Genomic DNA, 144,179 nt, shown 5'->3' with positions numbered 1-144,179 from the left:
ACTTAGATCATATAAAATAATTTTTTTATAATTATCATGATAATTGAAAGCGATATTGGTGTACAGTTAACAGGTCAGGGCAAATTCTGAAAATCGCGTATATTCGGTTTTGCGATTTTACAATCCCGTCATGCAACAACTAATCATGCTTATATGCTTATGGCCAGCGTAATATAAATAGTAACTAAAAACCAATTGTTCAGAGAACAATAATTGAAGGTTTTTCAACAAGTAAAGATCTATATCTATTTTGATATTGAAATATGAAAAATCAGTTTAAAATGTTATTTCCTTTATTTCCGTTATGGCTTTATGATGTATTAATATGATTTTAAAGCAAAGGTCAAGATCTAGAACGTCCTATTAACCTTTGACTTTGACCTCAATTTCAAGGTCACAACCCAAGGACCTTAAATACAAGACCCTAGGTCTTTAATATGCTTGGTTAATGAGTAATATCACTTTACGCGTAATTCTAAATGTAAGATTGGCAAAAACTCCCATTTATTGTCTGTCCACCCTTTCAACCAAAATATACAAGTAAGGACATGTCGCAACTAACTATTTATGAAAGATTATTTGTCGATATGTCATACTGTATTTGCAAATAGGTGAAAATAAGCCAAAGTCAAAATTTAGAATATGACCTTGACCTTTGACCTGGACCTTTTTTCATTTTTTTTGGACTAAGGACCTCAAATCAAAAGATCCTGGGTGTCTATCACTTATGGTTTGCAAGATAGAAATGCAATTCACTTATATCAGATACATAAGGGAAAATAACACTCATATGGAGCGTTCATATCGCTTCGTTCAAAATAGGGCAAATTATGCGAAGGATATAACGAGCTATTTTGTAAAATAAATTTGTCATAATCTTTTACGGTTGCGAAGGAGTCATGGACACAAGGAAAAAAGTGTTTGGGGAGATAACTCCTACAAAGAAAAGCATTCGGTTACGCAAGGTAAATTTCAAAAGCGCATACACTGTTCGATATCATATACCAAATATCTAAGCGACATATTGCGAAACAAATATATCGCAAGAACAAAATTAGGCGGAAGAAAAAAAAATAATCAGGAGAAAAACAATAGGTCTTTCCAAAGAAAAGTGGAAAACCTATTTAACCAATCAACAGTACAAGCATAACACATTCACCATTTCCTTTCTCAATTGTATGTCCTTTTTTATTTAATTCTAAAATTGAATCATCCCCAAAAATCAATAGCTTTCACATCTCATCTTTACTAAAAACCAAAAAAAACGAAACTCAAAATATACCGGTAAATTTTACCACTTTCTCTTTTTTTTCTCCTTTAAAATGTCGAGATTGAAACGCATTTATTTTCTTTAGAGTAAGCTGTGATGATTTTTTTTTCTCAAATTTTTTTGTTTTAAGTAATAATCCTTATACGTTCAACATTCGAAGTTTTCGTTTTATGTTAATAAAATGTATGTATCTTTCACTCAGTGAGGACATTGGTCAGCAGACATTCAAGGTTGGTCAGGTTTGAGTGTTCACGTTTCTCAGACCAACATATTTTTGGTCATGCCATGTAATCCATACTCACAACTCTGTTAGACCTCCTACGGCATCCATAAGTAATTAAAAAGATTAAATAAAAGAATATATCAACCTTCCAAATGTACCGTTTATGAAATAAAAATATTGCCACTGGAACACACGAACCGTCTTTATTACGCTTACAATTTTCAACCCCCAAATTAAGCTTTCTAATCTAACTAAAATTCAAAACTAACCGATCTTTTCATGAACTGGACAGGCAACACTCGTTATTGTATACGAAAAGCCTGCTATAACCTTATACACATGGATGTTGTCTACTTGGGAGTTTCCGCACAGACACTTGACTCAGAATAAAGATCGAATATGGCAGTGGAAAACCATTTAAAACATATAGTCCGAAGTCTCAAAGAAGATATTTTTTTTAATACTCCCTGTGTTCAAATAAACTCATTATAGATACCAGGACTAAATATACATGAAATATCATAACCCCGAGATTTCGATCTGTTTCATACCAAGAAAATACATCATACACGTTTTTTTTGGGGAAATTTACACCATCCAAGGGCTGAATAATGCAAAAGCATAAAAAGTTGAAATTTTGCTTTTTTTTTTAAATTATTCTTGTTTCGTTAGCATATTATATATTTGTTACAGTTAATTGCTAACATAAATGTTAATTTTCAAGAAGAAGTTTTGAATTGCAGCAAAAACATTCATATGAAAAGGTATAAGGAAACATATATATATATCCTATAATGGTGATGTTTTTTTCCTTGTCTTTCGTTTTCGGTTATAGTGTTTTTCCACCATTGAATTTCCCCTACAAGTCTTTGTTAAATTTGCACTTTCCAAAAAATCGTGCAGCATTTAGAGTTGTTTCAACTGAAGAAATACTTGTCATGAGTAAAGTTTCATCTTGTCCAATACTACAGACAATATTTCACATAATATTTCATTGCGTATAAGAAAATAACTATCACTGATATATAACCAGTCAAATCTGCATTAATTTTTTCTGTGCACATGTTACATGAAGTTTCAAAGTTCCCCTATATATAATGAATAAATGATGGTGTTTTGAAAAACCCGAGAAATATATTTCACTATAATGAAATGTAGGGGTTAATATCTTACAATTGTCAAATTCAAGAGAAAATATTTTTGGGCCCTTTCTTGTATGCAACAAGACGTGACGTACTATGATTTAATGGTAGTATTATCAAGAAACTAAATGAGAGTGTTTCCTTTGTAATACTGGTTATTTAAAGTATTACTATCAAGTTTTGTCGTGGTTAGTTCTATAGTTTTAGAAAAATCTAGGATTAAGTTAGACGACATCTACCGCGATTCGAGCAAAATTTCGTCAAAAAACACATCAAGCCGCATCATGATAGGACAATATGTAGACCAATATTAATGATCAAATAATTATCTCATCTGCCTCAAAATAGTGATATTTGAAACAAAACATTACTCTAGGATGATAAATACTACTAATGGACTTCTTTGTTTTCATAAGACGGTTCATCTCCGGTCCTTTTGAATCTCTCATTTTCACAAAATTTAAACTTTTATGCCATAAATAACAAGGTCTACTGCCTCTATTCAGGTTTCAATTAGTTCATACGAAAAACTTAAGTTTATGCTTGTGTTTCAGAGAGGGGATCAAAAAGCTTCCTTTCTTGTGATTGATTTTTTTTATTGCTTCAAACGTAATTTCATTAACTAATAACGATATATTGTTTACAGTATTACGTCGGGAAAAGCTTTCTATTATAGAAAAATGAGGAGAGGACAGTTAGAAAAAGCTCCTTAATCTACGGAGAATAGATTTCTCTGTCTACTTATGTTAATGGTAGAGTTCCATTTCTGGAAAGGAAAATTTTTAATAAAATTTGTTAATGAGACTCAATACACTCAGAAGCTATCATTTTTTTGTAATATTTCACTTAAATGGCATGAAATCTAAACAAATGAGAGTACACACAAGGTGAAAAGTGCAAGTGCAGCTTCCATTAATAGGTGAAACACAACCATTATTTTTCCCATACTAGTGCAGAATTTATCTTTGTTGCAAATAATAACACTTGCCACGAGTAAATATTTTCCTATCAAACACTACAGACAATATATCACATAATATTTCATTGCATATAAGAAAACAACCATCAATTTAGGTTAACCAATCAAGTGTTCACCTTAGTTCCTGTGTACACGCTTTAATAACCATGTAAGTTTAAAAAAAAAATTATAGAAGCAACATTTCATTATGAAAATCAATAATGCTTTCAAACACATATATGTTTATGCTTCTTAATCGTGATAATATTTTTTTTATTCGAGCGTCACTTGCGAGTGTATTGTAGACGAAACGCGTACCTAGCGTATATATGACATTTCAATGCTGGTATCTAGGATCAGTTTATTAACTGCAGTGAAAGAAGGGATAATTTCCTACAACATTCAAATTTAATGGGATATTGTTTGGACCCTTTCGTATGCAACCGAAGTTCTTTAATTTGGCTATAGAGTGTCTACATGTCATTTTAATTTTCTTTGTTGACATAGTTGTTTGTTAAAATAGTGATTAAGATAACACAATGATGACTGGTATACCTTTTTTTTTCGACATTGTATCTATTTCGTCTGTTTGCTTTGCTCGTTATTATTATAATGGAATTCTATGCGACTATAATACAACTATAAACCTAGTATAAAATGAAACTTTAGATGTTCTTGAAAGTATACAGTTGCGATTTTGTAAAAATATATTGCTGTAGTAGCAATCTACAACCAACTATATTGTATATGGTGAGCTAGGAATATTTCCTATATCGCCACAAATAAAAATACGTATGATAAATGTCTGGTGTAGACTGTTTAGAGGAAATGAAAAAAAATTGTCATTCTTATTATATAAATTGTTACATGTTTATTACACAGATTATGGTTATGAATATAAATGGTTAAAGTTTATAACGAATATTTAAGATGATTGTTGGATGTCAAATGTTTGGCAAAACCAAACTGTTTTTCGTCCATATGGATTTCAAATCGTGTTGAACACAAACTTAAGGGGCAATTTATACAATTTTGGTATTCAGAAATGTTCAAGTCTCCAAAGGCATTGTGCTATAGATAACTCAAAACTCATTTTTGTTTTAAAAAATATATCTCAGGGTTATCACGCTTTAATGTGTAAATCCTTTGTAAATTTAGATGTGATAGTCATCGATAACCAGTCGAGACTGGGAGATGGCGCAATTTGTCAAGAAACGTAAGAGTGTGCGCTCTATGTGACTTTACGTATATCGATGATGAATTCCTCTATATTATGTCATGTAGCAACTTTTTCAAAGAGAGAATAAATCTGCTTTCCCTTTTTTGTCACGAAAATATTAACATTTATAAGTTCGAACAGCTATTTGCTTCCAACAATGTGATTATATTAGAAAAACTATGTAAATTTATTAAGAACGTACAAGGGAAGGTCGTTCTTCCAGGTTAGAACTTCTTAGTATTACTTTATACATGCATATGAAATTCACACATGCTATATAAGTTTGTATATTGTTAATATGTATATGTTCTCTGTAACAATTGTTTTAAGAGAATAAAGTATTCATATATTCCACAATTTACTAAATAATGAAATGTTTGTATCAAGCCAGTTGTTTACCTTTGGCTTGATGTTTTTTAGCTTTTGATTTTATAAGGGATATTCCGTTTAGAATTTTCCTTGGAGTGCCGTATTTTTTTTATTTAACTTTCCTATATAGTATGTCAGTTCAAATATATATGCCTTTCTTATTCCTAACTACATACTGATTTTATGAATTTAAAAGGGGATAATGAATATCCAATCAATATGTTATGCTTTCAATAACATTAATCAGCTGTTTTGATGGGGAAAACATACAGTGAAATTATTGAATATTTCACACTATATATGGTTCTCTTTGAATGTATTATATTAAAAAAATAACGATGAATATAACATCGTCGTACATTGAATTGCTTTATAAAACTTTGCAGGAAATGAACAATGAAAAAGAACCATTGAATTAAAAAAGAAACTTACAGATCCGTTATTTTAATTCATTAGATATATTGTTGTTGTTATGAAAGAGTCTTACTTTATTTGACATTAAGCCTCTTGAAATTTTTCGCTCTAGTGAGTACTTCATTAAAAAGGAAGAAATGAGCGAACAATATTATTATAAAAAAAAAGGTTAAAAAACTGTTAATGCATAGTTCGCTGCTTGCTACTGTTTACACTTTGATGTGGCGATCACTATGGAATGAAAAATTGTTTTCTAAAATTCTACTATGAGTTTGATTTAATACAAACAACTATATTGAGAAAGGTTATAGGAAGGGTTCTTGATGTCGTTTTCTTTCAATAATCTTATTAGTGTGTTGTTACTTGAATTAGCATAAACAGTAATTTAAAGTATAACTGCTCCTATTTCCATGTTTTTCTTTTAAAGTAACATGATCGACTTTATGATTATTTAATATAAGAATAAAACAATTTCAAAGAGAATGGTAAATAATGTTTAAAAAAAGATATCGATTTCCATTTCCCATATGTGTCATCAATTGAAATTTAAAGATAAATTCTCTTTTAAGTTGATATTGAATTACATAAAATGATATACAAAATAACAACAATCATAATGAATTTCCAATGGGAGAAAATATAAAAGACTTGAAAGGATTCAGGCTATAAAATGTAGTTGTGAACCAAGCATTTGGACAGTTAATTACACTTCATACCTCAAGCAAAATGTAGACAATCTATAATATGAACCAGTAAAGATATGTTTATCAAAAGATAATTAATTGGTGTATAATTTTAATTGCCATTAAAAATTTAAAAGATAAAAGTCAAAGAGAATCATACAAAATAAATGTATAAAATTATAATAAAATTCAAGAAGAAAAAACGCCTACATTCTAAGTGTATAGATGACATTAATCGTATTTGGCACAACTTTTTGGAATTTGGGATCCTCAATGCTCTTCAACTTTGTACTTGTTTGGCTTTATGTCTATTTTGATATGAACGTCATTGATAGGTCATATGTAGACAAAACGATTATAATCCTTGTACCTTTGATAACTTATTTATTCTATATCTCAATCAAAAATAATTAATGGATAGAAGCAATAGGAGAAAAGTGTTTAAGATATGATAACTGTATGTTTACTTTTTAGGGGTATAAGTGGTTTTGGGGTTTAGTCGAGAAAGATTTTAATAAACATATATGTCTGAATATATGATCTGCTGATAACTAATCAAAGAGATTTAAACACTGCACACAAATATACACCTTCTGCAGTAGTTTTATAAAACGAACTTAATGGTGTAAAAATACCCAAGAGAGCTAACTCGTTGGAAAGCAGCTGATAGTTTCAATTACATTGTATTAGTAAAGTGAAATTAATCTTCTCAATGACCAAAATAATTGTTTGTTAAACTATAATAATTGTTTATTAAATATATTCAATAAAATTATTCCTGAATATTGTGCCTATCAATTTGTTTAAAATTGTTATTTTTTTGTCACTAGGTCACAGTGAATATTTTTTTCAACATTTTATGAAAATTGGAATAACTTGTTGTGCACCACTTAAGATGACAAAGTCCTTTTGTAATATATTATAACATTCAGTACGTGATCTATTACAACGTAGAAAAGCAGTATCTTAAAATTTTCATTAAAATTACTAAATAAAGTATCATGCTTAAAAAATTATAATGCATTTATATGGATTCATACTAACACACATCTGTTGTTTAGATCTTATATCCACATAAAAGAAGAAAACAAATAAATAGCATTATAAAACAAAATATAGGTTAAACTCCTCCTCGGGACAAAATTATAGAAATCCATTAGTATTAAATTGGATGATTATAACAGTTCCGTTTATTTTATCAAACTTGAAAAGAAGACGCTATAAACTAAATTAACAAAAGACTGTTAACTGATGTACTCGATTAAATGATCGATCTCGCTTCATCATAAAACATAAAGGTTCATTTAGCAACAGATATTTTTCTCTGCAATATAATACAAGATTTTTAGTTTGTAACAGAGGAAATGCCGAAGTAGAAAAATAGTGATGTGGAACTTTGAACGAAAGCTGACTATGATCTTTTGATTATATATTTCATGTAACCAGTATCCTCTACAGGAATCTAACTATGTCATATGTTTATTTAAAAAAAAAATATGTCGACAATGGTATTTGACCTTGTAAGATTTTTGTTTTAAAAAAAAGTGTGGTTCTTAGGGAAATGACAAAACAATCAAATTAACGTGTCAAATGATTAATTTCTATTCATGGTATGTATGATGAGTTTATTACTAAATGAGAAAGGTTGAACTATTAGTTTTATATTTCTGAATTCTAATGTGCAAAGGGTTAAACCAGTGCGTATTACAGTGGGAAATCACTATTGAATATGGGATATTATTAGCGTTAAAAGCAATAAATTAAATTTGGCACACCATTAAGAAAATGAAACAGCATCGAGAGTATATCGCTCAAAATTCGTGGGATTCGTGTTTCTAATTCTTTAGGTTTTTGTGTTATGTTGATTTTTTTTATAGTTGTTTGTTTTTTGTCTTCATTTATCGGTTTTAAGCAATGGCATTGTCAGTTTGTTTTCGACTGATATGGTTGAATTTCCCTTTGGTATCTTTCTTCTCTCTTTGACATAAGGCCTATAAATAAAGGCAATAGTAGTATACCGCTGTTCAAAACTCATAAATCCATGGACAAAAAACAAAATCGGGGTAACAAATCAAAACCGAGCGAAACTATAAAAGTGCTTTGATTTTGTATCTTAAATTCTTTAAAAGCAATTGTTGATGTGAAGTTCTGCATGAGGAAAAGTATACTGGGAATACATGATTAAATGGTTCGAAAAAATTGTGTAACATTTAATACAATTGAATTGATGTTCTATGTTTCAACCTTTAGGTTTTTTTTGTGATTTCAAGTTATAAAAATGGAAAATGCAAATAGCGGTTACAAATGTCGAGAATTGTTTTGTTCATGTTTATAGCTTAGCACACAGAGCACAAAACTCTGTGCACATGTATAATCATAATTTAAAACGAAGGAAATAAGAATTTACATAAATATGAAGTAAACATGTATACGGTCAAAAAGAGATATTTAACCGTTACTCACTAGAAAAGTGATATCAGTTCGAAATCCGTATTAGCTTCCCTCTGGTTTAGAGAAGAGTAAAATATTTGCGTGACTTTAAACCGATCAATATTAACAATGAAGTTTTCAAATAAAACAGGTTGTTCTGTTATTTTCAAAATGATGTGACCTCGTTTCTTTGAAACACAAAGAAGTTCCGGTGTGTCAACTGCACTTAATTTGGGTTAATTTAAAGTTAAGCAATGCAGTCGAACAGACAAAGCAAACACATAAAGCAAACATAGCAAAATATTTAAGTTTCATCTCTATTCAAATATATTCTATTTTTTGATATATATATATCAGACAGAAAATTTGAAAGCTTTTCTTACACTGGGACTTTTATTCATTAATTTCTAGTTGAACTCTTCACAAAGTACAATTTTATTAAGAAGCTTATTTCCATGTTGTACTTCTAAATGGCGCACGTATTCCATGCTTCTCTTAAGCTTTAAATGATATCCTTTTTGATTTCATTATTATAATGCAATCCTTAACATGTATAAATATTAACCTAAAACGAGCATTCAACGATTATGCAATATCAGAATTTCTAATCAATAGAAGCCAATTAACATGCAAATGTAAACATGCTGCAATTCAAGCATAGAAAGGAACACTAAAGTACGCGTTTAAATTTTTATTTAATTTTGACTTCATTTAACAACCTTAAAGAACTTTATAAATAAACAGAGAATCATCCTGCAAACAAATCTATGTGAACTGAATAATTACGAATGAAAGTAAGTCTTTTCTACAAGACCAAAAATGTAACATGGAGTTCTGGCCATTTTCTTTGTGTTTTTCTTCATCTTTCTTAAATCAATTCAAATCTTTTCTCTAGCATGGTCTGAATTAATGCTGTATTGTGTGGCCATTTTTACTTTTATAATGAGTCTGCTATAATAGTTTAGTATCTAAATTCCTGTTTGTTTTTGTACAGGTGCTGGACCAACATTTTTGCATGAATGATTCGGAGACCTGATATTCGTTTGGTGGCAAAAACATCATCCCTACAATTTAAAACAAAAAAACATTGTTGATAATATTATCGATCACTATTAAATATTAAAAAAATGGTGCAACGAGGCGTTTTTATGCCCCACCTACGATAGTAGAGGGTCATTATGTTTTCTGGTCTGTGCGTCCGTTCGTCCGTTCGTCCGTTCGTCCGTCTGTTTGTCCGTATGTCCGTCCGTCTGTCCCGCTCCAGGTTAAAAAAAATTGTCAAGGTAGTTTTTGATAAAGTTGAAGTCCAATATCTACTATCTTTTTTTCTTTTATCGGAGGAGCTCTTTATTATGATTCTCCTATGATGTAGACACACTTTGTCCGGAAGAAAAGCACTGCTGATTCCATTTGGATGGCATATTATCTGTCGAAAATACGTTTTTCAAACGTAACAATACACAGCAGTAGTAAGGAAGCAGCCAGAAACAACTAGCATTGGTGTGTTTGCAACTGGTTAATTTGACATACAAAATGTATACATTTTGAATGCATCTTATACATATCAGGTATCTATATCTTGTATATAAGAGTTAAAAAGCCAAACGTTCAAGTTTTGGGATATTCTCGTTATATAAACCCAAAAATTTGTAAGCCAGGTATTTACAGATTCTTCTACCTCGAAAATAGATTACCTTAGCTGTATTTGACAAGACTTTTAGGAATTTTTGTCCTCAATGCTCTTCAACATCGTACTTTATTCGGCCTTTTTAGCTTTTTTTTTTTATATTTGAGCGTCACTGACGAGTCTTTTGTAGACAAAACGCGCGTCTGACGTTATGATTAAACTTAATCATGGTATCGATGGTGAGTTTATTTACAGCTATATGATCAAAAGGGATACGAAAATAATAGTCAAAATTCAACAAGGGTTAGCTTGACTGAGGGTTGGAATCTTACTTTCTTTGAAATTTTCCCATAAATCAACGGGGAAGATTAGCATATATTTTGGTTTGTAACGAAGAACTTATAACTAACTGAGATGACGATACCCTTGGGGACTTATAATCCACCAGCAGTAATATCGACTCAGTGCTACTCAATTAAATTATCGCTTAAAAAATGTCGTGCATGTGAAGCGCTTTTCTGTATTTACACTTACTACAAAAGGCTGAAACTTAAACATTTGAAAGCCAGCTGAGATGTGTAAATTTGTAAGAGCTTTATTACTACCAAAAAGGAACAAGAAAAGAAAAGCCAAAATAAAGCTAAGATCAACTTTGCCTGAGTGAGCTAGAACCTTATAGTTACTTAGTCATTTCGATTCTTAATTCGTCGACGTGGATTTGTATAACAAATATGTTTATAAAACAAGGTTTAATCCAACATTTTCTACACAAGAAATATCAGGAATATGACAGTTGTTATCTATGTATTTGATGTGTTTGTTATTTTTATTTAGCCATTTGGTTATAGACTTTCCGTTTTGAATTTTCCTCTGAGTTCCGTATTTTTCACAAAACCAGTGCTAGAAAAATAGCATTTTTATAAACAATGCCGTACATCGGAGGCGCTTCTTTAGAAGTAAACCTCAACAGAATTGTTCAACCCAAAATTAAAAGCATTGGATGTAAAAATACAATGAAAAGTTAGTAGTATGACCAAAGGTTAATGAAGGTGGTTCTTCACTTCCTTGACTATCCATGATGTTCTAGTTATCAAAGGGACCAGGATTCTAATTTAGTACGCCAGACGCGCGTTTTGTCTACATAAGACTCATCAGTGACGCTCATATCAAACTAATGTTAAATCCAAACAAGAACAAAGTTGAATAGCATTGAGGATCCAAAATTCAAAAAGGTTGTGCCAAATTCGGCTAGTTAATTCGAAGCACAGTCGGTAATGACCAAAAGGTACCTAAAAAGAGAATAAAGTTACGGAATACTTTGATTGGGGGATTGATACCTTATTTTCTAAGTAATTTGGACTAATTTCTTAATTCATGGATTGTTGAATTTCAGAAAGATATTCGAAATTCACATCAATAAAAAATATGTTTTATATGTTCTTTAGAATACGTTATTAGTGTTAAGAATCTCAATTCTTTTACAGCGTAGATGATTGATATCTCGTTAAAATCAAACGAATTTGTAAAGAAATAATACAAAAGAAGCAGTTACAGATTTAATATCATAAAATTGTCGCAATCATAGTGCCTGTATTACAATAGGTTCAGTTTCCTTTTACATTAGGTTTATTTGTTTAAAATTGTCCTTAAGTTCTATGTGCACTCAAGAAATTTCCTGCTTTGTTTTCAGATCCCTGGAAACTATCAGATATCAAGCCGTTGAAGTCAGTCTTAATTGCCTATCGATAACAACCATGGTGTTTATGTAAATACTACTTCCTCGAGAGAATTCCTCAATTATAGAAACGTAAGTGATGCATTGAAAACACTTGCAAATCGTGAGACGTATAAGAATTTTTTTCTTATTTTAGAATTGATCATAGAAAAACAATATTTGTCAAATGACTGATTAGATCAAAATCTAAACCATTTCGACTGATTTGGAGTTTAAAAGAAGAGGGTGGTGAAACCCAAGAAACAATCTAACTCACAATTAAAGCAATCAGAGTGTGAAATATAAGAAAACATGTGTGTGGTAATATATAAGATTATTCCATCATTTATGTATAGACCTGATCTTGTTGTAAAGTGTAGATGCTACAGCTCTTTGTCTATTAAGAAACCGATCATTTAGATTATTAACCAATTATTCCTGGAAAAATCTATTTCCAATTACATTGTGTCGAACTTTGTCGTTTATGTACAAGAACATTAAAACATATATAACATCTGAGATCACAAAACATTTTAAGTATTTATAATCGAAGATTGTATATAGATCAGAACTGTGCATCATTAAGATATGAAATTTATTGATCAGCTTTCATATTTTCTAATTGGTGATGATTAATGAAATCCATAGGGGTCAATTTTCAAGCAGTTGCTGTTTTCGAATGTGTATCCATTCATAATTAATATGATTGTTTCCTAGCTGAAAGTAATTATCACATATGCTATCAATAATAAAATATAAAAGTGCTTTTAGTTAATTTATTTTTCTAAACGATGATTGCAACACAAATTAATGTATATTGGATGATGAGCTTTTAATATGTTACCCAGAGTCATTAATTAAAAGAATGTAATTATAAATCAATATCATTTTAATATGTGACAGTAATTTTAATTGATTATAGTTATTAATGTGTACGTTTCACTACTGACTTGTAAAACTTTTGACTTTATGTTTGTTGTTGTTTCTTCCCCCCCCTCTTGTTTGGCGTGGCTTCTGTTGCCTTTTGAATGGATGTTTAGATCGACATGCATGTATCGTTCAAATAGAAACTTTGTTAACAAACCACTCAGAAAAAAGAAATTAATATAAGCCTTGCTTTTCCAAAACTAAAATTTCTCCAATCAGACGGTTATGTAGTTATTTAGCCCTCTATAGAGGGTTCCTGCTCACAAGGAAGCTATAAAACCAAGAGTTTCAAATGGCGAAGTTTAAATTTTACGGACGACGTCGCCAGTTGGTTGACCGTTATTTTATAACCGTTTTCACAGATGATATGGGATATGTTCCCTATGTCGTAAATTTAATCCACTCCTCTTTCACCACGAATGTGACCAACCAAATTGGACTATTTACCGGTTTTGTAATAACGTGAGCAACACGACGGATGTCACATATGGAGCAGGATCTGCCTTCCCTTCTAGAACACCTATATTGGTGGGGTTCATGTTGCTTAGTCTTTAGTTTTCTATGTTGTGTCTTTTGTACTATTATGTGTCTGTTTGTTTTGTTATTTTTAGGCATGACGTTGTCAGTTTATTTTCGATTTATGAGTTGGACTGTCCCTCTGATATCTTTCGTCCCCCTTTTATATATCTTTAGATCTAGAAAAACAAAACAAAAAATTCCCAATTAACTAAACATGACTGCTTTTTTAGAATAGATTAGAACAACTTGCGATTTCCAATAGACATTAGATAAGATCATGACTTATACTTAAATACAGTTGATGATGTCTTTTAAAATATATTACACAAAACAAAAATCAAGGAGCTGTACTCATGAAAAACACGCTCACTAAATTACTGTATTCATTGAAAGACAATCAAAGTATTGTCATATTACATATTGTGTCATTTTTCATCTGCAATGACTTTTAAAGCGCGTCATTTGTTCAATCACTTACCAGTTGGGCTTAGGTTTTCAAACATTTCGAATTATGAAGTATTTTTTTCTATGTTTATGCAATGGTAAACGTTTTTATCTAAGTTGTTTAAATAACGCTCGTCGTTCTTAAAAGTAGCACATCATTTTTCAGGTATTTATTTCATGCAATGGACATGTTTGATAGCGCTGCCGCTGTTTAGTGCTAGCAACGAAAGCAGAAAGTATTGGGTCCGATCCTAGGCCGGATAAAAGAAGACTTAAAAATTGTTTTTGGCTGAATTTAAGAGTAGGTTTTTTTAATTGGTTTCTTGCAGATAACGCATACTAATCATGCTGTTAATAGGATTGACTGATACTTTTTGGGTTGGTTCATTTTGAAAGTTTCAGAAATTTTTATTTACTTTCATACATATGCAACAAGATTTCACAAGATGGGTATAGAATTGGTGGAAATTTTGGAAAAGTAAAAAAAAAACCATTCACATAAGTTTCTTTTCGATTCAAATTAATCATCATGCTATAAAATCACCCCATTAGAAATTTAGCTGAGACTATCTTTAAATTCCTTTATAATGACACAAGCATACATGTAGAACAAAGCACTCAGGTGTAATATATCCAAAAGAAATGTACAATTACAATCCTATTTCTATTGTCAATTAACCTGTATTTGTTTAGTGCATAGTCAATGACAGAAATGTCATAAACGAGCATCATTTGTAAAATTCAATTTAAATAAACCTTAATATATTAATATAATATCAATTTTTCCAATTTTAAATAAGCTATTTATTACCATCGCTTCACACTTCAAAAGTGTGTGATCTCTGGCTCACTACTCTACAGTAATCTTAACGAAATTGGAAAAGTATCACATGCTACTCTACAATGATATTTTCCGTAACTTTATTAATAACAAGAGGATATACATAATGTTTACTGTGTTTACTGGAGATAAGACATACTAGTACCCTACAATAGTACAGAGCGGCGAAAAATACCAAAGGGGGAGTCAAACTCATAGATCGAAAAGAAATTGACAACACCATGGCAAAAAAGAGAAAGAAAAAGACAATATATTTCACAAGACACACCAGAGAAAACTTAATATTAAGCAACACGAACCCCACCGAAAACAGGGGGTGATCGTAGGTCCTCCGGAAAGGTAAGAAGCATATCCTGCTTCAAGTGTGGACCCCTCGTGTTGCTTATGTAACTACATATCCGGTAGTAAACAGTCTAATTCTGTAGGTCACATTCGTGAAATGGAAAGGATATTGTAGTTACGACATAAAGAACATAGCCGTTATCATCTGTGAAATGACGGTCAACCAACTCGTGATGGCGTCCGTAAAATTAACTAGGGAAGATTTCAACTTCACCATTTGGAACTCTTGGTTTAATAGTTTCCTTGTAAGCAGCAACCCTCAATCAAGAAAATCATGATAGAAAATACTAGCCCTGGAATATTGTATCAATTGGGAGATGTATACTCCCTATGCAGACGCTGATGGAATATTGCTACATAGAAATGGAAAGTGCACAATTGGGAAGCTCAAATTTTCTATTTTTTGTCGTAAAGTGGTATTTTTCCATCGACCTAATTGACAATTTCTAGATGTAAGTCAAGATATGAGGCAGACTTAACTGTATGTGTAGTATCTTTTATCTCTAGGTCGATGGAATAGATTCCTTCAACATATTCATCAAATTTTGAATTATTTAGTTAGAGAACATCATCTATATAGCGGAAAATAAAGTTAAAGGACATTGCCAACTTCTTATATTTCTTCTTAAGAAGTTCCTGTATGAAGTCAGCCTCATAATAATTAAGAAACAAGTCGGCAAGAAGAGGGGCACAATTGGTTCTAATTGGAATTCAGACAGTCTGTTGAAAAACACGTCTTCCAAACTTAAGAAATATGTTGTCAATCAAGAAATTAAGCATTTTGATAATGTCGGTTTCAGAGAATTTTTTATTTGAATCCGAGTGGTTCTTTGCAAAGTAGGATTTATTCCTCCCTAAGACAAGATACTTGTATCTACGTTTGCCATTCTTTTTTTATGAAACAAAGCAATACCAACTCTTTCAATTTGACATTTAGTTTGAAATAAAGAATACTTTGGTAAAGTTTAGAAAATTCAAATGTTTAATACTATTGCAAGATGAATGAGTCATGGATTGTATGTACTCTAAAAGATCTTTGGAATTTTTTAGTATCCACCTCCACCTCTAGAACAGACAGTTTCATAGTAATTTTGGAGCCCCGCTTCGGTTGCTGATAAAATAGATATTAATAATTTAGAAAAAGGTTTCGTGGAGCAGTTGAATGACCCAGCAATATACCGTTGTTTGTAAGGACACTTATCTAATTTATGTATCCTCGACTGAATCCATCAGTATTTTGAAGTTTTAATTCCAATTGATGGATTAAGGCTCATAATATTTCGGACATTTGGATAACACATTCGCAGGGAAGTGTTATTGACAGTGTTGAGGTCACCGATAATAACGTAAATTGGGAACTAGGTTTAGACTTGAAGCTGTCAATATTGAGATCTTGCAAAACGTATTTGTAATTACAAATTAGTTGCAATAGGTTTGGTTTGCGAACCGATTTCATGTAGATTGAAAACAAAACTAGGATATATGAAAAAATTATGTCAATTTATCTTTTAGAAAAGTTATAGACCATCAAGACCAGTATATGGTTTTTTTTCAAAATGCCAATTTATACGATAAATCAGGGCAAGTTATCATTATGGCTATTTTCTAACTACTTAAAACTGCGCCAAAGATGTTTTGTTGAAAAAAAGACTTAAACTACAAAATGTATATCCTTACAAAAAGGAGCTGGTAGACACCAAGGAAATAGTCATTCTACAACGAACTGACGTTGCCACGTCAAACAAAATTATCAAAAGAAAAACAAGCTTAAAAATACACAATATAGGAAACTAAAAACGGCGCAATACGAACTAACAAACACTACTAGGAGTGGTGTCATGTGTTCCGAAAAGGAAAGCAGATTCTGCTGTACATGCGTCTTCATCGTGTAACTCTTATATAATACATAGTGTAACAAAATCATTGCTTAGACATCACGTAATGGCGGATTGGTAATTGATGCATGTCTTGCATAAAGACATCACCATAACCCTTGTAAATTCCCTAACCCTAAAACTTGACCGAATATGAAATTTTGATATTGAAATGTTTTCATGACAAAGGATATATATATAAACATGTTATCGGTATAAACAACTCAGACATTAAAAATAACTAGAGGCTCTAAAGAGCATGTGTCGCTCACCTTGGCATATGTGAATTAAACAAAGGAAGCAGACAGTTCATGACAAAATTGTGTTAAGGTGATTGTGATGTGTTTGTACATCTTCCTTTACTGAACATTCTTGCTGCTCACAATTATCTCTATCTATAATGAACTTGTCCGTGTAGTTTCAGTGAAAAATGTTAGTAAAAATTTACAAATTTTATGAAAATTGTTACAAATTGATTATAAAGGACAATAACTTCTTAGGGGGTCAATTGACCATTTTGGTCATTTTGAATTATTTTTTAGTCTTAAATTGCTGTTCATTATTGCTGTTTACAGTTTATCTCTATCTATAATAATATTCAAGATAATAACCCAAAACAGCAAAATTTCCTTAAAATTACCAATTTAGGGGCAGCAACCTAACAACGAGTTGTCCGATTCAGGGCAGATAGATCTTGAACAGATAAACAATTTTACCCCATGTCAGATTTGCTCTAAATGCTTTGGTTTTTGAGTTATAAGCCAAAAACTGCATTTTACCCCTATGTTCTATTTTTAGCCTTAGCGGCCATCTTGGTTGGTTTGCCCGGTCACAAAACACAAGTTTTAAACTAAATAGCCTAATAATGATTCTGGCTATGTTTGGTAAAATTTGGCACAGTAGTTTCAGAGAAGAAGATTTTTGTAAAAGTTAACTAAGATTTACGAAAAATGGATAAAAATTTACTATAAAGGGCAATAACTCCTAAAGGGGTCAACTGACCTTTTTGGTCCTGTTGACTTATTTGTAAATCTTACTTTGCTAAACATTTTTGCTGTTTACAGTTTATCTCTATCCATAATAATATTCAAGATAATATCCAAAAACAGCAAAATTTCCTTAAAATTACCAATTCAGGGGCAGCAACCCAACAACAGGTTGTCTCATTTATCTTAAAATTTTAGGGCAGATAGATCTTGACCAGAGAAACAATTTTACCCCTTGTCAAATTTGCTCTAAATGCTTTGGTTTTTGAGTAATAACCAAAAACTGCATTTAACCTCCATGTTCTATTTTTTGCCGTGGCGGCCATCTTGGTTAGTTGGCCTGGTAAAAAAACACAAATTTTAAACTAGATACATCAATGATGATTGTGGTTAAGTTTGAATTAATTTGACCCGGTAGTTTCAGAGGAGAAGATTTTTGTAAAAGATCATGAAGATTTACGAAAAATGGTTAAAAATTGACTATAAAGGGCAATAACTCCTAAAGGGGTCAACTGACCATTTTGGTCATGTTGACTTGTTTGTAAATCTTACTTTGCAGAACATTATTGCTGTTTACAGTTTATCTCCATCTATAATAATATTCAAGATAATAACCAAAAACAGTAAAATTTCCTTTAAATTACCAAATTTAGGGGCAGCAACCCAACAATGGGTTGTCTGATTCATCTGAAAATTTCAGGGCAGATAGATCTTGACCTGATAAACAATTTTACGCTGTGTCATATTTGCTCTAAATGCTTTGGTTTTTGAGTTATAAGCCAAAACTGCATTTTACCCCTATGTTCTTTTTTTAGCCATGGCGGCCATCTTGGTTGGTTGGCCGGGTAAAAAACACAAATTTTTAACTAAATACATCAATGATGATTGTGGCCAAGTTTGGTTAAATTTGGCCCAGTAGTTTCAGAGAAGAAGATTTTTGTAAAAGTTAACGCCGGACGACGGACGACGGACGACAGACGACAGACGACGGACGACGGACGACGGACGCCAAGTGATGAGAAAAGCTCACTAATAAAAAAGCACAATGGGCAACACTTAAAACAATAAGTTTCTCCGTTTTTAAACTCACTGGAGATGTGTTTAATGTGTATGAGATCTCACTTGTCAATCTTTAAAATACATTATGTCCGTTTTAACGTTCAGAGGCAAATATTGCATGCATGTTCAGGACGATTTTATAATATGCAAGAATGGCTATTATCGTCGCAAACTCAACATCGTATATACGGTGTACGGCGGCTCATTTCAGGGAAAAGGCGGCAAATATATCCAAGAAAGAAACTACTGTCCAGAGCTCGAGATATTCTTCCTGTCATCATTTTACAGAATTGCAAATGTTATTTTGAACAGTTAAAATTGGCCTTACTTTACGGTATGTGTTCTGCCTATTGTTGGAGGGTCATACGGTGGACCTATAATAGCTTGAATTCACGTCATCTGGACTCTGGTGGTTAGTCTTATCATTACCAATTATACCACACCTCATCATTTCATTATGCTATCGTGATAGTTTAGAGATAGTTCGGTTTTGTCGTCCATACATTGTAATGAAAATAGAAATGAGAAGATGTGGTATGAGTGCCAATGAGACAACTCTCCATCCTACTCTATGCGTTATAAAACGCACCATGTATATCGCAGTCACGCACACTAATCGCAACTCAGTTTGTTAACAAGACCAATTTCCAAACAACAAAAGAAGTTAAACTTATGAATATCTATTTATATAATATAATCGTGAACATATAGATACAATGTATTAATTTACAGAATTCTGATCTTATCATACAAATCTCTAATAGTGAAAACAAAAAATCAGCACTTTCATGAAAAAAATATGTTACAATGCGAAAAAGTCTCTCAAGACTACAATATTTAGTACACTCACTGCCAGTTTGATTATGTGTTGGAAGAATGATAAAAAGCTAAAGGAATTGTTGAAATATATCTGCCCTACTTCCGCCATATTTGCTTTGAAGTTATGATAATCACAAAAACTAAATAATTTCAACTTTCAGACAAACAAACTTTACAATAATTCTGTCTCTATGATTATATGACTGGTATAAAATTACAAAACCGGCAACAAATTTTGCGGAACCTTTTTATACATTTAGTTGTTTCTACAGTTGTATAAAACTTTTGCGATACGCAGAAATGTCGACTGGTCTTAAATCTAATGTCTGAATATACATAATTACTGTCTTACCGATATAAAACTCGAGTTTACGAAAGATATCAAAGTAGCGTCTATTTCTAACGAATGTAAGAGAGATAACTCGTGTTTTATTTACCACAAAATGAAACGAAAATAAGAAATAGACATCCATACTTGATATGTTCAGTTCAAGGAAATTAAAAGCAAGGTTTTCTCACAATTTGACAATTGTTCTACGTTCAAATATGCCTATACTAAATTATTTAGACTTTGAGACAGTTATTCTTCATAGCTTCATATGGATATGTACTAAATGACTAGTTACACTAATTTTATATTCTATATAAAGGTTTTCTAGGTGAACATGTTTTGGTTACAAGACGTTTTACATCAGGTCGATTAAAATATGCTTTACAATGATCGTCATGAGAGGCGTCGTATACAGGTATAATGTCTTTGTATTTTGTGCGCTTCTTTTCTGTAATAATGGCGTCATTAACGTATTGTTTCTCGCGCTGTCGTATTTCATCCACTGTTGGGGTTGCTTTGCATCGTTGCCGGAAACTAAGTTTGTTGATATTTTTTCTCATATCTATGTCATTCTTGTTTTTGATTTCCTGAAAAATAAAAATACATGAATAGAAATAAAAAACGGTTAAATTTTTGAAACGGTTGCTTTCGAGCATTTTACATGACTGTTGTCGAATTATGTAAATTAAAGTCACCATGTGTTACTCTTTTCCTATTATTGCGACTTAAACAAATATAGTATACCATTTGACTAAAACTCTATGCATGCATTCCGTTATACAAGTTTGTCTAACCTGATACATACTGATAGCCTCCTGGACTTGTCCCGTTAGAGACTGCCCATATATTTCAGTTATTTGTTCAATATAGTATTCCTGAGTGCAAGGTTTATCATTATTAAAAGTTTTCCAAACATTTAAAGTCATAGTAATGGTATAATAAAACTGTTTTTTTTCATTCAACTCATCATATCATAATAAATGGAAAAATTATTTAAAAACATGTAATGTCAACATTTACATTGACACAAGCGATGATTAAGAGAAGATAACAAAACGTCAGTCCTATTTGTTCAATTTATTACGTTTTTTCTGAGGCTGTCATTTTAATTTATCAAGATCATAATTAAATCAGAGATTGGTCATAATCCAAGTCATCGTTAAACATCTATACGGCTACCTAGCAATATAATAATGACACAGATATGTAGCGTTCTGTTTAATTGAGGTTCACCCACACCTCCTACTAGTCATACCAAATAGTCTTCGTCAATATAACCGTCTTCTCTGGGTACTTAATCAAATACTCTATCAAGTATGATCAACTAAAATTAATAAATTGCTTTGATTTTTCCCTCTTAACTCCGGAATGACATGCCTCTATTGTTTTACATAAATTTCCTATTTATATACAGTTGCTAGTACTTTAAAACATACACGACCTTTCTATTCAAAGTTCTTGACATTTGTATTAAACAAGTTATATGATTTTAATGCAGATTAACTTCTTGTACATTATCAATATGATGCTGTCATAAAGAACAATTTACTTGAGTGTATGTACTTGTTAAAATATCATATCCTTGAGATCTCTGCAGAGTTAAAGTACATGTATGTTGTTAAGTAAAAGTAAAACGAACTGTTAAATTTTGTTCTTGTTTCGTACGTTTTATCCTCAAGAGGAACGCTCCAGGCCAGGAGTTCGAGATGCCAAATATACAAATACTTGGGGACATTTATACTCAAATTTAAGGTACAATATCCAAATTGAACGCACTAAGGACAACTCTGACTTCAGGAGCAGTACATGTAGCTTTAGTTTTGTACAAATTACAAAATTTTCGATCAAATGAAATTGAGAATAGAAATGGGAAATGTCAAAGAGACAACAACTCGACCAAAAAGCAGAATCCCACCAATGGATCCTCAACACAGAGAGAAAATCCCACAAACAATCCTAGTCACATATTCAATACAGAAACGGTGTATACTGAGAAGAAAAGACGCGACGATTAAAAGCCTATCATTAGAGTGACGTAGATGTAGCATTGATTTGTAGTGTTTGTAAATATATTAACCAAAGTGGGTTTTTTTTTCAGTCGGTTCTTCTATTAACTTGGAAATAAGTAAATGTGTGTATAATATCATGACGTTTTGTTAGCGTTTTGAATATTTTACCTTTTATTTTGCAATTAATATGACATTAAAATAATATATTATAAATTATTTAATAAACCTCATTGTATTTTGTCCATTATGTTCCTTTGGTTATAGTTAAAATGTAACAAGATTCAAATCTGACTGGAACTATTGTTAAAGATCGTAATCAAAGTGTATATCGTTATCTATCAGAGATTAAATAAATTGTAACCGTTTAAATGTGTTAAAGTCCATAATAGTACTGTACGTAATACTAGTAGCTAAAGTTTTAAATTGATTCATAAATATATCCGATTATTTCTGATGTTTCATATTGTTTTCCGACTAAAAATTTGCTACCCAACTTTTGGTTTCGCGTATATCTGTTAGTTAGTCCGAATACTCGTTTTACGCCTTCTAAAATATTATAATGTACGTTTCTATGGCACAGAATTATTCTAGGCTAACATTGTTTTCTATAGGTTTCTATATAGTGCCTATATAAACCCGTATTATCTTGTTTTTGGACAATTTCAAAATGAAACAACTGGCTTAGACGATTATTGAAGAAAGTTAATTATTTTTCGTTACTGGTGGGTTTTTTTTTCCACCGCTACTAACAAGTCTGGAAATGACATTTTATTATTTAGCGAGCGAAAACAACGTTTAGGAATTGCCAATCGGTCGAGAATAAGGTTTACGAAATCTACATGTGTCTCTTATTTATATGTGTTTTTGCTGATCTAGATAATGGAAGAAGCAACTTTCTATCAACAATATCGTGACAGTAAAAAACTATCCCTTGATAACTTATACAAACTGCATGCATGTGAGGGGTATATTCAAAAATATGCAGGTGCTGTCGGATTGTTGCTACGTAAAAAAAAAGTCAACGTAGTGATAAAATTGAGATCTCCTCTTTTGTCACAAATGTAGATCCTCAATCAACCCTCACTGTCAATTTCTGTATGTCAGTCATGTTATTATGCATACATTCTATGATGGAAAAGTTCATAACACAAAACTGTATGACTGCGCAAAAAAAGTACAAAAACCCTTTACTTCTTAATGATAAATGAATGCCACACGAACCGTCAAAATTGAATAGCTAGTTTGTGTCTTATGTAAGTTCGAACCACTTTAATGGTAAACATTCTGTATTTCACCCTGTAAATTGCTGATTTAAACTTTCGAGTGAATTTTGAAACCTTTTGCGTGTAACTGTAAATTGATAAAGTACTTTTGAGTGAAAGTTTAAAACCTTTTACGTGTAACTTTAATCGAGTTGACATTGAAAAGTCTGATTTTTTTTTTATTTCATATCAAAATTATAAAAATCTTGCCAATGCTGTTTATGTAAACACCATCAACTCTTAAATGAAAGTAATATTTCTTGTTTCAAATCTCCTTGAAAATTAAATGGTTTTTAGTACAGATTATTCTATTTTCATTTTTAATATCAACATCTATTTACCAGGTTTTATCATATCATATATAATTATATTCATTTATAATGCACTTAATTATTATACTACTATACATGTTAATTTCAATTCCCTCACGCAATTAAGTTCAATTTTCTGTTTCCGTTTCTTGGTGTATGGTAGTACAGTTCGATATTCCGAGATTCTCGCATGTCTCGTGAATTATATTATTATGACAAAATGTCTTTTATTTAGCGCATTCCCTCATCGTTGATGAGACAACAAAAAAGAGATACATGTAGGAGATACCATGGGGACATTCAAGATAAAAAAAAACGAACGTTTTCAATAGATTATAATAGAAATCCTGCAATGTAGTACATATACAAAATGTATGTGTAAATATAAAATTTTATGTTTTTAAAAATCATTGATACCATACCCTGACGACCTGACTTTTTTGTTTTTGAAACAACTGTCTCGGGTACGATCGAGATCAAATATTTGAGAGAGAAAAAAGGAAAGTGTTAGAAAGCATGACATTTGAAACAGTAAAAAAACATTGATATTATAATTTGACGTGAAGATATCAAGAGAAATTTATGAAAAGACTATGAATTAACAGTATTTTACTGAATGTTTAGGTCAGGTCTTATCAACAAGTTCATTATTTTAAGTAATATTATAATTATGCATCATTGCGTAGTCTCGCATGATCCCATACCATTTTTTGCTTTTGGCAAGTTTGAAAATCCCAATTTTAATAGCGTTTATTTGTTTGAATGTTGGTTACTTTGACAAACGAAAACATTACACAGATCATCTTGAATCAAAAAATCGTTCAGACCAATATATCGTGTTTAACTACAAGTTGTTAAAATATATCGCGTTTGATTCTGTGTTTACATGTTTTTATTCTTATACAAACACCGGCTGACTTTTCAATTGATTTATTTACACCTCTAACACTTTCAAGCTTCTACCAAAATCCACTTGTTTATTTTGAATTGATAAAGGATATATTTTATAAATACCTGAAGATCAATTTCAGATCAAACTCGTTCTAACCCCTGTCGATAATCCTCGATTATCCTAAAAGATTATCACCGGGAGTTCGTCGTTTAACCTTAAATTTTGAAAATCTGGACGTTTCGCTTATCATAGAAATATTCTAGATTACTTATGACGGGCATGTATTTTATATTACTTTAGACGGATATGTATTTCAATATTAATATAGGACTGCATTCCATTTGACCCTTTTATATCTGTTTAACGGCATGCACACAATTTCTATATTCAAATGTGTAAGAATGTATTTATAAACATTTTGTGAGAAAAAAAATCCAGTAAAATTGGTTTAAAAATGTGATGAAAACAACAGTATAAATGGTATCGCAGGGTTTATACAGGGTTTTATGAATAACATCGTAGAACTAGAGAGCATGTATAGCTTCATGGGGGGGGGGGGATAGGAGGGGTCCTGATCCCGAAATCCCGGGCTTAAAACACCAGATCCCGAAATCCCTGGATTAAAAACACGAAATCCCGAGGTCCCGAAATTCGAAGAAGAAAAAAATCCCGGATCCCGAAAGGGTCAATCTCGAAATCACGACCTTAAAAACACCCGATCCCGAAGTCCCGATACAGGTCCTATATATATATATCCCTCCTTCATGTAGTGTGTTTACGGTTTATATGAATAGCATAGTGTATAATGTGTAGGGTTTATATGAATAGCATAGTGTATAATGTGTAGGGTTTATATGAATAGCATAGTGTATAATGTGTAGGGTTTATATGAATAGCATAGTGTATAATGTGTAGGGTGTTGTGAATAGCATCAGAACGCGCTTGGGGTTTTATAGGAAGTTAAACATTGCTTTTGTGAATGCTATAAATAGGTTTACTAGAAAACCTATTCTGCAACAACAAACGCAAGCGTACTTAAACCTTGAGTATCGTTTGAACTTAAAAAGGCTTATTCTTCTCGTGCTTTAGAAAAAAATATTGCCGTCTGCCTGATTAATATTGTATATAAAAAATAAAGAGATGTGGTACGGTTGCCAATGAGACAACCTATTGCAATTGGTCTTCGCGTATGAAACAAACAGCCTTTTGTTGCTTACCTTAATAGCTAATGTTCGGTCTATGATGGCTTGCGTTAATGGTGATTTGAAATATGACATGGCGAATCTATCTTCCATTGCGTCATAATGTGGTATAATATTTGTACGTCTTGAACTGTGATGTTTGTGTGTTTTTACTGCATCATTTACAAAACTTTTTTCCATTCGCTTCATTTCATCGATGGATGGAAGTGATTTGATAGTTGTTTGTACTGTGTCTTTTCTCCAAAGAGGACTTCCAAATGTAACCCAAGACATTCCCTAAAACAAAATACCGTTTGCAATAATTTCAATTATTTTTAAAATAAACAATCCTGCATTATGAATGTGAAAAAAAATACCTACAAATTTTCTATATACAATGTATTTCTATCAATGAGGTATACGTAGCATTAAGGGGGTTTTAACCAATGTATCCCTTTCTTCCAGTTTTTGCTTGAGAATAAGTTGATGTTTCTGTTACTGTATATTTTGCAACAGTTTTAAGAATTATTAAATGATATTAGTAGCATTGTGAAAACAAAAAAATAAACCATCAGCTCACTTGTCGTAACAGTTTTTCTTTTTAACATTGAAGAATGTATACAAATTTCTATAGGCTATCAAGTTAATAAAATTTAATAAAAAAAAGTATGATATATATATATGATCGCTGAGATTAATGTTATAATTCTGGATTAGCTTTGCTTGGAGTTTTTTGTATGTGAACAAGATATGAATACCTATATCTTTGCAAAATAACATGTGTTTGAAAAAATATACATAGTGTAGATTTGACCTTTTTTTCGTATCCTATACTATAAAGTCTAAATATTTCATTTTTTTTAAACTGAGTCTTACCGGTTCATATTTTTGATATTTCCTGTGTCGATACATTGATGCAACATAACGTCTCACGCGAACTGACCATCTAATCTTAACAGTAGGCGATCAGGGTTAGGATTAAATGGTATTATAGTTATCTTAATCTAGTCTTTTACCGTTATGTTATTTAAATATGTAGAAATACAAAGGTGATGTATTCTTTAATATCAAATTGAAAAAGTCGTTTGGATTTAGGAACAAGTTAGCATAGATTTTTAAAAATATTCCTTTTAAGCTTAGTGATTTAAAATAACATCTAATTCGCACAGGAATGGGCTTATAGAACAGCTTTATATATTATGATAAAAGATAATATATGAAATACAAAAATTATTACTGTAGTTCTTAAACAAGAAAATACCTGAATAGATTCGAAACTGAAATGACTAAAATTGTTTTAGTTTCTCGATTGCGCAAAAATAATCATAATAAACATTAAATCTTACAAGTTACATACGTTTCATTTTTTTGCGCTTTTTTGTTCACAAATTTTTAATTTTATAATTCAGCTCGTATTGTATCTCACGTTTTATTTCATTGAAAAATATACATTACAACAATATAATGTTAAAATTTATATTATTTCAGAGTATCTAATACATCGTCTTGATCAGATTAAATGTGTCAAATCTATACTGATAAGATTAAGTTTTGATAATGGGTATTGTCAATTAGAGAACTACTAATTAAGTATGCAATTAAAATGGTCCCCAATGTGAACATTTGTTTCATTTAAAAATGACATATTTCTTAGGTATTACCGGTTAACTTATGCAATGAATATTATCCCAATATTTTAAAACAAACTGACGAGCTATTTAAAATTTAAATGTGTTAATAATGAATAAATCATTATTTTAGTATTAACTATCTAAGAATTCATCATATTTAAAAAGAAATCCATTTACCTTTATCTCTAAGATTTTCTACTTATACATCCAACTTGATAAATATTATATTACTTTATAAATGTAAATTAAAAGTTTTTCTGATTTTGTTTACGCGTATCCATTCTTTTAATTGGATAGTATTTATCATACAAATTTTGAACTGTCATATACATGTGTAGAGTGTAAATGTTTTGCTGATAGTTGTTTTGTTGACAAGACAGACTAACGTTTGAAGTCATGTCGTTCTGTGACAAACATTAGATTTCAATTCAATGTTATGCAACCAGAAATGCCAACTGTCTAAAACAATGAAAAAGTGCAATTTATAAACTAAAATAATTAAGTCTACTTAATGTAAAAATATAAACTAAATAATAATGTTAATGAAATAAAGAAAAAAATTGATGAAATAGCATATTCAGTTTAAAACAGATGAAAAACTGCAATAAAAGAGCTGTTCGTTTGCTTTTTGTGTTTTTGGCTGAGATTGTACGGCTCTTTTGTCATGGCCAGCATGGATTTTCCATATCCTTTTTATTATAGATCAATCCATTTCATATATAGCAATAAGGATTACCCGGCGTCTACGGGCAACTTTTCCCAAAGCAACGAAAGAAGAAATATCAGGCAAAGTTTTCCTTAGATGAATTTGCCTATAATTCTTTTTGTGCACTTTTCTATGTAGACGTATAAACCCATGGCTTTCAAATGTTTAATGTTCTGCGTTCCTTGTAGTGGTAAACCAAGAAAAATATACCATAAAGACATATATATCTGTATCTGAAATTTTGGCTTTGATTTATAATGTCCCTCTTATTCATTTTGGATCAGTATTCCTCTAAAAATGTATGTATTTTCCTCAGTTTTAGTCTGTAACCTGGATTTATTTTCGCTTGATCGATTGACGACTATTGAACAGCGGTATACTAATGTTGCCTTATTTTAAAGATTTTTAGAAACCTGCCAAATTACAGTGTTGGGCCACCTATACATTGAGATCACATGTTAAGGAGATATAGGAAGATGTGGTATGCATGAGTGTCAATGTGACAATTCTCAATCCAAGTCCCAATTTGTAAAAAGACAACCATTATGTGTGAAAGTACGGCCTTCAAAACGGAGCATTGGCTCACACCCAACAGCAAGGTATAAAGGCCCAAAAAATGACTAGACATGTACATTTGATAGAACCTCGGCGTACACATATGAAGCAACATTTCGGTTTTAGTAAAGATTTAAAGACTTTTTATAATAAATTCAGAGGAACGGGTCAATTTTGTACTCAATTCAATATCCTCAATATTATGTTTGTGCACTCAATAAATGTAGTGAAGGGAGAGGTTTAGCTAGATATAAAACCAGGTTTAATCCATCATTTTCTATCTTAGAAAATTACTGTAACGTTTCGTTTGATCTTTTGATTTTGTCATTTGAATAGGGACTTTCCTTTTTGAATTTTCATCGGAGTTCAGTATGTTTTTTATTTTACTTTTTGTTGGCGTAGCTCAGATTTTCTTTTTTGTATTTGCGATTGCAAATTAGATAAGGATTATTCATTGTAAGAAGTAAACTTATTATCAAATTATTTGCTTTACTTGTTAAATACATATACGAAACAGATTAAGACATAAAAAAGTAGAAACAGTAATAAGACAACCACATGACTTTATTTTCATATTACTGTATGTTTCAATGGCTAGCTGGAAGTAATCAAAATCTTGATTTTCGAACAATGTCAAAAATCTTAAACTTGAAGTATGCATGAAAGAAGACGATGCAGCAATTAGATAGCAAAATAAGGTCAAAACGACATCTTGAACGGTTTTTTCTGAAGCGATTTTCATGGGGGTCCTCTTTGTATATTTACCGAGTTTGTAAAGACACGAGCAACACGATGGGTGCAACATGTGGATCTGGATCTGCTCACCCTTCCGGAGCACCTAAGATAACACCAAGTTTTTGGTGGGTGTTTTTTTGTTGCTTATTCTTTAGTTTGCTATGTTGTATCTATTATTTGTCTGTTTGTCTTTAAATTTTTTTAGCCATGGCGTTGTCAGTATAATTTCGATTTATGAGTTTGACTGTTCGTCTGGCATCTTTCGCTCCTCTTTTATCAAAGATTTTCCTCAAACATGGTATGTTGTTATATAACACTTACCCCATAAGTCATCTTTGTTCTTTGAATTCTATAGCAAGATAAGTGAGTGATATATTATATGTTTGAAGGGTCGTTGTTCCATAAAGTTAAAATCAAATCTTCTTTCTAATTCTGCAGAAATAAAATAAAAATATTATTAGAGGAATTAAGACAGAATCGTATTAACCAGAAATAAAATATTAAATATTACATAGAAATCACTCGTTACGGGATTAGAATCAGATTTGAATGTGATTTTAGTTATCATTTTACCAAAAGTCCGTTTAATTACCGCATTAAAAGTTAATATCTAGTGCTAGAGGTTATTAAATATTTGTGCAAGATATTTATATTTCTAATTTTATTAAAAGTGAAAACTTTTGGTACTCTGTATATATAATATGATTACGATAATAATTAGAAAATATTTTTTTCTCAAAAAAAGCTTCTTTATACATCTGCTTTTGCTTTTGCGTTTGGTTGGTTGACTTGTCTGCTTATCTGGATTGTTTTTGAATTTCTGCTATCACCTCCATAATTATACAATGAATATACGCCACAAGGGTAAAATGGCTATGGAAATATGGTTACATGGACTTCTCTCATCTGCGTAGAAAAAATCATTCTAAAGAGTGGCGTCAATTTAGCTGAGCCAGATGAATAAATACGAAGTCACGCCCGGTCAGAATGAATAAAGTAAATTTGATGTATCATGTTAGTAGAAGACACGCTCTTTGGACATAAAAAAACCATTAGAACAACTATTAAAGGATCTGTTGGTGGCTTGTTGCACGACAAAATTTCTGTTCCTTTTATCTTACCATTATCCCCGTAGTTGTTGTAATTGTGAGGTTCTCATTCCTGTCAACTTACCTTGAAGAACTTCAATACCTATTGCAAAAAAATCAATCACACTAGATACGCGGGTATATAGAGGATTTTTTCTTCATCTATATATTAATTACAACAAAAGTAATGATGTTCACTATAATGTAACATATTAAAATTGATGAGATTTTTCAAAGAATTTTAAAACTACTCTATGAATTGCATAAATCGACATTTTCCTTTTGTAAGAAAAGCCAAGGTATACATATGTATGAGAATTCAGAGTAAAAAAAACCTTTAAGAGATGGTTCCATATCAGAAGCACCTATGGCAAAACTAATTGCCCAGTTTTAAAAGATACTGCGGGAATATTTCATTTATTCTTGACCGAATGGTTACTTTGCAGTTTATAGACAGAACCTTCAATAGTTTATAGACAGAACCTTCAATAGTTAATAGACAGAACCTTCAATATTCTCCCTTTTAAATAGCTTATATGTTTAACTTTTTTTCCCTTAAGAATCGGTACAAAAACTTCACCGTTCTATGTAAAACAATCTCCAATTTCATGTCGCAGCCTTTAAAGCCGACCTTGTGTTTGGTTTTTTTCTCATTATTGAAGGCCTTACAGTTGCCTATAATTGCTAACATCCACTTCATTTGAACGTTTTTTTTTATAGCTGTCTCATAGGCAATCATCTCATAACTCCTTATCTTTATATTATATGGCATGCTGTATGTTACACTTCTCTTCAGATACTATGATACAGTTAGAAAAAAACGAGCATGAGATAAAGCTTAAAGAAATAAAATATATGTATGCGATAAAATAAAAACACTTTGAATCATTCGGATATTCCAACTATATTTTGTTATCCTCCAAGTAATATACAAATGGTTTTAACCTGTTTCTCTTTCCATGGACTTGTTGACATATCTCCAGGGTGACCAAGGTGACCTATTGGAATGATTACATGTGAGATAAGACTGTCGCATTGTACATGTAAGAAACATTAATCTACATCTGGGCATTTCTCTTTATTTATTCAGCAAAACATGTAAATATTGGACAAAGATCGGGAAACAAGCTGCGTATGTATCAAAAGCACAAACAATTAATGCTTAACTATATGAATGTGTGCTTGGAAAAACACAGGTTTTTTTTGCATGTATGCTTAGTCAGAACGTTTCTTGGTTATTGTAGATATACATCTGTAGTTACGAACTAGTCTTGACAACATGGTTTTATCAGTCGGACGGTGACCTATATAGTTGTAAAACCTACGCCATTTTATCTGTGAAGAGTTGTCTCCTCATTATTAAGAGAAATGTTTTTTTCGGATTTTTTTTATTTAACAGAAAAATTAAATATGACAGAAAGCCATCATTGAAAAGTATGGAGATTTGGGTCAAGTAGTCTTGAACAAACTTTGCAGTATAACTAATACATAACAGGCTATTCATTTAAAAAAAATAATGGACTGTATTTTCTTTTTTTTTTAGAAAATGGTACGATCAATACTCTGGCTCTCTCTTATAGCCATAACCATCAACACATCCTACTCACAACAACAAACTTTCCAGTTATACGAAAGAACAATAAGTCCCATTGTGTTGGCTGCAATATCATCCTGTAGGAATATATGTGGTGATGAATACTATAATTGTAAAATCGGACGCTGTGAATCTAAAGAGAGAACGACTGACGCTGACGAAGACGAACTTTGCTATAAAACTTGCACCAAAAATTTCCGATTCTGCTTTGAGACATGCGCAATAGATACTGCCTATATGCCAACCACTCAACAACCACCATATCAAGTGAGGAAACATACCATAGACATTAATTCGCTGATTGTCTTAAACGCTCCAACACAACAGACATTCACTGGATACTTTGGACAAAGACCTGATCCCAATGCTATATAATCACGCCAAATATTTGTATGAGTGGTATTTTTTTATCTATGTATTTTTATTTATAAACAAGCCACAAAAAATAAAAATGTTTATCTTTACCAACATATCATTCACTTTATTAAGATAAAGAAAAAGAAGAAATAGCAGTGTAGGTTGGAAATTAAATAACTGTTTTGGGGATATAATTGTTTTCCTTGTTAAATTCATCTGATTTGCATATTTGATAGATAGAGAGAACACGACTTTGTTAAGGTTTCATCTGTTGTAATCTAACAGCAGACTCTTCTTTCAACTTTCTGTCGTCATCTCAAAAGCAATTTTCTATAAGATTACCCAGACCTGGCAGTAGATTGAATCATTCAGATTGAATGTATCTAGAAAGTACTAAAAATCTATCATTCTTTCTCAATAAACTTTTTTTTATAATTAGTTGTTAGATGAAGGTGGAGAACATAATATTTCAAATTCAGTAAAGATGGCTTGTTGTTCTGTTATATTCCTATAACACTACAAATTTGGGACTATATTGCATTCCGCTCACAAGTCTTTTTCTCTGTCTAGTCCAGTCAATCTAGCACAAATTTGACCCTAACCCGAAAGTATTTGCAACAGAAGATTTTTAAGTTTTAATCTTTAGCATTACACCCCAAATATACACAGAAAAAAGTCCCATAAAATCTAACTTGAGGAAGACTAAAAAAATCACCATTTAAAATTCCTATGGAGATTTGCATTGAAAAGGGAGATAACTCTTGCAAAAAGGGCAAAAATATCAAGAAAAAATTATGCAAAATTATAACTCTACCGCTTCTACTCATCAGAATGCATTGATTTTTGATATTTAAGCGGTCTTTATAGTATAAAAAACAACTCTAAAGGTGTTTTCATATCTTTTATCAAGCTTTAATCTAGATTTCGTAATTCATTAGTTGACCATTTATTGAATTTTTCAACATGTCAATGTAAAGAATCTCAAATTTTACAAAAAATAATTAAGCATGCATTCTTCTTTTTATGGTTTAAAGTTTCTTTATATATAAAAGTTGCTGAAAAAATATAATATACAGATATAAACAATACCAAATTTTCAAATTATTTTTTCAAAATGGTCACATATAGCTTCAAATTTGCAATTTCTTAAAATGAAAAATGCACAAAAAAATAAAACTACCCACAACAATTCGGTTTTGTACATTTCATAAGCATAAGATTATAAAACTTACTCAAATACAAACTTATAACCCCGTCAAAGTATCATACCTTACATAAATTTCAAGAAAAATAACAAAAAACTGACCAAAAAATACTTTTTTTTGCAAGAGTTATCTCCCCTTCCAATAAAAATGCTGATTTTGAGTTTTCCTCAAGTTAGATTTTATGGGACTTTTTTTCTGTGTATATAAAGGGCATAGTACTATAGATTAGAACTAAAATATTTTCTGTTGCAATAAGTTTGAGGTTAAATCTTAGTTTGACTGGACTAGTCTGTCAGTTTGTCCAAAAAGTATTTGTGTCACATTTCAGTTGCTCGGGTACTTCTGAAAAGAATGGCTATCATTTTGTGATTGGTGGTAACATATAAGAAATTTTCAAATCTGTACATGTTCAAAAAGCATAAATCAATTGAGAGAACACAAATCCGGGTTACAATCTAAAACCGAGGAAACCACATCAACAATAATAGAAAAAAATCCAATGAGAGGAAAACAAAGAAACAACAGAAACACTCATGTGCAAGAAAAAACAAACGACAAGCAACATACATACCATGATAGAAACTAACTATAATTTACCAACTGCCATTTTCCTGACTTGGTACAGGAAAGTTTAAGAACACATAGTGGGTTTAACCTGGTTTTGTGGATAGCCAAATCTCGCGTTTTTACTGGCAATGTTAAATATACCGCTTCAATGACAACATTACATGGCATGAATACAGTACAAATAAATAAAGGAAATACTTAAATAAATAATATAATAGACCCAATAGTACATTTAGACATGTTAACCACAGAATAACAACAAATACGTAAAATAATTTAGGATAGTACACAAAAACAGCATAATAGAATTGCGAACCGTCTGTCACACGAATGTATCAACGCCCCACAAAGTGATGCAATACCAGTCATAGTTTATTGAAAATTATTTTCGTGGTTACCCAGTCGCTCATCCTCTTTTCTTTATTCATGGCCCATTAAAACTTATTGTCCCCTAGTTTACATGTTTCTTGATGGTTAAATTTACAGGACCAACTGTAACTAAAGATGAATAACAGTAAAATGCTTTTGCATTTTAAAGTGCCAGGCTTTGTAAGAATTATGCTATTTTGATAAAAACCAAAACGTGGCCGAAAGAAACCCTACCGATCTAAGTAAACCATCCTATTTTGAAATTAGCCTCATCCCTAGTTAGAAATGGTAGGTCTTATATTCCTACATGTCTGGTAATTCGAGATATCTCTAGATAAATTTTGGTTAGAAGGATTGCAAATGACAGAGTTATTACCCCTAAAGGTATCACAATACAAAGATTTGTTTACTTCCAATCTCCAACCTTTAAAATGCTGTTACTTTCTTAAGAAAAAAACAATATGAATTAATAAAAGAGGTATATATAGATAGATAAAAGATTAATCTTTTGAGTGAATGCATTTTTTTGTGATGCAATCAATCTGTTATCATTTATTATGCAATTAATTTCAAAATCGTGGTAAGTTCGATTGCATAAATTATCTCTTTAGTAATAAAGGACATTTTAACGAAATCTTAATCAACACAGCAGGAGCTACAAAATGATGTCTCAAATTATTGCGATCGTATACCATTCTCTCCTAAATCTGTAATCAGTATAAACATCCTTACCACATAAAAGTAGATAATGTTTGATTAGGTGTACAATTTGATCTTTATATTCTATACGAAACCTACTACACCATTTTCTAGGAACAACATATGATAAAATCAACCCGCTAGGGATAATCATGAAGAGGCTGATTTCAATTGAATGCTACCTCAATTGTTCATTTGTAGTGCATTTGAACCTTATTTTATCTTGAATTACCAGAACAGGACAAGGATACGAATGTTATATGTTTGCACTATTATATATTCTGAAGATAACTTAATGTCAACTTGAGTGATTTTTTTTGGGGTCATGTTTTCACAACTGCCTTATTCTTAGGCTCTCACATAAATGGTCAATTGACACTAAAAAGTGTAAGGTTTTGATCATGTCAAAAAACAAAATTAACGAATCATCGAATGGTTCAGATTTTGATCAACAAGGCCGGCCTGACGGAGATTTCCTCACCCGCAGTAGTCTCAGCATGCGTTAAAGATTGGTGGTTCTCATTGTATACACAGTCTTCGATTAATTCCTTCATCAATTATAAACTGACGATGATGTATAACCAAGGTTACTGAAAGTGTTGTTAAATACAAAAAAAAATCTTATCGACTAGTTTTGTATTCCAGTGCATTTTTTGTGAAAAAGTATTTTTTTCACCAATGTTTCCTGTTTTCATGCCATGTTGATTGATTGGTGTTTGTCTATTTTATACATGTTCAGGTAGGACGATTGGGTTTTTTCCTTAAAAATATCAGATCTCAAGGCTTACATTAAAAATATTCAGGTCATGCAAATAATGGACGTCGTTTTCTATCTTTTGTGAAATGTAATATTGGTTATTGGGGAAATTGTTAGACATTCTTTATTGTGAAGGTAGAAAAGGTCAAATAAATATTTACTATTTTTTGTTTTGTTGAGAAAGGGTTTCTGCAGATATTTTCAGGTTTGTTTGAGACATGTAGTTAGATGGGATTCATTAGAAGTTTCTTTTTAGGAAACTATCAGACCAATTTATTTTATGTCTGAGGGTTTTAGCTGATAGTTCCCCTAATGGATGGGTAGTTCTTTCCGAGACCCTTTAATTATCATAGGACAGTGGATTTTCGGCTTTCCTCTACCGGGAATACAGCTGGACATTTAGCAGTATCGGTTTTGATTCCAAGTATGTCCTCTCCGGTTTCCCGGTCGTTTTCGAGACATTTGTACAAAATCCGGTGTGACCTCATCCTTTATTTTGTATATGTTCCGGACCATATAAGTATCTGGACCATACGCGTATGGTCATGACGATATGGGTATATACTCATATGGTCCGACCATACGCGTATGGTCGGGGTAATCAACACGTATACATTTAAACTCTTCATTAGGTGTGACCCTTTTGGTTGTTACGTCACTAAAATGTAATTTTATTATATATTATATATTAGCAAAACTTATAAAAAAAACAGTTTCACACAGTTAATATTACTTACTATTTGTAAGTACAATTATAAGAAGATGTCAAAATCAAATTAACATATTGTAAAAGGAATTTTATTGTTTAAAGAAGGTGACATCATCAGCAAGGATCATGATATTTTTTAAGATATTTTTAATAAGTAAAATATTAGAAGTGTATGTTTCTTTATTTTTTGCTATTCTTTATTTCTATAGTTCTATTTTAATCTTATATAATTATAAGACCGGTAAAATAGCATTTAAGAGCCATGAAATAGCTACTGCCTTTATTTAATTTGATCTGTGATATTCATTTTACGATATTGAAGATCTAGAGTTTCTTAAAAAAAAAACGTAGACACATCGGGGAATTGTCTGAGTCGAAATCACTGCACGCAGCCATAACAAGCAATCACAGAAAAGCTACATGTATGGTACCGTGTGAATGGCATTTTAAATATACAAAAGCATACACGATTACAATTAGCAATGAAAACTAAGATCAACTAACTGTGGTATCAATATTTAATGTTTATATAGCTTTTGAAATGCCAAATTAATACGTATTATTTCTATTGTATATTTGAAAAATACCTATATGGTCCAAATACTCACAGGCGCGTAGCTCCCTATACGCCAACACGCAAGTGCGTGCACATTGATTTGGCATGAAAAATAAAATTGCAAAATAAACATTTATAAATTAAATAAACTCATCATAGACATGATAGATGCCAGGACTAAATTTCATAATGTTTAAAGGAAACACATATGTTGTCACTTTTTTGATTGATGAAATGTAATTGAATAGCGGCATTTGGTTTCAAAATAGAAGTTCTATTGGAGATCATAACAAAATCGGACAGTAACTTGTATCTTTTACAAGATTTGAATTTGTTATACTCAGTCTAAGACATGTAATTTCGGAGCGCATTTTACAAAGTACAGTTTATCTGTTTGAATTGAGATGTACCAATCGGGATCCCTTCGATGTCGTTGAAAATATGACACGGCGATGTGTTCGACAAACTACCAGAGCCAATCACCCTGCAAACACGCCAAAACAGTATTGGAAAGTCTCATTATATTTTGCGTTAATAGACCATATGATAATGGAACTGGAGAGTGTAGTCGCGTCTGGTATTATCAGAAATCGCTTCTTTGTGCAGTATTTGCTTCTTCGTGTTGTAGGAAATATAACAAACTAACAAATCTCAACATTGTCTGAGACATGAGACGTGGAGATCTATCAGTGTACTACGTCTGTTGAAATCAAATGTAACGATCAACAATGCACAACTACTGGTTTTCATCGCTAGCATTACTGCATATTCATCGGGATTTCAGTGTAAATATTGACAAAATAATAGAGAAGACTTTTGTGTCTAGACCCGAAGAGCAGATTTTGGACAATTTTGAGTAAATTCTGCATCAGAAAAATGTGTAGTTTATGTTTTCAATTAACCATGATTTACTCTATTCAGAAGCTTTATTAATAGTTTTACATTCATAAATTGTTTATAAGTCCTATCTACATGTAGCTCCTCTTTCAACTGTCCCATAACCGAAAACCGAAAAAAAAACAACATTTTTCTGCATGAAAGAGTCCCAAAACATTTTCGCCTCGCTCCGCTCGGCGGTAATTGCTTGCACATTGTTTCTTTCTAGCTACGCCCCTGACTCATATGGTCGGGCCCGTTAATAACCAAACGAGAATAATATACTCATATGGTCAGACTATACGCGTACGGTTGGACCATACGCGTATGGTCGGACCATATGAGTATACGCATATGGTCATGAACATATGTGTATGGTCCAAATACTCATATGGTCCGGAACATATATATAAATGTTTTTTTATATTATGCATGATTTTTATAAGCCCATCATTGCATCAAAATTTAGATGGAACTTGTTATGGTACACATATGTCTGGCGTCCATCTATCCGTCAGTGCATCTGTATGTCTGTCCGACATAAACATAAGCACCGTAAGTTGAGAATGACATAAATCAAAATAGTTTTCATGAAACTTACTGTTGTTGTTAATTTCTTATGAATCACGATGGTCAAATGATCTGTATACTTTTTGGTGAAAATAAGTTTAAAAACTTTTGAGTTACAGGAGTTTGTAACTGCAACAGGGGTGTATATAATAAAAGTACATGTTTAACACTTTTGGTATTTATCTTTATTAAATGATATGAGCAAATAAGCCCTAATACGGATAAATCAGCATGTGCAATACTAAAACATTCCACTGTCGATATAAATCAAGATTTAATATTGCTCTTCGAACAGGGCCAATATGGTAAGAAAACAGGGCCAATACAGAAAAAAGCGGGAAAAAAGCCGTATTAGCCCTAGGGCTAATACAGGGCGTTCACTTCCGGTTTTCAATTTTCTTACGCCATTACTTAACTTTGGAAGTATCGTTATGCATAAAAACATTTGTATAATATTTTTTTCAATTAAAGTCATAAAATAAACAGGTTAAATGATGTGCAATGTTTTGAAACGTCTTAAAGTTTCGAAACGGAAAAAAACAGGGCCAATACAGAAAAAAGCGGGAAAAAAGCTGTATTGGCCCATGGGCTAATACAGGACGTTCACTTCCGGTTTTTAATTCTCTTTTATTAACCAACTTACTACAATATGTATAGAAATGCCCATGCTTTATAAAAGGAAAATTTCAACATCTGGTCATTATGAACGGAGAAATTGCTACAGCCAGTCATTACGAGATCTCAGTCATGCATTACGAAATCATACCCGTGAATTACGAAATCAGAGTCATGCATTATGAACAGATGAAACGGGACATCGATTAAATCAAAATGTCGTTTTATTTCTTTAAATAAGTATGACATTTTTTTATTCTTTTTTAAACTAATATCATAAAAACAAGTTTAAATGATGTTCATTGACATTGTTTTGTAACGACTTGAAACGGAAATATTTCACAGCCTTTTTCGAGTACGACTTTCGATTATTATTCCTGTTTCATTTCCGTTGTACAATCCTCAGAATGCAGACTTCAGAATAGTTAAATTGTCTGATTTATTCCTCCCAGCTACTTTTTATTTGCTAGATGAAATGAAATTTAATAGCATAAAATTAAGTACTTGGATGAGGAATCAGAAATTACATCTGACAGTCACAATGTTGACTAAAGTTCCATGCGAAATTGAATGCGAAAAGACAAGTTGAAGTTCAGCTATGAAATTCCTGTATCTTCTTCACGGTTATATTTAGTTTCTTACTCTTTGTTTAATCGAAGAATTAAAACCATTTTTTTTAAATAGAAATGTTATGAAACGGGCTTTTCTGTATTGGTCCTGTTGTAGTGTGTGGATAGCTGTATAATTTTGGATCCGAGACTCGAAGACTGTTCTTGAATGAAGTTGCCTTTAAAGTTGGTTAATAAAAGTATCAATATATAGACTTTTTCATATTGGCCCTGTAACATGCCCTTGATATTAATAATGGCCTCGGACAGTTGTAATGGCCCTCGGCGTTGCCTCAGGGCCATTACTACCATCCTTGGCCATTATTAACACCTCGGGCATGTTACAGGGCCAATATGAAAAAGTCCATACATTAATACTATAATAATCATGTAATAAAAGTGTTATGAACTGGCTGTTTCTGTATTGGCACTGGTATAGATTCTCGGTCAGCTGTATTGGCCCTCGATCCTACGGGTCTCGAGGCCAATACAGCAAACCTTGAATCTATACCAGTGCCAATACAGAAACAGCCAGTTAATAACACTATAGTATTATGCCTCTGAAGGACCTTATATCATCTCCGAATTACCTTCTGACGTCAAACAACAATCACTTTTTAGTCATGTTAGTTGCAGATGTTGTGACGTCAAATGTTTTGAATTATCATATGATTTGAAAATTTAAGGGAATGTGTGGATTTCTGTAATGGGAGACAAATTTGCATACAAGTGTAAATACGTCTATTTTTCCCATGTTGCACAGTATCTCAAAAATGATTTATGATAATTGATTCAAACTTTACATACTTCTCAGTTATATTAATCTTAAGATCTGTATACTTTTTGTTGATGATTCAAAATCTTATATTTGAGTTATTGAGTATTTTGTAAAAAAAAGGGGGAGTTTTTTTTCACATGTCGTGTCATATCTCAAAATCAATTTATGATTATTGTTTAAAACTTTACACACTTTTTAGTTATTTTAATTTTAAGATCTGTATACTTTTTAGTGATGATTCAAAATTTATTTTAGACATGGTAGAGATATTGAGTTTTTTTTTTTAAAAGGGGGGGGGGTGTTAACATGTTGCATTATATCTCAAAAACTATTTATGATTATTGCTTAAAACTTCATACACTTCTTAGTTATACTAATTTTAAGGTCTGTAAACTTTTTGGTGATGATTCAAAAATTTATTTTAGAGATATTGAGTTTTTTTGTATAAAAAAAGGGGGGGGGGGTTACATGTCGCATCGTATCTCGAAAACAATTTATGATTATTGCTTAAAATTTTATACACTTTTTATTATTACTAATCTTAAGATCTGTATATTTTTTGGTGATGATTCAAAGTTTTATTTAAGAGTTATTGTGTTTTTTGTTAAAAAAGGTGTGTTTTCACATATATTACACTGTACATGTATCTCTGAAATTATTTATGATTATTGCATAAAACAAGGGGCGTATCATGCGCTAGGGTGCAGCTGTTTATTTATATTATGAGGATGAACAAGTTAGGTGAATTGGTGCGTTCGTATGCTTTATTTCATTTTACAATGTACTTATTGTTTTGGGGAAGGTTAACTTTCTGGTAGTAAGACCCACTCGGGGAAACTGGCTAGGCAAATTCTCACATTATATCTGTACCGATACAGTGTGTTAAATGTCTTCCTTTATACAACATAACCCATGGTGGTGTTTCAACTAATGGGGAAGATACAGAACATACATACAATGAGACAAATGATAGAAGAATAAGCCAAACGAATTATGTGTTCCTTCGGTTTAAAATAGCTTCTGTCCAAGGCTACATCAACTTCATTTAAACCTTAGAATACAAATGTACACCCTTCTTTTTTAAACTAAAAAGTCAGCATTTAAAAGGGTCCGTAAAACCAGTCAACAAAACTGACAGACAGGCATAAAAGATTTTGTTTTCAAAATGTTATCATTTGATAAATACGAAATACATTATACAATGTAACTCACTGTAGTAACTGTGTTCAGTCGGTTGTCCTGTTTAGTGTAGAGCAGTTTAAAAAGCCATGTCAGAATTGCAGTGAAGAAAAATGAAGAATACTGCAAAGTTAGATATGGCATTTGTCATCTGTTGGTGCATCCATAATCATATAAACAGAAACACTTACTCCTACTTATCATCTATGACTATGTGACTCATTGTTTGTTTGCTGTCTTAATGTACTTAAAAGTAAATTTGATAATGTCCATTGCAGAACCCTATTAGTCATGTTAGTGAGGAAACACAGAAAAAAACCCGATAAATCTGTTACCAATGTTCAACATGCTTTCTAGAACAAATGAACAAATGTTTATAAATATCAATATCATACATTTGTCATATACATCATGTACATGTACATTGTACATGTTAATATAATGACTGAAATTCCTGATTATTTTAAACAAAACTTTTAACATGTTTAAATTAATGCATGTTTCTGTATCTCTTTATTTCAATTTGCAAATACTAATTATTTAAATATCTTGATGCTAAATTTATCCTCTTTTCTTAATAAGTTTTTTCTTGTTGCTACATTTGTCTTCTTGTCCCTTTATCATTGTCTATGATGATTCTTGTTGCTAATTAGAATGATGACATCTTGAAAGGCTATTTATTCCTGCCTTTCATGACTTTACCATTTTGTGGACAAGTACCACTTACATTTATACTTGCTGTTAGTAATAAACAGTTTTTCACAAATAATTTTAAACAGGAATTAACCAGTTTGCCTTTTTTTTAATTTCCCACCTAGGGGCATTATGTTTTATGGTACATGTATATACATGTATGTGTATCTGTTTTTTGGTCTGTCAGTCTGTCCCACTTAAGGTTAAATTGTTTAAGGTAGGTTTTGATGAAGTCAAAGTCCAATCAACTTGAATCTTACATGTGGTACACATGTTCGCCATGGTATGATCCTTCTAGGATACAGCACCTGAGGTGAGTCATCTTCGCTAGCCAAGAGTTATGATCCACTCCCGCTCGAGAGCAGGAGTGGATCATAACCCTTGGTTAGCAGTGATGCAGGTTAGTGGGTAGGTTAAATTTTTTTATCAAGGTAGTTTTTGATGAAGAGTGTGGCATCGGTGTACTAAAGACACATTCTTGTTTTAGAATATAAAAGGGGATTCTTGTTTGAAATTTTACATGTACAAGGATCGATCAATTTCACTTCAGAATTCAAGATTCATATTTTGATATTCACTGAAAAGAATAGAAGATGGGATGTCAAATAAACCAAACACATCATAAGTCCTTTTAAATAACATGTTTAAAGCTTTCCTTCTCTCGCTTAATCTGTGAGTAATGTCCACTGTCATAATATTTAAATTAAATGCTCTTTTAGATCAAACTAAATGTGACAGCAATTGTTGTAGAAATTTCAAAGTGGAAAACTCCTTTCAAAATGATTGATTTCTATTGGTTGCAAATATTATATCCCTACCAAAATCATGATAATCAATTGTGTTTCTGAAGTACAAATTGATTGATAAATAGGAGTGTTAAAGTCTGTTTTGCTTTGGTCTGGATTGCAATTAGCATGATTAAAGATAAATTAAAAGAAATAATATTTGATAAATATATTAGAAGTTTGTTGACATTTGTTTCATTGAAATATGAAGACTGTACATTTATATATCTTCAAATCAGGATAACTATCTTTAATCTTTACCCTCGTAAATTGCAATCTACTTTATTTTAATCTCAATATTTAAAAAAGAAAGAAAATATTTAAACCTGTATGATAATCTGTGAGGTATTATCCTTACATCTTCATTAAACTGATATTAATTGAATAGTCAATATTTGTTTACAAGGAGAATAATTACTTTTCTGACTAAGTTCTTAATTTGAAGTACTACCTAACATAAATAAAAATGAGCTAATACATTACTTTATCCCATATATCATGACTATTTTAACTTGAAATATTAAAATTATTGTAATTTTCATTTGATATTATTTTTGTTTAAACTTGTAACTTATCAACTTCTGGCTTCAAATATATCTTTTGAACTCTGTTTGAATACAAATTAATGAGTTATGATTTAAAGTAGCTTTGATAACAGTGTAGGATCCAGGTGGAGAATGTGTGTGTGTGTGAGAGAAGGGGGGGGGGGTATATTTTAAATTTGATACATGTATTGCAAATGTCTATTTGGAATTTGGATGATATACGGAAATTTGTTCCGCAAGATATAACCAAAATAACCAATCAATTCCAGACTTATTTCAATATTTTATTACTAAGAATGATTTATTTTTCATCAAGTTTTTAAAGCTATAAAATTATAAGTCATAACATGAAAAAAACTTAAAATTTGAGGACAACTTACAATTATTGGTGCTTTTCAGTCAAATATATACTAGTTTTACTACATCTCATTCTGTAGTATGTCATATGTAACTTACTTTTATACATTTTTATTCTCAGTTAGATAACCTCACAGTATGCAATACACAAAAAGAAGCTGAAGGATACCATTTATTAGAAATATGGAAACCAGTGAACTAGATTTGTCTTGTGAAAACATTGGTGTTAATTTAAGGAATCATCTTGACATCAATAGTGAAATGGACGATGAAAATAGATTTGAAAAATATATTACACCATATAATGATGGGACACCTGACAGTTTGAATGACTCTGACACTGGATCTGTGTTCAATTCTCACATACCACAAACTGGGTCTGCAGATGCTTTATCTACAAAAATGACAAATAGTCCAATTGCTAATCATTTTCAGCACAGTACTATAACTGGTACTAAAAATAAAAATCAGTTTTCTAGTTATTCGAAACTTTTATACAATAAAATAAGAAAGCAACCAAAAGCTGTATCAGGGATGTGTAATCAGATGACATCTGAATTACCTCCCTTTCCAATATCACTTGTTATGACTCATCCAACATTTGAATTCATGGAAATAAGGCTACCTTTACTACACACTTTTACAGACTCAACAATGAGTACTACTCATATAGTTATAGACGAACATGGCCTTTTAGAAGGTCAGCAATTCAAATATAAACAGCCATTGTCTGAAATAGATATTGTTATTAGTCCAGCAAATGAAACTTTACTTGAGGAGTTGAAACATAGCCTTACTAGTGAGGACTTACAGCTTAAAATAAGACAACATTGTTATCGCAATGATCTTACCGTTAAGGAAAAAGATGAAAATTTATATAAGATGGCGGAGAAAGAGTGTTCGTTACTATTTGCCCCTGACAATATTAAACAGGACATAATAATTCAGAATCAAGATGCGGTTGACAAGTTAATGAAAAAAAGAAGTGACTTATGTAGGGACCATTTTTATAGCCTTCCTTCTGGGAAGCTTTTGATTGGTCGATCTTCAAGTGGTGAATGGTTGATTAGTTGTTCGCAGCCTAATAAAACTGGTAAATTCAAAGACACCATGATTCCAAAATGGCCAAGAAAGGAAAATATACCTCAAGAAAAACTCCATTCGGATAGTTTACAAAATATTGGAAAAGAGAAGATTAAAGCTGCATCAAGCACTATTAAGTCAAACTCCCCTCAAAAAGACAAATCATACACTTGTATTGACAATTTTAGTAGTATGGCGAAAGAAAAACTTCCCTGTTATAAGGAATCAGTAGTGAAAGAAAGTACAGGTAAATATTATATAACTCACAGATATGTATATCAATTCATTTAACAAATTTGGCATCATTAAAATTTAAATAAGATGATTATTAATTTAGAACTAATTTGTGTTGAAAAAAATCTTATTAAGCTATCATTTATATTAATACAGGTACACAGGTCTCTTATGTTGACATATTCATGTTTAAGATCCTGAACATACAGTTACACATGTTTATTCTGTAAATATAATACAAGTTTTTAATTTCTTTTAACTCAGTTTCATTCTGATATTTGCAGCAATATCATGTACATGATGTTTTCTAGATGATAATTTTATTTTCACAGATAATCAGTTCCACAAAGGATTTGAGGGGGGATTAAAAGCTACAATATAAATCACAGTTTGAATATATATCTTGCATGTCTTTGAAGTTATGAGTGACTATTTAGAACAACTGATTTAGAATATTTCATAAGAATTGTGTATGAACATTTTTTACAGTTTAAGTCCCAGATAAAAACAATCTATGATATTGATTACTCAATACTTACATGTACACTAAATGTAGATTGTGAAATAAAAACAAAAACATACAAAATGACAAATTGTTAGTTCTTATTGCATAAAAGGGGAGATAAATCCAATTATTATTATATTTATAATAGCTGTTGTCTGCTCTATGGTCGGGTTGTTGTCTCTTTGGCACATTCCCCATTTCCATTCTCAATTTAATCATTTTTTTCAAACAATTAAAATTTCCAATCATTGAATTTTTCTCTTGCCTTTGTTAGTACATTGATGCCTACTTTTATATTTTATAATTATATAAATAAAGAACAATTTTCAAGTTCTAATTCCTGTTGGCTTTTTCAGAATCATAAACATGATAAATTCACTCAGAACTAGAAAGTTAAATTATTGTCACTCTTTTCAGACAAGACACAGAACTATTTACCAACAATAGAACACGAAAACCAAACAGACATAATTGATACTTCTATTCAACCAATACCAGTAATGATGGTATGTAAGGAAGGAGAGTCATTGAAAGTTATACAGGTACCAGTTAAAACAGAAAACCAGCTACATGTAGTGGAGGAAAATACCAGTTTCCACTCAAATACATGCGAAAGTATTGATAGTGAAGGTACAATTAAAGTGAAAGTAGAATCAGTTGATACAGATTATGATACAGGTCAGACATGTGGTAAAGAAATACTAGCTGAGAATTCTCCACTGATTGTTAGATTTCCCAATTTGAAACAGTTTAGCAACATTGAAATTAAACAAACATCAAGCAGCCCAGAATCTAAAGTTGGCAACAAAAGAAAATTAACAGAAGATGACTATCAATATAGCAAGAAATGTAATTCAGTAAGCATGGTAAGTGCCAGATATTGTATGAGGGGGATAGGAGACGTCCCGAAATTTAAATACATTTAAATCCAAAAATCCAAAAATTCAAAAAAAGGGATCTTGAAAGGGTCAATCCTAAAATCCTAGCTGAAAAACACACGTTCCTGAAGTCCAGATAAAGATCCTCTTTGACACATTCCCCATTTCCGTTCTCAATTTTAATGATTGTGAATTATCATTATCTATTTTGAACAATGTAATCAAAAACATATTTATGTTTTTTCTTGATTCTTTTTTAAATGTGTATTTTAAATATATTAAATCACTAAACAAGAGTAAAAACATATTCTCAAATTAATTGCAATAACTGTATATTTAAGGGAAACAACTCAATCTTAAAAATATATCAAAATATTCATCTCTCTACATGTTATAGATGTAAAAAAGGAGTCCAGTTAATAAATGGCTAGAAAAAAATATAATGTGGTATTATTTTCACCACATCTTAAATAATATAATTACATTTATATGAAAATCTTAATGGCAAATAACTTCTCAATAATAGAAAGATGTTTAATATTGCATAAAGATTATATTTTAAGCTACACATATCCATGATATCCACTGAACCAGATTTTTGTTTTATATATGATAAACAATGAACTTTTATTAAGAAATCTGGTGAATTTTGAATGTTTAGACTCAATAACAAAACTATGAATAAATACATCTTTAAAAATCCCAAAGAAGACAAAATGTGAAATAAGTTAAAATAGAAAACCAACAGCCATAATGTAAATGATGTCTGGTAGTAGAAAGTGAACGGGACAAAAATTTTGCAGATCATGATCAATTTGGTAATAAACAAAGTTTACTGTTCAGTGTTAGCCAATGCTCCGTGTTGAAGTCCATACTTTGACCTATTATGGTTTTTCTTTTACAGTTTGTGACTTGGATGGAAAGTTGTCTCAATGGTACTCATACCACATCTTCTTATATCAACAAACTTTAAATTATGTATAATACATGTACTGGAAAAGAATTTTACACATGACAGTTTGGGTAAAATTTGTTTGGCAATATGTAACTACAACCAATTTAATGAAAATTGTCATAATACGATTTGTCTTTGTATGTAAGCTATTTTAACAGGTTCTTACAATCAAAATTGTACTTACTTCCAAAATCTTGCATATCATGATCATAGCCTACATTTCCTATTAAGGTGTGATGTTATTAAAAGTATAATTTATATATTGCGATATGATTTCAGATTCCTTTACAAACAGATCTGGTTACCAAAAACAGTTTCCACACAGAAGAAAAAGGTAAAAACACTGTAGGACAGGTAACTTTTATGAATCTCTCTGGTTGAACATTAACATATTTTATTATTAACATTCATTATAAGTACAGGTACTTTGATGTACAGAACAATTATGCAATTGGACCAGGAGTATAGCCTTATTTTCTATTTTAGTTTTATTTTAATTTTAGTCAAAGTACAAATGTAATGGGATAAACAGTTTTTAGATGTCCGTAATATGGATTGAGTTAACTTGGTTTTCATCTGTGTAATTTTTATCCCATAAAAAATTAAATTTCAAATATGGTTATTAAGCAACTCTTGATATCCATTTCTTATGAAAAACACAGGATTCATAGAATAAAATATGAACAAAATTGTTGTATGGGAATGCGTAAAGAGAATATTAAAAAAAAAAAAAACGTAACAGCATAGTGTATTGCCCAAAAGCAAAAAAATGAATATAAATTCAAATCCTATAAGGAGTTTGAAGTTCTTTTACTACAGTTATTCTGTATCAGAAATTTAGTTTCAATCCAAATTCAGACCTGTTCCAAGCATGAATATTGTGTCCAATCTGCTGTTGTATCCAGCTGTGCTCAGCGAAGCAATTTCATTTTAACTGTTATCATGGTTAATATTCTCTATTCTGTAAACCCCATCCAGACCCTTAAATAAACATTTTTCATTTTTATATGTAATTCATGATTCTACAGCTGTGTGTTCATAGTCAAAATAAGGGATTTGGTTTAAACCAACTGGAGCTGATAAAGCAAATACAATTTGACCATCAACAGACTTTTAAGAGTTACAATTTTTTTACTTATTTACAGTCTTTTTTTTACAATAAATAAAACAATTCATCTCCTTGTTGAATGAAGTACAGAAAAACATAGCCAGATTAAAATGTTGCTTGTTTATGGGTCCTGTAAATATTTGTCTCAATATACTATATTAATCTTATATATAGTATTGCATGATTTTAATAAGTTTAATAGACTATTGTATTAAGTATGAACCCAGTATATATATATATACTGCATAATGAAAAGAAATCACATTGTAAATGTTTAGAACCATATTCAGTTCATAAATGAGTACAATTAGATTTTTAGAAATTTTTTAGTTAGTAGGTAAGGGAATGAAGGGCACAGCATGAGCAGTATACTGCAATGAGACAGCAATGTAACAAAAAAAAGGCAAAAATCATTAAAGAGGTCATGAACAATGTACAGTCATGTTTTGTCCTGTCATTAGATGACGTTGACAACAATGGAATGTAGGATCTCTATGTCTCGCTTTTGCAACAAAAGTTGCAGGCTAGACAAAAAGTCAAAAATCATTAAAGAGGTCATTGTACAGTCAATTGTTCAGTCCCTATTTTTGTTGAGCCTGGGACTAACAGCAAAATTAGGTAAGAAACTGTATTGAGTGGATTTTGTGGAAACCCTTAAAAATTTTCATGTTGCTAGCTTGATTTGAGAGTATATAATTTTAAAACGACTGCAAAAAAAAAATTTCGTCACATAATGGTATGATGTTGTTGTTGTCTGCGTTGTTGTCGTCCAAAAACAGATTAAGGTTCCGTACAATAACTTTAGTTTTAGTGAATGGATCTCTTTAACAGAAGGTTTAATACCACTAAAGGAAGGGTTGGATTGATTTCTAGGGTTGTGGCCCCAATAGTTTAAGGAATTAGGGGCCAAAATAAGCATTTTTCTTGGTTTTAACACAATAACTTAAGTACAAGTAAATATGAATCTGTGAAATTTGAACACAAGGTTATTGACCACAATAGGAAGGTTAGGAATAAATTTTGGAGTTTTGTTTCCGAACAGTTGAGGAATTATTATTTAGGGGACCTTAAAGGGCCAAAATTAGCATTTTTCTTGGTTTTTGCACAATAACTTTATTATAAGTGAATAGAAATCTATGACATTTAAACACAAGGTTAATAAACATAAAAAGAAGGCTGGGATTGATTTTGGGAGTTTTGGTCCCAACAGTTTAGGAATTAAGGGGCCAAAAGGGTCATCAAAAATTGAATTATTGGGGTTGCTTGATATGCTGATTCTTACGGTGTATTTAGAATTGTAATACTTGGTTCTGTTTTCGAATTGGTCTTCATTAAGGTCTAAAGGGTTCAAAATTGATATTTATTAGATTTCTTCAAAAAATAAATTCTTGGGGTTCTTTGATATGCTGAATCTAACGATATTGGACCATAATCAATGATAATAGGTAAATTTCCAATTTAAAAGTTTTTAAGTTTAAGTTCTTAGACCACATTCATTCTCTGTCAGAAACCTATATTGTGTCAACTATTTAATCACAATCCAAAATTTAAAGCTGTATCACAAGCTTGAATTTTGTGTCTGTACTTGTCCCCAACTGTTAAGGGTTCGACTTCTGCAGTTGTATTAAGCCGAGCCCTGCGGCGCACCTGGTTCTACATATGTATGCAGACAGTATTCAGCAATATCGAATAACAATGCAAAATGTAGGATGTACCTGTAACCTTAGAATTACATCAAAACCTGTTATTAGATGTGGTATGAGTGCCAATGAGACAACTCTCCATCCAAGTCATGATATGTAAAAGTATACCATTATCATGATTATAGGTCAAGGTATGGTCTTCAATACAGAGTCTTGGCTCACACCTTACAGCAAAATCAACGGTCTTAACAGAACTGTTTTAAAATAAATTATTGCATGTAGGTTCATCAGATTTATGCTTACTTTTGTATGTGCTGTGAAAGAAAATAAGAATACCTTTTAATTTTACTACTTTTATTTATAGTTTCTACTAGTCTGTTAGAGGACAAATACTCTCAGACTGGTTCTAGAGCAGAGGAGGATTCAGAGACCAGTAGAAGTGGACAGGAATACTCTGGTATTAGATTTCCTGTAACGAAGGACGGAGACATAGATAGAGCTACAAAGAGACAAACAAGATGGGGAGTTCGTATGTTCAAGGGTTAGTTTGTGTTATGTAAAATTATATTGTATTGCAGTAGTAAAAGATTACCAGATGTAATTTTTTTTATCAAAGTTAAGTTCTGTTCATGTAGTAATTCAATGTCTAAAAGAGGGACAAAAGATACCAAAGGGACAGTCAAACTCATAAATCTAAAATAAAGTGACAACGCCATGGCTAAAAATAAAAGACAAACAATAGTACACATGACACAACATAGAAAACTAAAGAATAAACAACACGAACCCCACCAAAAACTAGGGGTGATCTCAGGTGCTTTGGAAGGGCAAGCAGATCCTGCTCCACATGTGGCACCCGTCGTGTTGCTTATGTGATAACAAATCCGGTAAATAGTCTATAATTCGGTAGGTCACATTCATGAAAGGGAAGGGGATTGTTAAGTTACGACATAAGGTATGACTGCAGCAAAGATAAGTTTCAATGTGCTAGGAGAATACCATCTCTCTAAATATTAATAGTCCAAGCTTTGAACAGCAATTTATGTACCAATAGGGCCACACTTAAAAACATTTTGGTTTGCCCAAACCCTACCCAAAGGTAGAGACAGTGAGTAGTTAGGTAGGCATTTTCGTTTTTTTTTATTAGATACAGAGAAACTGAAGCTGCACATGTTTTTGTCATGCAGATCTGATTAAAAAAATCAAATTAAGGCAATTGAAGATTTTGAGTGGGCAGCTATTTTCTGGGTAGGTAGGGTTAGGGCAAACAAACATATTCTTATTTAAGGCCTAGGTGGTTTTTTAGGAATATCACTCTGACTCATTTTTTAAAAGAAAATCCCATATTTTCTATTGACAGTCAAGGGACTTATTTGCTTCTTTTAAGTAGCAAGATTTATGCCTTTGATGCTATCATTGTGTGCTGGTGATTTGTACCACAGGATTGTGTATGTGTCTAGTGTGGTCAGAGCCATAGGCTTCTTATCACCGCTGGCTAGCCTGCTCTGTAGGTGAAAAGAAAGCCGAGTGCGTAAGTCTTTCCTGCCAGTACATAGCCGCTACACTATTCAAGACTTCTACAATGCCTCCCCGCGACAGCACATGGTAACTAGGATCGTGCATCCTAGGCATTATTGTAGAGGATCTCTGAGCAACAAGGGCCCTAGAGATGCAGTGTGTAGGCCCATCGGCGTGTGGACACGCCCTTGCACTCATCAACCTGTCCCAACTATGGGTAAATAGTACCACTGCCTTGTGGTTAGATCTTGGAAGATCAAAGGCTATGGGAGCAGACCCAGAAAAAAAAGCCGGGAAGATGGAACCCGTCAGCCACAGTAGGCAATCGTCTATGGGAAGGGAAACCCAGACAGTAAAACTCCATCCTGCAGGCAGTAGGTTTCTCGCATGGCTAATCACCAGGCAGAGTAAAAAAAAAGCTGATTACGGAAACCACACCAAAAGGTGGTGGCCTCATGTGCAAATGCACACAAAGAGGATTAATAAAAAATAAAAATGCTATCATTTAGCTACAAATTCTATTTTAGTTGAAAAAATGCTAAAATAATGGCTTTAAATAATGCACTAGCTGATACTTTCTTAACAGATTTTCTCCAGCAGTGGGAGTATTTTTCCTGTAAAGTTCAAGGTTCCATCTTTCAGATTATGTAATAAGATTCTACTGTTGGCGATAAACATTTCACTGTTCGGGGTTGTTGAAATTAAAGAAGTGTTTTTTGGGAAGAAAATTGAGGTATGGTACTTAAACAAGTGATTTTTATGTCATTATCCTAGATTCAGTACAAGGTCATCACCTGAAATGACCTGGTCATCCTAGACAACACAGATTTTGGTTCTGATAAGTTTAGAAACATAATTGGTCCCTGGATCATTAGTACAAATTTACTTTATTTGGCCTTAATAACTTTTTGGATTCGAGCGTCACTGATGAGTCTTTTGTAGACGAAATGCGCATCTTGCGTATATACAAAATTTTGTTCTGATATCTATGATGAGTTTGTTCTATATTTAAAGCTACAGTAAAATTAAATCACTTCTTCTAGTGATTATTTTGTACTACTTAATAGGTGATTGTTAAAGAAAGACAACTCTTTCTTCAAACCTTTATGGAAATAATAATTCTTTGTGTTATACAAGAATGCTGATATATTTTTGATTTAACATTTATATATACATCTATGGCTTTCTTAATACTTAGCTCTGAGCATTCCCTTATACAGTTAGTCAAGAAAAACACCTTGATTTACATGATTTATATTATGTATATTGTATAAATTTGACATGAAATTTGAAACCAACACAATGCATATAGATAAATCTTAAGCTATTAAACACAGAAAACAGTTTTATACAATCATTTGTAAGTGCTGTTATGTATGCTGTTCTCATTTTATGTGGCACATTGATAATTTTGCCATCTTCCTTTCAGAATGGTTGAAACAAAAAGAATTTGATCCAAACTTTGAAGAATTATCCATTAAAATTCTTGATGAGAGACTTGAAAAATTTTATGCTGAATTAAGAACAGCTGATGGTAGATTATATTCAACAAATTCATTCGGAGGCATCAGATCTTCTATTAACCGTCATCTGACTTCTGACCCTTATAATAGGCAATTATCCCTATTCACCGACACAGCCTTTCATAAATCAAACAAGGTCTTCAAAGCTATAATGCTAAGATAAAGCTAAGATAAAAATGAATGAAGAAAGACAAACCACCTCAAATTTCAGGAGAGGACATGACCAAATTAACGAGATCACCAGTTTTAACTACATGTATTGATAAACACCCCAAAAGGATTGCAGAACAAAGTGTGGCTTGATTTGACCCTTAATTTTAGTTACAAAAATTGTCTAAAACAACGTGATTATAGAACTCGTATGTTTGTTTTTAAGACTGATGATGACGGTATGGAATATGTAGAGATAAAGGATCCTAATAGACAACCTGGTGAAATCAGTCCAAAAATGGTTGCAACTAGAGACATACATTGTCCAGTTGCCTCATTGATGAAATATTTAACTAAGCGTAACAAAGCTTCCGAAGACTTCTTCCAACAACCTAGGTGTCAGAAATCTATGACTGATGACAGTTGGTACACATCACGTCCCTTAGGGGAAAGACAACTTGTTTATTCTAATGTTGTGTTAAGGAAAACTATACTAAATTCTGTATAGAGAATAGAGTGAGTGGTGTACTGAAATTTGGAAGTCTCTAAACTGTTGATTCCAATGGGTTTTAGCGCTCTGAGTTGGAGGATCCAATAATCCTCTCTTTTGCTCCTAAGGACGTCTGACGTGTTGTCATTAGGATCGTTCCAGAGGACTTCTATGATTTCGAAAGACATATGGTGGATGTTGTGTCCTGTCTGGTTGAAATGTTTACCAGTAGGTTCCGTTGACTTATTTTTGACATATCGGAGATGTTCGCCGAGTCGAGCTTTGAAAGGACGTTTGCTTTTGACAATATATTGTTGTTTGCAAGACTTGCATGTAATCATGTAAATGATATTTGATGTGTTGCAGTCACCAATACAGTTTTTTCTATATTTGCGTTCTGTGAATGTGCTTGTGAAAGACCTTCGGAAATTGATCCAAGGGCAATAGCTACATTCTTCGTTGCTGCATTTGGTCAATTTATTTAGTGTACTAGTACCAGATGTCCCCGGTGTGATTGGCGGATATTGGAAAGCCGCTCTAACTAGAATGTCTTTGAGGTTTTTATTTCTTTTGTAGGCAAAGAGCGGTTGTTCACTAAAAATCTGTTTGGTTGTTTCTTTTATATGCAACAATGGCCAAGTAGTGTCAATAATCTCTCTTAGATTAGGACTGGCTTTTGTATAGCTCAACACTAGAGGTATTCTTGTCATTTTTTTGGTGTCTTTTTTGACTGGATTTAGCTTCTTTTGCTTCTGCTTTTTAAGGCTGGCATTGAGAAGAGTTTCATTATAGCCTCGGAATTTGTAATATTTCAACAAACTTGCCGAGTGTCTTTGAAAATCTGCGTCATTTGTGCAGTTTCTTTTTACCCGAAGGAACTGCCCATAGGGTCCAGCTTTTTTACATGGTATTGGATGTTCCGAATCGTAATGGAGGTACGAATGGGTATCAGTGGGTTTGGTATGTAGTTCAACCTCAACTGTGCCCAATGTTTTACAGAATTTCACAATAGTGTCTAAGAATACAACTTGTTCTTCAGATACTTCAGCAGTGAATTTGATTGTTCTATGCTGAGAATTCATGTGTTGTATGAATTTATTGAGCGATTCTTTACCATGCGTCCAAATAATGAAAATGTCATCAATGAACCTTAGGTATAAAAATGGCTTTAGAGGGAATCCATTTAACACGTCAGACGTCCTTAGGAGCAAAAGAGAGGATTATTGGATCCTCCAACTCAGAGCGCTAAAACCCATTGGAATCAACAGTTTAGAGACTTCCAAATTTCAGTACACCACTCACTCTATTCTCTATAATTAATTTCACTGATTTTTGGACTCTAATCGGAGCCTAGCGATATCCTGTAAACGATAATGCATGAATAACATAGCATTTTAAACGCATTCAGAGATGCCGAATTTCCTTTGCGTTTATGTCTTTTACTCATGACGTTACAATCCTTCAAACGTCACCAACGTCGGAACGTCAACTAACGACGTCCTTAACTACCATACAGTATCTATATGACTAACACGATGTCTAACAGCTCATTTATTTGTGATGTATGCCAAGCAAACTATACAAGCAAAAGCAGTTTAAAAAGGCATTTAAACCTACACAACCAACAAACTTTTGATTGCGACAAATGCAACTATAAATTCACAAGAGCCGATAGCCTATTAAATCATTAAAGGTGGATCCATCTAAAAAAGAAAAGGAATTTGGAGCAACCTAACATTTTCGGTGCCAATACTGTACAAGACGGACAAATACCATCGGGTTCCGGTTTAAACAGAAAACCACACCTTTCAAAAGAAGAAATCAACACAACTAGCAGTACTGATTTTTCTATGGATTTAATGTTAAACGTCGATTTTAATTCCAGCACGGTCAAAATGACCGACACAGATGATATTGATTTCATTGACAACTTCCTTCGAGAAATTGAAACCAACTCTAACAATTGTGCCGGTAAATCCGAATTAATCATCAATCATGGTGACGATGGAATGCCAAACTTACCCAAAGAAGTAAGCTGGAAGGGTCATACACCACCGTGTGAACCGCACACATACAAAAGGAAGGAAGACACAATGAGCCACATAAAAGCGGCTATATACGTATGTAGATACATAAGAAAACAACAACATTGTTCTCAACCTGTATACTTATAAATTTTGCTATGTTATTTATTTATAATAATAAAATTTATCATTATTATTTTTTACCTGTGTTTTTGGTTGTTACTAATGCACACTCATGTTTAGTACTTTTCCGACACTCAAAAAAGGAGTTCAGACTTATCAACTTTATCGAAACTTACACATAAAAACTTACCAAAAGATTACTTAACACCGGAAAAATCTATTTCCGGGATTCGAGCCAGTTTATCCATCCACGAGACAACCTCTCCAACAGTCAACCAATCCGCCGGTTCACCGTTCCGACGGTTAAACTTACCGCCGGTTGACATCAATGTCGGTTAACACAACCGCCGGTTCAAACCATGGCCGGTTAACACAACCGCCAGTGGACATCATCGCCGGTTAACACAACCGCCGGTTGATACAACTGTCGGTTAACACAACGGTCGGTTTAAACCATGGCTGGTTAACACAACCACCGGTGGAAACCACGGCTGGTTATATGAACAGCCGTTAACAAAACCGTCTGTTTTACTAAACCGCCGGTTAAACCAACCGCCGGTTGACACTACTGCCGGTAAACACAACCGCCGGAAGACATCACGGACGGTTGACACAACCGCCGAGTTTCACAACCGGCGTTTAACATAATCGCCGGTTATCTAAACAACCGGTAACAAAACCGCCTGTTTTCCTACAGCGCCGGTTAAAACAACCGCCGGTATGTACTTGCTCACCCTAGTAACGGACAAATGGATCAGTCCGAACCGCCGGTTGTCAACCGTCGATGGAAAAGTATATAAGGAATCCAAAAACACAAGTAACCATTCAGCCTTTGTAGAAGGTCCTTGAAGGACCGAAACCAGTCAGGCTTATTATCATCAGGCGCTATTGTCTAGTAGTAACGGCATATATTTTCCTATATTTTATACTAAATTCTTTACTTTATATGCCTGTAAAAGTACAGAAGTTCTTAGTACAGTCCACACCTTTATTTATATTTAATTCAAATGACCATAATATTATTAGCATTTAAAAGAATTATCTGATATCTTGTTTTAACTAGCAATGTGATTTAGAAGTCAGCTAACACAAATGCATTTTAGATTTGCTTGTTTTTTTTTATACCCTCGGGACGGGACGTATTATGGTATACCGTTGTCCGTCCATCTGTCTGTCCGTCCGTCTGTCGTCCACACTTCGGACAATAACTCAAAAACACTTTCAACAATTTCCATGAAATTTAAGTGAATTGTTTATATCTATTGACGTAAGCTCCCTGTCGTTTTTTTTTTATTTCAGATTTTAAGTTTTGCATTTATGGGGCTTTATTCATAAAAAAATGGGGGATTTTCAACACTTCGGACAATAACTCAAAAAGGCTTTCACCAATGTCCATGAAACTTTGGTGAATTGTTTATATCTATTGATGTAAGCTCCCTTTCATTTTTTTTTTAATTTCAGATTTTAAGTTTTGCATTTATGGGGCTTTATTCATAAAAAAGGGGGGATTTTCAACACTTCGGACAATAACTCAAAAAGGCTTTCACCAATGTCCATGAAACTTTGGTGAATTGTTTATATCTATTGACGTAAGCTCCCTTTCAGTTTTTTTTAATTTCAGATTTGAAGTTTTGCATTTATGGGGCTTTATTCATAAAAAAAGGGGGATTTTCAACACTTCGGACAATAACTCAAAAAGGCTTTCACCAATGTCCATGAAACTTTGGTGAATTGTTTATATCTATTGACGTAAGCTCCCTTTCGTTTTTTTTTAATTTCAGATTTTAAGTTTTGCATTTATGGGGCTTTATTCATGAAAAAGGGTGGATTTTCAACACTTCGGACAATAACTCAAAAAGGCTTTCACCAATGTCCATGAAACTTTAGTGAATTGTTTATATCTATTGATGTAAGCTCCCTTTCGTTTTTTTTTTATTTCAGATTTTAAGTTTTGCATTTATGGGGGCTTTATTCATAAAAAGGGGGGGGGGTTTAACACTTCGGACAATAACTCAAAAAGGCCTTCACCAATGACCATGAAACTTTGGTGAATTGTTTATATCTATTGATGTAAGCTCCCTTTTAATTTTTATAAATTTCAGATTTTAAGTATCGGATTTATGGGGCTTTATTCATAAAAAAAGGGGGATTTTTAACACTTCGGACAATAACTCAAAAAGGCTTTCACCAATGTCCATGAAACTTTGATGAATTGTTTATATCTATTGATGTAACAAATAATACTTAATAAAATCTGATGAAAACATAAACTTTGTAAAATCTTTAGTTCAATTTAAAACATTAAATTTCTTGTAAAAAATAGGTTCCATAAATGTCATACGTTTGTACTATTATTGAATGGTTGCAAGGATGAAAGCACATTAGCAGTCCCTGAGATACTAACTGTTCCCTGAGGCATATATCATTTGATGATAACATTTTTACTATCTAAGCTATGGATAAAAATCAAATACTGTTTTTGCATATAGGATGTTTTACTCTTGTTAAAATTGGTTGCAATTTAAAGAAAGAAGGAAAAAGTTAACATAATCACTATACAGACCAAAATGGAAAAATAATTAGACAGGAATAAAAGGAAAATTAATGTTAGGTAAACATCAATTAGACAACTGTCTACTGACATAAAATACCATAAGACATCTAGTAAGGGAGACATATCCCTGGCCATCTGTGAACAATTTTGCTACACAGAAATAGAAAATGATAAATGTGATAATTAAAATCATCTCTGTTGTTGTAAGTTTTAGTTCAAACTTTCCCTAATTATTAATTTCTAGATGTCAGTTAAGATGATAAGTGGTATCCCTTATTTTAAATTCATTATGATAGGTGTGTTGATATGGTAAGCAAACATCATTTATTTATTCAATGACTGGCTATCATCTATTAGTGGCACCTGGCGATTAATGACAGCTTCTTCTCATTTTTAGCCAAATCTTTCATTTGATGTTGTCGTTGTGTCTTTACTTTTACAAATGGCTAATGTTTTCCTGGGTCAAATTTAACCAAACTTGGCCACAGCCATCAAAAGGTGGATTGAACCTGGAAATTGTATAATATTTGCTCTTTTTAACACCTTATAAATGCTGCCCAAGACAGCCACAACACGCTACTGGTTACACTTGTTAAGGCATTTACATCATAATATTGTATATATACTAGTATAGTCATTGTAGGCAATGTAATCAAGTGTGTAAGCTATTCTATTTTGACCAATCTGTGTTGAACATTTACATCTTTTGAATGGACACTATCAGATACATTGTCTTTTTTAATTGTATGGTGTCATAGTTTATGAAATATAAGGAGTAAATAGACTCATCATAGAAACTAGGATTGAAATTATGAATTTGCACCAGAAGCACATTTAGACTCACTAGTGGCGCTCGAATAAGCAAATATAAAAAATAAGAGTACAGACATGAAGAGCATTGAGGACCAACATTCCTTAAATATTTGCCAAATACAGCTTATATAATCTATTCATGAGAAAGAAAAGCCTAGTATGACAAAATTTCAAAGTTTTGTAAACAGCTAATTTATAAGTATGACTAAATCAATGATAACTGAAGTCAACACAGAAGTGCTGACTTCTTGGCTGGTTTTACCCTCGGGAAATAAAAACTCCACCAGCATTTTAAACCATCGATACAGTGGTTTCAAACAAACTCATTATAGAAACCAGGATTGAAGTTTTGAATTTGCAACAGACTCGCGCGCTTCGTCTACAAAAGACTCATCGGTTAGTGACGCTCGAAATTCGAATCAAAAACAGTTTAATGTTCAAGTATTCTTTTAGTTGTCTTTTTGAAAATTGTTTTTACTGTTTAGTCTATTTTGGTGATTTTCATTGGACATGGATCGGTATTTATACATCCCGTCATTGTGTTATTATGCTTGGTAAAATTTGGTATAGTATAGTATGTGCTTTGTCTTTGTGTCTAACTTTTTTATGATTCTTTGTTACATATTTGTTTGCTTTTATAGTGATGAAGATTATAACGCAATGCTGGCTGTTGTAACCCTATTTTGATATGTTTACCTATATATTGTTCACACACCATTGCCAATATAGATGTATTGTGCGACCAATACATTGCAATATATTAATGTGCTACCATATTAAATTTAATCTCTTGGAGGAATTGAACGTTCATGTTCTCTTGCTTTGTCTTCATCAGGACATTTATATATTGGTTGTACCTGTAAACAAGGAAGTCCTAACACCTCCAAGTCAAAACTCTATGAATTACAATACAGTGGAATCTAATAAAGAAAATATTGAGTGCTTGTAGAATTATAAAAATAAATAATATATTGAAATATTTGATGTCATGATGCATTCTGCATTAGGCAAGAATCAGCAAACGAAATTAAAATATTTCATCATCATTTGAAGTCTTTTTGTTAAACATGTAACATTTTGTTGTAAAAGCAATATTTTGAAATCCTAGATTACATTTCCATTGGCTTGTTGTTGACAGCGTCAACGTTTAAGCCCAGTCTGGGGTAACATAAATATACCCATCAATATTTTTGACAAAACTGTATGGAATTGTATGGAAGTTAGACAGGTTTATTTTATGACCAGAAGACATTATCCAGATAAAAATTTTGAAAATAGTTATTATAATTTTTCTGTAGTATAGCCATTGCGTTCAGTCTCTTAATGGTTGAGTCATTTTCAACAAATTCAAAAAGACCCCTGCTGAATGAGGTAAATTACATTAAAGAATCCCAGCACACCCTGTATAAATTAATGATGCTGCAATTTTTTTTACCTGTAGTTTATCTGTAGCGATAAACTATTATTTATCACAAATAACTAAAAAATGTAATGGAACTTGTATCAAGTACAAATAACAGTATAGTAGTATTTAAAGTGACATCGGTAGCCAGGTGGTTTATGTCGTCAAACTACTGTATAACTAGCCTGCCAACACTGATATTATGAGTTCAAATCATACAAGGGACGGGTGCAATCGACCCCACATCTTAATTGACAAGGATTGCAAGGATCCCAAACCGAAGGGAGGTAGTTTCCTCTTGGAACTCATGCTTCCTCCTCAAATAAAATCCCACCACAATAGAGTTGAAAGTTGCGGTAAACACCAATCAATCAATATATCAATCGTATTTAGACAATTCAAAACTCATATATTAATTTTTACTACGCTCACCATGTCTTGGCTTTTGTTATTGTAATTCAAACTTGTACATATTCTGAAAGATTTTTTCAGATTTTCTCCTCCGAAAGTACTGTCCATTCATCCTAACCTGACCTGAACAGTCCTATATATATACATACAGCTAGTTTATAGTTTGTGTTTTTATTCATACCCTACAAATTAAATAACATGGTTGTCATTAGAAACCAGACACAGAAACTTGAATCATCTGCTCAAAAGATGTAACCCAAAGCAGTTCATTTATAAATATGTAAATTGAGGAGCTTGCTTCTCATTTTCAAAGTAATTAACTTTTCAAAACACTAGTTTATAATGATAAGGAATTAATAAAGGAATCCAAAAAGCAAAAATATATAGGTCACCGTGCTTGTTTATGAGATATGAGCCATTGAAATTTTGGCGGGAAAATATTATCTCTTGACTTTTCATAGCTTTATCATTGACAAGTTAAAGTTCTCAAAAACTGTTAAAAGTAATTAAAATTTTATAAGACTTTAAAAGATGGCTTATGATTATATATGTTAAAGAAATTCAAAGAGAAAAATGGGGGTCACCGGGCAAATCTTTTCAAGGCATTTAAACGGATAAAACCAGAGGATTCCGAAAATCTGACAAAAAATCCAAAACATGACAAGCCATCTTCCTTAACAAATATTGGAAACTATTTTCAGTGCATATACAGTTTGTAAATTTAGTAGCTAACATGGGCTACTTCGTTTTTGGGAGGCCAGTGCCTATGAATGAATTGGAACTATAGTTCCAATAGTAATTAAAGATACCAGGCTTATAATCTGATTCGCCATATTGAAGTCACCCTTCATGGGAACAATGGGTGTTGGGTCATTGTTGGAAGGCTGTAGGGTGACATATAGTTGTTAATTTCTGTGTCATTTGGTCTCTTTTGAAGATTTTTCTCAATGGCAATCATACCACATATATATTTTTTACATATACAATATTCTGCCTCGGAGCTCTCATATGACGTTTAGATGAGAAACGGTAAATACCTATTTTAATATTTGGTTTGACTACGCCAGCATTCTTAAGCACTTCTGGCTACACTCAGCAGTAAGACCACAGAGGCAGTTGACATATGACAGAAAAAACTTCATAACATAAAGCAAATGTATAGTTATATGTCTTCTATCCTCCAAGAGATAAAGCTTGCTCCTACTTGATAAGCATTCCTTTGTTTTGCATTTAATGAAATTTCATCACCAGCCAGGCAAAAAAGTTAACAAGGTGATGCTGGCTCTTCATCAAATTCAGGGATCTAATGGACAAGGCAACTTTTGCATATGGTACAATATAAATGATAGTAATGATAGGATGACAACATTTCAGCCTATTTGTGTATATTATATTTTAACAAAGAGTGCATACACTGAAATGTCTCGCCTTCTTTACTAATCATTGATATTATGTTGGTAGTCCGAAATATAAAGCTTTATTACAATTGTCACATAAACTTAACATTAACCAAGAAAACTAAACTTTGACCAATGAACCATGAAAATGAGGTCAAGGTTAGATGAACCATGTGAGGCAGACATGTACAGCTAACAATTCTTCAATACAACAAATATGGTTGACCTATTGCTTATAGTTCAAGAAAAACAGACCAAAACACAAAAACTTAGCACTGAGTAATGAACAATGAAAATGAGGTCAAGGTCAAATAAAACCTGTGTGACCGACATGTAAATCATAAAATATTTCCATACATCAATTACATTTAACATATTGCATATAGTTAAAGAAAAATAGACCAAAACCCAAAAACTTAACATAGAGCAATGAACCATGGAAATGAGATCAAGGTCAAATAAAAGCTGTATGACTGACATATCAATCATAAAATATTTCCATACACCAAATATAGTTGACCTATTACATATAGTATTAAAAAAATAGACCAAAACCCAAAAACTTAACTTTGACCAATGAACCATGAAATTGAGGCCAAGGTCAGATGACAACTGCCAGTTGGACATGTACACCTTAGTCCTTCCATACACTGCATATACCAGACCTATTGTTTATCATATTGACCTGACCACCAAAACATAACCTTGTGCACTGATCCATGAAATGAGGTTGAGGTCAAGTGAAAACTGTCTGATAGGTATGAGGACCTTGCAATTTACTAACATATCAAATATAGTTATCCTATTATTTATAATAAGAGAGAATTTAACATTACAAAAAATCAAGCAGTCGCTGAACCATGAAAATGAGGTCAAGGATATGTGACTGACAAAAACTTCATAACATGAGGCAACTATATACAAAGTATGAGGCATCCAGGTCTTCCGCCTTCTAAAAAATAAAGCTTTTAAGAAGTTAGCTAACATCGCCGCCAGATCACTATCCCTATGTCCAGCTTTCTGCCACAATTTTTAAAGTCACATGCTCGAAATGAATGACATATTTTCAATGGTGTGAAATATTGAAAAAAAAATCTAATAGAACACAACATTGTGTAAAAATTCTCCTAAAACTTGGCAAAACCAAACTTAGTTTTCATGAATAAAAGACTTTAGAATAAATCAAGGTAGAGTTAAATGGAAAATTTGAAGAAAGTATACTCTGGTAGGGATAGAACTTACATGACTTAAGACTTTGGCAATGATAGCACACAGCTTAAATTTTAGGATCCATTGGCATGTAGGACCTTTCTAATTTCATACCCTGTCAGGTCTTTGAAAGGCATTTTTATACACTTCCCATAGTACAAATAAATTCCATCAAAAAAGAAGTCAGAAATAAACAGTTTTTGAAATAACAATTTGATGAATTTTTATTTTTGTATAGCACTTTTTAAACAGAACAATCTCATAACTATATATATATATACATTAATTAAGATGTCAATTAACTTAAATTTCAAATAATAATCTTTCCCTGAGAAATAAACATGCATCATGAACACAACAGTTCAGTTGGTTTGTTATCACAGCCCACTCTTACAAACTCAAATTTAACATTATATTTTATAAAAATATTGAATATAAAAAGATTTAATCATTTTCTTTAGGTAGCATACACCCAATTTTAATGATTGAAAAATAGGGTATCCACTCCATAAAGAGAACCAAGCTTAAGGGAATAATCAATAAGTTTTATCAACCCTGTGCTGACACCCCAATCTTGATGGGTGAAAACAACATAATTCCCCTAACCTGCAGTGTACATTTTCTACTCATAAAATTAACAAAAATTAAGATTTTGCATAAGACAACCATATCAAAATATTGGTTTATTTATAGACTTCACATTCAAAAATCTATTGTCCAGCAAAACATGCAATATATTGACAAAACTTCTATACTCAATAGAAATTGGACATAATGAAAATAACAAAAATCATCAAACAGGAGTAAGTTCCTGGCAGATCTATACATGGTTTAATACAATATACAACATTATAAAGTTTACAACTAAAACATAATAAATTCTGAATAAAGAAGCTTAGAAAAAATGTTCATAATGTTTTTCTAATTCATAATAGTTGATATTGTACATTTTAAATATTCAATGTACAATGGTTTGTCAAAATATATGGAGTGACTGTCCATCAGATCTTTCAATCAATTACACCAAGAGATGCAAAAAACTCACATGTTTTGGTACTTGGTGAGCTAAAAGACTCATAATTGATTAAATCCACTGACACTAGCAGAAAGCTGATTAAAGTGAAACAGAATAATCCATGCATGTCATACCTGCAAAAACAACAGTTCTTAAAGTGATATTCCCTTTTTCTCCTTTAAAAACATTAGAACCTTCCCCTTTTGACCTGCCAACAGCATGCAAGGTCAAAATCTTTTATTTTTGACAGAATGATCACTCTTTTTCACCATATTTTATCAATGAAACAAGGCTGTCATACATCATTTCAAACTTTTTAGCTTGAACAGGTTTGTAGGTATGCTATGTTATTCTACTCATGGTTAATCTTTATGTTACACAATGTAATAGACATCGTAGCACCATTAATTGATCACACTTGGATCCTCATTTTAATTCAATGTTCACAGAACACAAAAATATCTCCTTATTAACCAAAGTAATCATAGTCGTCCTCTCCATTCAAAACTGCCAGAGCAGCACCAGCCTCTGGGTCCCATGGCATTATTCCCTGACATGCCAGCTCATTTATATCATCAGCATCCATGCCCCATGGGTTACCATAATTATCTGAGTCTGGAGAGTCATCATCTGAGTCTAAAGATTCATCATCATTCAAGAAATGTGGTCCCCCGTGAAGATGTTTACTCAAAGCCATCAACCTGAAATCATAAAAGTGAACATGTATTTCTCTAATTCTATGGAAATGCATTCCTTTCCAAACCCATTGTATAAAATAGTTTAATCAATGTGTGGTTGCTGGTTGTCAACTGACCAACTTAGTACATGTATTACTTAATAGCTAGACTACTCTATACAATGGTTGACATTTATGGCCAGTTTTGACAGATGATGGATTGCCCCTCTGAACTATATAAGATCCAGCTTTGGACTCGAAGGGAGGACAGATTGGTACCGGAGATTCCGCCAAGGTCTCCCCCCTCGTGGGTAGGCTGGAACTCATGCGCTTAATATCCTAAGTACTCCAACAGGAACAAACAGTTAATCTACTATTCTACCACGTGCCCTTCATTCCATTAACACTGTTACCTACCCAAACAGAGCATTCATACCATTAACACTGTAACCTCCCAAACAGAGCATTCATACCATTAACACTGTAACCTCCCAAACAGAGCATTCATACCATTAACACTGTAACCTACCCAAACAGAGCATTCATACCATTAACACTGTAACCTACCCAAACAGAGCATTCATTCAATTAACACTGTGACCTACCTGAACAGAGCATTCATTCCATTAACACTGTAACCTACCCAAACGGAGCATTCATTCCATAAACACTGGTACCTACCCAAACAGAGCATTCATTCCATTAACACTGTGACCTACCCAAACAGAGCATTCATAGCATTAACACTGTGACCTACCCAAACAAGCATTAATTCCATTAACACTGTGACCTACCCAAACAGAGCATTTATTCCATTAACACTGTTACCTACCCAAACAGAGCATTCATACCATTAACACTGTTACCTACCCAAACAAAGCATTCATACCAGTAACACTGTTACCTACCCAAACAGAGCATTCATACCAGTAACACTGTTACCTACTCAAACAGAGCATTCATACCATTAACACTGTTACCTACCCAAACAGAGCAGACACTCTTTAAACATTGTTACCTACCCAAACAGAGCAGACACTCTATTAACACTGTAACCTACCCAAACAGCATTCATTCCATTAAAACTGTTACCTACCCAAACAGAGCAGACACTATATTAACACTGTTACCTTCTTAACAGAGCATTCATACCATTAACACTGTTACCTACCCACACAGAGCAGACACTCTATAAACACTGTGACCTACCTAAACAGAGCATTAATTCAATTAACACTGTTACCTACCAAAACAGAGCATTCATACAATTAACACTGTTACCTACCCAAACAGAGCATTCATACCATTAACACTGTAACCTACCCAAACAGAGCATTCATTCAATTTACACTGTGACCTACCTTAACAGAACATTTATACCATTAACACTGTTACCTACCCAAACAGAGTATTCATACCATTAACACTGTTACCTCCCAAACAGAGCATTCATTCAATTAACACTGTTACCTACCCAAACAGAGCATTCATTCCTTTAACACTGTTACCTACCCAAACAGAGCAGACACTCTATTAACACTGTAACCTACCCAAACAGAGCATTCATACCATGAACACTGTAACCTACCTTAAAAGAGCATTCATTCCATTAACACTGTTACCTACCCAAACAGAGCATTCATACCATTAACACTGTAAACTACCCAAACAGAGCATTCATTCCATTAACACTGTTACCTACCCAAACAGAGCATTCATACCAGTAACACTGTTACCTACCCAAACAGCATTCATTCCATTAACACTGTTACCTCCCAAACAGAGCATTCATTCCATTAACACTGTTACCTACTCAAACAGAGCATTCATACCATTAACACTGTTACCTACCCAAACAGAGAATTCATTCAATTAACACTGTTACCTACCCAACAGAGCATTGAATCCATTAACACTGTAACCTACCCAAACAGAGCATTCATTCAATTAACACTGTGACCTACCTTAACAGAGCATTCATTCCATTAACACTGTAACCTACCCAAACGGAGCATTCATTCAATTAACACTGTTACCTACCCAAACAGAGCATTCATGCCATTAACACTGTTACCTACCCAAACAGAGCAGACACTCTATTAACACTGTTACCTACCCAAACAGAGCATTCATACCATTAACACTGTTACCTCCCAAACAGAGCATTCATTCAATTTACACTGTGACCTACCTTAACAGAGCATTCATACCATTATCACTGTGACCTTACTTAACAGAGCATTCATTCCATTAACACTGTAACCTACCCAAATGTAGCATTCATTCCATTAACACTGTTACCTACCCAAACAGAGCATTCATACCATTAACACTGTTACCCACCAAACAGAGCATTCATTCCATTAACACTGTAACCTACCCAAACAGAGCATTCATTCAATTAACACTGACCTACCTTAACAGAGCATTCATTCCATTAACACTGTGACCTTACTTAACAGAGCATTAATTCCATTAACACTGTTACCTACCCAAACAGAGCAGACACTCTATTAACACTGTTACCTACCCAAACAGAGCAGACACTCTATTAACACTGAAACCTACCCAAACAGAGCATTCATACCATTAACACTGTTACCTACCCAAACAGAGCAGACACTCTATTAACACTGTAACCTACCCAACCAGAGCATTCATACCATTAACACTGTTACCTACCTTTAGAGTATTCATACCATTAACACTGTTACCTACCTTAACAGAGCATGCATACCATTAACACTGTTACCTACCCAAACAGAGCATCAATCCAATTAACACTGTAACCTACCTAAACAGAGCATGCATTCCATTAACACTGTTACCTACCCAAACGGAGCATTCATTCCATTAACACTGATACCTACCTAATCAGAGCATTCATTCCATTAACACTGTTATCAACCCAAACAGAGCATTCATACCATTAACACTGTTACCTACCCAGACATAGCATTCATCCCATCCTCCTCATCAGTATCATCACTGTCTGTATCTTCACCTTCATAAGATTCTACTAAATGTAACAATAACCAATCCATACATTCTTTATCATCAGTCAAACCAAGGTCTCTTTCTAAAATATATAAAATCTGTTCTAAGGAGCACTAGCTTCGAGATGTATAACGAATATAAAAAAAATAATCAATCATTAATCATAGTGAAATAATAGATTGCTTTTAGCAGCCTGGCGAGTTATTCACTTGCAAGTGAACATAAGTTTCACAGCTATAGCAGTGCCTCTTTAAAGAAATATAACTCTTTTATTTTGTAAGTTGGAAATACAAGGACATTGATAGCCTTTACCAAAATGAACTATAATTGTATCAAATTATTTATATTTTGACAACATATTGTTAATTGACTTGTATTTTTGTAAGTATTCTAAAGATACAACTATAAGATATAAACATATCTTAAATGAAATAAATGTGGAACTTGTCCATATAACTTATATGATGTCCCCACTTGCATATAACTGGATAACTAAATGTGACACCACCAAATCATAAACTTGATCTGTGTTTTACGGCAACGAGCATTGGGAATTAATAAGTTTCTTTAAAGTATGTCACGAACAACAATGTTTGGATAGTAAGAACAATTTTCTCAAGATTTGTTTAATTTCAATATACTGCATGCTGTCTGTTGGAATTTAACGATATAGAGACAGGGAGAGGGATAGCATGACAAGAAAGATCTATTTACATTAAAAGTATGTTAAGCTCTTGCATAAAGTTAATTCAAGTTTCCCATGCAAGAACCATTCTCATATTTTTGCCATTGAATTTACTTTTGAATCCTAACAAAACTAACCCCAAAATCCAGATAGGACTGCTTCTAAGAATTCCTCATGAGATTTCCAATCATTTTTCTTTGATTTAACTTTATCAGTAATGTGCCTCAATAATCCATGTGTCTTAGAAAAGTCCTTTGCACAAACACTACAAGAAGTTTGAAACTTGAAACGTTGATCTTTGTCTAGGAACTTTATGTGGTGTTTCTCCATTTTCAGTATATTTTCTTTATAATGTTTCTCAAGTTCATCCAGTTGCTCATTGTCTTCAAGTGGCACATCTTCCAACACAACTCCACATTCTCCTAAAACATAAATGTTCAAGTGTAAACATAGCAGAAATGAAAAGGAATTATTGGGCATTGATGATGACAGAATTATTGGACATTGATAATGACAGAATTTTTGGGCATTGATGATGACAGAATTATTGGGCATTAATGATGACAGAATTATTGGGCATTGATGATGACAGAATTATTGGGCATTGATGATGACAGAATTATTGGGCATTGATGATGACAGAATTATTGGGCATTGATGATGACAGAATTATTGGGCATTGATGATGACAGAATTATTGGGCATTGCTGATGATAGAATTATTGGGCATTGATGATGACAGAATTATTGGACATTGCTGATGACAGAATTATTGGGCATTGGTGATGACAGAATTATTGGGCATTGCTGATGACAGAAATATAGGGCATTGATGATGACAGAATTATTGGGCATTGCTGATGACAGAATTATTGGGCATTGCTGATGACAGAATTATTGGGCATTGCTGATGACAGAATTATTGGCATTGCTGATGACAGAATTATTTGGCATTGATGATGACAGAATTATTGGGCATTGATGATGACAGAATTATTGGGCATTGATGATGACAGAATTATTGGGCATTGCTGATGACAGAATTATAGGGCATTGATGATGACAGAATTATTGGGCATTGATGATGACAGAAATATTGGACATTGATGACAGAATTATTGGGCATTGCTGATGACAGAATTATTGGGCATTGCTGATGACAGAATTATTGGTCATTGATGAGGACAGAATTATTGGGCATTTATGATGACAGAATTATTGGGCATTGCTGATGACAGAATTATTGGGCATTGCTGATGACAGAATTATTGGTCATTGATGAGGACAGAATTATTGGGCATTGATGATGACAGAATTATTGGGCATTGCTGATGACAGAATTATAGGGCATTGATGATGACAGATTTATTGGGCATTGATGATGACAGAAATATTGGACATTGATGATGACAGAATTATTGGGCATTGCTGATGACAGAATTATTGGGCATTGCTGATGACAGAATTATTGGGCATTGCTGATGACAGAATTATTGGGCATTGCTGATGACAGAATTATTGGACATTGAAGATGACAGAATCATTGGGCATTGATGATGACAGAATTATTGGGCATTGATGATGACAGACTCATTGGACATTGAAGATGACAGAATTATTGGGCATTGATGATGACAGAATTATTGGGCATTGATGATGACAGACTCATTGGACATTGATGATGACAGAATTATTGGGCATTGATGATGACAGACTCATTGGACATTGATGATGACAGAATTATTGGGCATTGATGATGAAAGGTGAAAGTGAAAATCGTCAATATTAAATTTGACCTCTATTTTGTCATCAGTATCAACATATTAAAATTTGAAAAGCTAGATGGAATGGTTCGTGAGTAATTGCAACAACATGAATGGAAACACCATTTTACGATCTTTCAAGAACCATAACTCCTGAACGGTAAAAGTCAAAATCGTCATTATTGAAGTTGACCTCTATTTTGTCATCAGTAACAACATATTAAAATTTGAAAAGCTTTGTCTGAATGGTTCATGAGAAAATGCACGGACACGACTGGAAACATCATTTTTCAATCTTTCAAGAACCATAACTCCTGAACGGTAAAAGTCAAAATCGTCATTATTGAACTTGACCTCCATTTAGTCATCAGTAACAACATATTAACATTTGGGAAGCTTTGGTAGAACAGTTCATGCGTAAATGCACCGACACGACTGGAAACACCATTTTACGATCTTTCAAGAACCATAACCACTGAACGGTTAAAGTCAAAATCATCATTGTTGAACTTGACCTCTATTTTGTCATCAGTAACAACATATTAGAATTTGAAAAGCTTTGGTTGAATGGTACATGAGAAAATGCACGGACATGACTGGAAACACCATTTTTCAATCTTTCAAGAACCATAACTCCTGAACGGTAAAAGTCAAAATCGTCATTATTTAACTTGACCTCCATTCAGTCATCAGTAACAACATATTAAAATTTGGGAAGCTTTGGTAGAACAGTTCATGCGTAAATGCACGAACACGACTGGAAACACCATTTTACGATCTTTCAAGAACCATAACTACTGAACGGTAAAAGTCAAAATCATCGTTGTTGAACTTGACCTCTATTTTGTCATCAGTAACAACATATTAGAATTTGAAAAGCTTTGGTTGAATGGTACATAAGAAAATGCACGGACATGACTGGAAACACCATTTTTCAATCTTTCAAGAACCATAACTCATAGATCTTATATGTCAACCCCTTTTGACACAATCAGTAACAAACTATCAAATTTTACGTTTTTTGCAAAGTTTTCAGTAATCATTCATAAACTTGCATTTACCAATAAAAATTACTGACGAGTGGTTGTAAAATGATGTGCACTAAAATTTGTCATTTAAGACATTCAAAATGTTGCCTGTAGTATGAATTCCATTCATTAATTGTTCAGATGCTCTCGACTCGTATATTTTCGTTTTGTCAAGGAGAAGTAGAGAAAGGGGGAAAGCTACTTCATAAAATGCAAGTTTGCCTCTTTGGAAGTCAGTTAGATCCAAACAATAGATTGATAACTCCCAAGAAACAGGAAGCATTACATTGGTGCACGAATCTGATCATGGGTACAGCACTACCTGTGACTAAAAAACTATAAATTTCTATTTGTTCGCTATGTTTTTACCTGAATAACTGTATATAGAATTAAAGCTTAATAACCAAGGAATCTCATTGTACCAGAGATCGGGGACTTAAAACATCGGTGTTTTTTTAATTTCAACATTTTTTCGCAAAAAGTGGTTAAAATTCAGACCGGAAATGTTACATTCCGCCATCGTGGGTATTAAAATGGTTCTGTACTAAATATGTTTGCGAATATTGAACGGGTTTTTTTTTAAACGAATAAAACTGACTTTAGAATAGCTATTTAAAGTACCAGAAACATATTTGAGCGTTTTGTTAAGTCAGAATATGCCGTCAAAAAAACGAATTATGTTCATAACAGCGGTGTCCAAAAAAAAAGTTGGAAGAAAAGGTCAATAATTTCTAAATATTTACATTCTTATTAAAGCTACAACTAACAAATTCTCATTTTTAAACATTATTGAGCTGGTAGTTGAATATGAGCACGGTAGTTTTTGACGAACAGATTTTATTTACCATTTTGACAGCCAGGTCTTCGTGGTGTCCGGTTGTTATGAACGTAAAAATATGCAATTGCTTCGTATTTAGAACTACAATGTGCTCCACCTAAATGTAAAATGGAATATTCCAGTACACACAAACTTATGACGTAGCTATCATATTGATGTGACTACACTCATAGATGTGACCACATACACAACGTCGGTGTCCGTCCATAGAAGAGGTAAGTTATGAACGTTAGAAAAGATAGAGTAGCTAGTTTTAATTAATTTTAAAGATTTTCGTAAACAGTATGAATGTCATATGAAGTTTATAGCAAAGCATAGTATCTCTTTAATGGAATTTATGTATTTGTATGGGTTATAATCTTTGCAAATTGCAGAAATTCAGTTTTATATACCGACTTGGCGTAAGGGGCATGGTGTCCATAGTTATGAACAAGACGTTTATTTAAATTTTAACTTGAAATACAAATTATTCAAAGACGTTGCAATCGAAAATATAAGCCATTTTTAGGGCTACATAGATTTGGTCGAAATACTAAGTCTGAGGTGCACGATAAACTGTAAACAGAGTGATTTATGACGTTCATAATTCTGACACTAAGATACAGTATTGGTGTTATGAACAAATGTATTTATCTGTTTTTTAATTAAATGAAATGGATTACTGATGCACCTTCTAAATAAAATCTATAACATTTTATGTTTGATTTTATTTTATCATGTCACACATTAAATACTTTTGGGATGAATATTAAATTTTCAATAATAACATTGTTCATAACGAAGACACAATATGTATGTGTCTGTTGTTATGAACAATTATGGTTAATTATTTTTATATAATTCTGAGCTATAAAATTACAAATTTGTAATATTTCCAAGAACACTTATGTTATCTTTAAAACAGGAGTTGTTAAAATTGCCAGAAATGTTCAACTTTTAGTATAATTCATTTGAATTTCTGAAAATCTTTGTGTTCATAACCATGACACCACAATAAGTACAGTTTTAATATATTGTTATGAACGTTTTTATTTTGATCTAAATATTGTGCTAACTGGTGTTTAACCTAGCTACATATAACAAAACCTTTTACATTCATTTCATGATTTTATTCTATCAGGAAACACAATATTTGGTTCTTTGCAATTGATGGCTATCTTTCAAAATCAATAGCGTTCATAACAGGGACTCTCAATTTCTGTGTCCATTTGTGTCCATTGTTATGAACAATGTTGATTTAGTTCTTCATGTGCATTTCCGAGCAATAAATTAATAAAAAGAAATAAAAATCAAGAAAACTTCTTATTGTTTAAACACCAGCAGTCCTTTTATACTGCCTGAAATCTGTTAATGTTTTAATTTATCAAAAATTAGGGGAAATCTTTTTGTTCATAACAAGGACGTGCACTTTTTATATACTGTTATGAACAATTCTTTTTGAGTTGACATGTCATGTTCAATGAACATTTACCTGGGTAACAATAATGCAATCTAAAGCATTTCATAAATGATTTAATTTCATGATAATATACATTTAATTTATTTTTGTCATTTAGGGTAAATTTTCAATAACAGTAATGTTCATAACAGGGACACAAACTATCTGTGTATTTTGTTATGAACAAATATGATGTTGTTCTTTATTTGTAAATCTGAGCAATGGTTTAATAAATCAGTAGTGAAATTCAGGAAAACTTCTTGCATTATTTTAATATATCAGTAAATTTGAAGTTGTATGAAATCTGTTAAGTTTTAATTCATATATTACGCAAAAATATTTGTGTTCATAACGATGGACGTACCTTTTAATAATCTGTTATGAACGTTTCTTATTGAGTTAAATATTTAGTTGAATGATCATTAATCTGGATAAAAATCATTTTTTAACTCACTCTAGCATTTAGTTAAGCACAGCTTGTAGTTTGATATTGTTGGACTCTTTGCCATTTAAATTCTCTAAGATACAAATTTGGTCATAACTGTGGACGTCATTACGGGCACCAGTGGTTATGAACAAATAATTAGAAGCATTGCTGAACTGTTTGTAAGCATGGAACTTATTTGCAACAAAAAATACTTTTATATATTGACCATTATTTCACTTAGTATTATAGTTGGATAAAGAATAGTACAGAAATGAGAATTACAACAAACCAAAATATTTGTTCATAACAAACAAATGACATTGCTGTCTTATGTTATGAACAATATTGATGTTTTGATTACATAAAAAACATAATGTTTATGATTGTTTTATCATCTTATATGCTTAATCAGTATCATCACAAAGTTAATGGAGTGATGAAAGATACATTTTTGAGTAGGCATAGATTTTAATCACTGAAATGGCACACCTACAAATGTTCATAAAAATACCTTTCACAGAGCGTTGTTCCTTAACTGCAATCCAAAAAAATATATATATAAATGGAATTTTCCTTTTAACGCTTTTTAGTTTCAAACCTTTATAAAATAATTAATTTCATTTCAGATGGAATCAGTTGGGAAAAGAAAAAGATTAATACCAATCAAAGAAGACATTGAAGATAAAATTCCAAGGAAAAAACCTAGAGAGTACGCACAAGAATATAGAGATCGAATAAAGAGAAACACAGAAATTTATAAACTGCACAGACATAATGAAACAATCCGTATCAAGGAATACAGAGAAAAAGGTCAGACAGAGGAGGCAAAGCAAAGGAACAGAGATTTGCAGAGGGCTCGACAGCAAAAATACAGAGAGAGACTTAAAGATCTTGGAAAAACCAATCCTGAAAAACCAAAAACAAGACATGCCCAGGAAATGCAACGACGAAAATGGAGAGAAGATAGACAAAAACACAGACTTTGCATGAGTACTCAAAAGAAAACTGCAATAAATTCCAAACGAAGGGGAAAAAAAACCAACAAAAAACCTAAGCACTGCAACTTCGATTGTAGAAACAAAACCAGCAAAACCAGCAGAGGAAATATCAACAAATGCATTCAGAACAGCAAAGTCCCGTGAGAAGAAAAAATTATCTGTATGTGTAATCGCTATGCCAAATAACCCCAGTTTAAGGGCAGCAGCTATTGAGGCATCTATTAATGAACAGTCGCCAGGAACAAAAAAATGTATTCATGACAAATTAGGTGCATCAAGTCCTTGCACGAATGCAAGAAGAAAACTAGCAATGGATGCTTTTGGTTCTGTTAAAGATGCTCTAGAAAAACTTAAAAGAAAAAGAAGCAAAAAAGACATTCGCTCCAGACGAGTAATTGCTCTTGCATTAAAGATCAAAGGAAAAGCATTCATGAAATCAGCCGGAATCTCGCGGAAACTTGGTAAAAGATTAGAAAGTTGCAATAGAACAGGCTGGGAGGAAGAAAGAAAAAAACGTAAGGATGCTCTTACAGACGCGAAACAGGAGGAGATAAAGAATTTTTACGAAGATAATAGCAAACATATACCAGATATGCGAGGTCCAGTGAAAAGAGACAGAGAATATGAAGGTAGAAAAATCATGGAAACCTCTTTGAGAGCTAGCTATGACAGGTATGCAACAGATGTACAGGACCCAGTAAGTTACGGTACATTTGTTAGGCATAAGCCTAGGAAAATTCTTCCATTCACAAATCACAGGTTTAGAGAGTGTCTATGTGAATACTGTTTGAACATTGACCTAATGATAAAGTCCTTAAACTCATTTTGCACATCACATGAAAATCCTGCATGTACTATTATTGATAGATATGCTGCATCACGCTTAACCTTATGCCCAAAGGTTGATGGAAACACGTACAGAAAACCTTGTCTTGATCGGGAATGCACAAAATGTGGCACAGGCAACATTCTTCAGCATTTTCAAACAGTCCTTGTTGAACCATATTGTACCACACCGGTCACCTGGTGTCAGTGGGAGAGTCGGGCATTGGGTAACGCATCACGAATGATGACTAAAGTAAAGAAACAGAGTGTGCTGGAGGGGATGATAGAAGAATTCATTTCAAAAATGAAAACATTTTCAGTTCATTTGTTTAATGCCAAATGGCAGTACGATATGTATAAACAGTTAGTCAGAGAAATCCCAGTAAAAACTGCTGTTTTCTGTATGGATTATGCCGAAAATTTCACCTGTAAGGCTCAAGATGCTCCGCAGGGATTTCATTGGAGCAATATTCATTGCACCATCCACCCAATTGTTGCAAACTATATTTGCAATGAATGTGAACAAGACCCAGTTCCAGTGATTACTGATTCCATCATCTATATCTCGGATGACTTGACACATGATCATCATGGTGTGCAACATTTTGTTTGCCTTTCCATCGAAAAGCTCCAAGAAGAATGCAATGGCACTTTGCAAACTGTCATACAGTTCTCAGACGGCGCCCCAACACAGTACAAGAACAAAATAAGCTTTACACATTGTTCCTTTTCAAATGAGGACTTTGGTATAGCTACAGAGAAACACTTCTTCGGCTCACGACATGGTAAGGGCCCATGTGACCGTGAAATTGGTGTTTTAAAAAAAACTGCAAAAGCAGCAGTAGCAGCAGGTAGTGAATGCATCCTGTCCCCTAGAGAGTTTTTCAATTACTGTAACAGTAAACTGATTCTGCCTAGAAAGCCAGAGGAACACTCACATACACGAAGGAGGTTTGTTTTTGTTGAAAAAAAAAATGTAAAAAGAAATTTTCCAGAAAGAACAGAAGTAAGGCCCTTGAAAGACACCAGAAAATTCCATTCCATACGGTCTGTGCAACCCCATGTTATCAGTACAAGAGAAAGAAGTTGCTTCTGTGAGAGCTGCATGGGTATTGTCCAGGAGCCTTGTACAAATGCAGTGATAACCGGCAATTGGTCAGTAGCTAGGTTAGCACCGCTTGCAGAAAACAGACGTAAGCAGACTATACCTAGAAATAGACCTCAGCCAGTACCAGATGAAGGTCAGGAGGAACAACCAGTACCAGAGGAACAAGAGGGACAACCAGTACATGATGAAGGTCAGGAGAAACAACCAGTACCAGAGGAACAAGAGGAACAACCAGTACATGATGAAGGTCAGGAGGAACAACCAGTACCAGAGGAACAAGAGGAACAACCAGTCCATGATGAAGGTCAGGAGGAACAACCAGTACCAGAGGAACAAGAGGAACAACCAGTCCATGATGAAGGTCAGGAGGAACAACCAGTACCAGAGGAACAAGAGGAACAACCAGTCCATGATGAAGGTCAGGAGGAACAACCAGTACCAGAGGAACAAGAGGAACAACCAGTACATGATGAAGGTCAGGAAGAACAACCAGTACCAGAGGAACAAGAGGAACAACCAGTACATGATGAAGGTCAACCATATCCAGATATAGGTCAGTAGCAATTTATGAATCAAAATGTTGTCGATATTTTATCTCTCCCCCTTTGATAGCAAAACGAGGGAGGGTGTATTTAGTACTCAGTATGTAAGTTGTTTCGTATTTAAAAAAAATATTTGACTGTGACTTTTAGATGAAGAACAATGAAGGCATGGTTGTCCTGCTATTACTCTATTTTACTTAGATTTATTGGCTGTGCCACACAAGCGGGAGGTTTGGCATGCCTTAAAACAAGTTTAACACACCATTATTTGTTTTGAATAATGTCCTGTACCAAGTCAGGAATATGCCTATTTATCCCTTGTCCTTTCATTTTGAATTAGTACCATGTCTGTATTTTAGAGACCCATATCAACTTTCTAATTGCCTATAGATATGGCCAGGTCATTGATAATTAGTTTAATATATAAAACTTCACTAGAGTTATTTGGCATGATTACATTTATCACTGGACTCGTTGGACTAGTACAAAACAATCTTAATTCAAATTTATTCTTTTCAGATAAAGCCGATACAGATCCATTCTACCTAGAGAATCTGTTGTTCCCTTCTACAGGACTTTGGGACACTGATATGTTTCTACAAGGTGAAGTTTTTTTCATATGTATTGCTTCAAAAGAACATAAAGAATTTATTATTATTATTAATTATTATAATATTTGATCCACAAGATGAGCATGATTACAAATTGTATCATCACTGAGACAGAAAGCAAAATACGGAATGCCCTAATAATAACCTTATGTAAAGAGAGAAAAAAGAAGTTTAGTTTAGTTTAAAAAAAAAACTAATTTAGTCATGGTAGATTCAATAGTCAAAATCAATTTCTTCAGTATCCTTTCTATGTCAGTGATCTGACTGTACAGACTGGAACACTTACATAAAAAGGGTATTTTCAAAGGGTACTAAACTTTTAACTAGAATAAAATTTGTATGTCATATTTTTTTACAGATGGCGAGTTAATAAATACAAGTGACAGTTATAGCCCAGTAGCAACCGCCACAGTCCAACATATTCTGGAGCTCCTTCCAGAGAGTCCACAGAAGAAACCTGAACCAAGGTGACTATGTCTTTCATACTTGATGCATATTTTCAACTGTATGAAATAATCCAAACTGTAAAAGTAGAATCAATTGAGAAGATTGTTTTTTATCATTTTTACAATTACCTTAATGCCATAACTTTCATTTTTCTTGATATATTACAATAATTGACTGATAATTTAAGGTTCAAAGTTGGAGATTATGTTACTGTTTCCCTTCCCTTGGGAAAAAAGAAGAAATGTTTTGTTGCAGAGGTATAATTGTTCTGTTGATTAATTTTTTGTTTGTTTCTGTTCTCATTATCTCGCCTCTAGTCATTGATATAACCATGATGGCCTTTTGCAATCACTATGTATCCATCCGTCGTTTTAATTTTCTCATTTAAAGATCTCATCCTTTGAAACTACTGGGTCAATTTGAATCAATAGTTTTGTCTGGTAGGTTTATGTCGGATCGACTATCAATATGGAAACTAGTTTAAAGTTGGACCTTGAGGTAAATGCATTTAATGATGTTACTCCTCAAAACTACTGGACCAATTAGAACCAAACTTGTTCATGTTGATAAAGACCGTCCTAAGATAATCTCCTTTTAAGATTTGGTCAAGCAGGACTGTATCCAATTCAAAAATGCCAACAGTAGGTAACATACTAGAGCACATTGTTCTTTTGGGTGACCTATGAGCAATATTTCAGATGAGCGATACAGTCTCTTGAGAGCTTCGTGTTTAAATACTCTTTTTTTTTGATTAATTTGTATACTTTAGTTACAATTTACAGCAGAGGTATGTTTTTATTCAATCGTTCTGTTGCATTTTACGTTATTTCTTTTGATGTTTAAATAAATATTTCTGAGTTACAATATACATTTTCTCTTATTACAGATTTTTGCATATTATATTTTAAAATCATTTACTGTTTATTTAGACGTTAACATTATGAATCAAATTACAAAAGCAGAGGTTTATGTTCATCAATATTTATATATACTCGACTTATTAACTGCAAAGTTCAGTTTATAAGTTGATTATCATTGTGTTCTTTCATATGATATAACCAATATGGTACATGTTTTTAAATTTTTGAATACATTTTTTTTTATAGATTTTGGAAGTATATGAAGACAGTGAGGAATTGTGGTTGACATACATGAAAGAATGTTCTGTTGGACTGTATCAATGGCCAAAAAAGACTGACCGCAGCTTGGAGAATTTTTCAAGCATTATTAAATCATTGCCAAAACCAGTGATCTCGGAAAAAAGCACCAACATTAGACAGTTATATGAATTCCTTGAATAAAAAATAATTTGTCATGAATACATTGTTATATTGGATGCTTTAAGGAATATCATAAAGAAATAAAACAAACTATTTGTATTTAATGAAAACATTTTTTAACAAGTTTTATCGCTGTCTAGACTTTGCCCTTACTGCTAAATGGAATCTAAGGATGGTTTTGTATTTCTATTACCTTTTTCACCTAAACTACTAGGTACTTTTCAACATAACTTCCAGGAACTCCTAGATGGGAACCTTTAAAGTAACTTTTGGTACACAATTCAACGTTTTGGTGTCCTTGTTATGAACACCCATAATTTCTGCAATCATGGTTTTATTCACAGAATGTGTATTGTTTAGTCTTCAAACTGTTATATATGGTATTGTTTGATTCAATAGCTTCACCTATAAAGTTACTGAAATATTTTCTCATTCACACTGCAAACTTAATGAAAGATCCGAAAACAAAATTTCTGTTCATAACGGTGTCCAAAGATGTTGTGTCTTTTATTTTTTACTGTAGGCATAAAAAATAACAAACTGGATAATTGTGTGTTCAGGTAGTTGTTTTAAATAGTATGAACACCGATTATTCTGTTCAACTTGACTTGGTACTGGTTCTTTGTAGCAGAAAAGGACACCGGTTATGAACATGTATAAGATTTTTTTTTTACATTGAATTAAAGTCGCGTACAGAAAAAAACATATTATCCACAGCTCTATAATTTTGGAAACAATAACTTTGGATATTGGGCTAAATAAATAGCCCATAATATTAGCGATTGAATGACTTTTATTTTCCAGTGATTTTGTAACATAATGTGACCCATGATCAGATTCGTGCAATTCAAGGCGTTTTCTAAATACCGGACCAGGACGGAAAAGTAATGATAAAAATCCGTGTTTTACAAAATTGAACAGCGATGATTGGGAATCCGTAACTATTCGACTTCGACCGTAATAGCGTAGTGTTTATCGCAAAAACGGAAAAACTACGGAAAAATTGTAATGGTTGGCATCTATGAATAACTCCTGAACGGTAAAAGTCAAAATTGTCATTATTGAACTTGACCTCCATTTTGTCACCAGTAACAACATATTAAAAGTTGGGAAGCTTTTGTAGAACAGTTCATGCGTAAATGCACGGACACGACTGGAAACGCCATTTTTCAATCTTTCAAGAACTATAACTCCTGAACGGTAAAAGCCAAAATCGCCATTATTGAACTTGACCTTCATTTAGTTGTCAGTAACAACATATTAAATTTTAAAAGCTTTGGTTGAACGGTTCATGAGTTAATGCACGGACAACATTTGATTGCCACCCGACCAACCGACCGGCCAACCGCTGAGCATTCCCAAATCAATAACCGACATTTTTGTCATAAAAATCCGGTTAAAAATGATGGAGGGACAAACAAACAGATGGAAAAACAAATGGAGGAACAAATGGAAGAACAGTCTAGAAAACATAATGCCCTTCTACAATTGTAGGTGGGGCATAAAACTAGAGGCTCCAAAGAGCCTGTGTCGCTCACCTTGGTCTATGTGAATATTAAACAAAGGACGCATTTGAATTCATGACAAAATTGTGTTTTGGTGATGGTGATGTGTTTGTATATCTTACTTTACTGAACATTATTGCTGCTTACAATCATTCTATCTATATTGAACTTGGCCTAAGAGCTTCAGTGGAAAATGTTAGTTAAAATTTACAAATTTTATGAAAATTGTTAAAAATTGACTATAAAGGGCAATAACTCCTTATGGGGTCAATTGACCATTTAGGTCATGTTGACTTATTTTTAGGTGTTACTTTGCTGTACATTGTTTCCCTTTACAGTTTATCTCTATCTATAATAATATTCAAGATAATAACAAAAAACGGCAAAATTTCCTTAAAATGACTAATTCAGGGGCAGCAACCTAACAGCAGTTTGTCCAATCCATCTGAAAATTTCATGGCAAATAGATCTTGACCTGATTAACAATTTTACTCCCTGTTAGATTTGCTCTTAATGCTTTGGTTTTTGAGTTATAAGCAAAAAACTGCATTTTACCCCTATGTTCTATTTTTAGCCATGGCGGCCATCTTTGTTGGTTGGCCGGGTCACGCCACACAATTTTTAAACAAGATACCCCAATGATGATTGCGGCCAAGTTTGTTTAAATTTGGCCTGGTAGTTTCAGAGGAGAAGATTTTTGTAAAAGATTACCAAGATTTACGAAAAATGGTTAAAAATTGACTATAAAGGACAATAACTCCTAAAGTGGTCAACTGACCATTTTGGTTATGTTGACTTATTTGTAGATTTTACTTTGCTGAACATTATTGCTGTTTACAGTTTATCTCTATCTATAATAATATTCAAGATAGAAACAAAAAACAGCAAAATTTCCCTAAAATTACCAATTCAGGGGCAGCAACCCAACAACAGGTTGTCCGATTCATCTGAAAAATTTCAGGGCAGTTAGATCTTGACCTGATGAACATTTTTACCCCCATGTCAGATTTGCTCTAAATGCTTTGGTTTTTGAGTTATAAGCCAAAAACTGCACTTTACCCCTATGTTCTATTTTTAGCCGTGGCGGCCATCTTGGTTGTTTGGCGGGGTCACCGGACACAATTTTTAAACTAGATACCCCAATGATGATTATGGCCAAGTTTGGATTAATTTGGCCCAGCAGTTTCAGAGGAGAAGATTTTTGTAAAAGTTAACAACGACGGACGCCGGACGCCAAGTGATGAGAAAAGCTCACTTGGCCCTTCGGGCCAGGTGAGCTAAAAAGTATTCTAATTTCTGACGAGTTTTTTCTGCTTTATTGTTTTATTTCCTTCTACTATCAATTATGAATATTCTATAAAAAGCTTATTTTGAAACATGGTTCAAAATGAGTGTATCCATATGGCTAACAGGAGAAAATCTAACAGAATTGGAGCGATCCATCAGTAAGAGCCAAAGTACTTACCACAGGTTTAGTGTCTTATGGTCAGTACTCTCATCAGCCTCATCACTGCAGCCAGTAATTGGAGCGATCCATCAGTATAAGCCCAAGTACTTACCACAGGTTAGTGTCTTATGGTCAGTACTCTCATCAGCCTCATCACTACAGCCAGTAATTGGAGTGATCCATCAGTAAAAGCCCAAGTACTTACCACAGGTTAGTGTCTTATGGTCAGTACTCTCATCAGCCTCATCACTACAGCCAGTAATTGCATTATTATTACTATCTCCAGCTACTTTATCAACCTTCTGTTTCGCTGATTTGATCGGAGTACTGTCATCTTTAACTTGATTGTTTATCTACAATATATACAAGACATCTATTTAAACTTTATTTACCATATTAAACATGTTTAAATGAAAAAGATAAAAAAAAAAATCTTTCAAATTATTCCATTGAACAAGAACATATAATTTCAACACTGAATGTTTTGTCAGAAATGGCATTTTTTTGGTTAGTTACTTGAAACTTCTATTTCATATTTGCTTCTCAATAGTCATGATAGTAGAATGAAATTGATCTATTTAGGAGTAATTTCCAATTCTTAATCTGACATTAAAATCATTTCAATTCTATAAATGCCATAAATCTTCCAAAAACATTTTCAAACTGCTGGTAAAGATTCATAATGGTATATATATATTTAAAAGTTTAAAAAAAAGCCAAGACTATCAAGTCCTTGAAATTCCTTGAACTAAAATTGTCATGGCTACACACAATATAATTGAAAGCATTTGGACAACATTTAGCAGTTTCCTACCTGAACAGATAGATATTTCTCTTTACTTTAAGGTGACTTTCCTACCTGAACAGATAGATATTTCTCTTTACCTTTAGGTGACTTTCCTACCTGAACAGATAGATATTTCTCTTTACTTTTAGGTGACTTTCCTACCTGAACAGATAGATATTTCTCTTTACTTTTAGGTGACTTTCCTACCTGAACAGATAGATATTTCTCTTTACTTTTAGGTGACTTTCCTACCTGAACAGATAGATATTTCTCTTTACTTTTAGGTGACTTTCCTACCTGAACAGATAGATATTTCTCTTTACTTTTAGGTGACTTTCCTACCTGAACAGATAGATATTTCTCTTTACTTTTAGGTGACTTTCCTACCTGAACAGATAGATATTTCTCTTTACTTTTAGGTGACTTTCCTACCTGAACAGATAGATATTTCTCTTTACTTTTAGGTGACTTTCTATGATGCTTTCCTTTCTTTGCTCTTGCTCCCTTGTCAACAGTACCAGCAGCTGTATTTTCTTTATCTTCCTCAGAGGAATCTTGTGGACCATATACAACAGACCTTTTGACCTGGTCACCCCCATCAACATCGCCAGGTAATGGACCAGACAATTCTGTCTGCTGCTTCTTTGTTACACGAGCTGAATTCTTGTGCCCTGTATCATCATGACGAAAAAAGCACTTGTCCCCATAACGGCATGTTCCAGGTCCCCTTAAAAGTATTGAAAGTACATTTAGCTTTTGGTATATCCTTGAAAAATATATAATAATGAGTAAAATCATTTAAGTTGTACAACAAACTTGGTGCCAAATAAAGGAAGCTCTAATTTGTAGTTCCTAGTAAAGATATATAGAAAATTCCTTTAGGTGGTAGACATATTTATAATTATAAAAATTCTGAAAACTAGTAGTTGATGAATTAAGGATGTGAAAAGGATAAATGATACATGTTCACACAGTATAGCATGCTCACATGAACCTTTATAATATCAAATTTATGATTTTAAAAAGTTTTAAGAAAATTTTAATGTGCGTCCGAACAAAACTTTCATGTTAGTGATTGTTCTGAAGTGTACACCTCATTTTTTATTTTACAGTTGTTCCTTATATTTTAATTCTTAATTCCATTTTAAGCCATGGTAAATCATGAAGAAAGAATTAAATGGCAAAATTATGTCTATGAGCTGATAGACAAAAAAAACGTCAGCCAATCAAAAGACGTGTTACATCCAAAATAAAATTATTATATATATTATACCTGTAGTATCTACATCTTGGTACATTTGCTACATTTGCTGCTTTTCTCTTTCTATGAATGAAAGGACAGCTGTCACCATTTCTGCATCCAGTCATTGTATTAAAGTACCGACAAAGATTTCTTTCCATTTTCAATTTTTTCTGAAGAAATATTTTAAGACATTTATACATTGATATGAAGAATTCATTTAAAGGAAACAGAATGGCGTTTCTAGTTATACATAACATTCTCACTTTTATTGATTAATGATTCATTATCAATTTTACTTCACAAATTATTTGTTTTTAATATTTAACATGTTTTATGTCCTAATAAACTTTAATGACCCCTCTGCCACATGGTTGGGGGTATAAAAATGATGGTGTAATTTATTTTCTATTAGGCAGTGTCTCGTAGTACTATGTTGGGATCCAGATGAGAAGTCAATTTGGCCTTTCTTAGCTATGAGATCCTGCAAACAATTTTATAATAAACTTATTAACAGTCATAATCAGGAATGGAAGGTAAAAGATACACAAAAATAGTTTGTTAGTTTCCTTATTTTATGAATTAAGGATGTATACCTCTGAGGAGCCAAAAATTTCTAGAATTCAAACTTTTTTTCTTAACCCTTTCCTCCATGAAATTTTTTTCTTCACATACTTGATTCGCATAAGGATATTTTCAATGAAAAAAAATCATCAGGTTTAAAGTATTAATGCATTGTCAAAACAAGTATTTCATCAATTAAATTCTAGTCAGATATTCTCATGAATCTCCTTTTCATATTGGATACAAATTTTTTAAGTCTGATGCAGACATTTTGTAGTCAAAGTGTTCCAATTGAGGTACTACACAGGCGTCAAAAGGCGTCATTATGGAGTAAAGGGGGTGGCGTCATTTTTGGGTTTATAAGACTGTAACAAAATAATTGGTGAAGAAAAAATCATATGGTGGTGCACTTCTTTTTCCCTACAGCACTTTGAAAATGACCAATTTTGATGATTTTCCCATTTTTCATCGATTTTTACCTATTTTGGGCTATTATCTTGAAAAAAACACAGTTCACCAATTAATATTTTTTTCATACTTTCTATGAAGATGAAGTGGACCAATCTGAATAAGTTTTACTTAAAAAACCTATAGGTCATGTAGGTAGGTGTTACTATAAGAAAGTTTTATCATATTTTGATGCTTTTTTTGTGTAAAATTTACTTTGCTGTCAATTTTGTATTTTTGAGATTTTTTCTCAGTTTTTAGAACAAAATGCATATTATTTCAATTTTTTTATGCTCTGCAGGGCCCAGCTTTATACGACCGCAGAGGTCGAACCCTGAACGGTTGGGGCTAGTATGGACACAACATTCAAACTGGATACAGCTCTGAATTTGGATTGTGATTAAATAGTTGACACAGCATAGGTCTCTGACACAGAATGAATGTGGTCTAATGAACTTAAAATGTTTTTTTTTGCTTTTGAGCAATTCAGTATGCTGTTGAATATTAATCCTTTGATATATGAAGAAATTTTCTTTTTTCTTTCTGAAATCTGAAATAAGAAAAATTGAGCTCCACCAATTTTTTACACCTCCCCCTTTCCCCTTTCCCTTATTCCAATAAATAGTTGGCACAGCATAGGTTTCTGACACTGAAAATGTAGTCTAAGGCCACACCAATTTGATTCCTTGTTTGACGGACCCACCCGCACCTATTTTTTTCAAAACAGATTTTTTTAATTTTTATTATATTCCTGCTTCCCTCATCCGGAAATGAAATCATGTCCATTTCCCGCACCGTTTTTTTTTGTAAATATATTATATAAAGATCTCAACATTGTTTTTTAAAATCACAGTCTAGCCTTTATATAACGATTTTAAACCTATCAGCACCCCACAACACTGTAAATATCTGCAAGAATATTTGTTTCAGCATGAAACCAATTTATTCCAAGCAAGAGTTCTCCTATATAAATAGAAATACCAGTACAGAACAAAACGTTGGTTTCTTTCTCCCTAACTTATATTCCCTATAAAAAAAATGTTCGTTGTTAAAATAAAGTACAAAGAACTTCTAAAGGATTTGCCTTCAACTGCAATTATAATGTATGGTGACAGTCATACCCGCTGCAGGTTTGTGCACCTGTCCTAGTTGATTCAGAGACCTGTCGTTCAGCAGTTATCGTTTGTTGATGTGGTTCATTGGTATTTTCCGGTTTGGAATTATAATTTATATGATAGGGTTCGACACTAACGCTAGCCCGAGACCAGTAACTTTTGTGTCGGGCTAGTAAATGTCCGTAGCGCGGTAGCCCAAGGGGCTAGTAAATTTATTTTTCATTGAACATCAAACTGAGGTACTTTCCGCAAAGTACAGTCCAAACGCCAGTCATATCTGACAACTTCGTCGAATATCAGTCAGAGCTCAGACATAAATAAGTCTGAATCTGCTTTTGACTCATAGAGGTCTAAATTTGTAAGTTTTAGGATTTGTCTTCCTTTAATGTAAGACAAAATACGACTTGAATAAGTCCAATATTGTTAAACAAGAAATAATTGACCAGAATCAAAAAGTTGCAAATAACGATCACCAGTATAAATCTTTTGAGACAGAATTTTTTTATAATTTGAAAAAATGAAGTTTTAACTATGCTCTTTTCAAAAATTAAATAAAAAGTATGGGTCACCGTGCTATTTTTCAAGCTATGAGACATTGAAAATTGCCAAAAATTGGTTAGTTTGTTCATGAAAATACACATTAGTGTGCATATAAAAAAAAATTCTATGAGATAGAATTTTGAAATAAATTGTAAGAAGAAAGGTTTCATAATATGTTTTAAGAAAATAAAAAGAAAACATGGTGTCAGCGAACTTGTTTTCTTGCTACAAGTAAAAATAAAAAATTTCCCTATTAGACCAGTATAAATTTTGTACTAAAAGAGTTATCTCCCCTTAAATGGCATATTTGGAAAAAAATGATTGTAAAACAAAAAAAAATGATATTTGTTAAAATATTTGGTATAATACGATAAATTAACAATTTTTCTTTAAATGGAAAAACAGTCTAACCATTGAATTGCAAATCTGTCTCCAAATTTGCAGATTTAGGCAAATAACTAGACCGATTTTGTACTGTGATTGTACAATCCAAGATGGCGGTATACCATGAATCTACCTTAATGAGGTAAAACATCTGTGTTTAGTAAGGATGTTCAATTAGATAATTAAATATAGATAGCCAGGGGTTAAACATTTTTGTTACAGCTAACTAGCCCAGGACTTATTGGCAGCAGGATTTTACTAGCCCTGTTGAAAGAACTGCTAGTCCATCAAAACTGACCAGCTAGCCCTAGTATGCCTTAAAAATCAACAGTTTGCTGCATAATACAAAGTGGGTGTCCTTTGTTTTGAAGGAGACATTATACACTGTATTTAATAATTTTTGTTGATCTGAGTGTTATTTATTCTTTTGGTGCTTAACCTAACTTAGTTGTTCCCACATTCAGAGCAGACTTTTTATTGGCGTGCTTGGGACAACTAACGGCAATATTCACAGAGCAGAGTCTGCTTTTTTCATCAGCATCAGCCAACCTTGCCAGGGAAATCATTGTGTCCCAGTTCTGCCAACTTTTCAGGAAGTGAATGCGTGATTTTTTGGCCAAATTGTAAAGATCAAAGAAAAAAAACAATAGATTAAAGGAAAATGCCGCCAAATAAGCATGAACATGTGTGAGTCTCGCACTAAAGACTTGACAGCCCTGCTGTCCTGGACACTATTATTATTTTTTCCGCGGCTTTTCCCTGTCGTATTTAGCCTTTTTGGGGGATGAATTTTCAGCCTCGTTACTCCCTTCATCTACTGTTTTTCGTTTTGAAACTGACGAATTTCCTGCGGTTCCCGTACTAAAATATTAAGAAATATTTTGTTGCATGGTTTCGTGCTCAAGAGCTGTGCAACAAGACAGGTCAATACCAATCAATACATCATACCCCCAAATACCGTTAATTGAAAATCCCGGCACGATAAGCAATGTACAATACCTCAAGCCATGGTATGAAAAATCGATATTTAAAGTACGAGAATTGCAATCAACACATGATACCAGGTCACCCAGACATGCCAGAGTTATTTGTTCTATTTTTAAAAATATGTACAACAGGACCTGTACAAACCAGTTCAAATTCTTGGAATCCCGGATGACTTAATTGAATCGAAATGGCTAACATAGAATAGTGATGAAGGGATTTTTCACTTTCTACATGCTCTATTTTGGAAACGTCAAAATTTTTTTGTTACTAGTCCGTCGGGCATATCGGATTACACATTTTAATTGCCACAGGCGTAAATGATCTAGTCCTGGGCGTCGGGCTCAGTGATCGGGAAGGACGTGCGCCCTGTGCCTATAGCGCATATTCACCAGAAATGGCGCATAGAGTGACAAATGTAAGCGCCCACGTGGCGCACGATATTTTTCACATCGTTTCGAAACGTTAAGATATCAAATAGATTTCCGATCGTGTTCCGTGCCGCCATGTGTGTGTACACAACTGTATAATGTTCCTCCAAACATAGGAGCACCTATATATTTTTAGGACGTCTCGTGTGTTTTCCTATGGTAATAGAACCATGCGGTTTAACGTCTCGGGTGTTTTCCTATGGTAATAATAGAACCATGCGGTTTAACTGATAACCCAAAAAACGTAATTAACCATCATTCATGATATAATTTTTTATATTAAAACAACTTTACATATGTCATGTATGTGAAATGGCTATTACAGACGAGATTTAACTTTAATAATAATCTTTTAATTTAGTTTAGCTTGCTATTATTACGATTGAAAACCCCTGAAGCCTTTTTATGAATATAGTTTTTGTCTCCAAAAAAGGCGCTTAACTGTCCTTGTCATTTTTTGGTCTTTGGCTCGTTTTGACATTTTGTAAACATGACTTCAGCGAATTATTGTTTTGTTCTATCAATTAATGGTACTCTCTACTGTTATTCTTGTCATCTTGATGAAGTAATAATAATAGTACAAGAAGTGCAGAGGACGTTCCTGAAATGTCCTCTAATACGGAACGTCTGGAATGAGTATGGTATCGACGAAGACCCAAATTTAATGTTAAAAAAACATGAACATGAACAAGCCAAGGCAATAGTAACAGTTTAAACATTGTAAATAAAGGTTTATCTTTAATATTGTCCGTTTTGGAAGAAGTTATTGTATATTCATTGAAATTACAGAATCACAGGAACAATATTATTTAAAATCATGAAGGTAAACTTGTACCAACACCTCTTTTTCAAAACATGAGAAAATAATGATTCTTTTTATTTTTTTACAGAAGTCAATTCGAATGGCCCACTCATTTGACAACATGGCCCATTATTTTTTAAAATGGCCCATTAAATTTATTTTTGAGGGGCCCTGGGCCCATAGTGAAAAAAACCTTCCAGATCACTGCGGGCTAGAGGATTTTTTAACCCCTGGATAGCTCAAGTCCTTGTGAACTCTCATACAGGTTTTTGCAGTCATAGGTGTTAAGTTTTTTCACCAACATAAAAAGACCTAGAAACAAGTCTGTCATTTTCTGAATTAGATAAGTCTAAAATTGAAATTACATTTTATAATAAATACACTTATTTAAGTCAAAAACAAAAATCAACTTGTTTATGTCTGAGCTCTGACTGAATATTGTCTACACTGGTTCCACGACCTCTTTATTTACATACAGATACCGGTACCGGAGGGTAAAATTTCCCAAAATCAATCCCAACCTTCCTTTTATGGTCAGAAACCTTGTGTTTAAATTTCATAGATTTCTATTTACTTGTACTATTATAAAGTTATGGTGCGAAAACCAAGAAAAATGCTTATTTAAGCCCTTCTTTCATGTTTTTGGCCCCTAATTCTCAAACTGTTAGGACTCCACTCCCAAAGTCAATCCCAACCTTCCTTTTGTGGTCATAAACCTTGTGTCAAAATTTTATAGATTTCTATTTCATGTATTTTCTTATACTAAAGTTTATATGGTGCTAAAACCAAGAAAAATGCTTATATGGGCCCCTTTTTGGCCCCTACATTTTCATTTTGTAATTCCTAAACTGTTGGAACCAAAACTCCCAAAATCAATCCCAACCTTCCTTTAGTGGTCATAAACCTTGGGTCAAAATTCTATAGATTTCTATTTCATGTACAATGTATTTACTTAAACTAAAGTTATAGTGCGAAAACCAAGAAAATGCTTATTTGGGCCCTTTTTTGCCCCTCATTCCTAAAATATTGGGACCAAAACTCCCAAAATCAATCCCAACCTTCCTTTTGTGGTCATAAACCTTGTGTTAAAATTTCATAGATTCCTATCCACTTTTACTAAAGTGAGAGTGCAAAAACTAAAAGTATTTGGACAACGATGACGACACCAACATGATACCAATATATGACACCAACGTGGTCCCAATATACGACTCCAATGTGATACCAATATACAACCAAAAAATTTTCAATTTTTGCGGTCCTATAAAAAAACACCAAACATTTTTTTTTAGTGAGGTTCAAAAGAGGGGGATCCATGCCCCAAATACCTGTGGTCCATGCCCCAAATACCTGCTGTGATTATGTCGGGGAAAGTAATTTTATAATTAATAGTGGTTTGAAAAAAAATATTTAAAAGCTGGTTGCAGTCACATGTCCAGTGAAAGTAAACTGGTCTATTTTTATAGGTATTTCGTTTAGAATTCCCGGCAAATACGTCAGGATACAAACATGCAATATTGATATTACTAAAGATGAACAAGAAAAGGATCTTGGAATTATTTTTCAAAATGATCTTAAATTTTCGCAACATATATCAAGTAAAATAAATAAAGCCAATAGTATACTTGGGCTGATTAACAGAACTTTTAACTTTAAAGATCAATATACATTTTTAAGACTATACGTTGCGTTGGTACGACCACATGTGGAATATGGAAATACAATATGGTATCCGCATTTAAAGAAAGATATTAATGCTGTAGAAAAAGTGCAGATGAGAGCAACTAAATTAATTCCTGATATACGACATTTAAGCTACGAAGACAGATTAAAAGTACTTAAACTACCCTCCCTAACTCACAGAAGGTGAAGAGGTGATATGATACAAGCGTTCAAAATATTAAAAGGAATCGAAGATATATCTTATGAAAGATTTTTTTACTGTCATCAGTACTAATACCCGTGGGCATAATTGGAAATTAGCAAAACCTAGATGTAACACTTCTTTTCAATTAAGACATTTCTCACAACGTATTATTAATGATTGGAATAACCTACCAGTTGAAGTTATTTCATCTAAAACTGTGGAAGCCTTTAAAATTAGTGTAGACCGTCATTGAGAGTCAGTCATGTATCAGTTAGGAAATTGATGAGGACACAAATAGTTTTATATATAACTTTTAATTGTGTGAAATAATTCACCAAATCATGCAGGATTGATGATTGTATCAGTTTTTGAAAGTGTACCAAAATATGGTGGGCTAAAAAGGATAGGATCCTTCCATATGAGCCCCACAACGATCTTACAGGTATCTTACAGGTATGACAAATATTGAGAAATATATATATGCGTCTCTGCTACATTTTGAAAAAACACTCTGCATATTTGGACTAATCTCCCTTGACATAGTTTTACACACATGGTTAACAATTAAAGTTTACTTTTTAACAGCACTCATGCAAGTGATATGAAACGTTCTCCTCGTTACAACTGGTTTTAAGACCAGTCTTCAAAATAGTTTGTAAAAATGGCGGGATTTCTTGTGATGATAATGATGTCACCTAAAACATGGCTGTTCTTTTCAAAATCAAAGACTGAAACGGACGTTATTAGAATCTTAAAAAAACATTGTCCCGCAACCAGTTTCATAAATAAAAATAAGTATAATTGGTTCAAATTTTATATTGCGTCGCATCAGAGACATATAATACATAATACTATGTCCTTTAAGCACATTGGTGGAGGGTGATAATGGGGGTATATTCATGACGAATAACGGTAAAACTTCTTGCCAAATGACGTTAACGGTAATTTTTGGTGCATGACTATAAGATATGCACTTTCTGTTAGACGATAGAAAAAAAAAGATTGAATATGTCGCATTTTTTTTTCAAAATTAACGGTAACAATAATTATGTGAGACCTCTGACTATTTTTTTTTTTAATGATGATCGACGCTATTTTGTCACATCTAAAGCTGCATCAAATAAATATATATAATGAGTATAATGTCTTAAGAATTAGTTTAATGAGTGATGTGGATGTAAAGTTGGATATTTGAAAAAAATGTTAGATAAAAGAGGGACGAAAGACACCAAAGGGACAGTCAAACTCGTAAATCTAAAACAAACTGACAACGCCATGGCTAAAAATGAAAAAGACAAACAGAAAAACAATAGTACACATGACACAACATAGAAAACTAAAGAATAAACAACACGAACCCCACCAAAAACTAGGGGTGATCTCAGGTGCTCCGGAAGGGTAAGCAGATCCTGCTCCACATGCGGCACCCGTCGTGTTGCTTATGTGATTACAAATCCGGTAAATAGTCTAATTCGGTAGGTCAAATTCATGAAAGGGAAGGGGATTGTAGTTACGACGTAAGGAACATATCCGATATCATTATACGTGCATCAGATAGTCACTTTAGGTGTTACACACATCGATCAGGAGTCAATTAATGGATCTTTGCAACACATCTCAGTCTGCTCGCAGTAAATAGATTTCCCGCCATATTTTATAAATCAAATATCTCGAAAAGGAGCTCCATGACCTGTCAATATTTTTAGTAAGTAAGTAAGTAAGCAAGTAAGTAAGAACGTAAGTAAGTAAATTTTATTCAGAGTCGGACATGATATGTACAATCCAACAAGGTAAATATTAGCTTATTTTGATTCTAATAAGTATCAATTTTGATTTCTTAATTTATTTTTAAATTTTACCGTAGATGAATTGTATAGAGAGATGGATGTACATATGTGATCACTGGAACTTATGTCACAGAAAATATGTTCCAGCACTATAAAATTTGTTCCGGAACTAATTTTTCAACCAAGTGTGAAAAAAGTTCCAGAACAAAAATCACAGCTGCATAAGTTTTGTTCCAATATTAGAAATTTAAAAAAAAAGTAATGTGTCTGTGATATTAGTTTTAAACGAAGGTATTTTATAGAAATCAATGAAAATGTTCTGCTCGAACCTATTTCACAGAAAATAAGTACTTTTAACATATATACATTGCACATGCACAGCGAAATATTTCTTGTTACACTTAAAAATTATAACGCAAACTGGATGCTGTACTGTGCCTGCATAGGGTACATTTGCAATTAAAGGCATGATTGTAGGATGAAGATGAGAAAAAAAGCGATGATAATGTTTCATAATTTGTATCTATGCTTTATCGTTTACCTGGTATTCAACCTCCTTGTTTCCTTTTGATCTTTTATGGGTTTCTAATCATACATGTACTTAGCTTTGGTCATTGCACAGTTTTAAAAGAGTGTGTCTTTTGTAATCTTTTGTCTTTTAATAGAATTGATCAGTCACTTAGTCCTTTTCAAAAAAGTACTAATGTTCATCTTTAACTATATATTATACTTTTTTTTCGGAATGACTTTTATTATTATTTCTTATTCTACTCTTTCCTGGTTCATAAGTCATGTAAGTACCATTTTTAGTATCATTAATTGAGTATGTTATTAAACTTTTGCTTTACTCCACATGACCAAAATTGGATGTTTACACTTTTCATTTATTACATTATCAGTATAATACATGTTTTTTTTATTATGACTTTAAACTCACTGATGACAAGTGCTCAGTATATATAAGATAACTTGTTTAACCAGTGGAACATATTTCACAGACAAGGAACTTATTTCACCAGGTGAGGAACAAATCTCACAAATCCAGAACTTATTTCACCAGGTAAGGAACAAATCTCACAAACATGGAACTTATTTTATTAGGTAAGGAACAAATTTCACGAACCCAGAACTTATTTCACCAGGTAAAGGGTGGAACTTATTTCATAGAGATGGAACAAATTATAAAAAAAATGTCTGTGAAAAAAGTTCTCCCAGAACATATTTCCTGTGAAATTAGTTCCACTGGAACTTTTTTCCCAGGAACAAATTTTGGCTCACAAATACACCTTTAAAACCGGAAGTAGCACAAATCTAGTTAGTGACGATGAACCAGAGCCAAATATAGAGGAGCAAACTGGTCTTCTGCGTTTGGAAACACGTAGGTAGACTTAATATAACACATTATTATATAAAGGTATATAGGGGGATCTGAGACAGTCACACATATCTGAGGGCCCTCATGGGGTTTTTGATTATGTGATTACTTGGCCGTTTTTTTAATGATTATTTGATTATTAAGCCAAATATTTCATGATTATTTGATTACCTAGGACTGTATTTTTAGTTTATGATTATTTGATTACTAAAGATAAGCAAATATTTAATGATTATGTGATTATATTGGCAAACAAATGGTGATTATGTGATTACTAGGACCCCCCATGAGGGGCCTCATATCTTTCTCGCATCAGTGAAATAGAAACTAACGAAATAATGGACGTCGTCTTTTATTTTTTGTGAAATGTAATATTGGTCTTTGGGGGATTTGTTAGACGTTTTTTATTGTGAAGGTGAAAAAGTCAGATAAATATTTAATGAGACAGACGATCGAATCGGAAGAATAAGAACGAATTATGTGTTCCTTCGGTTTGAAATAACTTCTGTCCAAGGCTACAACAGCTTTGTATAAATCTTAGTACCCCCTTTTTTTAAAATGAAAATTCAACAAAAAGAATGGTCCATAAAACGAATCAACAAGACAAACAGTTGAAACACACAGGTATAAAAAGATTTTAGTTTTTAAAATTTTATCATCTTATATATACATTCAAATTTGCAATAAATCTAACCGTTGGTAACTGTGCTCGTTTGTTGTCCTGTCTAGTGTGGAGCAGTTTGAAAAAGCCATAAGTGTAGTCCGAGATAATTTACATCGTTTGGCAAAACATTCGCAGGGCGTCAGAGTAATCTCGGACTACCTGGACAAAACAGTGTTGGATGTCAGAGTAATCTCGGACTACCATGAGTGGTACCAAAGCAAAATGAAGATTATTGCAAAATAAGACCATTAGTCTGTTGGTGCCTTATGTAATCATATACACACAAACACTAACAATCTTATCTTCTATGTGGCTCATTCATGTCATTGTTTGTCATTGATACAGGAACAAGTCAAATCGGCACCTGGTCAAATCGGCACCCATAGAAAAAGTCAAATCTGCACCTGGTCAAATTGGCACTCAGTATAGTCAAATCGGCACTCAGTATAGTCAAATCGGCACTCAGTATAGTCAAATCGGCACTCAGTATAGTCAAATCGGCATCCAAAAATATTTGTTATTTTATATGTTTAAATAATTTTAAAATGTATAAGTTCATGATCTATTTTGGGGTTAGGATTTTATCATGCATTACTGTTTACATCATTAAAAAGTGAGACTTTGAGTATAGTCTAGTAAAATATAGGGACTTAAGCATGTTAACACAATACCAATTTTTCAATTTTGATAATTCTTTGTCTTTGATATGAATTGACATTACCTGATGCATTGCATTTCTTTGTTTACATTGAACTTGACGTCATAACTTGAATAAAGTCACAAGTAAAATCCCTAACAACAGAACCAAAATCGGAAACGTTACGGTATTTCTGTTTCTTTTTAAAAAAAATATTTAAGTTACAAAAAAAATAATTCATACAGACTTTGTCCCCATTCACAGCTAGGTAATACTTGCCTCATATTAATGTAGATATATAACAAATGATTGCCTGGTCCCCCACATACTATATTCATATCTATAGATGAATCGCATTTTCAATAAAAACAAAAAGGACAGAGCCACAATAATTTCTAACAGAGCAAAATTGCTTGTAGAAAACAGTACAATGAACTAGTACCTTCTTGAACAATATAGTGGCCCTAATTATGCTAAAGGGAAATAACTCTTTCCTTGTTATTGTTGTAGGAATGAAGTACACTACTGCTGGAAAACAAAAGACAAATTTAACTTTGTCAATTTATTTTGAACTACATTTTTTTTACAATGCCATCCCAGTAAATACTATTGTCAGAGGCTTTTTTCTAACAATGCATGTACATCTTTATGTACATGTACAATGTATATAATATGAAAATCACAATATTTTAAAGAAAAACAAGCTTTTATTCTTCACTTGTAATAAAAAAATCAGGAAAAAATGGATATATTAATAAGAAGATGTTGACCATGTTGACTTATAATAAGGTCAACTGTCATTTAATGCTATTTTAGATCAAATTTAATAGGAAAGTGATATTAATATCGTTTGGAGTTAAAATGAACTAATTCAAAGCAATGGTGTTTGTGAAGTACAAATTAATTGATAAATTTATAAGTGTTTAAGCCTGTTTTGCTTTGGTCTAAATTACAATTAGCATGATTAGATAATTTTTTTAAAATAACATTTGATGAATATATTAGAAGTTTGTTGACATTTGCCTCGTAGAAATTTAAAGACTGCAAAATTATATTTCTTTAAATCAGGAAAAAAATCATTAATATTTACCCTCATAAATTGCAATCTACTTTATTTTAATGTCAATATTTTAAGAAAGTACATTATTTTATAAAAGTATTTAAATGTCCTTCTACCACTTATTTCAAAGGAGAATGAAAATGTTTAAACCTATATGATAATCTGGGAGGGATTAGCCTTACATCTTCATTTTAATGATATTAATTGAATAGTCAATATGTTTTTACAGGGAGAATAAACATGATAAATAATAATTTACTTTTCTGACTGAGAGTTCTAAATCTGAATTACCAGCTAATACAAATAAAAACATGAAAAATTAACTAATACATTATATTATCACCATATATATATATGACCTGAAATATTAAATTAGTGTTAATTTTCGTTGTCATAAATTGTTCAAGTAACTTATCAACTTCTTGTTTCAAAAAGTAACTTTTGAAATCTCTTTCTAAAACAAGACTTAATAGGTTATGATTAAAACCAGCTTTGATAGTAGTGTAGGAATCAGGGAACAGCGGTGGAGGGGGGACCTAGTGTTGGAGCCAATCCTGGATAGTTTAAATTTTCAGTTCTTCCTTCCAGAATTTAAAAAACTTTTTTTAGGTGACACTTCCACATTTATTTTTTTACATATTATCAACTGTACAAAATGTATTATGTTTGTTTTTTAAACTTTGTAATATTTCAAACAGAACACTAACCTTGTAATATTTCAAACAGAACACAAACCTTGTAATATTTCAAACAAAACACTGCTCATAGGTTTTGTATTTTTATACAAATTAAATTTGATATTGCAAATGTAAGAAAAAATCTCATTGAATGATATACAATGTACAATGTACAAAGGTTAGTTCTGCAATGTATAAACGAAATAATCAATCAAGTTCGTCTTGGTATTTTATAACAAAAAATGATTTATTAGTGTAAGCTATAAGAAGTCAGAAGATTACAGTAAGAAAACTTAAAATGTCAGGAGAACTTACAATTATTGGTGATTTTCAAGTAAATATATATGTAACTTTTATACTGTTATGCTTTGATTTTATTTCAGTGAGATAATCTTACATTATGTTATACACAAGAAAGAAGCTGAAGGATATGATTTATTAGAAATATGGAAACCAGTGAACTAGATTTCTCTTGTGAGAACATTGGTGTTAATTTAAGGAATCAAGACATCAACAGTGAAATGGACGATGAAAATAGATTTGAAATGTATATTACACCATATAATGATGGGACACCTGACAGTTTGAATGACTCTGACAGTGGATGTGTGTTCAATTCTCATAAACCACAAACTTGGTCTGCAGATGCTTTATCTACAAAAATGACAAATAGTCGAATTGCTAATCATTTTCAGAACAGTACTATAACTGGTACTAAAAATAAAAATCAGTTTTCTAGTTATTCGAAACTTTTATACAATAAAATAAGAAAGCAACCAAAAGCTGTATCAGGGATGTGTAATCAGATGACATCTGAATTACTTCCCTTTCCAATATCACTTGTAATGACTCATCCAACATTTGAATTCATGGAAATAAGGCTACCTTTACTACACACTTTCACAGACTCAACAACGAGTACTACTCATATAGTTATAGACGAACATGGCCTTTTAGAAGGTCAGCAATTTAAATATAAACAGCCATTGTCTGAAATAGATATTGTTATTAGTCCAGCAAATGAAACTTTACTTGAGGAGTTGAAATATAGCCTTACTAGTGAGGACTTTCAGCTTACAATAAGACAACATTGTTATCGCAATGATCTTACTGGTACGGAAAAAGATAAAAATTTATATAAAATGGCGGAAAAAGAGTGCTCGTTACTATCAGCCCCTGACAATATTAAACAGGATATAATAATTCAGAATCAAGATGTGGTTGACAATTTAATGAAGAAAAGAAATGACTTTTGCGGGGAACATTTTTATACCCTACCTCCTGGGAAACTTTTGATTGGTCGATCTTCAAGTGGTGAATGGTTGATTAGTTGTTCGCAGCCTAATAAAACTGGTAAATTCAAAGACACCATGATTCCAAAATGGCCAAGAAAGGAAAATATACCTCAAGAAAAACTCTATTCCGATAGTTTACAAAATATTGAAAAAGAGAAGACTAAAGCTGCATTAAGTACTAAGTCAAAGTCTCCTCAGAAAGACCCATCATCCAGTAGTTTCATTTGTATTGAAAATCCTAGTTGTATGACGAAAGAGAATTTTCCCTGTTATAAAGAATCAGTAGTGAAAGAAAGTACAAGTAAATATTATATAACTCACAGCAACATCAATTCATTCATTAATTTGGCATCATTACGAGTTATAAATAAGATGATTATATGATTTAGAACTAATTTGTGTCATAAATTTTCTAATTTAGCTACCATATATATTAGTATATGTACACTTCAACATGTTTACTACACATTTTTCTACAGATTATTACTTTCACAAAAGTAAAATCACAAAAGTACCGAAGATCAACAAAAAATTCAAAACAGAAAGTTCCCAAACAAATGGCAAAATCAAAGCTCGTCACTTTAACGGAATGGAAAAAAATTATTAATTGTATGATTTAAAAATTTCGATAATGCAGAAATTATAAATAAAAAACTGCTATAATATTTTCAAATTAAAAAAAATATCCGTTTGTTGAATTTTTCATTGGAATACTTTTAAAAGTATCACACATTTGCAATTGTCTCTGTTTATAGTGCATTTATGATAAATGTACAATGTACCTATTTTTATATTTTTATATATATGAAGAACAATTTCCAAGTTGTAGTTCCTTTTGGCTTCTTCATAGTCATATTGTCTTTCAGAACAAGAAAATTTAAAGAAATTAACATGATTAATGTGACTTTTAATTTTAGATAAGACAAAGAATTACCAACCAACAATAGAACAAGAAAACCCAACGGACACAATTGTTACTTGTATTCAACCAATACCAGTAATGATGGTGTGTAAAGAAGGAGAGTCATTGAAAGTTATACAGGTACCAGTTAAAACAGAAAACCAGCTAGTTGAGGAAAATAACAGTTACCACTCAAATACATGTGAAAGTATTGATAGTGAAGGGACAACTAAAGTGAAAGTAGAACCAGTTGATACTGGTTATGATACAGGTCAGACATGTGGTAAAGAAATAGGAGATGAGAATTCTCCTCTGATTATGAGATTTCCCAATTTAAAACAGTTTGTTAGCCATGAACATGATGAAAAGAAACATACATCAAACAGTGCAGAATCTACAGTTGGCCACAAAAGAAAGTCACCAGAAGATGACCATCAGTATATTAAGAAATGTATTTCAGTAAGTGCTAAATATTGCATGTATGCAGTAACAATAAATCTATTTGAAGTTTGTCATAGAGATAAAGACTTCTTGTAAGTTATAAGTACATTGTTTCACAATGTATCAGTTGATATGGAAAATCAAAATGCTCAGCAAAAATAACTTAGAAACTCTTAATAAATGTATAAATTTGAATTCATGTGTATGATTGGAAAAGAATGAAAATATGATGCTAATATGGAAAATAATTATGCCTTGAAAGTTTGGACATTGTACTAAAATTTGAACTCATAAAAACACACTATGTTGCTATACCACTGTCCCATGTTAGGGGGAGGGTTGGGATCCCGCTTACATGTGTAACCTGTCCACATTATTTATGTATGTGCCTGTCCCAAATCAGGAGCCTGTAAATTCAGTGGTTATTGTTTGTTTATGTGTTACATATTTGTTTTTTTTTCATTTTTCTACATAAATAAGGCCGTTAGTTTTCTGGTTTGAATTGTTTTATATTGTCTTATCTGGGCCTTTTATAGCTGACTATGTGGTATGGGCTTTGCTCATTGTTGATGGCTGTACAGTGACCTATAGTTGTTAATGTCTGTGTCATTTTGTTTTTTTGTGGATAGTTGTCTCATTGCAATAATACCACATCTTCTTTTTTTATAGGATTTTCAAAACGAACAGCACAGGCATTATATTTCACATACATGTAATACAAAAATTTGTCAGTGACTAAAAAAGACTGCCAATCTTCACTACAAACTACCCATGCTATGATCTGCATCATCAACAATAACCTCTTAAATTTTAGGGCTTCAAAAACTATTTTAACAATGAAAGTAAATTCTTTTTCTGTTTTTCTTCGATTAGTTTTCAGTCCAACATCCATGCACAAGAAAGTGAAAATTTCATATCTTCTCTCAATTATAAAATGGTTAAGTAGGACTATAAATCTGTCATTTCATTCTGATAAGGCGACTGATATTATTACAAGAAACAGATGTTTAAAACACATAATTTTTAAACTTTAAAAGCTTTAGGAAAATGCACAGGCCCATGTGGGGTTGACCCTTCCCCTTTTTCGGAATTTTTTGTGTTTAATTAAATTTTTTTGGAAATATTCTTGATGTTGTTTATCCTGACTTTTCAGATAGATTAATTTGAAAACCCAATTATTTTTAAATATGTTTTTAATTTTAATTTTAATCTTGCAATTTATTGAGAAAAAAAAAATTTTGTAAAAAATTCTAAATCACGTATATAAGAAAAAAAAAGATAAATTTATTGTGTATTTATTTTAATCTCTTCTTGCAATTGTCACCTATAAATTGAGAAAGAAACCATGTGGCATCTGTGAACTAACATAATATAATTGATGTGACAGTTTAATTTGAAAATATTGTGTTTTCTAAGTGGTGCAGAAGATAAGTTCTCTTTTTGTTCAACATCATTTTGATGCAAATTCTTGGGCTTAGATTGGAGACTGTTTTACTATTTTTAAACATTAAAGAGTAAAAACATATGCCCAAATTAATTATAATAACTATAAAGGGAAACAACTCAATCTTAAAAAAAAATGTCGAAATTTCTATCTCTAATGTTCATCATGGTTATAGATGTACAAAAGGACAAAATGTAGTTATAAATAATAATTTTTCTCAACACTTCTTTGATAATATTATAAAGTTTTTATAAAAATCCAAACTGCAAAAACTTCAAAAAAATAGCAGTAAATTTTATAATGGTGGCTGATTGACTTTTCAAAAAAGAGTTATGTCCCTTGGAAATATCAAATTTATAGAAAATTGCCTCAGTAGCGCCCTAATGGGTACAATTCTTGCTATTCCAAACTGATAGTGTACTACGATTTTTTAAATGTACAAGGTAGCAGTAAACCATGAACATGATGAATCTACCTTATCCAATTTAGTTTGATGAATAGTTGGATAATATGTTGCTGCAATAATGTTTTATGAAAATTGTCTTGTTGCATACATTGTTTTATATATATACTTAACAGAATCACACAATACAAGTGTAATTTCTCCTGCTTCAATATATTGCATTGCAGCATATCATATCCTTTTGAGGTGAAATGCTAGAATTAAAAGTATAATTTATATATTGATATTTTTGTTTCAGGTTCCCTTACAAGCAGATCTGATTGCATACAACAGTTCCCACTCAGAAGAAAAAGGTAAAAACAATAATTGATAGGGTACTTTTATGAGTCTGCCAAAAGTCTGGTTAAACACTGTAGTATATTTTATTTTTGCATACTTCATGTATATTGATGTAAAGAATGAACTTTTATTATGCATTGGACCAGGAGTTAAGCCTCTATGCTACCATTTTTTTCCCCAGTCCAATAAATGGGATAAGCAGTGTAATGTGTTCCTAATATCATTGTTTTTATAGATTGATTTTTTTCTTTTGTTAAATTGTTATTCCATGAAATGTTTGCTTACAAATATTCTAAACCACAACTTACACAGTCTTAATGGGGAGAAAACTCAAGTATTTTATTAGTGACTATTGTGTATTAAAATGGAACAATTTGTGGTGTATGGGAGGCAAGTCTTGATATCCATTTCATATGAGAAGTAGGTTATGAAAAAAAAATGATGTGTGGGATAGTAAAAACTTAAAAGAGAACATAGAAAATGTGAGTGTAGATTGGGGTGCTTCAGTTTTGTATTCTTTATTTATTTATTACATTTTTCTCTATTGGTTATAGTTTAGGTCCTTTATTCTCTATTTTTATTTTTCTGAATACTTTTTTTTAACCTTTAGTCTGCTTGTTTTGCCTGTAAATCTCTTTTTCTGTAAAACCCACCAAGACCCTCAAATACTACCTTTTTAGCTCACGGGGCCCGAAGGGCCAAGTGAGCTTTTCTCATCACTTGGCGTCCATTGTCCGTCGTCTGTCGTTAACTTTTACAAAAATCTTCTCCTGAAACTACTGTGCCAAATTAAACCAAACTTAGCCACAATCATCATTGATGTATCTAGTTTAAAATTTGTGTTTTTTTACCCGGCCACCCAACCAAGATGGCCGCCATGGCTAAAAATAGAACATAGGGGTAAAATGCACTTTTTGGCCTATAACTCGAAAACCAAAGCATTTAGAGCAAATCTGACATGGGCTAAAATTGTTTATCAGGTCAAGTTATATCTGACCTGAAATTTTCAGATGAATCAGACAACCCATTGTTGGGTTGCTGCCCCTAAATTGGTAATTTTAAAGAAATTTTACTGTTTTTGGTAATTATCTTTAATATTATTATAGATAAAGATAAACTGTAAACAGCAATAATGTTCAGCAAAGTAAGATTTACAAATAAGTCAACAGGACCAAAATGGTCAGTTGACCCCTTTAGGAGTTATTGCCCTTTTTAGTCAATTTTTAACCATTTTTCGTAAATCTTAGTTAACTTTTACAAAAATCTTCTTCTCTGAAACTACTTGGCCAAATTTTATCAAATATAGCCAGAATCATTATTAGGCCATCTAGTTTAAAATTTGTGTTTTTAGACCCAGCCAAACAAACAAGATGACCGCCATGGCTAAAAATAGAATATAGGGTAAAATGCAGTTTTTGGCTAATAACTCAAAAACTAAAGCATTAAGAGCAAATCTGACATGGGGTAAAATTGTTTATCTGGTCAAGATCTTTCTGCCCTGAAATTTTCAGATGAATCAGACAACACATTGTTGGGTTGCTGCCCCTAAATTGGTAATTTTAAAGAAATTTTACTGTTTTTGGTTATTATCTTGAATATTATTATAGATGGAGATAAACTGTAAATGTTCAGCAAAGTAAGAATTACAAATAAGTCAACATGACCAAAATGGTCAGTTGACCCCTTTAGGAGTTATTGCCCTTTATAGTCAATTTTTAACAATTTTTCGTAAATCTTAGTTAACTTTTACAGAAATTTTCTTCTCTGAAACTACTGGGCCAAATTTTGTCAAATATAGTCAGAATCATTATTTGGCTATCTAGTTTAAAATTTGTGTTTTGTGATGGGGCAAACCAACCAAGATGGCCGCTACGGCTTGAAATAGAACATAGGGGTAAAATGCAGTTTTTGGCTTATAACTCAAAAACATTAAGCATTAAGAGCAAATCTGTCGGGGGTTAAATTGTTTATCAGGTCAAGATCTATCTGCCCTGAAATTTTCAGATGAATCAGACAACCCATTGTTGGGTTGCTGCCCCTAAATTGGTAATTTTAAGGAAATTTTACTGTTTTTGGTTATTATCTTGAATATTATTATAGATAGAGATAAACTGTACACAGCAATAATGTACAGCAATTTAGGACTCAAAAATAATTCAAAATGACCAAAATGGTCAATTGACCCCCTAAGAAGTTATTGTCCTTTACAATCAATTTTTAACAATTTTCATAAAATTTGTAAATTTTTACTAACATTTTCCACTGAAACTACACTGACAAGTTCATTATAGATAGGGATAATTGTAAGCAGCAAGAATGTTCAGTAAAGTAAGATGTACAAACTCATCGCAATCACCTAAACACAATTTTGTCATGAACTGTCAGCTTCCTTTGTTTAATTCACATATATACCAAGGTGAGCCACACAGGCTCTTTAGAGCCTCTAGTTTGTTTTTATATACATGTATGTAATTCTTTGTGTCTAAAGTCAAAACAAGCCTTTAACCAACTAATGATGTTGAAGTATGAACATCCAGATTTTTTTGTTCTCTGAAATATAGCTATATGCTTTTGTATGGTAAATAATGCAATACAACAACTGTTTTTGGTACTACAATACTTAGAGACCAATAAAAATAGCTTGTTTCTGGGTCCTTATTGATTGTACCACTACTGTATATCTATATTATATATATGGCATGCTTTGATAAATTGAATAGACTATTGTTTGAACTCAGTACTGCATTATAAAATTAATCATATGATAAATGTTGAATAAAACCATGTTGAAATTAGTTGATAGGAATACAAGGGCAAAACATGTGCAGTATACTTCAATGAGCCAGCAATCTAACTAAAAAGTACAAAAAAGATTTAAAGGTCAGTATGCAATGTTCAGTCCATTAATAGACTATTTTGAAATTACTGACTTTTGACTCGAGAGTATATAATTATTCTGGATATGTATTCAGACACCATGCAGCAATACAAAATAGCATTGCAAAATGTAGGATGTGCCTTAGAATTACCACAAAACTTATAATGATTTAAACCTTCTCAAAAGTTCTGAATAAATGAAATCATGTACATTCATCAGAGATACACTTACTTTAGTATATGTACTGATAGGTCTTGTTAAAGAAAGTAAGTGTGACTATCAATTTAACTACTTTATTTTAAAGCTTGTACCAGTCTGTTAGAGGACAACTACTCTGATTTGGAAGCAGAGGAGGATTCAGAGACCAGTAGAAGTGGACAGGAACCCCTTGGTATAAGATTTCCTGTAATGAATGACAGGGAAATAGATGCCTTGATGGACATTGAAACAACAAGAGGTACAAATAGGCAAACAAGATGGGGAGTTAGTACATTCAAGGGTTAGTTTGTGTTATGTCAATTTGTTTTGTATTACAGTACCACATATAGTTTTGTTCAAGGTTAACTATTGTTTATATATAGTTATTCAACATCTGAAGTAGGACTCAGTACATATATATCATTTGTATATCATGTAATGTGCTAGGAGAAATCAATCTCTCTAAATATCAACAGTCCAAGCTTTTAACAACAATTTCGGTACAGTTAGGTGGTTTTATAAGGACATTTTTTTCTGACCCAATCACTCATTTTACAACAGATATTGGAAACCCATTTTTTAATAGAAAGCTTTTCAATTTTTGGATGCTAAAGCTGTTCTTTTTAAGATTAAATAAGTTTTTTAAAAAATTTCACGAAAAGACAAGCTACAAACAATGAATAATGAGTATATTAAATACTTGTGAAACCAAGAAAATTTTTAAGAATTTATTTACAACAATAATGTGACCATTGTATAGCATGCTTCTTTTGTTTTTTTAGTCTTCACAGAATAGAGCAGTTGTCCGTTTTTCAGTAAAAAAATCTAATTCATTTTTGTTTATGATATCCTACCATCTAGATTTTATAAAATTTGATTGGTTGTGACATCACATCTTGGTCAAAATATTTAATTCACAGCTACACTCTTGCTCCATATAAAATTTAGTGACCATTTTTATACCATATAAGGGTACTGAAAATATGTGATATATAGGCATGGTGATAGATTTTGGATGGAGCATAACATTTGCAACTTTTTCAGTCAATGCAAAGATCAGATGGTTTGGTCCTCCTTTCATGTCCTATTTGGTTATGTAGTACAATGTATCCCAAGTATTTTTTTTTAACATCATCAGCTTTCTAAACATTTGTTTCTGAGCATTCCCTTATACAATTAGTCAAGAAAAACACCTCGACTTATATAGAAATTTGACATGATTATAAAAAACTAATCACAATGCATATAGGTTAATTATTAAGTTGGTATATATACATAGAAAACTGTTTTATATATCAATTTTAAGTGTTGTTACTGTTTTCATTTTATGTGTCACATTGATAGTCATACTATTTTCCTTTCAGAATGGTTGAAACAAAGGGAATTTGATCCAAATTTTGAAGATTTATCCGTAAAACTTCTTGATGAAAGACTTGAAAAATTTTATGCTGAATTAAGAACAGCTGATGGTAAATTATACGCAACAAACTCATTCCGAGGCATCAGAGCTTCCATTAACCGTCACCTGACTACTTACCCTTGTAATAGGTCATTATCCTTATTCACTGATCATGAATTTCATAAATCAAACAATGTCTTCAAAGCTATGATGCGGAAAATAAAAATGGAAGTTGTGAAGAAAACCTTACCACCCCCAATTTCAGGAGAAGACATGACAAAGTTAACAAGATCACCAGTTTTAACCATCAACACTCCAAAAGGATTGCAGAACAAAGTGTGGCTTGATTTGACTCTTAATTTTACATACAAAAATTGTCTAAAACAACGTGATTATAGAACTCATATGTTTGTTTTTAAGACTGATGACAATGGAATGGAATATGTAGAGATAAAGGATCCGAATAGACAACCTGGTGAAGTCAGTCCAAAAATGGTCGCAACTAGAGACATTTATTGTCCAGTTGCCTCCTTGATGAAATACTTAACAAAGCGTAATAAAGCTTCTGAAGACTTCTTCCAACAACCTAGGTGTCAGAAATCTATGACTGATGACAGTTGGTACACATCACGTCCCTTAGGGGAAAGACAACTTGCAAATATGATGAAGAATATCTCAAAAGAAGCAGGGCTTAGTCGTGTTTATTCTAATGTAGTGCTGAAGGAAACTATATTAAATTCTTTACTTTACATGCCTATGCAACCTGACAAAGTACAGAAGTTCTTAGTTCAGTCTACACCTTTATTTATATTTAATTCAAATGAGAATAATATTATTAACATTTAAATGAAATATTAAATGATTATCAGATATCTTGTTTAGGATTGCTAGCAATGAAGTTTAGAAGTCACTGAACACCAATGCATTTTACATCTTCTTTTTTTTTATATAAATTTGTGATTATTGTTTAGTAAAGTGATACAATTCTAGAAATAATGTCATTTCTTCAAATATGCATTGGATACAGTCTTTTGTCAATATTTTGATATGAAGTACAGCCCTTGAAGAATTTGCTTTTTCCTCCTGCCCATTGTGGACAGCTAACCTGTGCCAACTCTAACTACTGTGGATTTTTTAAAATTTTCATGGTTAACAATTTTTGTGGATTTTTTTAAATTTTCGTGGTTAACAATTTTTGTGGATTAAAGAAAACTTACATGTTCGTGGATATTTATTTTGAGGTTTTGTCTTAGCCTGGATACAAGCCTATTAGAAAATTGTCATTGGTTGAACATAGAATTTCGTGGTTCACCTTTATACACGAAATAAACCCAAATTGATACCTAACGAATAGTATTGAATACACAGTAGATTCTCTTGACTTCGTAAAAAATTGAAATCAAAAGTTGTTTTTTTTCTCCAGTGGGTTGTACTTGCAATTCTTTTAATTCAACAAAATAAAGTGCATGAGTTATTGCCTTTTGATGAGGAGATTTATAAAATTTTGGGGATTTTGCCTTGTGTCTTCAAAATTTAAATGGTTAGAGAAAAATTAAATGAGCAAAAAGGATCAACAAGACTAGATATACAATTAAATATTTTATGGAGGAAATGGTTGGATGACTCATTACTGTCATGACTGTAATTATGGCCCTTAAATGAAGATTTTTCAGGGTTTTTTTTATGTTTGGTTATGCATATTAAAATAGACAAATAAACACTTTAACTGTAAGTCACAAATGAGAACAGCAAGACCAGATCCACTAATAAGTCAAATATTGCCGATATAGTTAGTAGACTCCCACTCTAAAGGAGTGATTGCCCTTTAATAAGGATTTATTTTTACCCTCTTTTGTGTATTTGACAAAAAATAGAAGATAGGAAACTAAACAGACTAAATGACCAGCAATACAAGATTAAAAAAACAGATTTTTAGCATGAATTCTATTCTAGTCCACATTGTTAGATAGCATTCTTTGATGAATATCCACATAAACAAAGGTGAGAGATACAGGCTCCTCAAGAGCCTCTAGTTGTCTTTACCCTTACATAATACAGAGGTTACAAAATACAAAACATAGGGATATCAATTCAGTAGCAGCAAAAATTATAAGTGTTCAGCTTTGTATATCAGACATAAGACTTCATACCTTGTACCGGTGTACTGATGCCTTATGTTTCAAAGTTTCTGTCTGTTATAACTTATAAGTGCATTGTCCTTGATCTAATTTTCATAGACCAGTGACTGATAGAAGAAATCTTTTTTTAGTTAAGCGAGTTTCTCAACTACAATACGAGTAAAAGGATAACTATAATTTGTTTATTGGTTCCTAGCAATGTCTTTGTGTGCCAGACAGGGTTCACCTAATATTGACCTCATGCATGTCATTGACTATAATTAGTGATCAATTAAGATTAAAGCTTCTTGATTAGACCAGGGTTGAAGTCAGAACTTTGCTCAGTGCTCGCAGAGCACAACAATCATGCTCGAAACATGAAATTCAACATTTTGATTGGTTGATTTTGGAGTGTGAGTACAAAAAAATGACTTGAACATTTTTGGACTTCAACGCCTGGTTCTCATAAGTAATTGGTCAACTATATTTGGTGTATGTATTGATAGTAAGGAGAACATATCAGTCTGGCAGGTTTCATCTGACCTTGACCTCAGTTGCAAGGTTCATTGGTCAAAAATAAGTTTTCCTGATTAAATATGTTTCTCTGGTACTGTAAGAAATAAGGTAAACTATATATTTAATGTATGGGATGATTGAAAGGTGATCATGACTGTCTGGTAGGTTTCATCTTAACCATGTACCAATTTTTCACTGTCAATATTTTTATTTTAAGTTTTTATGGTATTACCTGTTTCTTGTATATTATATATTAGTATGAACAATAGGCCAACTAAATTTGGTGAATGCAATGATTGCAAGGTGTATTTTGAACTGTCGATGTAAACTTAATTATTATGATTTTTTTTATCAAATTATCATGAATTTTAAAGCAGAAGAGACATTTCAGTTTGTGCACTCTTGTCTTTGGAAGTTTCTATATGAAGTAAATGCCTCATAAGAATAAAGGAACAATTCGGCCAACAGGGGGGTACAATTGGTTTCCACATGAAATCCGATTGTCAGTTTCAGTGAGCGTTGTGTGTCAATCAAAGAAGCAGTTTATTACAACGTATGATTAATCCCTTACTTTATAAGATATTTGTATTTGAATAATTATTTCCTTTTTTCCTTTCTATCTTTATGTTCAGAACATGGAATATTTCTGACTGTAAAGCACAAGAAGTCAAAATACTTTTTTTTATGCTAATGCAATAGGGGACTTGTTCCAAGTACTCTTACATATTTTTTTAAAATTTTAAACCGAAAAGTCTTGCTCTGACTTCTAAACACAGCTAGCTTACTGGCAAGCAGCAAATACAAATTTCAAGTGTAAATGTGATGGTCACAAGTGAATGAAAATTGTAATTGTTAGCTTTTTTAAAACCTTATTAATGCTGTCCAGGGACATCCAAAAACACGATAATGTATAGTGATAGTAGAAAATGTAATGATAGTGAGTGTTTCACGCTTATAAGAGCTATTTAGAACTTTGTGTTGAGTATCTTCACCTTTGAAATGGCCACTATCAGATCCGTAGTCCTCATTTATTGTTTAAGTCCATAGTATGAAAAATTAGAACAAGAGAGTCATTTAGGTAAAGCGCAACAAGAGTGTTTGCAATTCATATTTATTGACTTGTTTTCTAATTTGGAGTACTTCGATATTGTTACAAGTCCGTGGTCTTCACTCTGGATGTAACAAATGATTTGCCTTCGGTATCTTTTTTCTTGCATGCACTTTTCGCAGTAATGAATAATATGAGTGGATGTACAAGTGACGTCACTAATAACAATATCATGAATATTTTAACCTGAAATAAAAAGTCAATTGCATTATGCATTGGTATAATAATACTAATAATAATTTACATGTGATTTTTCATTTGTATAAGTATTCATAATATTAAACCTGCTCGTGAAAATGTGTGTCCGTTTTACTTTCATATATTTCAGCTAAACAAGTTAAAAATCCACCGAAAGTATGTATAGCCGTGAAAAACGACTAGAGGCTTTAAAGAGCCTGTGTCGCTCACCTAAATCTTAAAAAATCATCATGAAGACGATAACTCTACAACTGACAATAACAGTCATACTGACGTTTTTTTTTTAGCTTATATGAATACAAGCAGAGACATATAATAAATATGTTTTATATAACTCTGATGCAAGCCAGTGTTCAGTTTTGCTTTATTAAAATTTCTATCAACATTTATATTTTAAAACGCATGAATCCAATTACTAGTCGACCGTGAAGATATCAGCAATGCTGACTTAAGGTGGCACGGTAGTATTTCCTGGCCATAAGGGATAATGATAGCCTTTTTAGAATTTTCACCACTTTCTAACACTGCAAAAAATTCTACATTCACAGTTAACTGAAGTACTTTCATTTTACCATTCAGAAATAAATTTGGATATGTACCATGACCGTTTACTTTTTTTTGCTATTTTTAAAATCCTAAGGCCACTAGTACTTTTAGGTCTTTTATGGTGCAGTGAATGCCAAATTAAAAAAAATTCTCAAAAATTCATTTTCATCTGTATATAAAATTATTTCATATTTTTCTACACCTGATTCATCACTCAGTTTGGGAAAGTATGTTCAGTTGATACTGTATTTTTTGTCCAATCACACTGTTTAGATACATTTACCTAAGTAGGGTACACAAAAGAGCAACCTAAATTCTGGAAAGCAAATACTACCGTGCCACCTTATAGTATGTAGTAAAGTGATACAATTCTTGAAACAATGTCATTCCAAGGATGTGTATAGTCTAACTATACAAAGCCTTGGTCATTCCTTCAAATATGTATTGGATGCAGTCTTTTGTCAATATTTTGATATGAACAACAACCCTTGTGGATTTTGCTTTTTCCTACTGCCCACAGTGGACAGTCCACCTGTGCCAACTCTAACTACTGTGTATTTTTTTCATTCTCGTGGTTAGCAATTTTCGTGGATTAAAGAAAACTAACATGTTCGTGGATATATATTTTTGAGGTTTTGCCTTAGCCTTGATACAAGCCTATTGAAATACGTATCAAAGGTACAAGGATTATGATTAAGTACGCCAGACGCGTGTTTCATCTACAGAAGACTCATCAGTGACGCTCATATCAAAATATTTAGAAATCCAAACAAGTACAAAATTCAAAAAGTTATGCCAAATACGGCTAAGGTAATCTATACCTGGGATAAGAAAATCCTTAGTTTTTCGAAAAATTTTGTTAACAGGAAATTTATAAAAAAAAATGACCACATTATTGATATTCATGTAAATACAGAAGTGTTTACTACTGGGCTGGTGATACCCCCGAGACGAAACGTCCACCAGCAGTATCATCGAACCAGTGGTGTAAATAGTTATCATAGGTACCAGGATTATAATTTAGTACGCCAGACGCGCGTTTTTTTTTTCATTTTGTCATTTGTTGCACATTGAATTTCGTGGTTCACCTATATCCACGAAATAAATTTCAGCATTGATGACTTATTTATAGATCTAGATCATGTCTTGTTGATTATTTCTGTCCTTTAAAGTTCCATCTATCTTTTACAGTTTTTAAGATACCTGCATTACTATAGGGCAACCAGAACACAATGACATACATGTAAATAACAGCCGGAAGATCTGATATTATCATTTTTACAATTTTGTTCCTGTTAGATTTCCTCCACCCATAGTAATTTACGAGATAATATAACAATCTTACATTATACCAATATGTTCAATTTTTAACCATGTGGGCCATGATGGTTGGCATGCGGGGTAATCTGACATTTTTTCCAAACGTTTAAACTAAAAACCGCAATAACGGTTGTGGCCAAGTTTTGTTAATTTCGGGCCAATAGTTTCAGAGGAGAATATTTTTGTAAAAGATCACGACGACGGACTACTAAGGACAAGCGACGAGAAAAGCTCACTCGGACTTTTGGTGTCTTTTTTTGTTAAGTTAACCAAAAATATGTAGCAGTACACATAACTAATTTTGATCATGGTTAAATCTATGTATCACGTTAAACCGTCATAATCTAGATAGGATCACACGTTCCTTTGTGTGGTTGAGTAAAAATATTTCATTTGATTTCAAATGCGCAAATTCATATAAATGATGACGTTATTTAGTACATCTAATGCTACGTTAAATTTTTAATATAATATATAAGGTCTACTTAGTGATGTGTTTGTTAAGTTGGATAATTGAAAAAAAAGATAAATTCTTGAACACGTGCATCAGATAGTTTTAATAGGTGTTATTCACGCTAGGAGTCGATTTCTGAATTTTAGCAACTAACCTCAGTATGCTCACAGTAGATATAAAAAACAATGAATAATTGTATTTCCTAATTTTGTAATAAATATATCCCTATCATTTATTTACTGTGTATTTTTTTACATGATATGGCCACATGTGTTGTGGAGTGGATCCCCTTTTTTTGGTTAAGTTAGAGGGAAAATATTTATTTGTTTTACTAAATTAAATATTGTTAAATAGCATTGAAACACCTTAAATAATAAAACAAGTTAATATAAGTTGAAATATGAAAAAATAATTTTAAATAAATATCCCCCCCCCCAAAAAAAAAAAAACAACTTGAAGAATTCTTGTATCGCGAATTTCATAACTGTTAGATTACCTGGAATTGTGCATTAGTAGATTGGTTGTACCACAGAAAAATAGCGTACTGTGACAAGGAAAATATTCCTCCAGTACACAAGCCCAATGGAAATATAACATTGATATGTTTTGGTGGATATCTAAAATACAGATAGCATATTTAAACATTGAATATACTGTAGAAGTGTAAATATTTGTGCAATGGAAATATAAATCAGACATATATTCGTCTAAACATATACGAGTCCTTGTAAAATATATAATAAGTGATCCTAAAATCCAAGAAGGTTGAAATGCCTTTTACCGTCAGGCTCCAATGTTAATTTTCGACAAACGTAAGCGTCAACTTGTGGTTTGTCAAACTATCTTTATTTGTCAGACATCTGAATTATTCAAACGTTACTGAAAGAATGGAAAAATATACCCTGATTCGTCAAATTCATTTGATTTTTGAATCGTTATTGAGAAATTAACTCCATGTTTCCTTGCGGAGTTTTTGTTGTCTGTTGTTTGAATTTTCGTCCTATTTTATGAGTTCTTAATGTTCTTTTGCATTGTTTTCTCGTTTAAACAGCTAAAGTTATTTATGTTGCATTCAACATATACATGCCTAATTACATTTAAAATCAGTTCAAGCATTCAAATGTTTAGACCCCAATAACTTTTTTTTTATTTTCTTAAAGCATTCAGGTTGTCTTTTTAAAAAGTACACGGATGTCTGTGAACCTAGTTTTAATTTAATACAAGTCAACTGTTTAATGTGATATTTTTCATATTTCTTTAGAAATAAAGTAGTTTAATGTTATCAACTAAAAGTATATTACATCATTTGAAATTAAATTGCACTTTGCTTGTGAATATATTTCAATGCAGACGAATAACAATCGTATCTAAATCAAACACGTGACATGTAATGTATACGAAATATCTTTATATTTCAACAGGAATAAACTAATAACTGATATTAAAAAATAAAAAAATCGCCAACGCATAAATTCGTTATTTTATGAGACAGCCGAACCGAAATATTTTCCATTCTTTTTTGTCTTCTTTTATTTTTCTGCTGTCCTCCCATTGTGGACATAGTTTGTTTTCTATAACTGACGATTTATCATTTATGTATTTATGTGTGTTCTGTAAGAGGACTTAATAAAAATTGTGTTCAATCCAACAGCTCGAGTATTGCAATAAAATATAAATAAATTAAATTATTAGTTTTGAAACCTCTATTTTTGGTTTCAAATGAACAGTTGTCTCATATCCCCTTAATTCAATGGATAAGGGATTAATAAAATATATACGTACGCTGAAACAACAAATAACATGGCTGAACTGAACAGAAATGAACGAAATACTGTGAATACAACAAATTCGATATACAGCGTTGTTTCTGATGTGAAGAACGATAAAATGTGAAGCACTATTCCCAATACACTGACAATAGTTAATGGCAGAATGTTTGGCAATAGCGCTCTTTGTATAACATTTCTACCTGAAATAAAGAAATAATTTTCTCCATGAATTTGTTATATATACAATACAATTAGACAGAAGCAGAGTTGACGAAGAGCTGGAGATGATGTTAAATGCCAAACATCGACTAAGAAAGCTTATTTAAATTACACTGAATCAAGAAATAACTTATTAACAGATACAGATACAGATAAAGACAAATACAAATACAAGACAAATATATAGCGCATACTTTTTTTGTTTTCTGAATAGAATACAACAAAGCTTATCAGTTCTCCATTGTTAACCAAGAAACTTGTTGAATGACTTTAAATTGAAGCTTTTTAAAACATACAATACCAGTTTTAATTTATAATCTGTACTGTATTGTACATGTTGTACGTGTTTTTATAAAACCAGTATTGTTGATTACAAATTGCATCCGTAAACATCTTTAAGACATAAATGTGTACCTTTGAATAACTTCCTCTGCCATTCTGCCATACTCCCTGGCAGGAATGCTGTCACTATACCACTGAACATGATATAGGATAAGACATTGGTGAAATAACTGACTGAAATAAAGAAATAAAAGTTCACACTGTATACAAAGAGATGATTCCTTTGTCACCTATCTAAAAGAACATTGTTGTCTCGCTGGCAAAACTAGAACCACACAAAACGGGAGGAAAAGAGGAGGGGATAAGAAGGGATAATTGTTCGGGATGTTGACAGACCATAATCCACTTTTCGCCTCGTGTACATATAAATATATAATACGTCTAAACATCAGCCCAACAATGTTAGATCTAAAAAAATTCGGAAGCACATTGTTTGTTCTTCCCTGGGCGCGATTCGAACTCGTGCTACTGAGATAATGTGCCAACCAATTGCCTTGCATTATGCCCGACGCGTTATACAATTCGACCACCAAGGCTCTAAGAGCTTTCGGTGGCCGGGTGTAACTTTTCATCGTCGGTTTTTATCTACCGTCGTAACACAGTACATGCCATATAAGGCATGAAGATGGAAATCTAACAAATCAGCTCTATTATCTTTCGTACAAATTACATGCAGGATATGTATGTTGTTTGAATTTAGTCACACGAACTTTTCCAATCTTAACACCAGTGATCATATACTGTTCAAATTATCAATAAGGTTTAAGAGAAATAGAACTAAACAAGTGTGTGTTAGGCTTGACTGTATCTAGCATCTCTCTTGATTATGATACCATGATAGAGAATAAAACCTACCTTGGTCGGGAACTGCATTCTGTAATCTACTATTAATTGTTCCAATGTAGTACAGGAAATTCAACATGAAAACTGACATAATGAACAGGAAGGAAATAGTCGGCAGGCAACATAAACTGTCTTTCAAAGATGGACATTTCTTCACAGTATAATTTTCTTGGTTTTTATTGTATGACCTTTCAAACGAGAAATCTAGCACTAAAATAAAAAATATGACCTATATGAAAAAAAAACCTGAGGACAATGCAAGGCAATTAAAGAAAATGTTAATGCAAATTGTTAAAAAATTCCAAAGTTTCAACGATTTCTGTTTGATTTCACAAAGCTTTTTATTTTTAGGAAGACCAGTGGGAGTCGAATATAATTGTATATGCATCAGGTGAAAGTTATTCTACAAAATTGCAAAGATTGAACTATCAATATTTAAACAATAAAAGATATCATATGTCAGATAAACATAGGCCGATAAATATAAGTCTCATTACGAGTCAGAATTGGATATCGTTTGATATCAACATTATACTAGTAGGTCTCGTTTCTTTTAAACTTTCACTTTTAAAATGACCGAATTAAGTGCTTTTCTCATATGTACAAAAAGGTAGCACTGGGTCATAACCACCGCCGGTGTTATCAATAGCTCATTAATTGAAATAGTTGGTATTGCTTTGTTTCATTAAAAAGAATGGCCAACTCAAGTATCTTCGCTTAGTGAGGGGCAAATCCTACTTTGTATAGGATCGCTCTGATTCAAACAAAACATTCTCTGAAACTAACATTAGCAAGATGTTTGATTTCTTGATTGCCAACATATGTGTTACTTTTGGAGGACGTGTTTTTCAACAGACTGTCGGCATTCAAATGGCAACCAACTGTGATCCTCTACTTGCCGACTTTTTGTTATATATGTTCTGAGGCTGATTTTATACAGGAACTTCTTAGGGAGATACGAATTTAGAAATATCCTTTAATTTTACTTTCCGCTATAAAGATGATGTTATCTCACTAAACAGACTTAGGGGACGACCATTTTATATTCTGGGGGGGGGGGGGGTCAGGAGGATCGGTTATTTATTTTTGTAAACTAAGAGGACATGTTATCTACTTTCTGCAGTATTAAAGCAAGACTTTTTCATTTTCATTAAAGCAAGGGACAGATTATTTATTTATTTTCACAACAATATGATATTCGAAAACATACAATTTTTAAATTATTTGTTTAATGAAAATAATGCATGTAAAGTCAAGTCATTATGTACCGTTTAATCAGAATTAATCATCATCCTTTGCAGAAATGAATCTTCTAGACTCACAATCTCATATACTTGTATTGCATACATACACAGTATTACAGTTTGTTGTATCTAGCCTTTTAAAAAAAATATTGTTAATTATGTTTCGCCGAGCGGAGCGAGTCAAATTTTTTTTTGAAAGGTTTTCGAGCCACTGAAGGCCCAAGAAGCTATAGAAAAAATGATGCAAAGTCATGTTTCTGGGTGTTCCCCCAGACCCTTTCTTATTCTCTGTTTTAATTATTTTTTGACAATATTTTGGTATCAAAGCAAAATGTATAGATTCAGTGTAAGACTCAAAAGTTTCTAGGGACAACATCGAAAGACCTGTCAGATGATCAAGTTAATAACAAAATTACTAAATTACACCAGGAATGCAACACTAACAGAGTACATAAGGGTAAACAATAAACAAAAGACAAATAAATAAGAAACATTGATCCCGAAAAATCAGGGGCTACATCTGAGGGAGAACAGAACTTGCTTGTTGCAAGGCACTCGCCGTTAACACAATTTGATATGAACATAAGCGTTTGGTTTTGAAATTTCCTACATTAGGCATTTGCCTCAATGTTAAGTTTCCCCTGTAATAAAAGTGAGGTATAAGTGTTTCTGAGAAAATATACCTCAAGTTAAATGAAACCAATTTTCAAACTTTTCAAGTATATTTAAATAATATTTACACTTTTATTATTAAAGGATTTGGGAAGTGTTTCCCTATTTGTTTTGAAAAAAAGATGAATTTATGAAAAATCTGATGCCATTTCATACTTTTGATTAGACCTGCTGGGTTATCTATTTTCAATACATTGCAAGTCAGGTAATTTATTTTCTAAGTAACACAGAACAAACCATTTATTTTTGTAATTATCAAGGCTGAGTTATTTTAAAATCCTTCTGTCTCCCCCCTAGAATATCGCTAGAAATAAACAATGAGGGTCGATTGACAACAAAACTTTACGAAAAAAAGATGATTTCAGCTTCCCAATTGTGAATTTTCCATTTCTATGTACCAACTTTCCAGCAGCGCATTCATACAATCTCCCAATTGATACGATTTCCTATCATGATGTTCTTGATAGAGGGTTGCTGCTCATGTCGTTTACTTCACCAGTTGTAATTTTCATCCTTTAATTATTATAGTATTTATTTTTTCATTGTGTTAAATGATTTTATTTGATCTCATGTCTCTCACTTCCCAAGATGTAATTTAACTCCTTATAAACACATTTTGATTTTATCTTTTCTATAGAAAAAAAAACCGAGAATTTATACATATATATTCACAGCAATTTGTAGGTACCACACATGCAATTTCTATATCATATTAAAAGCTTTATAAAATGGAACGCTTTCTATGAATATATTTACAATAATGAAGCTAAGATTCGGAACTTATAATGAGGACCTTCCGCAGCCCCTTTTAAGGCAACATTAAGGTGTTTATCGATTTTTAAACAAACCATATTGTATTACCTTTTTCTTTTTCCAATAAAGTTTCTGTATTATTGGAATTTATTTCATCAGTTATTTCTGATATCTGTTCATCTTTCGGTTTAATGTCAAATTTTCTATGCAGCAGAAGACTACTTCCAGCGACGATGATATGTAATATGACAAACCCAATAAATGGATATCTATATGGAACACCATAGTCATGGAAAACCTGGAAAAAGAAAAAAATATAATTCTTATTATGAACATTAATTTTAGCTTAGATATGTTTTAGTGTCTGAGTAAACGTTTGTTTGTTTTCGCAAAATAAGAAATCCGAATTGTCTGAAATGACCAAACAGTACCGAATTGTCTGCAAGCGACAAAACCCCAAAACAAACACGTAACCATTACTAAAACTATCAAAACCTGGAGGATCAAGACTGCAAATTAAACTAAAAAAATATTAATATATAATTTAGTGCGCCTATCGAGCTTTTCTTAATTTACATCCAACGCTTATATAAAAAAATGAAAGTAAGGGATTTATAAAATTTTAAAGAGCTTTATGACCAAAAAGTACATTAAAAGAATATAAATATCTTAGTTTTTTAATAGACTAGACAAGACTTATATTTGATCATGTTTTTGAATTTCAGATAATGATCAGAAAATTCGTCAATTCAAATACAACATCTTTTTCGTTAGACAGTTTCATATTAATTAATTGACGGTAACTCCTGTAACTAAATAAAAATTGCTACATGCATCACATACATACTATGGTATTAAAGGTTCTTTCTGATGATAATAACTTACTTTTATTATCCGAAATGTAATAACCGAGGAATCACAAGCACCACTAAGAATAGCAATATATAATCCAGATCCAATGGTTAAAAGGGAACTTATCTGTAAAAACAAATGGTACAAGTTAGATTATCTAATAGATGTTAAACACCCTATACTTCAACATTTATACTGCTTTAAAGATATCTTTGATTTTAAGAATGAAGCAAGCTTCTAAATCAACTGACATCATTACACCACCTTGATTATGATTGTTATCTAAGGTACTTTGAATTATTTTTTAAAACTCCCAAAGCAGTGTCCAGAATTTGACACCAGATTGGGATGAAACCTTGATGTCGACAAGTACAGACGACAGCGGAATTTCAGTAGCGCAAGCGTTTCACATGCGACATGGTTTTAAATTTTCCTTTGATTTTTTTGATTTTTTGCTATTTTACCCACGTTTTTTTTATAAGAACGACCATATCCATGATAATTCATGTGAACGAGAAGTAACTCATTCTGGACAAGTGATACACAATTATTGTAAATAAATTGACAATATATACCATGCTCATTATATCATTCATAAGCTAAAGGTATCTTCTCATGATGTTATACACAATTGATGATTGAAAAATAGGAACACTGTAACACATTTCTGTCGTGATCAATATTATGTTATCAAAACATTTGAATTCAAGTTTGATAGAAGTTTCATAGAAGTATACACCTTAAAGCTATTCAGTCCACGCTGTGAAAAGATTTCTTTTTTGGAAAAATTCGTGTAGAGGGCAGGTGGAGCAAAACAAAGGTCATCAGCAATGTGCTGAGGGAGGAAAAAGTTTTGAAAGAGGAAATTTAAACATTTAATAGTGTTTAGAAGCATTTGTTAAAAGACCAACATGATTTGTTTGATGTGTTTATACGATGGTTCCGACGTGTTTCTACAAAGAGTTCTATGCACCATACATTGTTTGAACACCAGGCCCCAAATAGCTTCAATAGGTTTGAAATCACCCGGATGAGAATAAATTGCGATAAGGTGTATAAGGAGTGATTTCCTACCTTTAGATTTATTGTCAACAAGCATATTCCACCAACTCCAACACACACCATACCAGGTACAATCAGAAGTGGCATGTCTGTAATATCAATTTTATTTATTGTTCTACTTTATATTAACATAACATTTAGACAGACCTACTTTAAGGTTGTTTTCAGTAATCAGCTCTTCAACTGTTTTGGTTGTTATAAATTCTTGGTTTTCAAAAATTCGAATTTCAGCGTCTCTAATGAGGCGAATCAGGGAAAGCAGCTTCGAACACACGGGGCATAGTAGTCAACTGCCAGATTTGAAACAACTTTGGAGTTTTTTGTTTTCATTGACAGTCGTACGCACTATGTATTTTTTAACCTACTATATTTGACGTGTTTTGTTATACCCCTAATGCATATGTGTTTCTAGTTTGGTATGGAGAATTCTGGCTTTAAAAAAATATTTCAATATTTCAGGAGGTGGAGTTATGTCATGTCAAACTTGCTTTGCAATGTACAATATTATCAGAGCTCCAGTTGAACAAATAGGTTTTATTAAAAAATTCTCTTGGTAAGAGACTTATAAACTGCCATGGGAGGAGAGAACCTATACAGTCAAGTCACAGTAATATATCTTGATATTTAAGACATTTTCAATCGCAATCTAATGGTATTCTACTCACCTCGATTTACAAAACCAAGAAATAAGCAACCACAGCATGTTATTATTCTGAAAAAAATAATAAAGTGATTTACAACATGGATAAACTTATTGATGTTTTGGGGAATATGTAAACAGAACCAGTTAACTTTCAATTCTTTGTCATACAATTTGTTTTAAGAGGTCACAATCTAAGAAGTAGTTCTCTACCAAATACAATCATATATATTTTTTAAATAATGGGATGTTCAAACTAATATTAAAGTAGAAAATAAACAGACAATCAGAAAAAAACACAAAACCAAACAAACAACCGAACAACAGTCCAATGACTAGGAATAGTTCACAAAACGCAATTTTGAAAATAAATGCACAGCAAAACAATCCAATATAAAAAGGATGATCGTAAGTGCTCCGGTAGATAAACAGATTCTGTTCTTTATGCATATGTGTCACGTGAAGTTTTATCTATGTAGGTACAAATTAAAAAAACACGTCTTTCAGTGATTTCACGTTTGAGAAAAGATGACATGATTATTGATACGACATTTGGAAAATGACCATTTTAAATTGAAAACAACTTAAGTGATAAAAGTAATAGAAATATTGCTTTAAAATACAAACGTATTTTTTTCCAATAATCATTCCTGTTACATGTATTTATATCTTATTTGGCCTTTTTACCATTTTTAGATTCGAGCGTCACTGATGAGGCTTTGGTAGACGAAACGCGGGTCACACGTAAATATAAAATTTCAATCCTGGTATCTATGATGAGTATATCTAATATCTGTTTAGGTTTTTGAAATAAATCATTTTTAAATTGCAGATTAATAAATGGTTTAAGAATTGCGCAAAAGTTAACCTTGTGAGAGAAAACTGTTTTATCACTTCTGGAGTCTGTCAGTAATATAAGTACATTTTGTGTACACGGTTGAAAGCAATATCAAATTCTGATATCTAAAGCATCTCAGTTTGTAATTTAATCCAACAAATAACTTCCCACTAACCCAGCATGGAACACATATACAATTTTTATCGAAAGGAGCTTTATTAAATCCTTTTTTTTCACATATGTCTTATGTTTTAAAATTAGTTTATTTCAAACAGGAAGCAATACAGATCATAGGTATATCATAAATATACAAGTGTATCACAATAGAACATGCAATAGAACATGCTATATACAATCGGAAGCAAGACTACAAACCATTTAATGGATTGTCCTGAAAATTTTATATCAAATATTTTCCTGAATTAGACAATTTCGATACATACTTTATTGACAATATTTGCACTTGATTTTAAGCTAGGTAAAAATAACGTACACATCGGTTTTAGACACTTGAGTTATCGTTAGAAGTGTTGATTGGCAGACGGACGGACAATGGTATATACAATTCAACGTCACGTCATCTACAGGTGTATAAAAACGAAAATAATCTATTGCATTTTAACCACGTATACTATTTGGTCTTTTAAATATCTTCACGAATGTGTCTATGGCAGACGAAACGCGCATCAGGCGACCACAACTATATAACAAGGTATCTTTGATGAGTTTATTAATTTCAAAGTCTTATATGCTATATATGATAGTTTCACTTAAAAGTAAAAAAAGTCAGAGATGTCATTTAAACCTCGAGAATGATAGCTGAGTCTGGATTATGGTGGTCCTGATTTTAAGAGGCGCTATCTGCAAAAGTCATGTTATTAGTTGAAATATATGTGGTTCTTTCTAGGTTTCCATGAAATATAAAGAATACTAATGAACACAATTGTATTCAAACAACTCTATTTTGTCGTCAACATTATGAACCGGGCTCATTATTTTTGAAATAACATATACATATAACAAGCAATCACTTATAGACCTCTTTGAAATTTTTTTTCAAATGCGTAATTCATTATCATTTCACTTTCACTTCTAGATTTTAATTAAACTAATTACATTAACTTGACTCTTTTTTATGATGATGAATATATCGTATGTAAATCGGTAAGGTTTTCTATAAATTGACAAGACACAGAAGTAGAATTATAGGATATTTCTTTACATTTTATAAGATATCAACTAAAAACTGATTTATAGATGAATAAATAATAGATCAATGTGTAAAATAGTAGGTTTTATCATGGAAGTATTAAAATAATACTTCCATAGTTTTATGAATGCTAATTTTGGTAGTTTCTTCTGGTTTCCTGAGCGATTTTGTTTTGTTATTTCTACGTTTTTTTTGGTCATGACTTAACCTTTTGTTGATTGTGTAAATGTTACATTATTAGTTACATAGTGTGCAATTGTCCTAATACGAGAATTTATCGGGTCAATAAAATTCATATCGGGTGAGGCGAACACTGTGTAACGAATTTATCCTGATTTTGTTATATGACATATTAGTATATTCAAAATAAATTTTAGGACAATATCAAGTATTTGTATAGTTAGACTAACTATACAAATCCTTGACAATATCAACAAATGTATTTTAGATATTTAATCTAAAACTGTGATTTTTTTATTAGGTCAATGGTATAAGGGAGATAATTTCAATTGACGTGATAAATAAGGGAGATAATTCCAATTGACGTAATAAAAAAATGTAATGAAATTTATGAGGACAATATCAGCCAATCCAATTGCGAGAAATTACTCTAAATCAGGATACCTATTGTTCCACGTTAATGTAACGACGTAACGTTGCAATTTTACATTAGTTGGGCGTTTAACGTGATTAACTACCGATTTCATTGTTTCGATCCTTCTTTTTATCGTGGTCTTGGGTAGATCTCACTAAAACTTTTCTTTTTTGAGCTACAGTTGTGAAAGTTGAAAGTATGCCTTAGTTTTATGTTAATTTTGCAAACACATTCATTGTACATTCAATCGAAATATGATGCGGACGCCTGCACATATGTTGGGTAAAATGAAGCTTGCCACGTGTTAAAGAATTATTTTGTCGGACAGATAATATACTAGGTATAACAATAATACTGCACTCCCAATCAATTTATAAAGGAGAAGTACTTAGTACAAACTGACAAAATCAAACGCTATCAACAAACAGAACGAATTGAAAACAAGTTGTCATATTCCTGATTTGGTTCATTAAATTATTTTTAAAACCTACGTTTCGATAAAAAAAACCAAAAAAAAACGGAATATCGTGAACAGAATGTTATAGGAGCAACCATTTAATATCAGATTTTTTTTTTCAATATTTTTAATACACAATAAGGTATTGGAAGAATTAGCATTCAGAATATTCTTTGTTGTCATCTGCTTGACCAGAAAATACCCCCCCCCCCCAAAAAAAAAAAAAAAAAAACCCTGAAAGAGAAATGGTCGTTCCCTAAGACTTATACAAAAAATCATTTCATTCGAATTTATATTTTCAATATATTTGAAAAAAAAATCAACCTATATTAGTGATAAGCGTGACGGTAGTTAATGCATCATTTCACTAAATGATGAGTTGATACGTTATCATTATTCGTTGGATTTGTAAGTATTCCGAAACCTGTGAAGAAACTTGAAGCGTAACATTTGGCTACAAAAATAGCGACGCATTCGGTGGGCTGACAGTTTACTATTTCTTTATTTGTATTCGCTGATGTAAATTTATAATGACCAACATAATTCACACAGTTTAAACTTTGTTATCATTACTCGTTAAGTACTTGTGTAACGTGTATTAATTCGTGTAAATAACTATGTACTACACCTACATATTTAATCACAAATCAATATCATTGTATATATGTGATGTGTACCTGTATTTTTTGGTTGTTGTGTAAACTTAACAAGAATAGCTCCGTTCATTTCCCATGCTGTTACATTAATATGCAACTGAATCAGGGCCTTTTCATACGAAAACTATCACGATATTATACATTAGTTGAGATGATTATGGTGTAACCAAATTAACTGCAGTTCAATTAATAAATCTTACTTTTATATAGTACCTACGGTTTCTTATAATTTTTCAAGCGCAAACTCCGATCAGTAATATACTTACATTGATAGGATTTTTGGACCTGTTACTCCAAATTTATATATCAGAGGGCCCCAACATAATGACAGTATAAAGATGGGAACCATAGATATGGAATACAGAAGGTGCAACTGTTCTTGCTGCTCTTTGCATGAATGTCTTTGTATCGTTGTATTTTCTAAAGAATATTTTGATAAGTTCTGTTCATCTATCACAGTGTAAAAACTGTCAGAATTATTATCCGAAACTTTTGGCGAGTTAGTCAACATCAAAGAAACCGAATTATTTCCTACTATGTTAGTGGAAAGTTTGTTAGTTTCACACAAATCGATGTAAAATCCATAATCAATCAAAATATAAACATAAGAACTCCATCCAGCATATATAACTGCAAACAACAATGATTCAAGTATTGCAACAAAAATAAAAAGAAGTAATAGGCAGTTACATGTTGCCATTTCCTACTTTCGGATTGTAAATATATGTATATCAGTAATATATGTTATGCTAAATTTTAAATTTAAATTTCCGACCATGTGTTAAATATCCGACACAGGTTAACTGATTCATAAAGATAACTTTATTTGAACACTATAAATAACTTTATTACAAAAATCACAACCATGGCGGGTTGAAATGTTAACACAATATTCATAAAAAACCAAACAATACATGGAAAAAGTCTTTTCAAGTCCATATAATATTTATAGTCTATATATGAATGATAAAATATACCTAGTATATACTAATTAATATTGTCTGAGTACTACATTGTACTAGCCAACGACAAATCTTACAGAACGATGGATCATATAATTATGATACAGAAGACCGCATTTATAACATAATATGTTAAAAGGGTACAATTTCACCAAACAAACAATCATGAACAAATGTTAAATATTACGGTTAACTAATTTCCTTTATCAGTCACTAAATAGCTATGCATAGAATAGAATAGAATAGAATATTTTTATTTCCCAAATTACAGGGCCCATAAAGGGCATAATATGCATACGTTTGTTGAATGGCTGTTCTGTTTGAAACAAAAAGAAAAGATAGAAATGTAGTGATCCTTAACATCGCTATTCGTTTTCTTCGTCTGCACGTCAAATCTGGTCTCAAAAACCTTACTATCATTATTATAAAACATAAACAAGGATTGGTCAAGGGCCAACAAACTTGCTAGGGGAAGTTTTCGAATAAGGATGTTAATGACATTCCCCCAGAGGGCATTACTGAGAAAGGATAGAATGAGTCCCTACCATCACTTGTTTCCCGTAACTCAGGTTATAGTTCAAGTCTCTTTCAATTTTAAGGAATATATTCCATCTCACAAACTATACATTGGAAAAAACATAACAGGCATATTGGTTCGAGATAATTTGTATAACGATCAAGATTACTATTATAGTGTGACTCCACTTTTAGGAATTTTTGGTCCTCAATGCTCTTTAACTTCGTATGCTATTTGGTCTTTTCAACATTTTTTTATTCGAACGTCACTGATGAGTCCTTTGTAGACGAAATTGCGTCTGGCGTAATTATTAAGTTTTTATTCTGGTATCTATGATGAGTTTATTACCATATGCCAGGATAAGAATCATTTAATTGGCATCTTAATTTTGATAGTTATCAGTTATCCGAAATATTTGTTCATAATTTCTTTATGTGATTTGTACGCTTTCGCTCTAATATATTTGCTATACATAGTTTAAAGTATAATTATAACGATAATTCAATTTTATTTGTCCAATCAAATCGCTATAAATATCTAGTCCTGGCTTTAAAAAGATAATTTCTGAAAATTTTAATACACGAAACGACACAGATTTTTTTCATAGTTTAATCTTTAAATTTTAGGTTCAATATGTTGTTTGTTGTATATTTAATGCCGAGCTGTTTTGCACATACAACCTGACCTAACCCAAAGCGGATAATTTACCTAACATAAACAATATTTAACATAACTTACATCAGGTGTAAACGGAAAAATCTGTCCCGATACTTCATGCTTAGAAATTCAACATTACAAATGTTTTCAGAGCAAAATAACCACAAGACAAAATAAAAAAGAAGATTAAGATTATGTTTTGTAGACAAAGTTATAACTTTAGTTTTGTTAAAATCATATCATTTGTTGAACTGGAATTTTAAAGAATGATCGTACGAAAATCTCGCACACTACTCATAAGTAGCATGCATGTTCAACTATATTGCATTATTTTGAATACAAAATTTTTTTATTTAAGAACACACAAATCATTTCAAGATTTGTCTAGCAAATATGAAGTAGTTGAACGGTTAAGTAACTTACTTATTCTTAAAAAAAAATTATGTAAAAATAATTCAATACACCAGAGATTCTACTGATTTTATTTTTGTAAAGTATCATAAATACAGTCAAGGTTATGTCCCAATTTCCAGTTCAAAACGATGTGAACAATTAAATATTTAATGTAAACGAGTCATCCGTAATGCAGGGATGATCGTATCTTTCAAATCTAAATGTGCATTTTAAATCAAATATTTACATCTTGAGGTGTATTATTAATTTACATTCAAAATCTTGTATTTTTAATTCACAGTACCGAATCAAAAAAAAGAATATACGTTAAGTATGTTCGCTCTTTAGTTTAAAAATGATAAGTTTTTAAGGGAGTTTAAATTTGAAAAAGATAAAAAAAAAATTATAAACTTCTAGGTCATTGTGCATTTTCTCAAGAAACAGATTAATACAAAATGACAGATTGTGTACAGAATATACAGGAAAAAAACCATCATTATGTGATTAGAGGCTAAGCTAAATGATTGTTTCATGAAATACGAGAAGATAGCTTTTGAAAAATGCTTTAACAATATTAAAAGAAAAGATAGGGTCAACCACAGATTTTGTTAACCACAAGAATATCAGTTCGATTGGTCGCGTAGCATCATTTTAACAAAATCTTGGTCAATCTGCCAAGGGTGAAGAGAGCAGAAGTGGATCATAGCCCTTGGCTAGCGAGGATGTGAAGAGCGGGAGTGAATCGTTACCCTTGGCTTGTGAAGATGTGAAGAGCGGGAGTGGATCGTATCCCTTGGCTAGCGAGGATGTGAAGAGCGGGAATGAATCGTAACCCTTGGCTTGTGAAGATGTGAAAAGCGGGAATGAATCGTAACCCTTGGCTAGCGAGGATGTGAAGAGCGGGAGTGGATCGTATCCCTTGGCTAGCGAGAATGTGAAGAGCGGGAATGAATCGTAACCATTGGCTTGTGAAGATGTGAAGAGCGGGAATGAATCGTAACCCTTGGCTAGCGAGGATGTGAAGAGCGGGAGTGGATCGTATCCCTTGGCTAGCGAAGATGTGAAGAGCGGGAATGAATCGAAACCCTTGGCTAGCGAGGATGTGAAGAGCGGGAATGAATCGTAACCCTTAGCTTGTGAAGATGTGAAGAGCGGGAGTGAATCGTTACCCTTGGTTTGTGAAGATGTGAAGAGCGGGAGTGGATCGTATCCCTTGGCTAGCGAGGATGTGAAGAGCGGGAATGAATCGTAACCCTTGGCTTGTCCAGATGTGAAGAGCGGGAATGAATCGTAACCCTTGGCTAGCGAAGATGTGAAGAGCGGGAGTGGATCGTATCCCTTGGCTAGCGAAGATGTGAAGAACGGGAATGAATCGTAACCCTTGGCTAGCGAGGATGTGAAGAGCGGGAATGAATCGTAACCCTTAGCTTGTGAAGATGTGAAGAGCGGGAGTGAATCGTTACCTTTGGTTTGTGAAGATGTGAAGAGCGGGAGTGGATCGTATCCCTTGGCTAGCGAGGATGTGAAGAGCGGGAATGAATCGTAACCCTTGGCTAGCGAGGATGTGAAGAGCGGGAATGAATCGTAACCCTTGGCTAGCGAGGATGAATTTTACGTACCTTTTACATTTACACAAGCTTTCTTAAAACAAACTTTGAAGAGAAAAAGGCTTACATGTAATTATTTTTCAGAAATTCTCTTTTAATTTCATGATTTATATGTTATAAAAATAAATAAAAAGGAAACCTAAGATTTAACGCATATTTTTTTTTAAATTACTCTACATAGAGAAAATATTTTAAAGAAAACAGGAGTAGCAAGCACCCCTTATTTCAACACGCCTGTAATGTATTCAATTAATATTCCAGGGATGCTAAAAACTCTGTATATGAAATTACAAGAATCTTCATTTTATTTAGCTGATAGTAAAACTGGCTAACTTTTATTTGCAAATTCATTTTTTACTATAAAAGATTAAATAAGTTTTTCGCATGATAGAGCAATTACCAGCTATCAAACCAGCTTCATTCCACCGTTTTCTACATGAGAAAATACCTGTGCCAAGTCAGGACTATGACAGTTGTTACCCATTAGTTTGGTGTGTTTGAGCAGTTTAATTATGGACTTTGCGTACTAAATTTTCCTCGGAGTAAAGTATTTGGTGATTTTACTTTTTAAACTTTTTGTTTTTATATGAATTTGCTTTTATGTTCTGTCGTTGTTTGATCATATATTTCTACAGATGCATGTATATATAGCCTTAGACAATGTTAGATTAAAACATACTTGCCGACTTGTTTCTTTATTATTATTTCTTAGGAAGAAAGATAAAAAGTTAGCAATATCCTAAAACTCTACTTTCCGCTATATAGATGATGTTCTTTCACTTAATATTTCAAAATTTGGTGACTTTGTGGAGCGCATCTATCCCATCGAACTAGAGATAAGGATACTATAGATATAATTAAGTCTGCCTCATATCTTGACTTACATCTTGAAATTGACAATGAGGGTCGGTTGAGAACAAAACTTTAAGACAAAAGAGATGATTTCAGCTTTCCAATTGTGAACTTTCCATTTCTAAGTAGCAACATTCCAGCAGCACCTGCATACGGAGTATATATCTCTCATTTGACACAATATTCCCGGCCTTGCATTTCTAATCATGATTTTCTTGAAAGAGGGTTGCTGCGCACAAGTAATCTATTAAACCAAGAGTCCACATGGCGAGTTTGACTGTCCCTTTGGTATCTTCCGTTCTCCTCTATAAATTGGGTAACTTTGTACTTGTTTGGCTTTATTAATATTTTGATATTAGCGTCACTGATGAGTCTTATGTAGGCGAAACGCACGTCTGGCGTACCAAATTATAACCATGGTTAACTATTACATATTATGAAATAGATAAAAGAAATACATAAATTAACGTGTATTTCAATTCTTGTGTGCGCTACATGGGTAAAATTAGCAGGTTTCTATTATCTGACTAAAAGTGAAAAAAAATATTAGCAGCGAGCATACTTTAATGTGTTTATTACTAATTCAAAAAACATGATACCTGTATTCAATTTATAATTCAGCAATGATAAAAATCAACGTTCAAAAAATTATTAGAATCTTCATTTCATAGCATGCTTAGCTGCCAGCCCAACTGGGAAAAATGAGATAAGTTTTAGAAAACAGCCATAACTAGTTAGAATATTTGTTCCTAAATTCTAATTTACACCAATTTATTGTTCTGTTATTGAAAGGCATTTCCATTGTAAAATGAAAGCCCGTGATAAAGCAAGTATGTCATTTGATTTTGAAACCGTGTTTATGTTTAATCATTCATTGCTTGCAACACAACTAATAAGAATCTTTGAAAGAGGGACGAAAGATACCAAAGGGACAGTCAAGTTCTATATGTTTTTTTACATAGTTTTCGTTATTGTGTTATATCGTGTATTTGTCATATATCCATACTGGTGCATGTATTTATAGCCTTAGATAATAAATGTTAATTTACGCATTCCTAATTAGTGTAATTTATACAAAAAGCTGCACCTTATTCATACAATTGAGATTTTATAAGTGGAGATGCCTATTTTTAAAAATAAGATTACATAGATTTCAGATAAAACCCATACTGTGCAATTGAAGATTTCTTCTTATTGCTGAGTACTGTGCAATTGAAAATTTCTTGCTATTGCACAATACTTAATATGATAATTTTGGATTCTGATTTGGACCAACTTGAAAACTTGGCCCATAATCAAAAATTTAAGTACATGTTTGGATTCAGCATATCAAAGAACCCAACGAATTCAATTTTTGTCAAAATCAAACTAAGTTAATTTTGGACCCTTTGGACCTTAATGTAGACCAATTTGAAAACGGGACCATAAATTAGGAATCTACATACACAGCTAGATTCGGCATATCAAAAAACCCCAATTATTCAATTTTTGATGAAATCAAACAAAGTTTAATTTTGGACCGTTTGGGGCCCTTATTCCTAAGCTGTTGGGACTAAAAATCAATATACCAAACTTCGTTTTATGGTCAAAAACCTTGTATTTAAATTTCATAGATTTCTATTTAATTATACTAAAGTTATGGTGCGAAAACCAAGAAAAATGCTTATTTGGGCCCCTTTATGGCCCCTTATTCCTAAACTGTTGGACCAAAACTCCTAAAATCAATTCAAACCTTCCTTTTGTGGTAATAAACCTTGTGTCAAAATTTCATAGATTTCTATTAACTTAAACTAAAGTTATAGTGCGAAAACCAAAAAAAATGCTTATTTGGGCCCTTTTTGGCCCCTAATTCCTAAAATGTTTGGATCAAAACTCCCAAAATCAATCCCAACCTTTTTTTTTTGTGGTCATTAACCTTGTGTTAAAATTTCATAGATTCATAGATTTTACTAAAGTTAGAGTGCGAAAATTCAATTTTTGTGGTCGTATAAAAAACTTATTTCTATAATACTTGTAAGATCGATTAAATCATAATGGTATGATAAGATATAATATATTACAATTGATTTTTTTTAATTAAATGCTGCTTCTTAACAATTGCAACTTCTGATCTATTTTTATTTTTTGTGTAGAGTTAAACATACAGAGTATTTCTATTTTAATCCAATACTGTAATTTTCTATCCCGCCATATTTTGCGGGCAATACACTCTTACATCGAAATTTATATATGTAGTATTTAAATAACAACAAGATATTATTAACTGTTTTATTGTTGACAGAATCCTCAAACACACCTAAAATGACCCCTTTTTCACTAAAAGGCAAGAAGATTTCATAATTTCTAATCCAATCTATAATCATATAACCAGATATTTTGTGTTACATTACATTCCCAAAAAATGTGAAAAATATTTTCTCTAACTTCTGATCAAAATGTACACAGTTCAGTTTCTTTTAATTTACATTTATATAAAAAGGAAATACATGTTAAAATCCTATGATCAATCTTAAATTGAAAATTTAGTAAAAAACAATTTTTGGTTATTAAATAGGGCATGGAATAAGTAGCATTCCAATCTTCAATCTGTAAATTTAAGTCCAGATCCCATTTGTTACGAGAAGAAAGAGATAATACTGATTATCCTCCAGAAATAAATTATAGAAAAATTTACAAGATTGTGGTTCTATTTTTTACTTTATCTACTAAATTACATATAACAAGCAATCACTTATAGACCTCTTTGAAATAATTTTTCAAATGCGTAATTCATTATCATTTCACTTTCACTTCTAGATTCCAATTAAACTAATTACATTTACTTGACTCTTTTTTATGATGATGAATATATCGTATGTAAATCGGTAAGGTTTTCTATAAATTGACAAGACACAGAAGTAGAATTATATGATATATCTTTACATTTTTTAAGATATCAACTAAAAACTAATTGATAGATGAATAAATAATAGATCAATGTGTAAAATGATAGATTGTATCATGGAAGTATTAAAATAATACTTCCATGGTTTTATGAATGCTAATTTTGGTAGTTTCATCTGGTTTCCTGAGCGATTTTGTTTTGTTATTTCTACGTTTTTTTTTGTTATGACTTAACCTTTTGTTGATTGTGTTAAGGTTACATTGTTAGTTACATAGTGTACAATTGTCCTAATACGAGAATTTATCGGGTCAATAAAATTCATATCGGGTGAGGCGATCCTGATTTTGTTATATGACATATTACACGGTGGGTATGGTTGTCCTGCGAGAGAACGTACTGTGCTGGTGATTCGGTCCTGACGGGTGCTGGTGATGAATGAAAAATGTAAACAAAGACGAAAATTATGATTTTTGACGTTTTCACTCATAAAAAATGGAAGAAAACAGTTGAGATTTTTCAATTTCGTTTCTTATGGGTTCATATATAAGCCATTGAAAAATTGACCCTCTAAACTGTTTTAGTAAGCGTAACACAAAAATGCTCATTTTCAGAAAATCTCGAACTGAAAAAATAAAACAAAAATGCTCATAGAGTCCGCTTTCTAAACTGCAATCCACACCACAAAACAATTTTGTGAAAAAAACATTGCAATTTATTAAAATTTAGCATTTTCTCAATTTATTCATGTCCTGATACTGTGCTGGTGGGTCCTGTCATTGTGCTGGTGGGTCCTGATACGGTGCTGGTGATTTTGGATAAGAAGTTGGTCATATTTGAAACAAATGTTACAAAATCAATAAAATTAGCCAGATAATTGTTGCCAACAGGATCTATGATTCCTATTTTAGCTCTTGTGCATCCATTTGGCTGTTTAATATGTATTTTCAAATGATCTAAACTTGTATTACATAATAACATTAAAGGTCAACATCTTTCGTCCAATATCAGATAACAATATATAGTATCTAAAGTAAGTTAATAATTCTACAATACTATATAAATCATTTTATGTGTCAATTTGTTCGAAAAAAGTCAAAAAGAAGAGATTATTTTTAATGTCATTATTATCTGTCGCTTTCTAGATCTATGCTCAGCATTTATTTCAGATGAAATGTACTCCTCACCCTGATGACCCTGCTGCCTTTCATAAATTTTTCCGTATATATATATTAATAGATAAACCAAGGATTTGTATAGTAACTGTACAAATCCTTGGATAAACAAAAGGCTGCAACTGGTATTTTTGTATTTAAAATGATTCGTTGTAACGAGAATATTTGCGGTGAAAGTAAACTGTGAGGGTCAAAATCTTAAATTGCTTTTAAATGTTGCTGGACTTAGTTTCGTTATCTGATCTGAATTTTCTGCAATGTGCAAGGTAGATAGACATTTTGATTTTGTTTACTCGGTAATTAACCATTGTGTTGATCCCATGCTAAACATAACAAAAATCTCTGTACAAAGGTCTTTGAATTTTCTACAAAAAAAAGTGATTTTATATTCACTAAATTCTCTATTTCTACTAAATACAATAATGATCTATAAATAATAATGCTTTGCAAGAAGTTCCCCCTTGATATATATGTACAAAATTATATCTCTATTATTCATTGTCTGTGCTGTTTTGATACTATTGCAGTTTGCACATTTCGGAATTGACAGGCCACAGGAGGGGTCATAAACCGTACACAAAAAGATAAAATATTGATATAAGTACTTAATTTGCATCTTTGAACCCCCATCCGGCTTGTTTTTTTAGGAGCCTGGGGTGTCTAAAAATGGTCGATTACAGACAGCCGAGTACGCATTTTACGTTCCAGGCGTGTTATTGTTGATTGTTAAAGTCCTGAAAACGGATAGATGGAAACAAAAATGTTTGATATATCTGACTTTAGATTCAGTTTTTTTTTAAATATAAATTAAGGCTACATTTTAATATAATAATTCTATGAATTCACAATTTAAAAAAATGCAGAAAAAAAATGAATGAAGTGAAATATCTTAGTAAGGAGTCATTACTACGGAGATGATGTGTTTGACACACAAAACTTAAAAGCTTAGTGATATTACCAATATTAAAATAAAAGTGTATTTTAGTTGGGTATTTTTTTTCTATTTATTCATTTTCAATTATAATCAAGGCACATTTTATTTTTATTCATGAAAAATATTTAAATATAGAAAAGAAGGACACATTGTTCACTTCCTCCCCCGTAATTCTTTATAAAGATATTTAATTTAAAATGAAAAAGCTAAGAAATTTTAATTTTGTTAGAGTTCTCTAGGTTGTCTCGTCTTCATTCTCTGACATATTCTAGTCTGCCCTTTCATAGAATAGTGATTATTTTTTAGTGTTCTATCGAACTTTCGAAAGAAAAAAAACCTGATAACCGTTTACCGTTTAGACAAAAAAAAAATATGTTGGAAAAATCTTACAGCAAGTGATTCTTAATAGCTATAAGATACATTTTTCTTTTACAATACAACTTTTAAATCTTACGGGAAACTATTCCAAGCTTTCACTGTAACCTCGCTCTAACTTATGGGTTATTGTTGAAGGTCGTACGATGACGTATGGTTGTTAACACATTCTTCCTTTTGGTTTCTTATGGAATTTGTCACATTACAACGTATTTTGGTGATCTTCCAAAATGATCGTGATCCCGAAAATCGTAAACATATTTTCTTATCTTAAAAGGGGTGAAGAAGGGTTCCATTAACAGGCCAATAAATAAGATTACAGTTAATTTTATTTTTTTTATTTTTTTTTAAATAGGGGTATTTTTTTCTCTCATAAACAGATACTTAACAATGTCAATTTCAAGAGAGCAGACACCAGCTAATTAGTCAATAACAGTACAGCATCAATGATCTTGAATATATGCCACTTTTAACTAAAATTTAAAAGCACAGAACCAGGACATAGGAGCACAGAACCATGACCGTTTTTCTTATCACCAGCACAGCGTCAGGACAATTCCGTTTGACGAACTTGCACGACTTTTGCAATATAATATTGTTGTAATATACTTTGCATGGTACTTATGACACATCAGAGAAAAATTAAGCAACAAAACAGTCGTTTTATTGCCGTTCTGATACAATGTAAACAAACCCACCAGCACAGAATCAGGACCCACCAGCACCCGTCAGGACCAAATCACCAGCACAGTACGTTCTCTCGCAGGACAACCATACCCACCGTGTATTAGTATATTCAAAATAAATTTTAGGACAATATCAAGGATTTGTATAGTTAGACTAACTATACAAATCCTTGACAATATCAACAAATGTATTTTAGATATTTAATCTAAAACTGTGATTTTTTTATTAGATCAATGGTATAAGGGAGATAATTTCAATTAACGTGATAAATAAGGGAGATAATTCCAATTGATGTCATACAAAAATGTAATGAAATTTATGAAGACAATATCAGCCAATCAAATTGCGAGAAATTACTCTAAATCAGGATAACTATTGTTCCACGTTAATGTAACGACGTAACGTTGTAATTTTACATTAGTTGGGCGTTAAACGTGATTAACTACCGATTTCATTGTTTCGATCCTTCTTTTTATCGTGGTCTTGAGTAGATCTCACTAAAACTTTTCTTTGAGCTACAGTTGTGAAAGTTGAAAGTATACCTTAACTTCATGTTAATTTTGCAACACATTCATTGTATATTCAATCGAAATATGATGCGGACGCCTGCACCCATTTAATATCAGATTATTTTTTTTCAATATTTTTAATACACAATAAGGTATTGGAAGAATTAGCATTCAGAATATTCTTTTTTGTCATCTGCTTGACCAGAATATAACCCTCCCCCCCAAAAAAAACCAAAAAATAAAACCCTGAAAGAGAAATGGTCGTTCCCTAAGACTTATACAAAAAATCATTTCATTCGAATTTATATTTTCAATATATTTGAGAAAAAAAATCAACCTATATTAGTGATAAGCTTGACGGTAGATAATGCATCATTTCACTAAATAATGAGTTGATGCGTTATCATAAATCGTTGGATTTGTAAGTATTCCGAAACCTGTGAAGAAACTTGAAGCGTAACATTTGGCTACAAAGATACCGACGCATTCGGTGGGCTGACAGTTTACTATTTCTTTATTTGTATTCGCTGATGTAAATCTCTATGTAAATTTATAATGACCAACATAATTCACACAGTTTAAACTATGTTATCATTACTCGTTAAGTACTTCAAACGTGTATTAATTCGTGTAAATAACTATGTACTACACCTACATATTTAATCACAAATCAATATCATTGTATATATGTAATGTGTACCTGTATTTTTTGGTTGTTGTGTAAACTTAACAAGAATAGCTCCGTTCATTTCTCATGCTGTTACATTAATATGCAACTGAACCAGGGCCTTTTCATACGAAAACTATCACGATATTATATATAAGTTGAGATGATTATGGTGTAACCAAATTAACTGCAGTTCAATTAATAAATCTTACTTTTATATAGTACCTACGGTTTCTTATAATTTTTCAAGCGCAAACTCCGATCAGTAATATACTTACATTGATAGGATTTTTGGACCTGTTACTCCAAATTTATATATCAGAGGACCCCAACATAATGACAGTATAAAGATGGGAACCATAGATATGGAATACAGAAGGTGCAACTGTTCTTGTTGTCCCTTGCATGAATGTCTATGTATCGTTGTATTTTCTGAAGAATATGTTGATACGTTCCTTTTATTTATTACAGTACAAAAACTTTCAGCATTATTATCCGGAACTTTTTGCAAGTTAGTCAACATCCAAGGAACCGAATAATTTCTTTATATATATATGGTGAAATTTTGTCTGTTTCACACAAATCGATGTAAAATCCATAATCAATAGACCACTTTCGAGTTCTTCCGTCACCGGCAAAAACTCGTCTATTATGCACGCCTTTATGACGTCATTTACCAGATAGAGGGGGTCGCCTGTTCCCTGTACTATTTACGATCATCAAGTGTCTTAGTGATCGTCTTTGTCCAGGATAAACAACTAGAAATAATGGTTGCTCTGTAGGTACTTACTGACTATTCCCTAATGACAGCAGTGTTGATTGTTAATTTTGAGAATTTAGTTTGGCGAATAATTTGTACATTATAGAACTATAGTTTTCCAACCACTCGCTCGTTTTTGACGGAAATGCATCGAACTCGAAAGTTGTCTATTAAAATATAAACATGAGAACAGCATCCAGCGTATATAACTGCAAACAACAATGATTCCAATATTGCGACAAATATAAAAAGAGGTAATAGACAGTTACATGTAGCCAGTTCCTGCTTTCAGATTCTATAGTTAATGTATGACTTTTTTTGTGTATCATGCAGTTATTTGTCATGATAGTGTTTACATTTCCGAAATGTTTTTAATTTTCGACATGTGTTAAATGTTGCATGAAGATAACCCTATTTGAACATTATATATAACCAGATGTATATATATACAATCTACAGTAAGTCATGTGTTATAAAAAAAAAATAAAGATACTATTTATAATGTGCTCCTTTTTCTTTGTAGCAAACATAATATTCATTTCACAACAATCAGCCAACGTTAAGACAAACGTAAAACTCCTCAGTAGATGTTTAGTGTCTCCAAAATTTATTTCTATTTTTACATTTTTCAGTAGCAAATGTATCGATTCCCTTTTTCATTTTAGTTAACCAATTTTTCAAACTCATAAATTCATTTTGATTTAACAAACATGACAAACACATGGGAATCACAGCAGGTGTGTCGACAGAATATGGATCACCTGCTAAACGGCAATACCTGACATCCTAAACAACACTGCAAAAATGCAATATTTGAGGAATATGATACAATCTGTAAAGTAACATTATTTTTTTTTTTTTTTTTTTTTATCTTTTTTAAAGATTTTACACCCTTAAATTAAACCCATGTGTACCTTGAGTTGCGAGATTATTCCTATTTGTAAACTTGAGCAGTATCGACGTTATTCGTTCTTCCTCATTACCCAACTAGATGAGTTTTTTTTTTTATTACTAAGTACAAACAGTCATTCTCGTTCACGAATTCGTATATTTTGTGACATCACATTTCCAGAAGGAGATATGCAACTACAATACAATCGAACAGAGGGTATGAAGAACTAACGACAAAAACAAATGAAAATGGAAAATGATCACATGTTTTATAGATCGTAATTAGAGGTCGATCATTTCAAAAATGGAAGAAGAACGTCTAGTCCTTTTGTTTCTTTTTTAGCCGTTTCGTTGTCAGCTTATGTTCGATTTATGAGTTTTAATGTTCCTCTGATATATTTTGTCCTTCTTTTTCAGTAGTACTCTTATTGTTACCAGTATTAAGAGATACAAGGATTAGCCGGTATGCGATATACATGAATGCTGTAGGTAAACTTGCAGCAAGATATTTTTTTTAGCTCTGTGTTGCATGCCTCACTTTGAGTTTGAGATGAAAAAAAACAACAATAAAAGCAGATAATCCTAAACTTAACTATTTATTTCTTTTTTTAATGTTTATGTACTGATTTTGTGTCATGAATGGGTATATCAAGTTTTTGTATTTTGAGTCATGAATAAATATGAACGTGTAACTGAGAACTTGGCAATGTTGTGTAACGCTTTATTAAATGTTGTGCATAAGTTCTGCTTCATAGTCGAAAGGGACAGATGTACAACTAGTACCCATACAAGAGGGAAAACGGTTGTAAAATCAATCCGTTTAAGTTGAACATTGTGTGAAGATCTTCTTTGGTGTAGTTATTGATAGCCTGTGTGTGGTCCCACTATAAGATTGGTCATAACTTTAGAAATAAATTTCTATCATTAATATTCAGGCACTGGATCTTCAATGCTCTTCAACTTTGTACTTGTTTGGCTTTATAAATATTTTGATATGAGCGTCACTGATGAGTCTTTTGTAGACCTAACGCGCGTCTGGCGTACTAAATTATAATCACGGTATCTTTGATAACTTGTAAATGAGATCACGTAATTTCCATATGTTCATCGAAAGATACGACTACCTTGTTGATAAACATTCCATATCCAAAAATAATACATGATGGTCTTAAAGTATAAAATCCAGGTACATACGTTGTTAAGCATCTCACTAAAATGTTATAGTAATCTTTTGTTTGTCTTTGTACATTTTGTTATTACGTTTACTGTTTAGTCGATTTATGTTAATATATACATTTGACGTAGCTCAGTACTTATGCATCTCGTTATTGTGTCATTGTGCTATGGTAAATGCTACTATTATTGCCTTTCATATTTCTTGTGTTCCTTGGCTGTATGTCTTTTTGATTTCTTAGCTTACATATTTGTTTATTTTATAAAGATTAAAACATAATGTTGACTGCTGTACCCATTTCTTAGAAATTGTATACTCGTATGTATGTTTGTTTGGTTTACAAATTGTTATCAAAATATGGCATTTTCAGAGACTATCATAAAAGTGTGAGCTTTAGCTAATTATAAAACAAGGTTAAGGCCGTTCGCACCAAAAAGTAGTAAATCATGCTGTAAAAAAGTAATTGAACAGGTGCAATGTTTTAAATTTGCTTTTATTTTCTTGAAGAAATGCACCACGGAATATCGGAACAACTACTCAAAAAGTACGAAAAAACCTACCCTTTTTATTTCATACACCCATGTTACCATAAAAATAAACAGTTACTAAATCTTTTTGACCTGCATAATACCGCAAATCATTACACGGAATGAATATTCTTAAACTGTTTTAAAACACAAGCTTTATGATACAAAGTAGAACGCTCTTTAATCAGATAACATTCATTTCAGTAATTGGACTGTAAATTTGAATGTAGGTAATTAAAAATACACATTTAAATAAGTTTCAATAGACCATGTATAAAAGACGTGTCTTGACAATTTTAGTTATACCTACTGAGCTTTTAAGGAAGCATCGTAACTTCATGAGAAATGCCGACCAGAATGACGTATAAAGTACATAAACGCAAGGTGAGAATCAATTTTGATGAAGAAAATAAAAGAATAACGAATTTTATATAAATAATAGCTGCGTTTATTAATTATTGAAAATATATAACATACTTTTGTTTAGTTTTGATACTTTCAGATTAATGATACCATAACTGAAATAAGTCCATTAACATAAATGTTTGAATTATTTTAATTCAGTTCAAAATATTTTATTGTTTAAATATCAAACGTTCGTTTAAACAAAGGAATTGGACAGAAAGCAACGCCTTTAAATTCCGTTCCCGTACAAGACTGATTGAATAATCTGATAGTGTATGATATATTTCTGATAATTCATTCATTAATTATTGGAGTGAGTCAGAGCATGCATGCCCACACTTACTTATTTACAAAAAGGAGCATTCCATTCTTAAATAAACATCGACAGAACAAAACTCAATTAATTTGAATCACTTTTGCGTTTGGCCTTACGTCCTCAGCATACTGATTCTTTACTTTTTCTAAGTAATGTGGTTTAGAATGTGTCATTATTATCTTAGTTAATGAACTTGTGAAGGTCTACTGATTATACTATTTACATACATGTTTGCATTTAGTACCAAACAAACTTTCGATAGGTGTAAAAGAGTTGACCGAAGCAAATTTTGTATGAAGCGGTTCCTAAAACTTGCACACGTTAAATGCTTTAAAACCCTATTACAATTAATAAAAAGAATCATTCAATAATTATATATATACATTTGGAACACCCACTCCGATTTACCAGCACACGGGATAATGAACAATTACAGAGACGAACAGCTCGCTTTGTTTAAAGTCGTTATCAGGACTCTTCATGATGTGAAAATAACACGAACAACGTAAGTGTGAATCACTCTAGGGCAGAAGATGGAAACATTGTTGTGTGCTGTGTTATAAGACTCAACACTAGTTGATTACCACTGATGCATTCGACTACGATAACAGTGCACAGGTTACCATTATTTGTTTTTTATCGCCTATTATGAGGGTAAAATTACCTCATGACCTTCTTCCCTGTCAAACAATCCATTCTTTGGTACCATACAAACGTTTGAACCCGCTGCAATTGTCTGCACCTACGTCAGGAACCTGTAGTTCAGTAGTTGTCGTTTGTTGATGTGGTT

The 144,179-nt window shown here is 32.2% G+C and overlaps 6 protein-coding genes across 14 annotated transcripts; 3 read left to right on the top strand and 3 right to left on the bottom strand.

Moving 5' to 3' along the window:
- Positions 1–19,751: 19,751 nt before the first annotated feature.
- On the bottom strand, positions 19,752–29,905 carry LOC134707767 (uncharacterized). Of its 3 annotated transcripts, none has more exons than XM_063567807.1 (3): positions 29,795–29,905; positions 25,883–26,143; positions 19,752–20,778 (listed from the first exon to the last, which is right to left on the bottom strand). In XM_063567807.1, exons 1-3 carry the CDS (start codon positions 29,804–29,806, stop codon positions 20,494–20,496), a joined length of 558 nt encoding a protein of 185 aa, XP_063423877.1. In that variant the 5' UTR covers positions 29,807–29,905; the 3' UTR covers positions 19,752–20,493. The 3 variants fall into 3 exon arrangements, with proteins under 3 accessions (XP_063423877.1, XP_063423876.1, XP_063423878.1); XM_063567806.1 differs by lacking the exon at positions 29,795–29,905 and adding an exon at positions 26,723–26,902; XM_063567808.1 differs by lacking the exon at positions 29,795–29,905 and adding an exon at positions 27,655–27,767 and having other exon boundaries at positions 19,757–20,778.
- Positions 29,906–36,223: 6,318 nt separating this feature from the next.
- Positions 36,224–55,197, top strand: LOC134707766 (uncharacterized). Of its 2 annotated transcripts, none has more exons than XM_063567804.1 (6): positions 36,224–36,314; positions 44,502–45,710; positions 46,620–47,068; positions 48,315–48,369; positions 51,151–51,327; positions 53,734–55,197. In XM_063567804.1, exons 2-6 carry the CDS (start codon positions 44,564–44,566, stop codon positions 53,988–53,990), a joined length of 2,085 nt encoding a protein of 694 aa, XP_063423874.1. In that variant the 5' UTR covers positions 36,224–36,314; positions 44,502–44,563; the 3' UTR covers positions 53,991–55,197. The 2 variants fall into 2 exon arrangements, with proteins under 2 accessions (XP_063423874.1, XP_063423875.1); XM_063567805.1 differs by lacking the exon at positions 36,224–36,314 and adding an exon at positions 36,426–36,533.
- A 9,873-nt stretch (positions 55,198–65,070) lies between these two features.
- LOC134707765 (uncharacterized) lies at positions 65,071–93,886 on the bottom strand. 4 transcript variants are annotated; one of them, XM_063567801.1, is made up of 8 exons: positions 93,643–93,735; positions 86,091–86,230; positions 85,250–85,544; positions 84,236–84,383; positions 69,911–70,195; positions 69,055–69,170; positions 69,000–69,016; positions 65,071–66,116 (listed from the first exon to the last, which is right to left on the bottom strand). In XM_063567801.1, exons 1-8 carry the CDS (start codon positions 93,730–93,732, stop codon positions 65,885–65,887), a joined length of 1,323 nt encoding a protein of 440 aa, XP_063423871.1. In that variant the 5' UTR covers positions 93,733–93,735; the 3' UTR covers positions 65,071–65,884. The 4 variants fall into 4 exon arrangements, with proteins under 4 accessions (XP_063423871.1, XP_063423872.1, XP_063423873.1 ...); XM_063567802.1 differs by lacking the exons at positions 69,000–69,016; positions 93,643–93,735 and adding an exon at positions 93,767–93,886 and having other exon boundaries at positions 69,038–69,170; XM_063567803.1 differs by lacking the exons at positions 69,000–69,016; positions 93,643–93,735 and adding an exon at positions 93,745–93,853 and having other exon boundaries at positions 69,038–69,170.
- On the top strand, positions 75,894–81,099 carry LOC134708622 (uncharacterized). Its single transcript, XM_063569269.1, has 6 exons — positions 75,894–76,257; positions 76,343–78,751; positions 79,260–79,343; positions 79,710–79,818; positions 79,986–80,055; positions 80,905–81,099. The coding sequence occupies exons 1-6, from the start codon at positions 75,894–75,896 to the stop codon at positions 81,097–81,099; spliced, it is 3,231 nt and encodes a 1,076-aa protein (XP_063425339.1).
- Positions 93,887–99,820: 5,934 nt separating the features above from the next.
- LOC134707762 (uncharacterized) lies at positions 99,821–109,561 on the top strand. 2 transcript variants are annotated; one of them, XM_063567796.1, is made up of 5 exons: positions 99,821–100,987; positions 101,604–102,046; positions 104,174–104,228; positions 107,397–107,549; positions 108,655–109,561. In XM_063567796.1, exons 1-5 carry the CDS (start codon positions 99,838–99,840, stop codon positions 109,533–109,535), a joined length of 2,682 nt encoding a protein of 893 aa, XP_063423866.1. In that variant the 5' UTR covers positions 99,821–99,837; the 3' UTR covers positions 109,536–109,561. The 2 variants fall into 2 exon arrangements, with proteins under 2 accessions (XP_063423866.1, XP_063423865.1); XM_063567795.1 differs by having other exon boundaries at positions 107,397–107,591.
- A 2,851-nt stretch (positions 109,562–112,412) lies between these two features.
- LOC134707764 (equilibrative nucleobase transporter 1-like) lies at positions 112,413–139,752 on the bottom strand. 2 transcript variants are annotated; one of them, XM_063567798.1, is made up of 10 exons: positions 139,595–139,752; positions 123,370–123,416; positions 122,717–122,793; positions 121,676–121,768; positions 120,899–121,088; positions 118,134–118,331; positions 117,351–117,452; positions 116,731–116,917; positions 115,445–115,565; positions 112,413–112,616 (listed from the first exon to the last, which is right to left on the bottom strand). In XM_063567798.1, the coding sequence occupies exons 1-10, from the start codon at positions 139,675–139,677 to the stop codon at positions 112,473–112,475; spliced, it is 1,242 nt and encodes a 413-aa protein (XP_063423868.1). In that variant the 5' UTR covers positions 139,678–139,752; the 3' UTR covers positions 112,413–112,472. The 2 variants fall into 2 exon arrangements, with proteins under 2 accessions (XP_063423868.1, XP_063423867.1); XM_063567797.1 differs by lacking the exon at positions 139,595–139,752 and adding an exon at positions 127,367–127,891.
- Between the last annotated feature and the right edge of the window lie 4,427 nt (positions 139,753–144,179).

The sequence above is a fragment of the Mytilus trossulus genome, chromosome 2 (genome assembly GCF_036588685.1).
Source record: "Mytilus trossulus isolate FHL-02 chromosome 2, PNRI_Mtr1.1.1.hap1, whole genome shotgun sequence".
In the NCBI taxonomy this organism is placed as follows: domain Eukaryota; kingdom Metazoa; phylum Mollusca; class Bivalvia; order Mytilida; family Mytilidae; genus Mytilus; species Mytilus trossulus.
This window is presented reverse-complemented; position numbering and strand designations above follow the sequence as displayed.

What these genes read in the sequence shown, in the direction of transcription:
- LOC134707762 (XM_063567795.1), top strand. Translation starts at nt 99,838, where the DNA reads ATGGAAACCAGTGAACTAGATTTCTCTTGTGAGAACATTGGTGTTAAT. An exon ending in AGTAGTGAAAGAAAGTACAA is followed by an intron (nt 100,988 to 101,603) that starts GTAAATATTATA and finishes TTTTAATTTTAG; the next exon opens with ATAAGACAAAGAATTACCAA. An exon ending in TTCCCACTCAGAAGAAAAAG is followed by an intron (nt 104,229 to 107,396) that starts GTAAAAACAATA and finishes TTTATTTTAAAG; the next exon opens with CTTGTACCAGTCTGTTAGAG.
- LOC134708622 (XM_063569269.1), top strand. Translation starts at nt 75,894, where the DNA reads ATGGAATCAGTTGGGAAAAGAAAAAGATTAATACCAATCAAAGAAGAC. An exon ending in CACTGATATGTTTCTACAAG is followed by an intron (nt 79,344 to 79,709) that starts GTGAAGTTTTTT and finishes ATTTTTTTACAG; the next exon opens with ATGGCGAGTTAATAAATACA. An exon ending in AGAAATGTTTTGTTGCAGAG is followed by an intron (nt 80,056 to 80,904) that starts GTATAATTGTTC and finishes TTTTTTTTATAG; the next exon opens with ATTTTGGAAGTATATGAAGA.
- LOC134707764 (XM_063567797.1), bottom strand. Translation starts at nt 127,800, where the DNA reads ATGGCAACATGTAACTGCCTATTACTTCTTTTTATTTTTGTTGCAATA. An exon ending in GAATGCAGTTCCCGACCAAG is followed by an intron (nt 117,453 to 118,133) that starts GTAGGTTTTATT and finishes TCTTTATTTCAG; the next exon opens with TCAGTTATTTCACCAATGTC. An exon ending in CTACTAATGCACAATTCCAG is followed by an intron (nt 112,617 to 115,444) that starts GTAATCTAACAG and finishes TTTTTATTTCAG; the next exon opens with GTTAAAATATTCATGATATT.
- LOC134707766 (XM_063567804.1), top strand. Translation starts at nt 44,564, where the DNA reads ATGGAAACCAGTGAACTAGATTTGTCTTGTGAAAACATTGGTGTTAAT. An exon ending in AGTAGTGAAAGAAAGTACAG is followed by an intron (nt 45,711 to 46,619) that starts GTAAATATTATA and finishes CACTCTTTTCAG; the next exon opens with ACAAGACACAGAACTATTTA. An exon ending in AATGTAATTCAGTAAGCATG is followed by an intron (nt 47,069 to 48,314) that starts GTAAGTGCCAGA and finishes ATATGATTTCAG; the next exon opens with ATTCCTTTACAAACAGATCT.
- LOC134707767 (XM_063567806.1), bottom strand. Translation starts at nt 26,758, where the DNA reads ATGTATCGACACAGGAAATATCAAAAATATGAACCG. An exon ending in AATATCAAAAATATGAACCG is followed by an intron (nt 26,144 to 26,722) that starts GTAAGACTCAGT and finishes ATTTTGTTTTAG; the next exon opens with GGAATGTCTTGGGTTACATT. An exon ending in ACCGAACATTAGCTATTAAG is followed by an intron (nt 20,779 to 25,882) that starts GTAAGCAACAAA and finishes TTTATTTTTCAG; the next exon opens with GAAATCAAAAACAAGAATGA.
- LOC134707765 (XM_063567800.1), bottom strand. Translation starts at nt 93,732, where the DNA reads ATGTCAAGGGAGATTAGTCCAAATATGCAGAGTGTTTTTTCAAAATGT. An exon ending in TCTCAATATTTGTCATACCT is followed by an intron (nt 86,231 to 93,642) that starts GTAAGATACCTG and finishes ATATTTCTTCAG; the next exon opens with AAAAAATTGAAAATGGAAAG. An exon ending in CCATAAGACACTAACCTGTG is followed by an intron (nt 70,196 to 84,235) that starts GTAAGTACTTGG and finishes TTTATGTTTTAG; the next exon opens with GAGAATGTGGAGTTGTGTTG.